General features: G+C 38.3%; 1 protein-coding gene across 1 annotated transcript; it reads left to right on the top strand.

Moving 5' to 3' along the window:
- The first annotated feature begins 3,303 nt into the window (after positions 1-3,303).
- Positions 3,304-113,254, top strand: NID2 (nidogen 2). Its single transcript, XM_053697620.1, has 24 exons — positions 3,304-3,591; positions 4,654-4,956; positions 37,493-37,725; positions 41,721-42,322; positions 49,910-50,056; positions 50,136-50,381; positions 52,799-52,999; positions 54,447-54,674; positions 60,095-60,238; positions 61,214-61,342; positions 62,896-63,036; positions 67,444-67,569; positions 69,286-69,519; positions 70,518-70,751; positions 71,461-71,697; positions 84,025-84,255; positions 86,566-86,787; positions 89,300-89,469; positions 100,721-100,850; positions 102,497-102,668; positions 105,253-105,410; positions 105,666-105,789; positions 110,286-110,398; positions 111,960-113,254. The coding sequence occupies exons 1-24, from the start codon at positions 3,391-3,393 to the stop codon at positions 111,968-111,970; spliced, it is 4,737 nt and encodes a 1,578-aa protein (XP_053553595.1). The 5' UTR covers positions 3,304-3,390; the 3' UTR covers positions 111,971-113,254.
- Positions 113,255-144,179: the final 30,925 nt, after the last annotated feature.

The raw sequence follows: 144,179 nt of genomic DNA on the forward strand, positions 1-144,179 counted from the left end.
TTTAAATGATATAATATGTTATTTCAGCAAGAAACACTTCCAATGGATTGGAATAGAAACAATGTTAGACAAATACATTTTATAGTAATGTGATTAATTAAAGGGATAGTAAATACCTTGATATTTTTATATAAAATGTTTACTTATGTATAATGAAACCACGTTTGCACTTTAAGACTTGGCTGAAGTGTTATTCTATAGCAATTCTTGTAATTACAAGTTGACTTTAGCTTCCTTCAATACAACAATAGACCGATGTTCCTCTGATCTAAATTGGGGCCAGCTCCCTTATACATGATAACTATCTCCTGGGGTCTTAAACACAACCATCAAAAAAAAAAAAAAATACCATCAAGGTTTCAGCTCATCTGTTATTTCCTCTACACAAGCTTTGATTTCATGATATGAATCTTCTTGTTTTCTTCCTTCTGAACCTAGTGATCTTCTTTCTGCAGATCCAGCCAGTTGCCTATATATTTCTTCCTTGCAGCTTCTTAAAGGGACAGTCTACTCCAAAATTGTCATTGTTGAAAAAGATAGATAATCTCTTTATTTTTACCCATTCCCCAGTTTTGTATAACCAACACAGTTATATCATTATACTTTTTACCTCTGTGATTATCTTGTATCTAAGCTTCTGCAGACTGCCCCCTTATTTCATTTCTTTAGACAGACTTGCATTTTAGCCAATCAGTACCCTCTCATAAATAACTCCATGGGTATGATCAGTGTTATCTATATGGCACACATGAACTAACACCCTCTAGTTGTGAAAAACTGTAAAATGCATTGAGATAAGAGGCAGCCTTCAAGGGCTTAGAAATTGGCATATGAGCCTACCTAGGTTTACCGTTCAACAAAGAATACCAAGAAAACAAAGAAAATTTGATAATAAAAGTGAATTAGAAAGTTTAAAATTGCATTCCCTATCTGAATCATGGAAGTTTAATTTTGACTAGACTGACCCTTTAAGCAAACCTTTTAAAGGAGATATCGTAGACTATGACTTCAGATATGTGATAAATGATATGTCAAGCTCTTTGAAATGGAGCAAATGAGTTTAAAAAAAGTTTAGAAATGATTTTAGGGAGAGTACGCAGGTGTGTGATCTCTTTAGCACATTTGCTTAGCCTGTGTTTTGAAAATAATAATAATAAATTAATTCATAAATAAATAAGAAGTCTTACTATGAGTGATAGTGGCACAGGTCCGCAAGATGCACCTTTTGTAAAACGTTTAAGAAGCTTTGTAGGTAAGCTTGAACTTTTAAAGCATTGCATAAAATAGGGAGGTTCAAGTCAAACCTAAACTTTCATGAGCACACAATTTTAAAAAACTTTCCAATTCACTCCCATTATCTAAATGTGCACAATATTTTTATATGCATTTTCTGAGGCACCAGCTTCTACTGAGATGTGCACGTTTCACAGGATATACGTCAGGGGTGGGTAGACTTTTGTAAGGCAAGGGCTACCTCTAATTTTATTCCAAGTGACGTGGTCACCTAGCTAAAAAAAAACACCAGTCTTGATAATAATAATTACAATAATGTATTTATTTTGTATTTATATAGTTGAAAATTGTATTTTCGCCACAAATAGGACCTGCTGGCTGCAAATTGTATTTTTGACACAAATAATACAGCTTTAAAAATCAGCTGCGTTTTTTTTAACAAATACAACCGTGCTGTCTTTACTTACTGCGCGAGCTCTCTCTTTACGTCATGCTGGGACCGTCAATAAACCTTATCTGTGTACCGCGCCTGCGTATGACAAGTAGTCTCACAATCAAGACGGCTCGAGACTCATTCTACAAAGTAATTTTATTGGCTGGACGACATGTCAGGTTGATTAGCGGGTAGGACCTGTAACCAAAGCTGGGGCAGCAAGTTCAGCTACAGCCGCGTTGCTGAAGTACAGTGCCCATACCGCTGTCATAGATTCAGAGTCATAGCCGATTTCAAAAGAGAAAGATTTCTCACACATCTACGGTGGTGAGGCTCTCCACTCAGAATCTAGATTCTATCTAGAATTCTATATTCTGAGGGAAGAACCTCGCTGCCGTCGATGTGAGAGTAATCTTTCTCTTATTAGACTTTTGAAATCTTACAGGAGGTCACCTCAAAATTCACTCGTGGTCCACTGGTAGACCGCGATCTACCACTTGCCCACCCCTGATATACATATATGCATGTTGTGATTGGATGATGTAGCTAACTTTGGCATTTGTCAGAATAAAATCTACAACTCATTTGAAATTCAAACTAAGTGCTTTTGAATTGTCTTTTAATTATGCATTTATTGATTGTACAAGTCTACAGTGTTCAGTGGTCCTCTGTAAGCTGATTCTGAAACTAATAGGCATGTTTGTATAGAATTCAACCTTAGGGACAAGCAGTTCATTGGCTAATAGGGACAACATCAGAACTCCCAAACCTACATAATTTATTATTCAATGATGTATTGAATAATCATTTAATAACAAGTATTGGTACATTATAAAAAAAAATTAAGAACTTACAAATTCAATACTGCATAAATTGTATAATAATAAATGTAAAATATACCAAGAAATTATATTAACTCATTAAAAATGGCTATACAAACATTTGTTATAATATTAAGTTAAAAAAAACTGACCAGTGAAGAATAGGACAATGTTTTTGTATAATTATTCAGTATCAATAATTGCCCACAAGAAAAAAATAATATTCTAAAAACATTAAAAATGTCCTGTATTAGCATAAACTGCATTGTTTTGCCATCCAGGAACACACCTCTTGAATCACCTTTTAATATTGCTTATCTTCTTTGCTATGATTAGTTTGGTAGAAATAATCTGTTTTTCTACCCTAGTTAATCAAATATAGGGTTGGGGTCTAGAGCCATAAACCATTTACAACGTCAGCACCTGGGGATTATTATACACACGTTTATTAAACGATTAATATAATTGTATATAAGTTAAATTGTGCCTCAGTTATATTAGGTAATGAGAGCACATCCTGCAGTTCTATTTGGTACAGTAATATGTAAACATGCCAGGGTTACAAAGGTCCCATTTTCCTGCAGCTTCCCTACATCACATCCTGCAAGTGAGCAAACAGTGAGGGGCATCCCCCGTGCCACGTCCCAGGTGCCCTACTGCAGCCTGATATTATTTCTGTGATCCTGCGGGCAGCAGCTGAGCAGTTACCCTGGGCACTGTCCTGCGTTGACTATTGGTCCGTCTGGTCAGCTCTCCACCAATCTACACATCGAGAAGCGGCGAGGTCCCGCCTACTTGCTTGGGGTCGGATGTGGATGCCCTTGTGTCTCACCATTCCATGAGCTTGGCTGGGAGCGGTGCTCATCTCCGCTCTACCTTGTATCTGTCTATAAATCACTCACCATGCGGGAAGGGGCGCTCAGTCTGCTGCTTCACTTACACTGCCTGCTGGCATTTGCTGCTGCTATTTCCAGGCTAGAACTTTTCCCCTATGGGGAGGACCGGGGAGATCAACTTCTGCAGGAGGGAGACGATGAGACCTCTGAAGTGGTGAAGCTCACAAATCCGCTACTCTTCTATGAAGCCCAGTTTAACCTTCTTTATGTAAGATGATACCAACAACATACTGACTTGCTGCTCTTCCCAACCAGCCGATCTGGCACTCATCCCATTCATTTAAAAACTTTCAGAGTTACTGTACCCTTCATCTATTGTAAATGTGATCTGGGGTTGCTGTCATTTTCAGTATAATTGGAACAAATGAGATGTTCATTTAATGATAATCGTGGCTATTTTTTGTAAATTATTGTGATGTAGTTGATTTATACAAAGTGCATGTACCTTTATATATGGTATAGAATGTGTTTTATGTCTATATAATATATATGTTTAATATGTAATGTGGCATTTAAAGATTTATTAACTGTATGTGTATTGATTGTAGATAGTGTATACATTTACTTTTACATAGACAGATGTTCCCACTATGATATCTGATCACAGCTAATTGCAGTTTGTCTATAAAATCTAATCTTTTATTTACTTTGCACTTTTTTTCGTTATAAAACACACTGTCATAGGTTTAATGTTGTAAAATATTACCATTTATTTTTGTAATTTGTATTATTTAAGCAAGTATAACCAACAGCAGCCCGGAAACACATTTTTACAGTATCATATAGGAGATTCCAGAGAGTCCAATACTTATACAGCTGCTTTTGTTCTAGCCACAAAGCTCAAGGGAAAATTTCACCCCCTCCCCTCCACACACAATCTACTGTATGCATTTCAAGTGGTGAAGGAATGTCCTAGTTAATTATTGTAAATTGGTGTCATATGTAACAGAGGTGCAATTGTAACTGTTCTCTTTTGTTTTCATTTGCCCAAAATCGATAATGCTTCAAATCCAGATAATTTGCAACACAAGTTTACATGCATCAAGAAATACATCACTGGTTTTATATTTTTTAATTGGCTAGATATCTTCATAGATGAATTATACAGTTTTAAAATAGCTTATTCATGGTATATATTATAGTCTTTGATATATATGTGTGTGTACATATCTATCTGTTATTTTGTTTACTGATTTATATACAAGTAACTTGTTATAGGATGGTTGGCAACATTGCTGATGATATTTGTGTGTTTATTTTCATCCTCCAGGTAGGGACCAATGGTATAATCTCCACTCAGGACTTTCCCAGAGAAACCCAGTATGTGGATGATGGGTTTCCAACAGACTTTCCTGTCATAGCTCCATTCTTATCAGACATTGACACAAGCAATGGCAGAGGCAAAATATATTATCGTCAAGACAATTCAGAGCAAATTGTGAATGAAGCAGCCAGGCAAATCCAGAGAGGATTCCCACAAGCTGCATTTATCCCTGATAATGTCTTCCTTGTCACTTGGGAGAACGTAGGTGCATATGAGGAAGTGACCCGAAACTCTCCATCTTCCAATAGGGTAAGTGAGTTAAGAATGTTGACAGCAAAGAATGGAATTCTTGGAGTTGTGGGAAAATCTAATTTGATATTGTAGCCTCAGAGAGAGAATAGACGGAAACAAGAGGTCAAGTGGGGTCTACTGAAGTAATGGCAGTGTGCCAGGTGTTTCTTAGGTGTAACCAACTATTTAACCAGAACATCTGTATTCTTTAAAGGGACACTGTACCCAAAATTTTTCTTTCGTGATTCAGATTGAGCATGACATTTTAAGCAACTTTCTAATTTACTCCTATTATCAAATTTTCTTCATTCTCTTGGTATCTTTATTTGAAATGCAAGAATGTAAGTTTAGATGCCGGCCCATTTTTGGTGAACAACCTGGGTTGTCCTTGCTGATTGGTGTATAAATTAATCCACCAATAAAAAAGTGCTGTCCAGAGTACTGAAACCAAAAAAAAGCTTAGATGCCTTCTTTTTCAAATAATGATAGCAAGAGAATGAAGAAAAATTGATAAAAGGAGTAAATTAGAAAGTTGCTTAAAATTGCATGCTCTTTCTGAATTACAAAAGAAAATTTTTGGGTACAGTGTCTCTTTAACTAAATTATTTATTTATTTGTTTGTATTTAATATACACACACATTCATATGCAGAGAAGTAATTATAGGAAATGTGTAAATTCCAACATTATTTAAATAGCTCCCCTGCTCATCACAATATTCTTTGTAATCTGCATAAATAATTCCAATATTAATTTTTATGCCTTTTAAAGGGACATTATACACTAGATTTTTCCTTTCATAAATGTTTTGTAGATGATCCATTTATATAGCCTATACAGCTTTGTTTTAATAAAAAAAAAATAGTTTTGCTTATTTTTAAATAACATTGCGCTGATTTTCAGACTCCTAACCAAGCCCCAACATTTTAGGAGAATACTGATGTATACCTACTCCAGCTTGCTCCTGTTTGTGTAAAGAGTCTTTTAATATGCAAAGGAAGGGGGAGGGGGGTGTCTTCTCTTTTTGCTATACAACCACTTCCAGTGGATGTTCCAGCTAACCTCTTCAACAGAGCTAAACTGGGAGCTTCTAAGTAAGTTTTTAAACGGTTTTATACTGGACTTTTATATCAGTATCTGTGCATCTTATTCTTTATAGTAGTGTATATTACATGCAGTTAAATGAAAATTGGTGTATACTATCCCTTTAATTGGATTGTAGGTCATGATGCTTTAGCAGGAAGGACACAACTGATATATATATTTTTTTTTTCATGAAATGCTTTTATTTTACATTGTTTATTTTAATGAAATGTCCTTTTTAATTCCCATATCACAACTTTATTTTTGTGACTATTGAGAGCTAATGAATTTGGGGGGCGCTATACAAATAAATGATAATAATAATATGGAACCGGCTTATCATTTTTTGAGGCTGTTATCTATCTATATACAAAAATCTAATGATTTCCTTAACAAGATCTCTGTAGAAGCTCTTTTTATCATGACAGGGGAATGTCTTACTGTCTTGTTGACTCAGCTGTGCATGGCTCATCTCCAACCTCAGATCTTGTTTCCTTTCTTAAGTATGTGTGTTTTTACAGTAAAGTCCCCATGAAAAACTAAAACAACATAAACAACTTCTTAACTCTTTAACAATCCATAAACTCTGGAATTCCTTAAAGCAAATCTTCCCAGGGTAAACAGTTCACCAGCAAATTCATTTGAGCAGCTTGTCCCCTTATGGGCAGTGAGGCTATGCTTGGTCACCGGCAAGTAACCTGCAGAGAGTGTTTAGCATTTGGTAAATTAGTTTGTGCATTTCTTACAGAAAGTAACTGCACCTCAAGGTGTAATTGAGTCCGCATGTTGTCATTGGGAAAAATGTGGTTAATAATGAACTGATTGCATAATTCTCTTGAGTATTACAGTTTATTCCTAGCTAATTAAAAAGTATTATATTATTTGTAGCACTCTCTGGGAGCTTTATGTTATATAGCATATGAAGACTAGTACAGCCTTTTTAGTGTTCATTTACTCATTCTTCTAAATGGCTTGAATCTTACGTGTTATCCTATCAGGGAAGTTCTGATCGTTTGTTCACTCCCACCTTGAGCTTTGGACTCTGACTCTGTCACTGAATGGAGCGGAGAATCTCCGTGATGGCGTGGCAAGTTTTTTGCACTATCTGACCAGTGATTGATTTCTCGGTATGTTAAGTAACCGGCAATTTTTTGCGGTTCACGTGTATTGGTCTGGATAACTCAGTGATGAAGGGAACAAGGCTGATCAGTATCTTTAATATTTAGCGTGCATTTTCGGGGGGTGGGGAGGGGTGTGTGCATTAGATTAGATTAGTAGTCACGGATTGGCTAATAATTTGCAGGGTGTGTTTCCCGCTATCCAATCAGATTTTGAGCTAGGTTTTTTAAACTTTAACAGTTTACATGTGTTTTATGAGGCTATGAGTAAGGCTCACGCCGAAACGCGTTAGCCGCTTTTTTGTTACTAGCTCTACATTTTTCCATCTCCTCTGTATTGTTTGTCTTTTAATTAGGGACATAGTCCCTGTGTATACTTCGTATACTGTATGTTGTGATGGTATACCCTGTTCATTAAATTCACATTCATTACAAACGGCTATTATCAGGTGCTTCTGTACTTCTGTTTGTTACTTTGAATCTTACTTGCTATGGCTGCAGCAGAAGCCAGTTCCCAAGCGTTGTGGAATCTGTTGGCGCTCTACAAATAACTGATAATAATAATAATAATTTTGTCACACTTTTAAAGAGTAGTGCACTATAGCTGACTTTAAAAGGACAGTCTAGTCAAAATTAAAACTTCCATGATTCAAATAGGGCATGCAATTTTATTCAACTTTCCAATTTACTTTTATCATCAAATTTGCTTTGTACTTTTAGTATTCTTTGTTGAAAGACAAACATAGGTAGGCTCATATGCTAATTTCTGAGCCCCTGAAGGCTGCCTCCTTTTTCAGTGCATTTTGACAGTTTGTCACTGCTAGACAGTGCTAGTTCATGTGTGCCATATAGATAACATTGTGCTCACTCCCGTGGAGTTACGAGTCAGCACTGATTGGCTAATATGCATGTTTGTCAAAAGCATGGACATAAGAGGGCAGTCTGCAGAGGCTTAGATATAAGGTTAACACAGCGGTAAAAAGTGTATTAATATAACAGTGCTGGTTATGCAAAACTGGGGAATGGGTAATAAAGGGGTTATCTATCTTTTTAAACAATAATAATCCTGGAGTAGACTGTCCCTTTAACTATATGTCTATGCAGGGGTTAAACACACAGTTATATGCATGCAATGGTTTAAAGGGACACTAAACCCAATATTTTTCTTTCATGATTCAGATAGAGCATGAGATTTTAAGCACCTTTCTAATTTACTCCTATTATCAATTTTTCTTTGTTCTCATGCTATATTGATTTGAAAAAGCAGTACTGTAGGCTTTAGAGCCAGACCATTTTTTGTTCAGCACATGGGTAGCACTTGCTGATTTGTGGCTAAATGTTATAAACCAATCAGCAGCTCTACCAAGGTGCTGAACTAAAAAATGGGCCGGCTCCTAACCTTTTATTACTGCTTTTTCAAATCAAGATAACATGAGAACAAAGAAAAATTGATAATAGGAGTAAATTAGAAAGTTGCTTAAAATTGCATGCTCTATCTGAATCATGAAAGAAAAAAATGTGGGGTTAGTATCCCTTTAATAATAAAATGCTTTACAAATTTACAAAAACTACACACTTTTAGTTGGAGCTGCTTTTTTTGTAACAAGTTACTGATTGATGTCTGTTTTCTGCTCGGTTGTGCTAAGGGTCACTCAAAAAATGTTTTGGTGTGCTGGACATGGCTCTTGGGCTGTAGTTTGGACAGCTCTTTTCAGCGCTCATGAGGTCACACAGTAATACCTGAATTTGCACAATTTTAAACAACTTTCCAATTTACTTTTATCATCAAATTTGCTTTGTTTTCTTGTTCTTCTTAGTTAAAGGCACACTAAACCCACATTTTTTTTCATGAGTCAGATAGAGCATGCAATTTTAAGCAACTTTCTAATTTACTCCTATTAGCAATTTTTCTTTGTTTTCTTGCAATCTTTATTTGAAAAAGCAGGAATGTAAGCTTAAGAGCCAGCCCATTTTTGGTTCAGATCCTGGGTAACGCTTGCTGATTGGTGGCTTCATTATGCGACCAATCAGCAAGCGACATTCCTGCTTTTTTAAATAAAGATACCAAGAGAATGAAGAAAAAGTGATAATAGGCGTAAATTAGAAAGTTGCTTTAATGTGCATGCTCTATCTGAATCATGAAAGAAAAAAATTGGTTTTAGTATCCCTTTAAAAACTAAACCTAGGTAGGCTCATATGCTAATTTCTAAGCCATTGAAACAGTGTGATTGGTAGAGAGGAAATGTTTTGATAGTTGTGCTTGGATTTTAGAGACAATTTCATACCGGTGAGCATTCTTAAAGCATCTCGCCAGCCCCGAGATCATCGGGCCCCATGCCTTTATTAGCTGGACACAATGAGATAGATGTTGTCTATCTGCAAACACTTTGCTTCTAATATCTTAAAGGGACATTGTAGTGTGCAAAAATTCCATGTTCTAATTCATTAGTAATATTAGAACTAGTGACCCTACAATGCTATGCAATACTGTTCAAGAGCTGCAGAGCACTGTTGGTCTTGAGCAGACACAACCAATGAGCCAATCAACAACAGCAGTCACATGGCCCAGCTCTGCGGCTGGCGCTGCTTATTGGTTCAGCGCCAGTATCTGATTGGGAGATTCAGGTAAAGCCTGCAATATAAAATATCTTTCCAATATACTTCCATTATCAAAACGTGTACTTTCTTTTTTACATGCAAGCTTTCTGAGGCTCCAACTCCTACTGAGCGTGTACTAAAGTGCACAGTATATACGTACAGGTATATGCATTTTTAGATTGATGACAGTCACATGATACATTGGCTGGGGGGGGGGGGTTTGGATTAACTTTGAAATTTGCCAGAAAATATTTTACTGGACATTTCAAATTCAAAGTAAGTGCTATTGCATTGTCTTGTTATTGTGTATTTGTAAATTATTCAATTCTGCTGTATTTAGGGGTCCTTTTACTATCTGTTTACCCTCTTTCTGGGGGGTAAACACATAGCGCTGCAGGGTCACTAGTGCTAAATTTACATGCTGTATTACAAAATGCTTGAAATCCTTATACTTAGAGAACTACTATCTCTATGGACACTAAAAAATGGAAACTTTTGAAAACTAGTATTAAAAAACAGACGGCTAGATTGCGAGTTTTGCATTAGAGGCTATGCGGTGCTAACGAGCAGTTTTCTCTTACAGCTCACTTACCTGCAGCGCTGGTATTACGGGTTTTTACAAACACGGCGTTAAAAGGCAAGAAGTGAGCGTTGAGCAAAATGTGCTCCTTACCGCACTCCAATACCAGCGCTGCTTAAGTCAGTGATGTGCTGGTTGTACGTGCTCGTGCACGATTTACCCATAGGAATCAACGGGGAGAGCCGGCTGAGAAAAAGTCTAACACCTGCCACCTGCATAAAAGCAGCATAAAACTCAGTAACGCAGCCCCATTGATTGCTAAGGGGAAATAAAAATTATGTTTACACCTAACACCCTAACATGAACCCCGAGTCTAAACATCCCTAATCTTACACTTATTAACCCCTAATCTGCTGCCCCAACATCGCTGACACCTACATTATACTTATTAACCCCTAATCTGCCGCTCCGGACACCGCCGCCACCACCTACATTATATGTATTAACCCCTAATCTGCTGCCCCCAACATCGCCGACATCTACATTATATTTATTAACCCCTAATCTCCCTCCCCCAATGTCGCCGCAACCTACCTAAATTTATTAACCCCTAATCTGCCGCCCCCAACGTCGCCGCCGCCGCCACTATAATAAACATATTAACCCCTAAACCACCGCACTCCCGCCTCACAAACATTATTTAAATATTATTAACCCCTAATCTGCCGCCTCCAATGTCGCCGCCACTATACTAAATTTATTAACCCCTAAACCTAAGTCTAACCCTAACACCCCCTAACTTAAATATAATTACAATAAATCTAAATAAAAATTAATATTATTACCTAAATAATTCCTATTTAAAACTAAATACCTATAAAATAAACCCTAAGCTAGCTACAATATAACTAATAGTTACATTGTATATAGCTTAGGGTTTATTTTTATTTTACAGGCAAGTTTGTATTTATTTTAACTAGGTAGAATAGTTATTAAATAGTTATTAACTATTTAATAACTACCTAGCTAAAATAAATACAAAAGTACCTGTAAAATAAAACCTAACCTAAGTTACAATAACACCTAACACTACACTACAATTAAATAAATTAACTAAATTAAAAACAATTAAATAAATTAAATTAGCTAAAGTACAAAAAAAAACCCCACTAAATTACAGAAAATAATAAACAAATTACAAGATATTTAAACTAATTACACCTAATCTAAAGCCCTATCAAAATAAAAAAGCCCCCCAAAATAACCACCCCCTAGCCTAAACTATCAATAGCCCTTAAAAGGGCCTTTTGTGGGGCATTGCCCCAAAGTAATCAGCTCTTCTACCTGTAAAAAAAAAATACAAACAACCCCCCCCCCAACAGTAAAACCCATCACCCACACAACCAACCCCCCAAATAAAATACTATCTAAAAAAACCTAAGCTCCCCATTGCCCTTAAAATGGGCATTTGGATGGGCATTGCCCTTAAAAGGGCAGTTAGCTCTTTTGCGGCCCAAACCCTAATCTAAAAAATAAAACCCACCCAATACACCCTTAAAAAACAGTAACCCCCTTAAGATTCTATTGGCTGTTCCAATCAGCCAATAGGATTTTTTCTACCTTAATTCTATCAGCCAATCGGAATCTAAGGGACGCTATCTTGGATGACATGACTTAAAGGAACCGTCATTCAGTAAGAAGACTTTGTTTGAAGAGGATGCTCTGCGTCGGATGTCTTGAAGATGGACCTGCTCCACGTCGGATGGATGAAGATAGAAGATGCCGCCTGGGTGAAGACTTCTGCCCGTCTGGAGGACCACTTCGCCCGGCTTGGATGAAGACTTCTCACGGCTTCGTTGAGGACTTCGGCCCGGTTGGATGAAGACTTCTGCCGCTTCCTTGAGGATGAATGTCCGGTCTTCAGAACAGTAAGTCGATCTTCAGGGGGTTAGTATTAGGTTTTTTTAAGGGTGTATTGGGTGGGTTTTATTTTTTAGATTGGGGTTTGGGACGCAAAAGAGCTAACTGCCCTTTTAAGGGCAATGCCCATCCAAATGCCCTTTTCAGGGCAATGGGGAGCTTAGGTTTTTTTAGATAGTATTTTATTTGGGGGGTTGGTTGTGTGGGTGGTGGGTTTTACTGTTGGGGGAGTTGTTTGTATTTTGTTTTACAGGTAAAAGAGCTGATTACTTTGGGGCAATGCCCTGCAAAAGGCCCTTTTAAAGGGACAGTCTACCATAGAATTGTTATTGTTTTAAAAGATAGATAATCCCTTTATTACTCATTCCCCAGTTTTGCATAACCAACACAGTTATATTAATGTACTTTTTGCCTTTGTGATTACCTTGTATCTAGGAACCTTCTTCCAGCCCCCTGATCACATGACTGTGACTGTTTATTATCTATTGTCTTAAATTTAGCATTGTATTGTGCTAGATCTTAAATAACTTTCTGTGCCTGAACACAGTGTTATCTATATAGCCCACGTGTACTTTCTGTCTCTTTGTGTTGAAAAGAGATTTAAAAAGCATGTGATAAGAGGCAGCCCTCAAAGGCTTAGAAATTAGCATATGAGCCTACCTATGTTTAGTTTAAACTAAGAATACCAAGAGAAAAAAGCAAATTTGATGATAAAAGTAAATTGGAAAGTCGATTAAAATTAAAAGTCCTATCTGAATAATGAAAGTTTAATTTATACTTGACTGTCCCTTTAAGGGCTATTGATAGTTTAGTTTAGGCTAGGGCTTTTTTTATTTTGTGGGGGCTTTTTTTATTTTGATAGGGCTATTAGATTAGGTGTAATTAGTTTAAATATCTTGTAATTTGCTTATTATTTTCTGTAATTTAGTGTTTTATTTTTTTTTTGTACTTTAGCTAATTTAATTTATTTAATTGTTTTTAATTTAGTTAATTTATTTAATTGTAGGGTTAGGTTAGGTGTTATTGTAACTTAGGTTAAGTTTTATTTTACAGGTACTTTTGTATTTATTTTAGCTAGGTAGTTATTAAATAGTTAATAACTATTTAATAACTATTCTACCTAGTTAAAATAAATACAAACTTGCCTGTAAAATAAAAATAAACCCTAAGCTAGCTACAATGTAACTATTAGTTATATTGTAGCTAGCTTAGGGTTTATTTTATAGATAAGTATTTAGTTTTAAATAGGAATTATTTAGGTAATAATATAAATTTTTATTTAGATTTATTGTAATTATATTTAAGTTAGGGGGTGTTAGACTTAGGTTTAGGGTTAATACATTTAGTATAGTGGCGGCGACGTTTGGGCCGGAGGATTAGGGGTTATTAAATGTAGGTAGGTGTCGGCGATGTTAGGGATGGCAGATTAGGGGTTAATAATATTTAACTAGTGTTTGCGAGGCGGGAGTGAGGCGGTTTAGGGGTTAAAATGTTTATTATAGTTGCGCCGATGTCCGGAGCAGCAGATTAGGGGTTAAAAATTTTTTTTAGTGTTTGCGATGCGGAAGGGCCTCGGTTTAGGGGTTAATAGGTAGTTTATGGGTGTTAGTGTACTTTTTAGCACTTTATTTATGAGTTTTATGCTACAGCATTGTACCATAAAACTCTTAACTACTGACTTTTAAATGCGTTAGGGATCTTGGAGGTAGAGGGTGTACCGCTCACTTTTTGGCCTCCCAGGACAGACTCGTAATATCAGCGCTATGGAAGTCCCATAGAAAAAAGGCTTTACGTAAGTCGTTTTGCGGTAAGGCCAAAGAAGTGTGCGGTGTCCCTAAACCTGCAAGACTCGTAATAGCAGCGGTAGGGAAAAAGCAGCGTTAGGACCTGTTAACGCTTTTTCAGCCTAACGCACAACTTGTAATGTAGCCGAGAGTCTTTTAATCTGACATCATCTGTACGCATGACAAGACGTTCATTCTGCATGTCATTCACCATATGGTATTTTTTATTTATTTTTATTTATTTCCACATATGATTCTTTAAGCTATTGGCTTTTCCACATTAGTGACAGAGAAGTGTCAGGTCACAGATCACATGCCAGGAATAGCTTTCTGATAACCTCTTTATCTGATGTGTATAGTTGCATGTCTCTTAAGGTTGCTAAGGAAGATCTGTCTTGCACATGTTCCAGATGTTGTACTGCTCCATATGTTATAGTTTTAAATAAATGAAACCATAAAGATGCACTGCAATCATTTGTATGTCTAACAAGACGTCTTAGCTGCAGGGAAATAAATGCAGATTCCGTGGGGAAAATGTTTTATTAATGTTTTTTTTAGTTGGTTTACTGCAGTGAAATTTATATATTTTTTTTATTATGCTATTGAGCACAAGTGTGTAACATTGCTACAGCTTTTTTTTCTTTTCTTCATTGCACAGAACACAGAGGAATAGCTCTTTCTCAATGTAAAAAAAAAGAAGAAGCAAAACATTTTCCAATTTTAAAGATTTATTAAGCTGCATACAATGCATTTTGGGCTTTATGGAGGCCATTTGCATAAGTGAGTCTGCTGCCACATATTTAAAGGAACAGTAAATAGTATAAATACAGTAGATTTGCAAATCAACAAATGAATGAAAACAAGACAATGCAATAGCATTTAGTCTGAACTTCAAATGAGAAGTACATTTTTTTCTGACAAATTTCAGTTATGTCATTTTCCACTCCTCCTGTATCATGTGACAGCCATCAGCCAATCACAAATGCATATTCTGTGAATTCTTGCACATGCTCAGTAGATGCTGGTGACTCAAAAAAGTGTAAATTTAAAAAGTCTGTGCACTTTTTGTTAATGGAAGCAAATTGGAAAGTTGTTTAAAATCGCATGCTTTATCTGAATAATGAAAGTTTATTTTTGACTTGAGTATCCCTTTAAGAAACAGAAACTGCTTCTTTTTCCTCTCCGCCACCTCAGAAGTGGGTAGATTAATCACCCTGACACTCGCTCGTTTATTGGTTATGCCGGAGCAGGGGGCAGCATTGCACAAGAAACCTCTTGTGCAGTGTTAAATTTTGCTACCCATTCCCCAGCTTTGCACAACCAACACTGTTAGATTAATATACTTTATAACATTTAAACCTCTACATTTCTGCCTGTTTCAAAGCCTCTATTGACAGCTTCTTAATCACATGCTTTTGTATTTGCTTTTCACAACAGGAGACTGATAGTTCATGTGGGCCATTTAGATAACAATGTGTTCACGCCCGGGAAGTTATTTAAGAGTTAGCACAACACAATACTAAATGCAACTTAATAGATTTTAAACAGTCAGTCATGTGATCAAGGAGCTGTCAGAAGATGCTTAGATACAAGGTAATAACAGAGGTAAAAAGTATATTAATATAATTATGTTGGTTGTGCAAAACTGGGGAATGGGTAATAAAGGGATTATCTATCTTTTAAAACAATACAAATTCTATTGTAGACTATCCCTTTAATAGGATTTTCCAGTCTTGAAAATTGTACATTACAGGCCTCATAAGCCTAACTCTGCCTCATACCTCTCCCGAAGTTACTGTTTGTTATCTAATAAAGTCTGCTGAAGCCAAACACAATGGGCAAGATTACAAGTCACGTGGCAAATCATTTGCGAAAACATTGCACGCGTTATGGCTTTTTCGCATTTGGGATAGTGCAGCTATTAAAAGTTGCAAAATTACTTATTTTGAGCGTGCGTTAAGCCACATAATCTAAACAGCTAAATCGCGTGCGTGTTCAGGTATTTCCCATAGAAGTTAATGGAGAAGACAAATAGACCAGAGACACTAAAATCCTAATCTGTGCAAAGACCTTAACATATTTTTCTTGAAAAGTATACATAAAAATGCAAATATTTAATATTGCAAAAATGTTTTCATAACGCAATATTTCTTTATATATGTGATGATTTTTGGACTGATATATCTATTTATAGAGGGATATGTATATGAATATATATATGTCTAGATATATTGAGATCTATATGTGAAAATCCCTCTGAGATATTGTTTAATGTGCATAATCTCTATGGCCTAGATTTGGAGTTCGGCGGTAAAAGGGCTGTTAACGCTCCGCGGGTTTTTTTCTGGCCGCACCATAAATTTAACTCTGGTATCGAGAGTTCAAACAAATGCTGCGTTAGGCTCCAAAAAAGGAGCGTAGAGCATATTTACCGCAAATGCAACTCTCGATACCAGAGTTGCTTACGGACGCGGCCGGCATCAAAAACGTGCTCGTGCACGATTCTCCCATAGGAAACAATGGGGCAGTTTGAGCTGAAAAAAAACCTAACACCTGCAAAAAAGCAGCGTTCAGCTCCTAACGCAGCCCCATTGTTTCCTATGGGGAAACACTTCCTACGTCTGCACCTAACACTCTAACATGTACCCCGAGTCTAAACACCCCTAACCTTACACTTATTAACCCCTAATCTGCCGCCCCCGCTATCGCTGACCCCTGCATTACACTTTTAACCCCTAATCTGCCGCTCCGTAAACCGCCGCCACCTACGTTATCCCTATGTACCCCTAATCTGTTGCCCCTAACATCGCCGACCCCTATGTTATATTTATTAACCCCTAATCTGCCCCCCACAACGTCGCCGACACCTGCCTACACTTATTAACCCCTAATCTGCCGAGCGGACCTGAGCGCTACTATAATAAAGTTATTAACCCCTAATCCGCCTCACTAACCCTATCATAAATAGTATTAACCCCTAATCTGCCCTCCCTAACATCGCCGACACCTACCTTCAATTATTAACCCCTAATCTGCCGACCGGAGCTCACCGCTATTCTAATAAATGTATTAACCCCTAAAGCTAAGTCTAACCCTAACACTAACACCCCCCTAAGTTAAATATAATTTTTATCTAACGAAATAAATTAACTCTTATTAAATAAATAATTCCTATTTAAAGCTAAATACTTACCTGTAAAATACATCCTAATATAGCTACAATATAAATTATAATTATATTATAGCTATTTTAGGATTAATATTTATTTTACAGGCAACTTTGTAATTATTTTAACCAGGTACAATAGCTATTAAATAGTTAAGAACTATTTAATAGTTACCTAGTTAAAATAATAACAAATTTACCTGTAAAATAAATCCTAACCTAAGATATAATTAAACCTAACACTACCCTATCAATAAAATAATTAAATAAACTACCTACAATTACCTACAATTAACCTAACACTACACTATCAATAAATTAATTAAACACAATTGCTACAAATAAATACAATTAAATAAACTATCTAAAGTACAAAAAATAAAAAAGAACTAAGTTACAGAAAATAATAAAATATTTACAAACATAAGAAAAATATTACAACAATTTTAAACTAATTACACCTACTCTAAGCCCCCTAATAAAATAACAAAGCCCCCCAAAATAAAAAATTCCCTACCCTATTCTAAAATACAAATATTACAAGCTCTTTTACCTTACCAGCCCTGAACAGGGCCCTTTGCGGGGCATGCCCCAAGAATTTCAGCTCTTTTGCCTGTAAAAAAAAACATACAATACCCCCCCCCCCAACATTACAACCCACCACCCACATACCCCTAATCTAACCCAAACCCCCCTTAAATAAACCTAACACTACCCCCCTGATGATCTTCCTACCTTGTCTTCACCATGCCAGGTTCACCGATCCGTCCTGGCTCCAAGATCTTCATCCAACCCAAGCGGGGGCTAGACATCCACTGAAGAAGTCCAGAAGAGGGTCCAAAGTCTTCCTCCTATCCGGCAAGAAGAGGACATCCGGACCGGCAAACATCTTCTCCAAGCGGCATCTTCTATCTTCTTCCATCCGATGACGACCGGCTCCATCTTGAAGACCTCCAGCGCGGATCCATCCTCTTCTTCCGACGACTAGACGACGAATGACGGTTCCTTTAAGGGACGTCATCCAAGATGGCGTCCCTCGAATTCCGATTGGCTGATAGGATTCTATCAGCCAATCGGAATTAAGGTAGGAATTTTCTGATTGGCTGATGGAATCAGCCAATCAGAATATAGTTCAATCCGATTGGCTGATCCAATCAGCCAATCAGATTGAGCTCGCATTCTATTGGCTGATCGGAACAGCCAATAGAATGCGAGCTCAATCTGATTGGCTGATTGGATCAGCCAATCGGATTGAACTTGATTCTGATTGGCTGATTCCATCAGCCAATCAGAAAATTCCTACCTTAATTCCGATTGGCTGATAGAATCCTATCAACCAATCGGAATTCGAGGGACGCCATCTTGGATGACGTCCCTTAAAGGAACCGTCATTCGTCGTCTAGTCGTCGGAAGAAGAGGATGGATCCGCGCTGGAGGTCTTCAAGATGGAGCCGGTCGTCATCGGATGGAAGAAGATAGAAGATGCCGCTTGGAGAAGATGTTTGCCGGTCCGGATGTCCTCTTCTTGCCGGATAGGAGGAAGACTTTGGACCCTCTTCTGGACTTCTTCAGTGGATGTCTAGCCCCCGCTTGGGTTGGATGAAGATCTTGGAGCCAGGACGGATCGGTGAACCTGGCATGGTGAAGACAAGGTAGGAAGATCATCAGGGGGGTAGTGTTAGGTTTATTTAAGGGGGGTTTGGGTTAGATTAGGGGTATGTGGGTGGTGGGTTGTAATGTTGGGGGGGGGGTATTGTATGTTTTTTTTTACAGGCAAAAGAGCTGAAATTCTTGGGGCATGCCCCGCAAAGGGCCCTGTTCAGGGCTGGTAAGGTAAAAGAGCTTGTAATATTTGTATTTTAGAATAGGGTAGGGAATTTTTTATTTTGGGGGGCTTTGTTATTTTATTAGGGGGCTTAGAGTAGGTGTAATTAGTTTAAAATTGTTGTAATATTTTTCTTATGTTTGTAAATATTTTATTATTTTCTGTAACTTAGTTCTTTTTTATTTTTTGTACTTTAGATAGTTTATTTAATTGTATTTATTTGTAGCAATTGTGTTTAATTAATTTATTGATAGTGTAGTGTTAGGTTAATTGTAGGTAATTGTAGGTAGTTTATTTAATTATTTTATTGATAGGGTAGTGTTAGGTTTAATTATATCTTAGGTTAGGATTTATTTTACAGGTAAATTTGTTATTATTTTAACTAGGTAACTATTAAATAGTTCTTAACTATTTAATAGCTATTGTACCTGGTTAAAATAATTACAAAGTTGCCTGTAAAATAAATATTAATCCTAAAATAGCTATAATATAATTATAATTTATATTGTAGCTATATTAGGATGTATTTTACAGGTAAGTATTTAGCTTTAAATAGGAATTATTTATTTAATAAGAGTTAATTTATTTCGTTAGATAAAAATTATATTTAACTTAGGGGGGTGTTAGTGTTAGGGTTAGACTTAGCTTTAGGGGTTAATACATTTATTAGAATAGCGGTGAGCTCCGGTCGGCAGATTAGGGGTTAATAATTGAAGGTAGGTGTCGGCGATGTTAGGGAGGGCAGATTAGGGGTTAATACTATTTATGATAGGGTTAGTGAGGCGGATTAGGGGTTAATAACTTTATTATAGTAGCGGTGCGGTCCGCTCGGCAGATTAGGGGTTAATAAGTGTAGGTAGGTGTCGGCGACGTTGAGGGGGGCAGATTAGGGGTTAATAAATATAACATAGGGGTCGGCGATGTTAGGGGTAGCAGATTAGGGGTACATAGGGATAACGTAGGTGGCGGCGATTTGCGGTCGGAAGATTAGGGGTTAATTATTTTAAGTAGCTTGCGGCGACGTTGTGGGGGGCAAGTTAGGGGTTAATAAATGTAATACAGGGGTCGGCGGTGTTAGGGGCAGCAGATTAGGGGTACATAAGTATAACGTAGGTGGCGGTCGGCAGATTAGGGGTTAAAAATTTTAATCGAGTGGCGGCGATGTGGGGGGACCTCGGTTTAGGGGTACATAGGTAGTTTATGGGTGTTAGTGTACTTTAGGGTACAGTAGTTAAGAGCTTTATAAACCGGCGTTAGCCAGAAAGCTCTTAACTCCTGCTATTTTCAGGCGGCTGGAATCTTGTCGTTAGAGCTCTAACGCTCACTGCAGAAACGACTCTAAATACCGGCGTTAGAAAGATCCCATTGAAAAGATAGGCTACGCAAATGGCGTAGGGGGATCTGCGGTATGGAAAAGTCGCGGCTGTAAAGTGAGCGTTAGACCCTTTAATCACTGACTCCAAATACCAGCGGGCGGCCAAAACCAGCGTTAGGAGCCTCTAACGCTGGTTTTGACGGCTACCGCCGAACTCTAAATCTAGGCCTATGTTTGTGTATGTATGTCAATGTAAAATATCTTTGTCTGCTTTTTTTTTCTAACACCCGAGATCTCGTATCTTTGAGTACTTATAACTTTTGTGTGCAATATTTTTATAAAATAATTTTTATTAGGCAGTGTTAATATGAGTGTAGGGGTCAATTTATTATTGTGCAGACGGACATGATACGGTGTAGCGTATCATGTCCGCCGCACATCGATAAATGCTGCTAGCATACGCTTTTGGCATTTATCATTACACCAGCAGTTCTTGTAAACTGCTGGTGCAATGCCGCCCCCTGCAGATTCTCGGCCAATCATCCGCTAGCAGGGGGTGTCAATCAACCCGATCATATTCGCTGGAAACATGGACATTAAGCTCTGTATGGAGCTTGATAAATTGACCCCTAAGTGTAATGTATTTTTGAAGTGTTTCGCGAAAATTAAATTTTTTCAAAACTTGTAATAGCTGCACAGTGGAAATTTGAATGCGTAAAGACCATATCACGCGTGAGAAAATCATAACTCGCGACTTGTAATCTTGCCCACTGATAGTTAAGCTAGTAAACACTTTGTAATTATAAGACTTGTCTGCTTTGTTGCTATCGAATAACTTAACAAAGTAACATAATTTTTGTCTACAGACAATAAGGTTAGCCACTGTCATAAAGTTAGTATAAAGTACATTGTTTTGCACTTGTTACTCTGTTAAATCCAATTAAGGACACATATGTAGCAGAGTTAGCCTTGAGAAGTCAGCAGGGGGGCATTTTAAGTTCTGAGAATTAGAAATTGTTCATTTTTTAGAGCTTAATTGCATGAAAATGTAGCAAAATAAATAATGAAAATGTACTGTAAATTTTATATAAAACATCTGAATTTGTTTACTGTCCCTTTTAATACCGTAATAGCAACAAGCCCAGTTGTCTCCATACTCATGTCTGGATTAGCTAAAAAGGTGTTGATCTGTTCTATTAACATACAGGGGCCTATTTATGTAAGTGCGAGCAGACATGATGCAATGTAGTGTATCATGTCCACCGCACATCAATAAATGCAGACAGCATACGCTGTCTGTATTTATCATTGCACCAGCAGTTCTTGTGAACTGCTGATGCAATGCCGCCCCCTGCAGATTCGCGGCCAATCGGCTGCTAGCAGGGGGTGTCAATCAACCCAATCATATTCGATCGGGTTGATTTCTGTCTACGGCTTCAGAGCAGGCGGACAAGTTATGGAGCAGCGGTCTTTAGCCGGAAACAAGGGGCATCAAGGGACATCAAGCTCCATACGGAGCTTGATAAATCGGCCCCTAAGACTCAGCTGAATATGTTACTCTTCTGGAAGGCTGCTAGAAGGTGCATACTGTCCCTTTAAACACCCTGCAATGAATACATTTTTTTAATGCGCAATGTAAAAGGTGCATATGGAGCTTCCGAGGTTTGGACATCTTCTGTACACGATTGTCACTCAAGTATGCTAACTAACCAGCAAGCCAATATTCTTATTATCTTTATTTGTAATGCACCAACACATTCTGCAGCAAGATGCAGGGTTTGCAGACAAGACAGGTTGAGACTCATTTGCTTCTATTTCATAAGCAAGATAGAACACTGTTGCATTTTTTTTTTTTAATCATATTGATATTTGACAGTATTCTGGACATGGAGTGGGTGGTAATATAAATTAAAGGAGTTGTCCAACATTTTAAAATGAAGAGCCAGTTAGTTTTCTTCATTCTAGAGTCAGGAGGTTGAAATGTTACAGATTATGTTGATTTAAATGCACATAGGGTTGCCACCTTTAGTTCAGGCCAAACACAATCTCTCTTTCTCTCACACACTCACACACACAAAGACAGTCACTCTTCACACACAGACACACATGCACACACAGACACTGACAAACACAAAGACACACACACACTCAAACCACAGCTAAGCATCATGTAGGAGCTGTCACTCAGTAACAAGAACAGTACAAGTACAGTACTACTAGGCAGTGTATGTTTGCACCACATTTCCAACCAAGCCCGGACATTTGCATGTCCAGGTCTGACTAATCTTCAAACCTGAACACATAAATTGAAACCCAGGCTGTCCGGGCCCTTCTCGGACAGATGGCAACCCTAAATATATATGTATTTTTCTCTATAAACAAAGTCTTGTTTAAAATATAAATCCAGCAACAGTTTATATGTTTACAGATGGGAGAGGTTGAGGAGTAGAGTATGATACAAAATTAGGTTCCACATAACAAACACTAGAGGGCCATGTTTAGCCCTAGGTGATATATTGCACAATCCTGTATATTTTGGGGGGGATCTAGATCAGTGTTCTCCACAGAAAATATTGCCAGCCGGGTGGCATTATAAAGTGAATTATGTGAAACTGCAGGAGTGTCTGGTCACAAACAGCTGGTACTGAGTTTGGAATTGTTTTCCCCTCCCTCTGACAAGTGTTAGGAGTCAGCTGCCTTTACTGCACAAAACTTCTTGAATCTGTTCTTTTATGCGTTATTTTTAAGACTGTGCAATCTGAACGCATGCAATATTATTAGTTTAAACAATCAGAAAGTATATGGTTGCGTACCCTGCCCTGACAAATTCATCTGGGCATCTGGAAGATGGATTTGGCAGCAAAGTAAATCTGGCTGTGGCCCACATTGTCTTCAAAGATGCCAATTAAAAAAATGGTGTGAAATTTTATGTTTTGCTGAGTTAAATCCCTCAAATCCTTAGATAACCTTTCACGCTTTTATGGGCATTTCTAGCTTTTTAAAACACAATGAAGCATAGGTTTTAGGAGGAACTGGTGTAGCATAATTAAATAATTTAACAAAAAAATTACATTTTAACTGAAAGGATCTTTCCTTTAGTTTTATAAACATATATGATTTATTAAATCAACCTACAAGTTAAAAAAAAGACTTCAATTTTAATATTTATCAGGCTTTCTAAAATGATTCATGTTGGATACCAATCAAGCTCAAAGCCAACTGCAAACATTTTCTATAGTTGTTTTATTTTTATATATTTGCTGTACATTTTAAATATCAATTTTATAAATATTTTTATAATTTAGGAGCCAGATAGTGGTATTTGTATATAGATACATGGAGATTAACCCAAAACTTGGGGAGTAAAATTCTAGAAGCCAGTAGCTCTCTGGCTTCCTGGGTTTATCAAGCCCTGTTTTACATATGAAACTATACACACACATTTAATGTGTTTATGAATGCACATTAGCAAGCGTTAAAGTGATGGTCAACTCTCCACCTTTTTTAAAATCAGATCCAGAATGTTAGTGATATTTTAGATGGATTTTAATTCACCCGTTGTAACGAAGATGTGCTATAACTTACTTTTTAATATAGTTATGGAATTTAAATACCCCGTGCTCCGCCCCCCACTTAAAAAGTAAATTTTTCTATGAGCTAACGGTTTGAATTGTTCTCCAGTCAGTGCTATAACTACAACAAAAGTGCCATATGGGGAGAGCACTGATTGGACACTCTATAAGAATCGGTGTGTTAAAAATGCTTTGGTTAAATATTTATGTTTAAATATTTTTTATTGTTGTTATAAGAAAGGTTTTGATCATATTCAGTACAAAAAGGGTTCAAAAGTAATTTTGATAACATCAACATACAATAATATGAGCATATCTGGTAAATCTTCAGTTCCTCCTATGTGTTTCAATACTCTTCATATTGCCAGTGGATGTTTTGTTCTGTAGACAGGACTGTGCTAAATAAATCTATTTTCTCGTTTTATACATTAGTTGTCTATATCTAGAAACATTTTATCACATTTATCACTCTGTGAACCTCTTAATCAGTAAAAAAGAACAAATTAGAGAAAAAGAAAAGAACATCAAAGATAAAGTATAGCCAATGATTCTTATCTCTAGTGATGATCATATAAATCCAGCTCTGTATAGAGCAAATATGGGTGGGGGGAGGAAGAGGGGGGGAGTAAGGGGGGGGGACGGAGGGGAGCAGACATTATTCCCACTCCCAGCGATCCTCCGTGGTCTCTAAGTTGTATTAAGTGTCAATTCTCAAGATACAGGTGGAGTCTCAGCTTCTCTCCTAGACAAAACCGAATTACTGATCCAGTAGAACCATATTTTCTGGAATGAGGCTCTGTTATTTAAGGTGTCTACTGCGTATTCATGCATGATATAAGTGTAGGAAATTTTGTTATATATTTCTGACCATGTGGGGGAGCCTACCTTCCAATATTTCGCTATGCAGACTCTTGTCACTGTACATAGTATTCTTATGAACGTGTTAATGTGTTTATGGAATTTATCTATGTGTTCGTGTAGTAATGCCTGCTGTATAGTAAGGAGGAACTCTTCCTCCAGAAGTTGGCTAAGAAGGGCGGAAAGCTTCTGCCAGATCCTCTGTATATCCCTACAGTCCCACCACATATGCCTATATGACCCTATCTCTCCACATCCCCTATAGCATAAATTACTGCTGTTTATTTGCATATGGGCTGTCCTCACTGGTGTGAGATACCATCTAAATACAGTCTTCATAACATTTTCTTTTAAATCCATGCTAATTAATCCCCTATCGGCCCCCTGGATCAGTTCTTCCCATTCCGAAATCCCTTTAGATATGTTTAGATCTTTCTCCCATGCCTTTATTACCGAAGATTTAGTCCTGTCCGGGGGTGTCTGTAGTGCTATGTATATTCTATAAATGTTCTGTTTAGTTCTAGCTAAGCTTGCGCCACAGCTTTCTAATACTGTGAGTTTCCCATTTATCGGGTTTTTAAGGAAAGTATGTAGGGAGGAACGTAATTGGAGATAAAGGTACCAGTGGAGTTTTATAGGTTCAAGTTTTTCCTGTATCTGTGTGAAGTAATTGCCCCCCCCCCCACCACATCTGCCACCCTATAGAGTCCCTTATTCTCCCACTTAGCAACCAATCTACGGGAATCGCCTGTCAAAAAGGTTCTGATTGGGGTCAACAGAGAGTATACAGGGAACAAGTCTGCTCTCCTACGCATTTGAGTCCAGGACTTTGTAGTCAGGTCCGTAGTGTATGCTTGAGTGTGTAGTTTCTTTGGATGACCAGGGTGTGTGTCCCAGAAGATTGAGTCTCTCTCTTCCCATCCTCCCAGCTCCATCTCTAAAAATACCCAAGTAGCTTCTTCTGATCTCCTCATGAGGCAGGAGTCTTGAGCCAATCTAGCGGCCCTATAGTATACAAAAAGGTCCGGGGCCCCCATCTCCCCCTATAGCTCTGCTTCTGCTTATCACCTGTTTCGCTATTCTAGCCGATTTCGGTCCTCTTATAAAAGCTAATATGTCAGTCTGCATTTTAACAATGTCTGCTTTGATCAACCTGATGGGGAGGGCTCTGAAAAGATACAGAATCCGTGGTAACAAGTTCATTTTAATTAGTGCTACCCTCCCCATCCAAGAAAAACCACACGCTCGCCACCTTAGGAGGTCTCTCCTGAACTGATTAAGCAATGGGGAGTAGTTATATTTATATAGGAGGTGCATCTGAGCTGGAAGATTAATGCCTAAGTATTTGAGTGTTTTAGAGACCCAGCGAAACTCAAAGTTAAGTTCAATTATTTTCCGTGTATGCGAGGGGATGGCCACCGGGAGAAGTTCGCTTTTTTCCATATTTATTTTGTATCCCGATATCTGTGAGAATTCGGTCAGTGTCTTGTTTAAGTTAGGGAGTGATAGAAGTGGTTTAGTAATGGTGAGTAGTATGTCGTCCGCAAATAATGATATTTTGTATTCGGTTTGGGCCACCTGAATACCTGCTATGTCTGGGTGTGCTCGGATTTTGGCCGCTAGTGGCTCAATACAGAGAGCAAAGAGCAAGGGTGATAGAGGGCATCCCTGTCTGGTCCCGTTTAGTATGGGGAAGAGATTTGACCTATAGCCTCCCGCAGTTACTTGGGCTTGTGGTTTTGAGTAAATTGCTCGTAAAGCAGTCATAAATGTTTCAGTAAAACCCATCTCTGCCATTACCCCTAGCATGTATTTCCAGTCTATTCTGTCAAACGCCTTCTCCGCATCCAGCGAGAGGACCAGAGAAGGCGTTTGTGTGCTCTCTAAGTGATGGATCAAATTGATTACTCGCCTTATATTGTCCGGGGCCTCCCTATTCTGTATAAACCCCACCTGGTCGGGGTGGATCAAATGTGGCATAATTGGTTTGAGGCGGTTGGCTAGGACCTTAGTAAAAATCTTAAGGTCCTGGTTGATTAGAGAGATAGGTCTATAGTTTTGACATTTCTTATGGTTTTTGTCTGGTTTAGGGATCACTACTATCTTTGCATCTAATAATTCCTGAGGGATGGGGTTGCCTTCCATGATGAAATTACAAAATTTAGTCAAATGGGGGATCAATGTGCTTTTGAATAGTTTATAATATTCCCCCGGGAACCCATCGGGGCCCGCCGCCTTTCCTGGTTTCAGGTCTTTAATGGCTTTTGAAATCTCCTCTATAGTTATCGGGGCATTAAGGCTGTCTCTCTGTTCCGTCGTGAGTGAGGTCAATTTACAGTCACCTAAGAATCGTCTTGTCTGGGACATTGTCTCTGAGTTATGAATCACCTTTTTTCCATCATAGAGTTTGCTGTAAAAATTTGCGAAAGTGTTAACTATTTCTTGGGGATGGGATGTCTGGTCTCCCCTCTCCGTTTCTATCGACATTATAGCCGACGCTCTACATCTCTCCCTGATCTTATGGGCCATGAATCTGTCTGGCTTATTCGCAAATATGAAGTAGTGTGATTTGAGTCGTTGAGCTGCCCTAACTGCTTGCGAGTTTAACATTGTCGCTAGTGATTGTTTTTTATCCTGAAGTGTTCGTAATAACTCTGGGCTCTTAGTTAGTTTGTGCTGTCTCTCTAGATTTTCAATATCTTTATGAAGCTGTTCTGTGTGGATTCTGTATTTGTGGTTAATCCTAGCCTTCAGTTGAATTAATAGTCCCCTCACCACTGCTTTATGTGCTGCCCATGAATAAATTGGATTCGTGGTTGAGTCGGTGTTGATCACTCAGAATTCAGTCATAGCTTGTAATATAGCCTTATGATCTTGATCTGATTTTAAAAGAGTGCTATCATATGTCCAAGTCCTACGTCTGTTAGTGTCCCTTAGGCCCTCCAGGTCAAGTGAAATTATAGAGTGGTCCGACCAAACACAAGCGTGTATACTTGAACTGCATAGCAAGGGTTGTAATATCTGGCTCAGGTATATGTAGTCAAGCCTAATGTATGAGTTGTGTGCAGCAGAGTAAAAGGTGGTGTCTGTAGTTGACCCATAAAGCGTGTGCCATGTGTCCAAGAGCGTGTGTGGTACAAATGATTCTTGGATTGCTTTAACAATGCGATTATGTCTATGGTGTTTCGGAGTTAGGTGTTTGTGCTGAGAGGGTTGGATTGGAGTCATGGTTATATTAAAATCCCCCGCTAGGATAATTTTAGTTTGTGACCATTCTGTCAGTAAGTGAGCAATGTGGGCAAAAAAGTCATGTTGGTTATCATTGGGGGCGTAAACGTTACATAGGGTTATCTCAGAGTCGTGGATGCGTCCTCTTAGTATCAAATATCTACCTTCAGGATCTGCCAGTGTGCTAATGTGAGAAAATCCGATTGAGGAGTGAATTAAAATGGATACCCCGCGGGTTTTATTGGGCGCAGTGGCATGATAATGTGTACTAAACTGCTTGGTCCAATACTTAGGCAAATTATTCTTAAGGAAATGTGTTTCCTGTAAGAACACCAGGTTAGCGTTTAAGGTCCTATATTGATTCATTGCAAGTCTTCGTTTGATGTCAGTATTTAGGCCTCGAACATTATGGGATACCAGTCTAATTTTACTATTCATAGGCATACGTGGTGGTCTGCAATTCTAAGTGTATCATGTGTATTATAAGTATGTCACTCACGTAGTGAGTCAACTTACCCTGGAGATCTCGAGATGACACGGTGTGTTGCTTCTTGGGAGCCTTTGTCTTGGAGGGATCGCTGAGAGGGGGGGGGGAGGAAGAAAAAAACAGGGAACAAACAACATATTGTCAAACAATTAACCGTTAATCGGTCCCCACTAAGGGGACAACTCAACAATGCCTGAAAACATTTTAACAAACAAGTGATTTCCACTTAAACTTAAGTATTGGGGGACAACTTTTTGTCCCTTTTAAATGTCAATGTAGTGAGCCTTGCCGCAGAATGTACTCATTTCCTGGTCATTCCCTTCCAGTGATATTAAGAAGGTCATCTGCCAGCGGCATGGTATCTAGGGTGACCAGTTCAGCTAAGTATCGGGGGTAATTCCCCCCACATAAACAGTTATGTATGAAAGGAAAAGAAAAAAGAAAAAAGCAAGTGGGGGGAGTAAGTCATCATACCTCGGAAAAGTCCTGGTGATGTCCTCAAACCTTATAATTATGGGAGGACGTATCCAAAAGAAAGGAGAGGGAGATCAAAAAGTCCAGTGAAGAAAAAAGAAGAAAAAGGGGAATATTCACGTCAGCTCATCTCTGGCTTCGCTCATTTTTTGCTTCTTGTAGCTGACCTTTTGCCAGGTCTTCTGGGTGATGGAGCCTGTGGATTTATCTCTCCGTGGGGTTGGTGAGTGTTGTTCTGGGGGAGTCGGGAGATCTGGGGGTTCCAAGCCCAATATAGTGCACACCTCTGGAATATCCTCCTGGTTTTTGATGTTAATGGTTTTGGAGTCTTTGAGGATACTTAGGACAAAGGGAAATCCCCATCTATAGGGGATTTGTTGTTTGCGGAGAATAGTAGTTAATGGTTTCAGTGAACTTCTCCGTTGTAAGGTCCGTAGACTCAAGTCCTGAAAGAACTGCACTACATTGCCCTGAAACTTAAAGGTTGGGTTCTTTCTGGAGGCTTGCAGTATCTTCTCTTTATCAGGAAAGAAGGTCAATTTAACTATCACATCCCTTGGGGGAATACCATTTTTGGCTTTGGCTTTAAGAGCTCTATGAGCCCTTTCCACATGAAATGTATAATCAGGAGCAGACCCTGTTATTTGACTGAAAAGTTGCGCAATATATGCTGGAATGTCCTTAGATGCTACATCCTCTGGGATTCCCTTTAATCTGACATTATTCCGCCTGCTCCTGTTCTCTAAGTCCTCCATTTTGTCTTGTATTTCCTGGAGAAGCTGTTGTTGGTCAGACACTGTTTGTGTTATCTCATCTACATTCTCCACCATTGCATCCTTCTGGTCTTCCAGAATGTCAATTCTATTACCCATATCAGTAAGATCAGATTTAATTTCAGCAAGAGTTGATGTCACTGACATGTGGATGGAGTCTATCTTCTGCCATAATTTCTCAAAGTTGTCCGTCAGATCCTTCTTGGATACCAGGTGTTGTAGGTCTGCTTTTGTAATAGGGGGTTGGTTGACAGTGGTTGGAGGTGAGGGTTGAATAGTGTCATCTCCCTCTGCCATGTCTTTGATGGTTTTGGATGGTTGAGAGGCTTTGAAAAAGGAGGACACCGTAGAGGGCGTGCTTGGGTTTGCTATCTTCTCCCCTTTCCCTCCTCTTCTTGTAGTCATTATTTCACAGGTTATTGAGGCTATGGAGGGTAAACTATATTTCCTCCCCTCTACTCCCCCATGTGGGATGTTTAATTCAGAGGGTTTGAGGTAATTTCAAATATTAGTGAGGTATGTGCTATTGAAACTTCTTCTCTTCCACAACAGGCATGGTTCTGCTAAGGCTCTTTTGTAGTATATGAAGAGACATTTGTCCCCTCACTTTGTGTTCGTCAATTACATATTGCCAGGTTGGACTGTACAGCTGTATTTAGGACTCTCCTCCAGCAATCACCTCTTATTTGTATGGCTCTTTATCAGGGTTCGGGCCAGTAGGTAGACCAAATTCCCACACACTCTCCCCAGGGAAGTTGCCTTCACAAGGCGATCACGGGAAGGGAAAATGGGGTATGACCCACCGTCCGCTGGGGCGGCAGGAAAGGGGGGGGGGAGTGTGTCCTCAGATCTGAGATCAAGCAGTACAAAGCAAACTGTCAGGTGGCTTTCTGGGGTAGGTATAGATAGTCTCTAGCGTTCAAGAGCCCCAAAACCTCTGCAGATAGATCTTGTATATGCACAGTGAAAGTTACACTCCGTTCTCCAGTTGCTGCGTCTGTTTGTAGTTTAATATAAGTTATTTCCCTTATTGTGGTTCTGTCTTAAAGTGCACTACAATATCTTTTTATAATAATATATAAAGGTTGTGGGATCCAACAAGCAGAAGGGAGATGTCTCTAATTTGTGCGCTTAATGTAAAGAGTGAGAATCATGCGGCTAGCTTGTCACAGTCCATATATTGCCTTTCCTAATTTAAAGCCACAGGAATCTATTAGCTTGCTCCCCCGGTGTCATCAACCGTTGTGTGCACTAATGGGCTGGTTTTTCTCAGCAATATATATTTTTTTAAACAGGGAAGAAGTGTACAGGGGTGTCTCTAAGATGGCGTCTGTTCGCGCCCTTGGCCCTCTCCCCACGTGGCTCAGACAACAGTGCAATTCCCCAGCTCGGGTCTTCCCATCTTTTAACCTCTTGCAGTGCTCTGATCTAGGGGGATTGCCGATGAGGCGGAACCCCACGGGGTTGTTGGCTTGCTGTTAGAGGTAAGTATATCAATAAGTGCGGTGTGGAGGGAATAGATATGGCGGATGTTTTGTGTCCAGAAGTGTTTGCGTTATGTAAAGAGGAGACCTCTGCCGTTACCTGAGATTCCGTTCCCCAAAAATGTAGCTCCAGGTCTGGAACAGGTCCGGTAGGCTCCGACAAAGGCAGGGGTGTAGATTGAGTGGTCAGGTTAATGGCGCCTCCGTTTAGCAATGTGGGGCTGCAGTGTTACAGGCCCCGACCACGGCAGAAGTCCGTTATTCTCCTGCAGAAGTGTTTAGGTGACTCCGGTGTGGTGCCTCGACCCTCCGGAGTTAGGCAACAGAGGGTTGATCGTTCTCCATGCAGGGGTAATTCCGTTGTACACACCGGTTCTTAAAGAATTAGGTCTCAGGGACAGTTCTCTCCGTTGCAGGGTGGTAAAAGGAGATAAGTGCGATGTCTTGGCTGTCTCTTTATGCTGTATGTCTCCAGTAGTCTTTAACCCTACTTGATCCTCTGTGTTTGCGTTAAAATTTTTTATATGTTAAGCTTAAATCATATAATAATTCAAGTTATAGCAGAGAGCTCTCTCCAGAGACGTCTTCCCTGCTTGGCAGCTAACTCCGCCCCCTTTGGTTAAATATTTAAAGGGACAGTCTAGGCCAAAATAAACTTTCATGATTCAGATAGAGCATGTAATTTTAAACAATTTTCCAATTTACTTTTATCACCAATTTTGCTTTGTTCTCTTGGTATTCTTAGTTGAAAGCTTAACCTAGGAGGTTCATATGCTAATTTATAAGACCTTGAAGGCCACCTCTTTTCAGAATGCATTTTAACAGTTTTTCATCACTAGAGGGTGTTAGTTCACGTATTTCATATAGATAACACTGTGCTCGTGCACGTGAAGTTATCTGGGAGCAAGCACTGATTGGCTAAACTGCAAGTCTGTCAAAAGAACTGAAATAAAGGGGCAGTTTGCAGAGGCTTAGATACAAGATAATCACAGAGGTTAAAAGTATATTATTATAACTGTGTTGGTTATGCAAAACTGGGAAATGGGTAATAAAGGGATTATCTATCTTTTAAAACAATAAAAATTCTATTGTAGACTGTCCCTTTAACTAAAAACTTATAATAACCAATCAGGCATTAAAGGGATAGAAAGGACAAAATTGAAATGTGCATGGGAGTATTTTAATGTGAAATTGAAGTATTTTTGCAATATACTTCCATTAGCAAAAATGCTTCTAATAAAAGTTGTTACTGTTTTTCAGTGACATACGCACATATCCTGTGAGGGCTGTGCGCCAGTATTCAAACGGTGGTGGCTTGTATGAGACAAATTAAGTCTTCACAGGTGCACAGGCGTATGCCACAGAAAAACAGTAATAAGTTTTACTAGAAGCATTTTTGCTAATAAAGTATCATTGCAAAAATGCTTCTATTTAAAATAGTGATGCATTTGATTCAGCACCCTGGATAGCACTTGCTGATTGGTGGCTACATTTAGCCACCAATCTGCAAGCTTTACCCAGGTGCTGAACCAAAAATGGGCCGGCTCCTAAGCTTACATTCTTGCTTTTCAAATAAAGATAGCAAGAGAATGAAGAGAATTTATTAATAGGAGTAAATTAGAAAGTTGCTTAAAATTGCATGCTCTATCAGAATCATGAAAACATTTCGGTTTAGTGTCCCTTTAAGTCCTTAGTCCTATATTAGGACTAAGAGTTTTGACACTTGTATCCTTTTTAGTTACCCTAGGACCTCTAAAATTTTTATTTTTTTATTGCTAAAATCTTATCTGTTATCCCCTATCTGGCCACTCTCTTCATAGAAGGATAAGGTAAGGGATTCCCCTTTTGCTTTGCATAGACTCAGGAGCATGCTTAAATTGCAGGCAGTGTGTCTTCTCATTGGCTGTACCGCCCGCTTCATCGGGACAAAAACAAATTGCCTTTGAAGGAAGCTGGCCAGCTATGTGCTAAAAGGTAGGATTTCAAATATAAAAATAAATACATTTCTTGAGTGTATTTTTAAAACATTCCTTTGAGTGCAACCTCTGTGCATTGTATAGATTTATATGCAGCAATTAAACAGCTTATTATTTATTAACACTTCAGTTCATTTTATATGTGTGTTACAAATGTGTTCTTTATTTGTTATCTCAAAAATTTGAGATAAAACATCATCATAATTACTGTTTATAGCTAAGAAGATAAGACCTTTGTAGCAGATTATCTAGCAGGCTGTTGTATATCAAATGTCATTATAATATGTTAAGATGTCTTATAACACCTGAAAAGTGAGCATTTCCTATAGTAATACATTGTAGAGAAGCCTGAATATGCAGTCTCTTGCGGGCACCTATTCTATCAGGTTTATCTAACTTACAGACAGCACAGAGGCCCAATTTTTACAGGTACAAAACCCCAAATCCGGAATTCCAAAATCCAAACTTATTCTGAAATCCAAAGTTTTAAATTCATATTTAAAACGTTTTTTGTTTTTTTTTAATAAAAAATTACTTTTTCCCCTGCCTGTGAGTCACAATCTTCTCTGTCTGTGGTTTTGGTTTATTTTTTGTGTTCTTATATGCAAATAATAGTCTATATACCTTTCTGATCACAGTACTGTACTATCTTTTTGATGCTACTACAAATACAAAAGTATTAAAAAACAATATAAATCTTCCTTTAGGCTGCATGTATAAGCTGTATTATGACATGTAAATATTGCCTAAATGACATTAGATCTTGTTATTTAGACTTTGCCCCATCCCTTCTCCAAGCTGTCCCCTTTTACAAATGTAAATATACAACTATTCCAAAAAACAAAATATTCTTAAATCCAAACCTTTTTCAGCCCCAAGCATTTTGGATAAAGGGTTTTCTACCTGTATTATGAATTTAAATTAACCTTTTTTAAAATTAATAATTTGTGCATCATAAAATATGATTTAGGCTCTGGCCTTCTAGTCTCACAATGGAATGTTGGCTTTTTTATGTAATTGGAATGTTGTGTGCAAAATACAGCTATATAGTTGCTGAATGTGGACCTGGAGATAAATTTGTTTCCTATTTATTAAATCACAAATTTTTCATGCAGTCAAATACTTTATTATGCTATACTATTTTTTATAGCTCTCATGCACAAATGTGAGCACCGATGAAATGGCTGTGGACCAAACTAACAAAAGTACCCCTATTCACCCCCACAAAATCTTAATGGAGGGAACCATGTTTTTGTCATAACCTCCAATTTATTGGCAAAAAACTTTTCCAGATTACTGGATAATTTTAAAAGGCTTCAAAAACACCTAAAATCATATGGTAATTACACACACCTGCAAACCCCAAATTACCTAAAGATGCATGAAAAAAAATTCTAATTCTGAAAATTGCTTCCTTCTCTTGGTATCCTTTTGCTGAAAAGAATACCTAGGCAGTCTTGGGAGCAGCAATGCGCTACTGGAACCTTGCTACTTATTGGTGGCTGCACATATATTCCTCTTGTCATTGGCTCACTCAATGTACATTGCTGCTTCTTCAACAAATGATACCAAGTGACTGACATTGCTTAAATGTGTATGATCTATCTACCATGAAAGAAAACATTTTGGTTTTCCTTTAATTATTTAAATGAATATCAGTGGAGGAAGTTTACAAAGCTCCCTGCACTGCCCTAAAACCTGTATCACCACCGTCATATTACCTCACATTAACTAGTTATCCGTATGTTTTTCTCCCACCATGACTCCCAAAACCACAAACATTTTTTTTCACAAACACATCCCCCCTCCCCTTGATACCACAGAGACAACTTCTTTTTTTTAAAGGAACAGTCTAGTCAAAATTAAACATTCATGATTCAGATAGAGCATCAAGTTTAAGTAACTTTCTAATTTACTCCTATTATCAACTTTTCTTCGTTCTCTTAATATCTTTATTTGAAAAAGCAAGAATGTAAGCTTAGGAGCAGGCTTATTTTTAGTTCAGCACCTGGGTAGCGCTTGCTGATTGGTGTCTAAATGTAGCTTACATTTCTGCTTTTTCAAATAAAGATATCAAGAGAGCGAAGAAAAAATGATTATAGGAGTAAATTAGAAAGTTGCTTAAAATTGTGTGCTCTGTCTGAGTCATAAAAGTTATGAAAGTTTAATTTCGACTAGACTATCCCTTTAAAGCTAAAGCTTCAACATTCTGTATTGTAGTAATTTGAAAAGGTGAAGGTAACAACCTATTTGGTGCTAGTTACAATATGTACAGAGATCCTATACATTTCATTTCCTCTAGATAGTAACAATTATTATTAGCAGTGCTGTCTCTCAATGCTCTCAATATTTGTAAAACATTTTGTGAACCATTTAAAGGGATAGTGTACACCTTTAGATATTTATATGAAATGTTTAGTTAGGTATAATGCAACAACTTTGCAATATATTTTCATTACATATATTTAAATGGACAGTTTACAATATAATTGTTATTGTTTTAAAAGATAGATAATCCCTTTATTACCCATTCCCCAGTTTTGCATAACCAACAGTTATATTAATATATTTTTTACCTGTGTGATTACCTTGTATCTAAGCATCTTCAGACAGCCCCCTGATTATATGAATTTTTATTATTATCTATTGACTTGCATTTAGTACTGTGTTGTGCTAACTCTTAAATAACTCCTTGGGCATGAACACAATGTTATCTAAATGGCCCACATGAACTAGGAGTCTCCTGTTGTGAAAAGCTAATAAAAAAACATGTAATAAGAGGCTGTCTGTAGTGGCTTAGAAACAGACAGAAATTTCGAGGTTTAAATGTTATAAAGTATATTAATATAACAATGTTGTTTGTGCAAAGCTGAGGAATGGGTAGTAAAGGTGTTATCTATCTTTTTGAAAAATAATTTTAGTGTCCCTTTAATCAAGATTTAGCTCTGAAAATTGAGCAATTTCTAATTCTCAGAACATGAAAAGCACCCTGCTTACTCAACTCTAATCCTATTACATATCTTTCACTAATTGGCTTTAAAGGGGTACTGAACCTAAATTATTTCATGCGTCAGATAGAACATACAATTTTAAGAAACTTTCTAATTTACTTCTATTATCAATTTTTCTTTGTTCTCTTGGTATCTTCATTTGAAAAAGCAGGAATGTAAGCTTACGAGCCAGCCCATTTTCTGTTCAGAACCCTAGATAGTGCTTGCTGATTGGTGGCTACATCTTCAGTGATGTACTGTTGTTTTGTCAATATTGCTTGAAGCCATGTATTTTCCTCCTCACTCCAACAAAAATAGAGCTTTTAAAGGGCCATTATAGTATTACATTTATATGCTCTAATCTGTTAAATCATGTCATTTCAGCACTAGCGATGCTATAATGCTATGTGTTTAATTCCCACAAAGGGGATGATCACATGCAAGGGAAAGCAGGTCCTGAGCAGTCGTACAACTAACCATGCTGATTGGATCAGCAGCAGTTTCCGCTTCATTACTGTAGTCTGCTGGTCCTGTGCGGGACTTTAAACATGTATTTAACCCCTTTGCGGGAGTTGAACACATAGTATTACAGCATTGCTAGTGTTAAAATTAGATGCTCAAATGGATCAGAGCATATCATTTCCACACTATAATGGCCCTTAAATGTTGATGGATACACTTGATCCTCGTATTTAGCTTCCTGCTGCAACCCTTCAAGTCATTTTCTTTGACACTGAATGACCCTTGTCAGAGAATTCATTGTAATTGAAATAGTTATTTTTCTAAATAGGATTAAAGAGGGGGCTGAATGTCAGAAATAAGCTGTCCCTTTCCTCTTTGCTTTGAGGTCCTATATGTGTTTTGTTGAATTTTATATAAAAAATGAAATAATAACTTTGTTTTTATGCTAATTGAGATAAAGATACTTTAAGGGGATACTAAACCCATTTTTTTTCTTAAATGATTCAGATAGAGCATACAATTTTAAGCAACGTTCTAATTTACTGCTGCTAAAAAAATCTTCGTTCTCTTGCTATCTTTATTTGAAAAAGCAGGAAATGGGCTGGCTCCTAAGCTTAGATGGCTGCTTTTTCAAATAAAGATAGCAAGAGAACGGAAAAAAATTGATAACATGAGTATATTAGAAAGCTGCTTAAAATTGCATGATCTATCTGATTCACGAAAGAAAAAATGTGGGTTTAGTGTCCCTTTAACTAAAAAGCTAATTTTGCAAATTTAGAAGGCTCATAATGACAGTCAATGTTATTGAAACACAACATATCTGACAAGAGTATCAGGGAAAATGTGTTTAAATCATCTAAAGGTACCATTCAATCATACAGCTCTACAGTGTACTTATTTGTGCTTTCCTTTTGTCCTGCAGTTGAACACTTTCCAGGCTGTGATAGCATACGATGAGTCAGATGCCTATGCTGTATTCATTTACCCTGAGGATGGACTACAGTTTTTTGGAACACGCCCTAAAGAATCTTACAATGTCCACATTGAACTTCCTGCTAGGGTTGGCTTCAGTAGAGGGGAATCGGAGTCCCTAAAGAGGGAAGGCCTCTTTTACAGTTTAACCAACACTGAACAGTCTGTGAAGAACCTTTACCAGTAAGTGCTTCCGTTAATTAAAGCCCTCTCCCCTTTGGGCGCCATTTGTTGTAGCTAGAGCGCTGATTTGACAACACTTCACACCGTTAGATCACAAAAAAAATTTAGTTTTGAAGTGAGTGATGGAGCGCGGGGTATTTGAATGTCATATCTATATAAAAAAATACGTTATAGGGCAACTTTATTACAACTGATGAATTAAACTCCATCTAAAATATCTTTAACATTCCAGATCTGTTTTTATAAAGGGGAAAATTATCCATCACTTCCATAAATTTAGCCCATACTGTCTATGTGTGGGTGTTAAAGTGAAGGTCCATTTTGATTAATTAGTGCCCAGTTTTTAATAAACCTATTAAAAACAAGGGCACTTTAATTCATCAAAATTGAGATTTCACTGTTTTCTTAAAAAACTTTTTAATCCTGAATGCCGCTCCAGCGATTCCCCCGTCCGTTGGAAGCCTCTGCAGACGTCAGAAATGACAAATCGGGCTTCCTCCAATCACAGCTCCCCCCCCCCCCCCCCGGGGGAATCTTGCCCTGATGCAACGCTGTGATTGGAAGAAGCCGGATTTGTCATTTTGGACCTGCAAAGACAGCTTGTGATGGTCGGAGGAAGTGCTGGAGCGGCTTGCCAGGATAAAAAGGTAAGTTTTTGAAGAAAACGGTGAAATGTCAATTTTGATGAATTAAAGTGCCCTTGTCTTTAAAAAGGTTTATTAAAAACCGTGCACTAGACTTCCGGTGGGCGGCTCTGGAAGATGGCGGTGAGCTCCTCTAGCTCCGAAGAAAATCTCTCATAACAGCAGAATTTCGCCATCCTTCTATGCCATCTGCATCTCCCTTGACAGATAAGCTGTCCGGGAAACCTTGGCAGATAGAAGCATTCTACCTACTTCTTCCCCGGAGGGCATTATACTAGATTATACTCCGTAGGGAGTTACTGAGCAATGGAGCCGGAAAGTGACATTGCCGCGCAAATAATCACAACATTTGTGCCTATTTTTGAACGTCTTTTCCTGAGCTATAAAAATCTACAGGAGGAGGTTCAGGCAACTAACAGAAATTACCTCTCAGTGTCCGGTAAGTCACAGGCACTGATAACTAACCACCAACAGTCAAAGCACGATTCCTCATGTACCGTGGGGTTAGATGACACACAGCTTGATTCGAGTTACGACAGACAGCTAACTCGAAGCCCCTGGAGATCCTCCTTGCTGAAAGGGGCCAATTACCTCGGCTTGCAACCCGCTTTGAGAGACAAGACTGCTGCAACTATGCAACGCATGAATCTTCCACACTTACCAATATCAGCAGTAGATTGGCTCTCCATACCGCCAGGGCTCTGGATGAACACTCACTGTCTGCGCGGAGGAGTACGAGTGGACCGGCACCTACTGACACCTGCAACGGGTCTTTTTAAGATGGCGCTAATACCTTCGTGGAGGGGTCTGGGGGTGTTGAACATTGTTTGGCATCCTTCGGGCTTCTTGATGGAAAAAGATGGCCGCCGTGGTTCAAGCTTTATGGATGCGGGTGTCCTGCCGAGGAGCGGAGTGGGGTGACTTTATGCATCAGGACAGTGTAAGCTGGCCCGGAGGTAGTCGACACTTCTTAAGGGACACAACTTTTCAATCCCTACACTCTGACTCTGGCTATTTAATGCTCTGTCGCGCAATTGGTCTGGGTTTCTCCTGTTTTTCAGTTACCAGCATTTCCTATACTAGGGCTAAGTGAATCTATCAGCTGCAAGCCTTGGGCTAACGCTCTGCACTTTGGGACTACATTGTTTTGGAGGACTAATAGTTTTGGTATGTTTGATTTTAGTGCTTTCCTATAACACTAAATTCTAGCTGATAACATTATGATTGTTGTACTTCTATCAGACATGTCTCCCACACTGCCTCTGTCAATTAAGAATACTGTCACAACTTATGGCCCAATGCCTGGGTTGACCTCGATGATCAGTCTGTTATATTGCTTAACCAATGTTTTAATATTGTATATTTAACATTGATTATATAGCTTACTAATGTTTACTTTGACTGCACTGCACACATCAGGTTTACCCTTTTATTGCTACGCCACTGCAACTTACTGCTAAGATAGCTCTTACATGCCTACCCTTTATTTGTATGCTATGTTATGATATGTTATATTTTATCACATGAATGGCACTTTGGGAAAATGCATGCGTAGAGGTGGTCACATTACATAATGATTCTTTGAACTGCATAGTATTATGTAGAACATTTGCCAACTGAAATTAGGTCTGTTATATCAATCCAAAACCTGTCAGAATATGCAGTATATATTGTTTAACCAATGTTTTCTTGCTGTGTCCTTAACACTCACTATATATCTTATTAATGTCTACTTTGACTGCACTGCACACAACAGGTCTACCCTTTTTATTAATACGCCACTACAACTAACTGCTTTATGTTACATGCCAATTTGCAAGTTTAACAGAGAGGATCTTGGCAGATATAGCAAATTAAGTAATGCCTGCCTACTCCTTAGAACATCTTAACTTACTTTACCAACAGCTTTGGAAACATTTAGGAGTAGTTACTGAGGTAGTTCACCATTATATGTATCGGCCCTCTCATTTAACAACAGCATCTTAAAATATAGCTCTTAAATGTCTATACTTTATTTGTATGCTATGTTATGCTATGTTCTATTTTTATCACATGAGTGGCACTTTGGGAGAATGCATGTGTTGAGATGGCCACATTATATAACGACTCTTTGGACTGCATGGTATTGTGCAGAATATTTACCAACTAGAATTGGGTTTGGTATATCGGTCCAAAATCCGTCAGATCATGCAGTATATTTTGTTTGTTTGTTCTCTTAAAAACACCCCTAGTACTTTAAATATAAGCACTCTTACCTAAAATCATATCCCTGCATGTGTAGTCTTTTACGGTGATCTTATGTACTGAACAAGTCAGCTGAACTGAGTCCTCACTGTGTGGGGCCTATTAAGGTTGACAATATTTATTACTCTCAGGGTGCTGGCACACTGTTACAGATCGGCCAATCTTAACTAACGAGGACATCCATATTTCTTTTAGAGGGGGTCATGTATTTCATTGGAAGATGTATTAGTTTGTAGTTTTATTTTTATTTTTTTAGTTTATAGAGGTTTAGTTTGGTTGTGTTAGTTTACTTTAAACTAAAACCCCAACATTGTGGTACAAGTGAATATATATGCGAGAATGTTTTCTAATCCATAACAGCCTTTTATAAACCTTAATACAAATATGAACATGGTATACTGTATTTGATAAAAATCTGTTGTTGCATGTTGTAATCTCATATTGTCTTATCAACTACATATTATCTTACGACACCCTGCGTGGTGGATTATTGACTTGTAACTGTACCATTTGTTGGCTATAAATAAAGATTTAAAAAAAAAACGGGCACTAATTCATCAAAATGGACCTTCACTTTAAGCTTGTCTGTTTTACACAAACAAGGTGATTAATATGGTACTTGACAACAATACTGATTAGACCAGTGCTTGACAAATGTGTTTAAAAATTAGGAGCCAGTAAGAATATTTAGGAGCCAGGCATATTTTTAGGAGCCAGACCGTTGGATTTGTATATAGACATATGGAGAATAACCCAAAAAGTTAGGAGCCAGGGGTAAAATTCTAGGAGCCAGTGGCTACCAGGCTCCTGGGTTTGTCGAGCCCTGGATTAGACTTAGCTCTGTGAAGATAGGCTGTTCCTTCCCAGTCATCTCTATATATCCAGTTTAGACGCATCAAACTACACTGCGCTGATCATGGAGGATAAAAGGTTTATAAGCACAAAAGCTTTGCCATGTAACTATAATTCTCAGAGATAACAGCAGCATTTTTAATAATAGGTTTTGTTTTTTTATATATTTATTTATAATGTAATTATTATTATAATTTTTATATGCAAATATTGTTTTCTATACATTTTGATAATGATCTTTCTCTTTTTTACTAGGTCAAGTAATGTTGGGGTACCAGGAGTTTGGGTTTTTCACATCGGTAGCATTTCCGAGCTAGATAATGTCATACCAGCAAAGTTCCATAATTTCCCCACAAGTGATCATTCAGTATTACAGGAAAACTATCATACTGGGTACCCGGAACATAGAGAGGAAGACCTTGAGGAAACTCTTGATTATCCAGAGTTATTTTATGACAATGAAGATGAGTATCCTCCAAATGAGCCTGCAGAGTTGGCTCCAACCCAGTTTACAAATCCTGCTCAAGAGGCTACATTGCCATATGTGCCATTTGACAGTCCATTACCACCATATCAGGAACCAAGATGGTCGCCATTTGAAGCTGGTGAATTGGATAGAGATGAAGATGAAAGTCAAGTTGAACCTCAAGTGAATCCGGAGACAATTAGAGCCCAGTTTGAGGAGACTATTAATCTACCAGTGGCATTAGATATTTTAGACTCGGATAATAAAACTGATACTAACACCGATAATGATGATGATGATGATTTCTCAGAGGAGGAGGTCGTTCATCGTCGTCATCATGTGCCTGAAGAAGGTTACAGGAGTCCTGGGGAAATTGGTCTTGAAGATTATGGTAAGTGTTGTCTATATTAAATTAAATGTATAGCATGTATTGTATGTAGATTTATAAATCTGTGTTCTAAAGGGATGCGAAAGCAGCGCTGCTGATTGGTCAGCGGCACTTTCCAATTAGGACCAGCAGTGCTCTGGGCCCCGAGAGATACTATTAACCACATACAGGTGCAGGATTGCTAGTCTTAAAATGTCATGCTCTAACAAATAAGAGTGTGTAATTGTCGACTAAAATAGTTCTTTAACATCATATATTATTTGTTGCATGTATAAGAGGGTGTCTCAAAATGTATTACAGGTTTTGATTTGATTCAATACTGAAAAATAAGCATTTGTTAAGCTTGTGGGGCGTGCTACTGGCCTCCAGTAAGTCTGTGGGAGTTGTTTAAAGGGACAATCAACACAAAAAAATTGTTATTGTTTAAAAAGATAGATAATGCCTTAACTCAGTGTTTTTCAACCAGTGTGCCGTGGCACACTAGTGTGCCGTGAGAGATCCTCAGGTGTGCCACGGCAGACTGACAACAGTGTGACATATTTTTTAAACTTTGCTTGTTTTTTACTCCCAGTGAAGGGGTAGTTTGTAGGAGGCATGGCATAACAGCACAATACATACAATATGTGTGTGTTTGTATGTATGTGTATATATATAAGCTGTATTAGGCTACAATGTGTGATTTTTTAAAAATTTTGGGATGGTGGTGTGCCACAGGATTTTTTAATGTAAAAAAGTGTGCCACGGCAAAAAAAAGGTTAAAAATCACTGCCTTAACTACCCATTCCTCAGCTTTGCGCAACCAACATTGTTATTAAAGGGACACTGAACCCAATTTTTTTCTTTCATGATTCAGATAGAGCATGCAATTTTAAGCAACTTTCTAATTCACTCCTATTATCAATTTTTCTTAGTTCTTGCTATCTTTATTTGAAAAAGAAGGCATCTAAGCTATTTTTTGGTTCAGAATGCTTGACAGCACTTGTTTATTGGTTGGTGAGTTTAACCACCAATCAGCAAGAACATCCCAGGTTGTTCACCAAAAATGGGCCGGCATCTAAACTTACATTCTTGCATTTCAAATAAAGATACCAAGAGAATGAAGAAAATTTTATAATAGGAGTAAATTAGAAAGTTGCTTAAAATTACATGGTCTATCTGAATCACGAAAGAAAAAATTTGGGTTCAGTGTCCCTTTAATATACTTTATAACCTTTAAACTTCTAAATTTCTGTCTGTTTTTAAGCCACTAAAGACAGCCTCTTATCACATGTATTTTTATTAGCTTTTCACAACAAGGGAGTGCTAGTTCATGTGAGCCATATAGATAACATTGTGCTCACGCCCGTGGGTTGTGCACAACACAGCACTAGATGGCTTAAATGCAAGTCAATAGATAATAAATAAAAAGTCATGTGATCAGGGGGCTGTCAGAAGATGCTTAGATGCAAGGTAATCACAGAGGTAAGAAGTACATTAATATAACTGTGTTTTCTGTACAAAACTGGGGAATGGGTAATAAAGGGATTATCTATATTTTTAAACAATAAAACAATTTTACTTGACTGTCCCTTTAAGTTTAATGTTACTTTTAAGATTGTTTAAAATCATTTGCCAATATTTGTGTGTCCCCACTACCTCTAAATCAGAGGATTGATTTAACTGAATATTATACTCAAATTTACAACATTTCAAACAAATACAAATGCATTTTATTATTATTATATTTTTAAGTACAAATGCAGGTTACACAAAATACCTTCGTGGGTCAGATGTCGGCCATGGGCCTTAGTTTGGGGGTCCTGCTCTAAAATTACATCATTATGTCATATTCTTTCTCATTAATTTGCTTCAGGCCGTAGTGTCAAGAGCTTGCCATTTGATTTGATATGTTACTCTAATAAAAAGGTATTAGTGCTTTATGTAATAGTTATTTTGGAATTTAAAGGGATAGGAAAGTCAAAATTACACTTGCATGATTCAGATAGAGTATATCATTTTAAAAACACCTTTAAATTCACTTCTATTTTCAAATGTGCTTCGTTCTCATGGTATCCCTTGTTGAAAAAGAATACGCACATATACTACACTAGTGGGAACTAGCTGTTGATTGGTGCCTGCACACATTTGTCACTTGTGATTGGTTGACTAGATGTGTTCCGCTAGCTGCTAGTAGTGCAATGCTGTTGCTTTAGAAAAGGATAACAAGAAAGTGAAGCAAATTTGATAATTGAAGTAAATTGGAAAGTTGTTTTTAAATTGTATGTTCTATCCCAATCATGAAAGAAGATTTTGGGGTTTCCTGTCCCTTTTAAATCAGTGGTTTAGCAAGCTTACTCCAACCTACACAAATACATTTGTGTAAATTTCTGTTATCATAATGCAGACCACCCAACTGTCTCTATTTGACTGGGGCGGTCCCTATTTCTGTGCATTGTCCATCTGTCCCACTTAGACAGCCATATGTCCCTATTTGCAGAATTTGTCTTAGACACACCCATAGACCACTCAGATATGCCCACTGACCACCCAGATACGCCCACAACTGCCCAGACATACCCTCTGACCACCCGGATATGCCCATAATCCCATCCACTATCCACTCACTTGCCCCCTTTCAACACAGCTCCACCCACAAAATGGTGACAGCCTCCCTCAACCTACTGAGTCTCTAATAACTAGCCAGACATTTTGTGAGGTATATGTTCTGAGTAATATATGAAACTATTACCTTTCACTTCAAACATGTTTTAACCGTGTAAAAGAACTGTGCTTGTCCCAAGGTCCCTATAAATGCCAAAAAGCTAATTTTATAACCTAGGTTTAAAATTGCTACACATTTCCTAAACCACATATTGTTTTGCAGCATTTTGAAATTACAAAATTAGCTTTTTAGCCTCTCTGGGTAGCATGGGGCACGCACAATTATTTACACATAAGCAAAAATAGTTTAATGTCCTTTAATAGTCTGCTACAGACAAATACAATAACAGGAATTTAAATGTACATTTCAATGCAAAAATTACATCATTTAAAGGTATACTAAACCCAATTTTTTTCTGTAATGATTCAGATAGAGCAGACAATTTTAAGCAACTTTCTAATTTACTCCTATTATCAATTTTTCTTCGTTCTCTTGCTGTCCTTATTTTAAAAAGCAGGAATGTAAAGCTTAGGAGCCAGCCCATTAAATGTAGCCACCAATAAGCAAGCGCTATCAGAATCAATTTCAGAATCTGAAATTGACCCTGCTGACTTCTCATGGCTAACCCTGCTACATACACTCACCGGCCACTTTATTAGGTACACCTGTTCATTTGCTTGATAACACAAATTGCTAATCAGCATGACAGCAGCTAAATGCATTTAGGCATCTAGATGTGGTGAAGACGACTTGCTGAAGTTCAAACCCATCATCAGAATGAGGAAGAAAGGGAATTTAAATGACTTTGAACGTGGCAGGGTTGTTGGTGCCAGACGGGTTGGACTGAGTATTTCAAAAATTGCTGATCTACTGAGATTTTCACGCACAACCATCTCTAGGGTTTACTGAGAATGGTCCGAAAAAGAGAAAATATCCAGTGAGCAGCAGTTGTGTGGATGAAAATGCCTTGTTGATGTCAGAAGTCATAGGAGAATGGGCAGACTGGTTCCAGATGATAGAAAGGCAACAGTAACTCATAACCACTCGTTACAACCAAGGTATGCAGAATACCATTTCTGAATGCACAACACGCTGAACCTTGAAGAAGATGGGCTACAGCAGTAGAAGAACACACTGGGTGCCACTCCTGTTAGCTAAGAACAGGAAACTGAGGATACAATTTGCACAGGCTCACCAAAATTGGACAATAGAAGATTGAATAAACGTTGCCTGGTCTGATGAGACTCGATTTCAGCTGCAACATTCAGCTGGTAGGGTCAGAATTTGGCGAAAACAACATGAAAACCTGGATCAATGGTTTAGGGTGGTGGTGTAATGGTGTGGGGGATATTTTCTTGGCACACTTTGGGCCCCTTAGTACCAATTCAGCATCATACTAAAGCCCAGATTGACTCCTCAAAATAATGCAAATGGTGGTTGGAGTTTGTCTTTTGAAAGTCAATTGCAGTAAAAAGGTTGTTAATTTGTTTTAAAAATGTTAATTCTTGGCGGATATGTTATTCTATAGCAACACAACAGAAATGTCTTGTAATTACAAGGTGTTTACTGTCTCTTTAAGCCTTTGAAATCCTGAAGATCCATCACTTGAAAGGCAATCGTCTTCTCTTTGAAACGGTTGTGGTGAGGTGGTATTAAGTATAATGAGGGGGTCCCTAGACACTTATAACAGGCTGTCAAAAAGGCCTAAAGACTTTGATGAGCAATTGTTTAAAAGCCCAGAAGCTTTGCTTTAAAATAAAACCCATATATAAGTTTTAATAGCCAGGTTATAACTGTGGTAATAGTAATCCCCTGGCGTTAGTAAATATGCATTTATTTGAGTAGAAGCTCATGGAAGCCCTTATGTGCAAAGTATACCCAATGCATATAGAGTTTAGAAAAAAACAACACTATTGTTTACAACCATATTTATTAAACGGCACCTATAATAGGCCTGTGGTAATAGTGATCACCTGGTGTGAATAAATGTGCATTTCAGTAGAGCCCCTATGTGCTCATCAACGTTACCTAACTATAGACAAAGGCCCTTATTTATATGAGGATATCATTTAGTTCTTTTAAAGGGACAGTCAAGTCAAAATTAAACTTGCATGATAGGGCATGCAATGTTAAACAATTTTTATCATCAAATTTGCTTTGTTCTGCTGGTAGTCTTTGTTGAAAGCTACACCTAGGTAGGCTCATATGCTAATTTCTAAGCCATTGAAGGGGGCATTTTATCTCTATGCATTTTGACAGTTGTTTACAGCTAGACATCGATAGTTAAAGATAACATTGTTCTCACTCCCGTCAAATTTTAGCCAATCAGTGCTGATGTACAAATAACTCATGTCTGTCAAAAGACCTGAAATAATAGGGCAGTCTGCAGAGGCTTAGATTCAAGGTAATCACAGAGATTAAAAGTATAGCTGTTGGTTATTCAAAACTGGGGAGGGGGAATAAAGGTATTATCTATCTTTTTAAACAATAAACATTTTGGTGTAAACTGTTGCTTTAAAGGGACAGTACACTGTAAAATTGTTTTGATATTAATGTATTTTCCAGCTGCAGAGTATAAAATATTTGAGAAATTGCATTTTCTGGTTTATTTGTGTATATGAAGTAGCTGGTTTTGTGATTTTAGACTTATTAGGCCTATTAAAATGGGCTGAGCTTCAGGTAATATCATATCTCGTTATGCTATCACTTTGTGTACACACACTTGCTTCCTTATCTTATATTTGTCTGGAAAACTAAAGCTCAATATATAGAGAGAACAATGGAAAATTATAATTTTATTACTTAACTACCCTGCACCCCACTGGAAGTGTAATTTATTCTGCTGGCTGCGTTTACTTATGCTATTCAATAGCCTAAACTCCAGTATACAAACTTTCAGTATAGGTGGGGATACCACAGGCTAAATCTGCTATTTCAATTGCCAAAATAGGGGTAAATGAGCTACTTATAAACAATTTAATACACTCCAGCAGGTAAAATGGATCATTGGGAACAATTTAAAGGGGAGAATTTTTTTAGGTGGACTGTCCCTTTAAGTATGGCAATTATGGCACTATTGTTTATAACTTTGTTTATTAAAATTGTAATACTTTATTTTATTTAATGAGGGGGTCTCTAGGCACCTATAATAGGCCATCAAATAAGGCCTGTGGTAATAGTGATCACTGATGTGAATAAATGTGCATTTATTTCAGTAGAGCCCCTATGTGCTCATCAAAGTTATCTAACTTATTTATATGAGGATAACCTTTTGTTCTTTTAACTATGGCAATTAGAAAAAGAAAAAACAACAACACACACACAATTGTTTACAACATTGTTTAAAGTGATGGTAAATCCTAGCATTTGTGAAACGCTAGGATTTACTAATGGAACAAATAAAGGGGACTTTCAGTCATAAAGTATAAAATACTTCATGCTGAAAGTTCCTTTATTTATTTGAACCGTTCGCCGCACTGAGTGCCTCAGGCAGCCCACAGCAGGATGCTATTTTCCTGTGAGGTGACGTTTCCACCTCTTAGCCAATAGCCTTGAGGGTCAGATGGCAATGTGGTGCTCACTTATCACTTGACACCATATATTATTATTGCAGGATCTCTTGTTTAAACAACATTTTAACAATTAAAAAATGATTTAAAAGGTAACAATACAAGCAATAGGTGTATATAAAATATGTTGATATAATCAAATGCAGGACACATTAAATGCTGGCGATACATACATGACAGCATGAGTAATGTGCATATTGATGCAGGAAATGAAACATACAAAATACTAGCAGCATATCAAATACAGCGCATTAAGACAGTGCTAAAAGAAGAACGTACTAGTTACTAGCTGCATACGTTATATACATACTGATGCAGAAAGTAACACATGAATTGCTTTTTATCTGATAAAAAACAGCAACAAAAAAACAAAACAGATATAGGATACTAAAAAATGCTAACAAGCTGTGAACAGCAACACTTGCCTGGTCAGACCACATGTGGAACTGTGCAAGTGTTGCTATTCACAGCTTTTTAGCTTCTTTTAGCATTTTTTTTAGCATTTTTTAGTATCCTATATATTTTTTTGCTGTTTTTTTTATCAGATACGCTGTTAGCAATTCAAATGTTTTACTCTCTGCATCAGTAGGTATATAACTTATGCTGCAAGTAACTAGTGTTTTCTTCTTTTAGCACTGTCTTAAAGTGATTGTAAAGTTTAAAGAATTAAAGCCCGGTATCTAAAAATACTCTTAAAAACAGTGGCACTGTTTCATTAAATTTTATAATTACGCTTTTTAAAAAAAAAAAAATACTTACCTTTTTTGTTATGGTAATTCTTTGCCCTCATCTTCTTCTGTATTTTGCAGATCGATGATGAATCCGGCTTCCTCCAATCGTTGCGTGCCCCCATTGGCGTCCAGCTCATGGGGCATGCAACAATAGGAGGAAGCCGGATTCGTCATCCATATGCAAAATACAGAAGAAAATGAGGGCGGAGGATTGGTGGTCTGATTACCGTTACAAAAAAAGGTATTTTTGAATTTTAAATGAGTAGTAGTTTTTTGTCTGACAAATGTAAACATTAGTTACATTTTTCTTCCTAATGCATCATGTGAAAGCTATCAGCCAATCACAAAATGCCTATACGTAAATCCTATGAATCTTGCACATGCTCAGTAGGAGCCGGTGCCTCAGAAAGTGTGCATATAACAAGATTGTGCACATTTAGATAATACAAGTGAATTAGAAATTTGTTTAAAAATGTGTGCTCTAACTGAATCATGAAAGTTTAATTTTGACTTGAATGTTCCTTTAAATGTTTCATGCAGAAATCATTATACATCTAAAATTGTGTAGTTGATCTTTGTGTCCTTATTAATATTTTGATTTGGTTTTAAATTATATTTTAATTGACATTTATTTCTATTTTATATCCAGTGCTTTATAACCCTGTGCGTAAAGAGACCTGTGAAAAAAATCACGGCCAGTGTTCTCGTCATGCCTTCTGTACGGACTACGCTGCTGGTTTCTGCTGCCATTGTGAGGAGAATTATTACGGAAATGGTGTATATTGTTTACCAAAAGGTAAATTGTGTAGATTTATTTTTCATTGGTTGATATAGTCAAACCTTGAGCACATTACAAATAATTGTTTTCTTGGTAGGTGCACCACATCGTGTAAATGGCAAAGTGACTGGCAATATCATTGTGGGACAAACACCTGTCGACTTTGCTAGTGTAGATTTACACGCGTATGTGGTAGTGAATGATGGCAGAGCTTATACGGCAATTAGTGCCATTCCTGAGCCAGCATCTTGGTCGTTAACACCTTTAACCCCCATTGGAGGACTTTTTGGTTGGCTTTTCGCACTGGAAAAGCCTGGTCATCAGAATGGATTCAGCATTACAGGTAAGTGATATATTAGGTTTGCAAGAAAAAAATCAAATATACATTTTAGCCTAGATTAAAGTGTGCATTAGAGTACATGGTGCTTTTAAACCAATCAAGCACAGCCCATACCGCTTCCATTTTTGTGTTTATATTACAAGTCCAAAGTTATTTTTTATCTCTGCAATGATAGTCTAGTGCTCACCAACATCTGTGTGTCAGATAGAGCAGATGGATTAATTACCTCACAGAACAGACTTCTGTGGGGAGGAGTCAGTAATTCCATGTCACATAATGCTTGAGGGCAAAAGGTAATGGAGTGTAAAAAATCATTTCATGTAGTTAAGTTCTTTATTTACTTCTGTGCTACACTATTTCAATGAAACTTAAGTTTAAAACAATTCACACATACATACATACATATAAACACATACTGTGTATACACACATGCATACATACACATAAACACATATATACACACATACATACATACATACATACATACACATAAACACATATATACACACATAAACACATATATACACACGTACATACATACAAATACATAAACACATATATACACATATATACACACGTACGTACATACATACAAATACATAAACACATATATACACACATACACCTTTGACTACACAGCCATTGCTTAGATCAGTATAGAAGCTTATTTATGCCTACATACTTTTAATTTTTAAATAATTAGACAGTCAAGGGGCAGAATTGGGACAATCTGAAGATGTGACATAAGGGGTCTTGGGCATAGCCAGGGTTGGCTTGAGTGTGAAAGGGAAGGCCTGAAGCAGGACATTTCATGGGCTTCGTAGTGTTTAAAGGGTGCTTTCTGTGTTCTCTTCAGAACTATTTAATTGGTGCACCACTCAGCTGATTTTACTGACCACCCGGATAAAATGTGAGCGAATATGAAAGTGAAGGTAAAGTTGCGGCTCTCGGATCATTCATATATGTAGCCTATGCGCTAATATATGAAAACGCTAACTTTTAATAAAAAAAAAATAATTGTAAAATTATATTTTTTATATATTATATTTGCTATTGACAGCACCGTCGCTCCACCCTCTATTTGACTTCCTGGTAAGTGCTCTATCCCATGTAGAAAGCGGCCCCACCCGCTTTCTACGTAAGCAGCCAGGCTCACTCCCTATGAACTAAGATGTGCGCATTGTGTTGGGCATGCGCTGTAGATAGAGGGGGCGGTTTGTCTACAATCGTGGCCACCTAATGGCCAGGATTTCAATTGGATGCCGGCGTTTACGTCACCATAACAAAATATGTGACACAGAGCCAGGCATTACGCTAAACTCTAGTATTTAAGGTTTGCAATGTCATTATATCGTTTATTATTCAAAATGAAAAAAAATTATGAATTAAACTTATGTTTATTTTTATTGATCTTTCAAATCCTGCTTTTCATATGGTGCAACTTTACCTTCACTTTAAGCTACAATTAACTAAACTGTTTCAATGTTTGTTGCACAATTTATCATTGAAACAATTTTTGTTAAATTATGCAATTAATCTGTGCTTTTCATAACTTATACAACATTTATAAATAACAGAAAATTTTATAATTCAAAGTATTACACTGCCCCCACCCAACTCACAAAGTAGGACTTCCCCAAAATGACAATAATTGTCCCTAACTGGCCACAGTAAAAGGAGATAAGGTGAATATACTGAAAATGGTTTTGTAAAAAATGACAATTTTAACTGCTTAGAAAACATTTATTTTGATGCAGACTTTTCGGGATGCAGTGTTCAGTTATTTATATATGCTATGTACAAACATTTATATATAAAACTACTTAAATGTCCCTTTTGTCATGATTTTAGTAAGTTTCTTGGTTAAACTATATAGTTGTAGATCTCACGCTTTATTTCTCAATTATGATACAATTATAAAGCAAAGGCATTTTAAAAACATTTAACACAATTTTACTCTGTATGCTTCTCACGGGCGGAACTACCATTGGTGCAGCAGGTGCAGTGGCACCAGGGCCTAAGTGCTGGCTGGGGCCCATAGCAGCCAGTTTATATACAGGCATGTGCAGAATGTGTACAATCCTAATGCAGGGGGGGGGGGGCATTTTATTAGTGCAGGTGCAGGTATCCGTCTATCTATCATCTGTCAGGCAGCATTTACATTATTACTATTACTTACTACTGAGTTACCTTTGGGGAGCTCAAACATTTTTGCACTAGGGCCCTCTGTTGAGTAGGTCAGCTACTGAGGCTTCTTTTAAAATACAGTGTAAATGTCTGAAAGAGTAATTACGTAAGGTTCATGGTCAGTTGCTTATGTGATTGGACAAAGTTGAGTTTAAATACTTCTCTGTGTTTATAAGTGACATTACCCAGTAATGGCATCTTCATAGGTAGTAATTTGCCTTTGTGCTTTATAGGTGCAAAGTTTGTACATAATATGGAAGTTGTCTTCTACCCAGGAGAGGAAATAGTTTATATCACTCAAACTGCAGATGGATTTGATTCTGAAAATTATATCAATTTGAAGACTACAATTCAAGGCAAAATACCATTTATCCCAGAGACATCAACTGTTCAGGTTTCACCATACAATGAAATATATCATTATTCTGGATCAGGTAAGTCTGGAGGTTTTTAGTTGTAGAATATGTTATATATTCTCTTTGTCTTCATAATATTTAAGGGGTAGATGGGAGCATTTCAATTTGAAATAGAAGCATTTTTGCAATATACTTCTGTTAGCAAAAATTATTCTAGTAAACGTTATTACTGTTTTTCAGGAGCATATGCACATATGCTGTGAGGGCCTGTGCACCAGTAGTCAAACACCACGCCTTCTTAGACAGACAGCGGTGACTTGTATGAAACAAATTAACACAGATACAATACACACCACCCACCCAGCTCTCTGAGCAGTCATGTTGTCTGAATAATAGTGCACAAGCCCTCATAGGGTATGTGCGTATGCCGCTGAAAAATGTATAACGTTTACTAGAATCATTTTTGCAAATTGAAATGTACTCATGCACACTTTGACCTCTCTATACATTTTAATTACCTTTTCTAGTGTGCATGATAAATTCTTTACCTACCTCCTTATAAGAGTATTTGCCCTTAGCACGTCTATTGGAAGTCTGTTCATTGAATCAACCACTAGACATGTGTGATTCGATTCGGTCCGAATCGAAATTCGGACGAATTTGTCGAATTCGGAGATTCGGAACAATTCGAAATTCCGAATTGCGGTAGTGCCGAATCTACCGAATAAATCCGAATCTATTCGAATTTATTCGGTAGATTCGGATGGCCGTGTATTACACTAGTATTGTACAGTATACTAGTGTAATACACAGCACATCCCACTTAACACTGACCGAAATTCCAAATCGATTCGAACCGTATCGAACCAAATTTTTCACGAATCCGAATGAATCAAAACAAATTCATTTGATTTCTTTCGAATCGATCCGAACCGAAATTCAAATGAATCCAAACCGAACCAAATTTTTCGAAGCTGCACAAGTCTATCAACCACCCACCCTTTTGTTAAAAAAAGCTCATGGATTAAATACAGCAGAAATTAACACGTTTATATCAAATTTAGCTGCGTGACAAAAGTATTGAAAAAACAACTATAAAATTTATGAAGCAAAGTAGAGTATTTTTTTCATGGAATTTTACATAGAACAATATTATTAAATAGGAGCCAAAGGATTGCCGGTGTGGGTCCTGTCAAGTCCTGCATTTTATTAATATTGCATTAGACAATACACAAACTATTTCATTTCAATAATTACTATAAGGAAAACATCTTTATCTTTGAACATTTTTATTTTCCTTTTTACCTTGTGGTTATCTAATAATGTGCTGCATACAGATGCTATAAGGTGCAGTGAAGAGACACAAATATATTTGATTATTTTACTATAAATTTTATGCATGTAGATGATTTGAACATTTTATCTTTTGTGAGGCATTAAAACCCTACTTCATGATTGTCATAGTCACGTTAAGATGATTATTTTTTGTATAATACTAATGACTGTGTTTCTCATTTATATTCAGTGGTGACATCAACAGCCTACAGAGAATATACAGTAACATCACAATCTAAGGATGAACAAAAACTTTCATATCGGTTACGGCAAAATGTTACTTACCATGAGTGTCTGTACTCGCAGCGGCTTCCACTAAGTGCCCAGAAACTCAATGTTGAACGGGTGTTTGCTCTTTATAATAAGGATGAAAAAGTGCTCCGATATGCCATTACAAGCCATATTGGATCGATTCATGGTAAGTTCTTTATTTAAAAGGTACAATAGTCAAAATTAAACTTTCAGGGTTCTGATATAGCATGTGATTTTGAAAGGGATGCAAAACCCAAATGTTTTCTTTCATGATTCAGATAGAGCATGCAATTTTAAGCAACTTTCTAATTTACTCCTATCATCAATTTTTCTTCGTTCTCTTGGTTTCTTTATTTGAAAAAATAGGGATATAAGCTTAGGAACAACCTATTTTCTTTCTGAATCATGAAAGAAAGAGAAAAAAAAAAAAAAGGTTTTATATCCCTTTAAGAGAGCTAGTTGGTAATTGATAGCTACACTCTTGCCTCTTGTCATTGACTCACCAGCTATTTTCAGCTTGCTCCCAGTAGTGCATTGCTGCTCTGTAGTTGACTTTTTACTTTTTTTGTAGGACTTAAACAGACATTCTAGTGCAAATGGGCTTGCAATTTTTGCATGATTTAATTAAACACATAGTTAAAGTCCCACCCAGGAGCCACAACAAACTGCTACTGCCAAATAGGGAACAGCCAGTGAGCCAATCAGCAGAAGTCACTCTATCACCGACTGTGTTTGGGTCTATGTGTTTAACCCCTATTTGCAAGCAATAGTGCAATTACAAAATGTTGTAATACATTAGATCATCTGTTTTAGGTCCCTGTAAGTCCTAAAACACTGTGTATATGGAGTACTTGAGTGTTACTATGCACTTTGTATGTGTTTTTTCCTCCTCTCGTTTGCTGTTATCTCATTGGAATGTGTCCCCACCATCTGGTTTTGCACCTGATCAGGAAGTCTTCTTATTTCCCACAGCATGTAACTCTGTATTATGTGTTTAATAATCAGCACTAGAGGCCTAATCATCTCTTGGTCTACTTCAGTAGGAGTGTCTACGTGCGCAAGGAACAATCACTAGGATTTTCTGCTTTTTTATCTCATTAACAAGATGTCTTTCAACTGGTTTTATTATCTGTGTTCGTGTGCTTAGAGTGGGCGGAGAGGTCCAACTTAGCTGCTTTTTCATGTAACAAAAGATCTTTTTTTCCTTCTTTAACTGCATGAGTAATTTGGCTCCAGTTTTTGGGTCAGGAAGTCAAGAAACTTAATGTGCACCATAAAGGATCCTGAGGAGGGAAACTACTATTCATTAGCCAAACACAAAGAGAAGTAGATAAAGATCCCTTTGAGAATGTCAAAGGAACAAAGCCTTTAGGAAGTGTCAGAGCAAATTACACGGTTGTGAAAATCAAACGGTCCCTTCATTTACTGCAAGAATGTCTAAATAACAAAGCGGCAAATGAGAGGGGCTATAAAGTCTTCAAGTATTACATTATGTCATGATTGAAGAGTGCTAAACAAATGACTGAAAAGTATGAACACTTAACATCATGCCCTGTGCTGCTCTGCTTGTCATATAATACTGAGATAATGCAGAGAGTTGCATTATAGTTAACTCAATGCGCACAGAAAGCTGAAATTAGAATATCGCAACCATGTTAACATATTCCCTCAAAGAAGTCGCACGCAAACCCAATTGCATGTTCTCAATTGCGCTAACCTGAGATGAAAATATGAACATTTCACACAACAATGTTCTTCACATAGAAGAATATGTTCTATTTATTCATAAACACATATTTATATATATATATATATATATATATATATATATATATATATATATATATATATATATATATATATATATATGTCTGATGATATTTTTGTACATGTATATGTATGTATGTGTATATATATATATATATATATATATATATTTACAAATACTTAGAACATATTCTGCTATGTTTAAAACATTGGAATGGGAAATATTTACAGTAAATACTCTGTATAACTCTTCATTAAAAATTAATATTGCATAAATATGCTTTTACATTTTTCCGTCTACTTGACTACAAAGGGCTCCAATGCACTTCTATATATGTCTATATGTGTGTACATTTGTATTTCTGTGTTTATATGTGTATATATGTCTGTAAATACATATATACACATATACTGTAAATACATATGTACACACATATAGACATATATCAATACATACATATACACTTTTTTGTTTTGTGAAACAAAATCACTGGGGTGACAGTGATAACCTTTACTAAAACCTTTTTAATTTTTTTGTCCCTTTAAAACTTATTTTTGTAGGAGGTATATAAAAAGTCTACTGAGTTTAAAGGGACAGTATACTGTAAAATAGTTTTTCCCTTAATGTGTTTACAATTGCTTTTTTTACCAACTGCAGAGTAAAAAATGTATGCAAATTTGCTTTTTAAGGCTTATTTGTGTATATTAAAGCTCTGATTTTGTGTTTTGAAGCCACAACCTAATAAAATGGGTTGAGCTTGTAGGTATAATCAGATCTCATTACTGTATCACATTGTGCACATATACCTGCTTCTTTATCTTATATCTGTCATTAAAACAATCACCAGTACTTTGAGAGAACAATGGAAAATCAACATTGTATTACCTTATCTCTGCTATATCCGACTGGGAGTGTAATTTCTTCTGGTGGCTGTGTTTACAAAGCTTATCTATAGCTGGTACGCGCGGCCACAAACTTTAAGAATAGGTGGGGATACCACATGCTAAATCAACAATTTAAAATGCCAATATAAGGGTAAAGGAGCTACTTGTAAACAATTTAATACACTCCAGCAGGTAAAGAGGATCATTGGGAACAAATTAAAGGGGAGAAAATTTTTGAGTAAACTGTCCCTTTAAGCTTCTCAGATTCTCTTTAATCCCTGTCAGTAATAGATGTAAAGGGAAATAAAGCAGTTTTACAAAAGAATAGTAACTAGTTCTCCTGTCAATAGCTTAAAGGTGCCAGATACGTAATATTGCCTATTTGTTTTTACAGCTGTATAATGTACTTAAGATTAGGGTGCATAATGCAAAGCAGGATCTGTACATTTTTGCATTTCTTCACAGTTTTACAGTTAAACAAAATATATTTCAAAAACCACTCACCAATAATATATAGAAATGTACAGCTCCTGCTTTGTATCTTGCACCCTAACCTGAAGCACATTATACAATTGTACAGGAAAATAGGCAATATTACTAGGGATGGGCGAATGTGGTGAAAGGGCACTTCGTTGGGTAGAACAAATATTTCTGAGAACATTCATTTTGGACAATTAAATGTTTATAAGAATGAAATCCATTATAATTTGTTAATCAAATGTTTTTTCCCGGTTTTCAAATGTTACTTTCTTTTTCAAATGTTCATAATGTAACATTTTATTTAACAAATACTATTTAGACGTTCAATAGTTCATGTGGTTGGCAATTTAGTAAATTGATACATAATAGATACAAATATATTGATTACAATTTTTTATTTTGAATATAGCATATAAATATTATATATATTTGAATATTACATTTAAAGATAGCATTACAAATACATTGATTCATATTTTTCTATGCAATATTCAAATTTGAAAAATTTTAATCAAATATTACATTTAAAGGGACAGTAAACACCAGAATTTTTGTTTAAAAAGGTACACATTCCCCAATTTTGCATAACCAATACTGTTATATTAATACACTTTTTACCTCTGTGATTACCTTGTATCTATGGCTCTGCAAACTGCCCCCTTATTTCAGTTCTTTTGACAGACTTGAATTTTTAGCCAATCAGTGCTTGCTCTCAATGTTATCTATATGAAACATATGAACTAACGCCCTCTAGTGGTGAAAAACTGTCAAAATGCATTCAGATTAGAGATGGCCTTCAAGGTCTAAGAAATTGGCATATATACCTCCTAGATTTAGCTTTCAACTAAGAATACCAAGAGAACAAAGCAAAATTGGTAATAAAAGTAAATTGGAAAGTTGTTTAAAATTACATGCCCTATTTAAATCATGAAAGGCTTTTTTTTTTTTACTTGACTGTCCCTTTAAAGATAGCATTTGAAATACATTATACAAATTTTAGAATGTTGCTCAAACATTCAAAATTCGAAACATATGAACGAATGTGTTAAATTCGTTTCATTTTTCTAATGTTGCCAAACATTTGCCCATCCCTAAATATTATTAATCTGTGAGTGTGCACAGCTTCTGTCACTGGCTGTGAGAATACCTGAGCTCCAAGATGGCAGCCCACAGTATAAAGAGGCGGAGCTCTAGTATCTGGCACCTTTAAGCTATTAAAAATGGAGAATTTATTTGAAAAGAGCTGCAGGAGCACAATGAAATGCAATAACATAGCAAGGAGTAACCATTCTAGGGTAGTTGTGCCCAGCAGTTTAATGTCCCTTTAAGAAGCGTACCCGTTTAACAGTTGCAGTCATAACCCTGAATTCTGTTTTTAGATATATTGTATATTAGACATATACTGTAAACACATACAAGCACACACAAACACATATATACACATTTTACAGTATCCTAAGCAGTACTTAGCAGACCGGTTGGGGGTACGCAAAAATATTGTTGGTAATGGCGGAAGATGTGGGGGATGGGTTGGGGGGGCACTCTCAATGGGTCATCGACTAATAACCATCGTGGAACTGTGGAAGGAAGGAGCGCTCAACCGGAAAGTGACAATTGAAGTCCTGGCCTGGCATATAGGCAGATGGAAGCCCCTGGATCTGAAATATGTGGACCGGGTGTGGATGACTCCAGTCCACATATTAATGATCACCCTGTGTCACTAGACAGCTTAGCCTCCTGCTCCACCCACCCCCCGTGCACACAATTTTGACTGCGAGTGCGCAGTTAGAAGCGGCACTGCAGCAGCATAGCTGGGCGGACACGTGTGGTAGAGCCATGGAGATTGCGAGTCACACAGGTGAGGCGGGTCTGCATCCCCAAATAAGTTATAGTCAGTGCCGGTAAGTAAAGTACTGCTGCTAATGCTTGCTGGAATCAGATTGCTTCACTTCCAACTAAAAACGTCCATAGTGGCTGGGTGGTTAATATTGATCTCACAAATTTAAATATTTATTTTTTGATCATTATACTTTAACTCCCCCCCAGGGCTGTGTTTAGGGGCAACCAGGCAGCTGCCAGGGGCCCCAGCCACACAGCAGGGCTCCTCCTTAGAATGAGATCTGAGCTTTAATCCTGTTGATACACGTACAGTCGTATGCCATTCAGGTATAGCTTACCTTCCCTATAAAAAAAGCACTTCCTTTATTTTGAGGGATGAGTGGGGGTAATGAAGAGAGAGGGTACTCATAAATGAAAAGTCTAATCAAGGGGTACGGGAGAGAAAAAAGGTTGGGAACTGCTGATTTAGATGGCTGCAGAATTTTCCTATTCAGTATTTTATAGCCTGTTTTTTCAACAAATGATATCCACAAGTTTTTAGAAATATTTATATAATTAATATTTATAAATGTTATGTTTTTGTTAACAGTTTGCATTTATTTATTGTTGCTATAGAAACAAGTCAAGAGTCAACGTCAAACCCTTGCTATGATGGTACTCATGCATGTGACACAAGGGCTCAGTGCCAGCCAGCCACAGGACTCAACTACACATGTGTGTGCGCATCTGGCTACCAAGGAGATGGCAGAGAATGTACTGGTAAGACAGGCTAATGCTTCAGTACGCTCTATTAGCTTGAACAGAATTGGCTCATGATTTATCAAAAAATAATATGCCCCTGAATGTAATGATGTTTGATATTGTTATGCAGAAATACTTATACAGTGAGTTGTTTAAAGGAAAATTAAACCCCTTGAGACTCAGAGTGTTATTTCATCAGCCTATTTATGTCTCTTACTGCTGAGGAGTTTAGATACGGAGAACAACATGCCTTTTAAACCCAGGGATTCCTAGGTTGCAATATGGCAGCACCTATTACTTTAAACATTTTTTAACTTTACACTTAATTCTTCAATATTTAAACAGCTAATATAATTAAACAAAAAAACATCTGCATATTACTCACACACTAATATTTGCTTTCAATACATCATCATATCTAGCATTTAGAAGTAGATTACAAGTGGAGCGCAAAAATATCAACACTATTTAGCAGTAACACCGTTCAAGTTAAATCAATAGAGCTCTTATGCTTTCATGTTACATGTTGAAAATAAAATGGTAGAACGAGAGAGAAAGCCTCAGGCGAGGTGGCGGAGTAGGGATTGTAGGGTGTAGCTAACATCTGGAGGTCGACTGCTCTAAATGATTCACCTAATAGACTTCTATGGGGCGCGCTACAAAGCTAAGGTCTTGGCTTTCTCTCAAGCGCTAAGCTGAAGGTGATATAAGAGAATTGAAGATATTGTTTTGTTCTTCACTATTATATTTGAATTTATAATTCATCACTTGTATTATGAGCAACAACTCATATTACAATGCCAGATTGTGCGCTAATGTTAGCACTGTCCCGCAATATTAAGCTTTATCAATAGTGCCCCACTTGTAATCACAACCTTAGTGTTAAATGTCTCTTTAGGCTAATTGTGAAAGCTTCTCATCCCATTATTTATGATAGAGGCTATAAATACACTATATAACTATGATCTATGTTTTAATGTAATTTCTTTGAAGATGTAAATGAATGTGACGTTGGACCAGCCAGATGCGGCCAGAACGCTGTATGCAGCAACCTTCCAGGGAGCTACAAGTGTGAGTGCAGGAGTGGCTACACGTTTGCTGCAGATGGACACAACTGTTTATGTAAGTGTTTTTTTATCTGTTCTTGTGACTTTTGCTTTAAAATTCAGATTCTGGAGCGCTCACAGCTAGGCTCCACCTACTCCAGCATTCTGCTGACATCTCAGTCCCAAGTTGTGCCAACATATCTCAGCTTTGAAAAGGTACATCTGCTTCTGTACAGACGGAACTTACCATAGAACAAATGTCCCTTTCAACTCTGAAAGCAAAATCTTTATTGCAGTCCCATAAAAACATTAACACAACAATCAATAAAAACACTGTCAACTAAGGGAGAACAGGCAGCTCGGACTCCAGTTTCAAGGTGCATCTGGGCTGCCTGTCCCCCCCTTACTGGGTGATGACTTTATCGATTGTTGTGTTAGTGTTTTGATGGAGCAGCAATAAAGATTTTGGCTTCAAATGGCATTTATGACATTTTTTTATAGTGACTTTTTTTTCAACTTTTTTCCCCAACATATTTGTTTTCATCTCTAAGGGCCCCAGCACTAAAATATACTAAGTCCTTTTTTTTGCCCGTGTATAGATTATGTAAATTTCACTCTCACTTCACATTTGTTATATTTGTTTTGATAGCAGTTGTGAGTAACATGAGGCTGAGGACTTAATGCAACCATCTGAGGTTTCTCATGTGTCCCACCTTTCTGGTGGAGAAGAGGATTTGCTTTCATGCACTAGGGCATTTTATTGCTCTGTTGTTTGCATATTGAACATGTTGTGCAGATCCATTGCAGCATATGTATATAGCCGCCAAACCATGCTTTTGCTGCTCTTTGGCTGATTTAAACTATGTGTTTAACACCTTGCTAGTGTAAACACAAAGTTATATTCAAGCAGTAGTACAAAAAGCTGATACTGTAATGCATCACACCATTCAATTAGGTTTATATAAAAAACTCATGTCCCAGTTGATATTATGGCCCCAATTTATCAAAGACTGGCGGACCAGATCCGACAGTGCGGATCAGGTCCGCCCGACCTCGCTGACTACGGAGAGCAATACGCTCTCCATATTCAGCATTGCACCAGCAGCTCAGAAGAGCTGCTGGTGCAACGCCGCCCCCTGCTGACTCGCGGCCAATCGGCCGCCAGCAGGGAGGTGTCAATCAACCCAATCGTACTCAATCGGGTTGAATTGCGGCGATGTCTGTCCGCCTGCTCAGAGCAGGCGGACAGGTTATGGAGCAGCAGTCTTTAGACCGCTGCTTCATAACTGGTGTTTGGCTCGCCAGAAACACGGGGCATGAAGCTCCATTCGGAGCTTGATAGATTGGCCCATATATATTTATCCCTCCCCCCCTTGCATTTACTTCTCCTATTGTTTTTTTTTTTTTACATTTGGTAGAGCATTGATTGTTAAAAAAAAGTTTGATGTGTCTCTTTAATTTCCATTTAACATGGGAGCCTATACACAGTGCTTGTTTGGAGACCTATTATATTTTGAAGAAACAAATGTGAGTCTGCTATATGTCCATTTAAATAAAGTTTTTGTGATTTAGCATCAGGAAACTACTCTTTGTTGAGCTTTGTTATATATTTTTCTTTTTACTTTTTAGTGGAATCTCTACCAGTCAACCCATGTGAAGATGGCAGCCATACTTGTAACAGAGAGTCATCTCATTGTGTTTCTCGTGGAGATGGCGTTTTTACTTGTGAATGCTTTGCTGGATTTGTTAAAAGTGGAGAGAATTGCATAGGTAAGGCTGCATTAATCACTCAACAACAACAACAAAAAAACAAGAGATCTGGCAGTGTAAGTGACCAGGTGGTACAAATGTGTATGGGATCCTGCACAATCCCCATGTCACAGCCACACTCACCAATCCTAAATAAATATCAAACATTTGTTGGAGGAAATCCCACTTGAAATAGACTTTTCCAATAGATGTTTGATATTTATTGAAGATTGGAGAGTGCTGATGTATTTTTTAAAAAAATTAAATCACTCAACAACACAGAAACATTATAGATAGAGTTATGTCAACACTTTATCACAGCTTTCTTTCTTTCACTCTCTGTCTAGTATTTATCAATGCACTACTGTTTCGCCCCCCCCCCCCCCCCCCCCCCCAAACTGCCTGGCTATGGATACGTTAAGTACTCATCAACACAGAAGAAATTAAGTGTTTTGCAATAATTTGTCTTCTCTGGCATTCAAGGAGTTAATCCTAAACTTAATAACTGGTCCTAACCTTACTAGCACAAATATTAGCCCTTACTTTAACTCTTACCCTAGTATCAACCCTAGCATTAGACTTCAACCTTATATTAACCCTAACCTGACCCTAGCAATAATGTTAACCATAAAATGAGAATTAACCCTAGTGTTACCCCTGATCGTAACCCTAACTACGATAATGCCACCATTCACGTGATAAAGGTGGGTAATCTTCCTGCAGTGGTTTATTATGTGCAACGAGAACTGCTCACAGTATAGTTGTTAATGGCAACGCAATTGGATACTACATTACTATCCTGAAGTTTTGGTCATTTGTGATTAACTTTTGACATTTTACAGTAAAGTTTCTCTTAATTTGTTTTGCTTTTTTTTTTTATTCTCTCTCGCTCTGTATTTCTCTCATCTTTTTTTTTCTTTCTTTCTTTTATATTCCTTTTTTTAATCAATAACTGTCCTCTACTAGTACACCTAACAACAAGTAGGGGTGCCAGCTGTTCTTGACAAATATACTGGACAATCTGTAATTGGCTGGTGTGACGATTTAAAAATGGTAGATGGAGTCACATAATGCCCCCCCCCCCTCAAAAAAGCCTCCACTTGTAATCCCACCATATATACTTTTCACAACTGAGCAGCCATTTTACCCCTTGGTTGCCAGTAACGTGCAAATCAATAATGTTTTCCTATTTTATTGCAATATACAGTAGTAATTTGTCCCCTTTGACTGCCCTCACTTATTTATGCTCCTTATTTTTTTATGCATTGAGGCTTAGATGGTGTTTTACATTTAGCTAACACACTGGGACTTTAAAATGTGGACATTTAAGTGTCCAGTATTATGTGAAGATTTTACTGGACATCCTGCTAAAATACTGGACAGGCAGGTCCATTCTTGTATCTGTAATTAACTTTATATATAAAGTTATGGTAAATCCAAGCTTTTAACAAACGCTAGAATTTACCATCTTATTTTAAGATGGTAATATATTATATAAATATTCCGTAGAGTATACTAAATGTAACAACTGTTAGCCATCATTTCAAGATTGTCTATACCTTTACATATTATACAATAACAACTACTCTTAATATCTATAATTACAAGAGTTATAAAGTAATATTAATATAGACTACAGAGTACACTAAAAACTTGAAAAGTGATCTCTATGTATGACTAGGACAAGTATTATGTAAAACCACTTTACAATAACACTTCAATTCTAACAGCAGTCTAAGATCAGTACACTACCCAAGAATGGTGACCTAATAGCGATAATATTGACAATATACTGATCAGGGTTAATAATAAACTTAATAAGTATCACTGAATCACGTATAACTGTAGGACACCTACAGAGACTTATAACATTGAATTAGTGACACCAATATTAAATCCCATTCTTATATATCAGACCTGACACTACTTATGCTGAGATAATCTTTAATATAGGAGGTGACCTGAGTGTGTTTTGAACTATTTCCTTATTTTATAAGCTACAGAATAAAAGTGATGTTTTAATTTAGTATCACAAGTTTAGTTAATATATGCTGTCACATTACACTTGATTTACACTTGATCTGCAAGCTACCAACATCGAGTACTATTTTGTGTATTTTTAGAAAGAACAAGCTTCTTCTTGTTCTTTTATTTAATATTTACTGCTCTAATACACTAGCACCACTACCCAACATTAATTTTAAAAACACAGAAGTTCTGTGGTATGATTAAGGGTTTAGACCGAGGTTGAATGTTAACCTTAAAGTAGTGCCTTTGGTCCATCTTTCTGCTTACCCTTCTGTATATGTTTGATCAATGAAACTCCTCTTGATTTTTAGTGATGGTAAATCCTAGCGTTTGTTAAACGCTTGGATTTACCATCACTTTAAAGGAACATCAAAGTGCAAAATAAATTGCTATAATGTGTCAGAGCTTTGTATTAATGCACTGTTGTTTGCATATAAGTTATCTCTATAATTTTGTACTTTTTTCTGTAATTCATCTTCCTTGTTTTGTTTTGCAAAAAACACATTCACTTACATTAGTAATTTAATATATACATTCTCAGTGTTTTGTTAAATGCTTGTGTCCGTTACTCATTTCTTCATGTTTTTAGCAATGTCTAGACTGAAACCCACACATTTTTTCTTTGTTGTGTGACTTGGTTGTGGGTTGTGTGTTACAGCTGATGATTACAAACAATGGTCTAAAAAGCTCTACAGCTCTTCTGTGAATCATTGTTTTACATTTACATCATAATTTATTTCATTGGCTTTGCCGCAACTGTGTATAGAAAAGCAGAATGCAATATGGTTACTTTAAGAGTCAGATATCTTAGGGAATAGTAAAAGTCAAAGTTAAATTTGCACATTTCAACGTGTTAGACTCTTAAATTTACTTCTATTTTCAAATGTGTAACTTTTTCTAAATTTGTCAATAACTGAGTGTTACTCGTTTTGCGTATTTTAATTTTCTTGGTACTAATATACTTTTTTTTTTTTTGTTTCATTATTTTCTAAAGAAATTTGAGAGTTCTTGGTATTTAGTCACAAATGGGGCCTATCTTTCAAGCTCCGAACGGAACTTGAAGGCCCGTGACCGCTGCTCCATAACCCTGTCCGCCTGCTCTGATAAGGCGGACAGGAATCGCCGGAAATCAGCCCGATCGAGTACGATCGGGTTGATTGACACCCCCCGCACAAGAGCTGCTGGTGCAATGCTGAATACGGAGAGCGTATTGCTCTCCGCATTCAGCGATGTGTGTCGGATCAGGTCCAACAGACATATAATAAATAGGCCCCAATATCTGAACCTGTGTTTAATACAGACCACATTTTTAAATTATTCTCTTCACTAGATTTTTTTTTTATTGTTGCTGAAGAAGTTTTTAAAATACCTCTTCTTCCTCATGACATAACAGTAATTGTTTGTTTTCGCCTAAGCCTCACAAGTAGCTTTTCCTTCATATCACCTTTCCAAAAAGTCCTTAAAATATCCACATTTTCTTTTTTAGATTTTTAAAAATTGCCATCCAAACAATGGCTTGGTTTCTCCAATTAACATTAATAATCGGATACAGAGTCTATTGTGCCTGATATCAATGTAAGGTCTAGAAATGTAATTGTATCCTTACTAAGCTCTGAAGTACATTTTAGATGGCATTTATTTGCTCTGTAAAATCAGTAAGACTAACCTAATTTTCTTTCCAAATTATGATAATTACTGAGCCATCTTACTAGATAGAGAAACTTACCCCTTCTAAAAGGAAACTAAATAAGGCATCTGGACGCTATGCCAACTACACACATGCACAACTACGCACGCGCACAACAACCCACTGACACTGGTAATGTAACATTTGTGCACAGGCTAGTGGCGTATTTAAGTTTTGTGCTGCCCTAGGCACTCAAAATTCTTCTGCCCCCAGGTTTTAGGCCTTTTTTGGCCATAATATTTTTTTGGTCAGGGTGTAGATTTGCTTTTTTTTAATGCCATTTTGAAAGTAAATGTTCAAGTGCGCATGTGTGTATATGTATTTATATGGTGAGTGTGTGTGTGTGTAGTGAGTTTGTGTAGTAAGTGTGTGTGTAGTGAGAATAAAAAAAATGGTGCCCTTTCCCCCAAATCTTTCGCCCTAGGCAAGTGCCTTGTTTGTTTGCCTAAGCCAAAATACGCCTTGGTGCAGGGCTTGGAATTACAAACATACTGACTCCACTGGTGCACAGGAGAGAGAATATGGTTGACATAACCTGTTCAATGTGGAAACTGTCCTTTACAAATATTGTTAGTCAGTGTATTACACAATTATAATCTGTTGCAGTGCTATGTAAACTTAGCCTCCTACAGATGTTTGGTTTTAAAGTCAACTACTAATCACAACTGCATGTTGAAGATTGTAAATTATGTGTTATATCATTCTTTTTACAGATGTTGATGAATGTGCAGAGCGCAGATGTCATCCAGATGCCACTTGTACCAACACCCCAGGCGCATTCTCTTGTCATTGTAACAGTGGTTATGAAGGAGATGGGTTCCAGTGTAGACAGATACAAAGTAAGCAAAAAAAAAAAAAAACAGCTGTGTTGTGAGGGAGGGGTTATTAAAATGCCGCCATGTACTCACTCTGTCAAGCAAAGCATTCAGTTTGTGTTTTTTATAGTCACTGAAAACCTTTATGTATGTATGAATAATAAAGTTGTTGTTTTTTTAAAATATAGAGCAGGGGTTAGGCCAGATAGTAAATATTTTAGGATCTATGGGAGAAGGGTCAAAATTGAGTATATTATGTAGGTTCTTCTTTAAAGGTCTAGTAAATACAGTAGAATTGCTTAAGCAACAAATGCATGATGAATAGACAATGCAATAGCACTTAGGGGCCAAATTATCATTGTGCGGATGGACATGATCTGCTGTAGCGGATCATGTCCGCCGCACATCGATAAATGACGACAACATACTCTGTTGGCATTTATCATTGCACAAGCATTTCTTGTGAAATGCTTGTGCAATACCGCTCCATGTAGATTTGCGGCCAATCGGCCACTAGCAGGGGGTGTCAATCAACCCGATCGGGCTGATTGCTGTCCGCCGCCTCAGAGGTGGCAGATGAGTTAAGGAGCAGCGGCCTTACGACTGCTGCTTCTTAACTCCTGTTTCTGGCGAGCCTGAAGGCTCGCACGGAAATAGCATCATATGGCTGCACTCGGGGGATGATAAATCGGCCACCATGTCTGAACTTCAAATGAGTAGTAGATTTTGTTTCTGACAAATTTCAAAGTTATGTCTATTTCCACTCCTGTATCATGTGACAGCCATCAGCCAATCACAAAGGCATATACGTATAGTCTGTGAATTAGGAGCTGGTGACTCAAAAAGTGTAAATATAAAAAGACTGTGCACAATTTGTTAATGTAAGTAAATTGGAAAGTTTTTTTTAAAATTGCTGCTCTATCTGAATCATGAAAGTTTAATTTTGACTTGAGAGTCCCTTTAACAAGAACGAGAAAACAAATTTCCACAAATTTGTATTTGACTACATTTAATATTTATGACAGACAAATGAGCCATTCTGAAACTTTCTTTGGCTGCCGGCTCATTTTCATTCTTTATTGTTTTTGTGAATAAATATTGCTGTGTTGAGATTCCATTTGAAATTTTAAAATTTTTCTGACTGATGCTTTTCTTTGAGTTGGGAATATTGTGCCAACGTATATATAATAATGGGCCTAGCAGCAGTGCAAAGCAACGAGAGCACCACATCTCTGACGCAACCTCTCAACTCTGCTGTTGTAGCATGAGAGCAGTCATAGACAAAATGAAAGTGGCTGTGTTCCTGTTCCATTAAAAACTTAATTTATGGAAAATGAAATTTGGATTTTATATAACTTTCTTGTGTAAGAAAATATTAATATCTTTTTGATTTTTTTAAAGCATTTAAAAATGTAAAAAACATTCTTAATTTGTTGGCCATACAAAAAGAGGCCCTTGGAACATAGTTTTGCCCACACCTGAATTATTTGTGTCAGGGCCACTTTCTTCATCTACTTCATGACCACCAGCAACAGGTCCTTCCTCCTCTGGAGAAAACCCCAGAGGAAGCCAAGACCACAGACGGGGACTAAAGAGGAAGGACGTGTTGCTGATGTCTATTTGTTAAATCATCCTGTAATATTCTTGTAAAATTATCAAGTAATTTTGCTGAAATCCATTGTTTGTAATGAATGAAGATATTTTATTGGGCTGTACATCATGCAATTCATGTCTCTGCAGATTCTCACCTCCAGAACACACCATGCTTGGAGAAGCGCCGGAATCTTCATGGACAGTTTGGAGGTATTCTTCCTCCAGGACTTTTTGTACCAGATTGTGATGACAAAGGCCAATATACCCCTCTACAGTGCCACGGCAGCACAGGCCACTGTTGGTGCGTTCACACAAATGGGGAAGAAATTGCTGGAACAAGGACTCCTCGAGGTGGTGCCCGTCCACAATGTGAAGCATTAGGTTAGTCTACGTTATTTATTGACACTAAATTAATTTCCTGACAACTGTCTTCTTACATTTATGGGTTAGCTTACAAGTCATGTTCTAGTTTGTACTGGGCCTTGCTGAATCTGTAGCTAGGGTTGCCAGCTGCTCTTTACATATATACTGGACAATCTGTAAGTGGCTTGTAACAATAAACAGTTGTAGGTGAGGTGAATTATTTGTTTCAGGGCCACTAATTACCAGTGTTGCAAACAAATGACTCACTAGCTATCCAAATCCTGGTGAAAGAAAAAAGAAACCCCCATATCAGCAAAGTGTGCATCCCAATAAATTCAAGGAGAATCTAAAGGGGCATTTTACACAGTTCCATTGCAACTGGTCAATATGGCTGCACAGGTCCTTCCCTCATAATGACTTCATTGACCTGTTGTTGAGCTGTAATACCAGCTACGAACAAGGGTTAAATACAGGCAGTTCAGGTATTAATAATAAGAGTTGTTGTGGGAGGATAATATAGGTAGTGAGTAATTTGGGGTGTAGATATTGTAGTGGCAAGAGTCCTTATCAGGTGGTAATTACAACTATCTGGATGTTGACAGCATTTTATAAGCAATATTTTTGAATATGAATAATTTTATTAAATCAAATTCTCATGTTATTTTGCTAAAATAGCCATTTGTCAAGTCTGGCTAAAGAATCTACAAAAAATGGATGATACATTTTTTTTATTAGCATTTATTATTGCTTTACATCAAGTCCGGCTGAAGAATCCTCTTTCTTCATCTACTTTATGACCACCAGCAACAGGTCCTTCCTCCTCTAGAGAAAACCCCAGAGGAAGCCAAGACCACAGACGGGGACTGAAGAGGAAGGAACGTGTTGCTGATGTCTATCCGTTACATCATCCTGTAATATTCTTGTAAAATTATCAAGTATTTTTGCTGATCTCCTTTGTTTGTAGTGAATGAAGACATTTTATTGGGCTGTACATCATGCAATTCATGTATCTGCAGATTCAAACCCCCAGAACACACCATGCTTGGAGAAGCGCCGTAATCTTCATGGACAGTTTGGAGGTCTTCCTCCTCCAGGACTTTTTGTTCCAGATTGTGATGAGGAAGGCCACTATACCCCTCTACAGTGCCACGGCAGCACTGGCTACTGTTGGTGCGTTCACAAAAATGGTGAAGAAATTGCTGGAACAAGGACTCCTCCTGGTGGGACCAGTCCACAATGTGAAGTATTAGGTTAGTCTACATTATTTATTGACACTAAATTAATTTCCTGACAACTGTATTCTTAGATATATGGGCTAGCTTATAAGTCGTGCTAGTTTGTGCTGGGCCTTGCTCAATCTGTAGCTAGGGTTGCCAGCTGCTCTTTACATATATACTGTTAGTGACTGGTAACAATAGTAGATGATGTTACACAATGCCCCTGAACAGCCTACACTCTTGATCCCACCATGTAATTTTTTTATAACTGAGTAGGAATTTTACCCCTTGCATGCCAGTAACATGCAAATCAATAATTTTACCTCTTTGGTTGCAATATACAGTAGTAATTTGACCCCATTAACAGCCCTCACTTTCTGCCTCATATTTGTAATTCATTGAGGTATAGGAGATATTTTATATTTAGCTAACGCACAGGGACATATAAGTGTCCAGTATTTTTGTGAAGATTTTACTGAACCGGCTGCCTTAAGTTCTGGATTGCCCGGTTGAATACTGGACACTTGGGGGGCCTATTTATCAAAGGTCTGTGCAACAGTGCGGATCAGGTCCCAGAGGAAGCCAAGACCACAGACGGGGACTGAAGAGGAAGGAACGTGTTGCTGATGTCTATCCGTTACATCATCCTGTAATATTCTTGTAAAATTATCAAGTATTTTTGCTGATCTCCTTTGTTTGTAGTGAATGAAGACATTTTATTGGGCTGTACATGTCTCTGCAGATTCAAACCCCCAGAACACATCACCATGCTTGGAGAAGCGCCGGAATCTTCATGGACAGTTTGGAGGTCTTCCTCCTCCAGGACTTTTTGTTCCAGATTGTGATGAGGAAGGCCACTATACCCCTCTACAGTGCCATGGCAGCACTGGCTACTGTTGGTGCGTTCACAAAAATGGTGAAGAAATTGCTGGAACAAGGACTCCTCCTGGTGGGACCAGTCCACAATGTGAAGTATTAGGTTAGTCTACATTATTTATTGACACTAAATTAATTTCCTGACAACTGTATTCTTACATTTATGGGCTAGCTTACAAGTCGTGCTAGTTTGTGCTGGGCCTTGCTCAATCTGTAGCTAGGGTTGCCAGCTGCTCTTTACATATATACTGTTAGTGACTGGTAACAATGGTAGATGAGGTTACACAATGCCCCTGAACAGCCTACCCTCTTGATCCCACCATGTAATTTTTTTATAACTGAGTAGGAATTTTACCCCTTGCCTGCCAGTAACATGCAAATCAATAATTTTACCTCTTTGGTTGCAATATACAGTAGTAATTTGACCCCCTTAACAGCCCTCACTTTCTGCCTCATATTTGTAATTCATTGAGGTATAGGAGATATTTTATATTTCTCTTGTTAAAGGGACATTATACACTCATTTTTTCTTTGCATAAATGTTTTCTAGATGATCTATTTATATAGCCCATAAAAGTTTTTTTTTTAATTAAATGTATAGTTTTGCTTATTTTTAAATAACATTGCTCTGATTTTCAGACTCCTAACCAAGCCCCAAAGTTTTATGTGAATACTGTCAGCTACCTTCTCCAGCTTTCTCCTGTTTGTGTAAAGGGTATTTTTATATGCAAAAGAAGGGGGAGGGGGGGAGTGTCTTATTTGCCACTTGTAGTGGGCTTTCCAGCTACCTTTTCAACAGAGTCAAACTGACAGCTTCTAAGTAAGTTTTTAAACAGTTTTATACTGGATTTTTATATCAGTATCTGTGCATCTTATTCTTTATAGTAGTGTCTATTACATGCAGTTATATGAAAATGAGTGTATACTGTCCCTTTAAGTGTAGTCAGTCCACGGGTCATCCATTACTTATGGAATATATCTCTTCCCCAACAGGAAGTTGCAAGAGGATCACCCAAACAGAGCTGCTATATAGCTCCTCCCCTCACATGTCATATACAGTCATTCTCTTGCAACCTAACTAAAGATAGGTCGTTGTGAGAGGTCTGTGGTGTTTTTTAACTTAGTTTATTTCTTCAATCAAAAGTTTGTTATTTTAAATGTTTTAAGTGTGCTGTTTGTTCTCAGGCAGCATTAGAAGAAGAATCTGCCTCTCTGATCTTAGCAGACGTAACTAAGATCCACTGGCTGTTCTCATCTGAGGAGTGAGGTAACTTCAGAAAAGGGGAATAGCATGCAGGGCCCCCCTGCAAACGAGGTATGTGCAGTAAATTATTTTTCTGAGGAATGGAATTGACTGAGAAAATACTGCTGATACCAATGTAACGTAAGTTCAGCCTTAAATGCAGTGATAGCGACTGGTATTAGGCTGATGAGTGTGTGTACACTGAATGTATTTTTCTAAGGAATGGAATTGACTCTGAAAATACTGTTAATACTGAAGTAATGTATGAGCCTTAACTGCAGTAAAGGCGACTGGTAGCAGGCTTATTAATAACACTTCATTACTTTTAAAATGTATGTTCAAAACGTTTACTGGCATGTTAATCGTTTTTTGTGAGGTACTTGGTGATAAAACTTATTGGGGCATGATTTTTACCACATGGCTATCTTTGTTTTCTGCATAGAAACAATTAACTGAGCTTCCCCACTGTTGTAATATGAGTGGGAGGGGCCTATTTTAGCGCTTTTTTGCGCAGTAAAAATTCAGTCACAATCTGCCTACTTCATCCTCCATGATCCAGGACGTCTCTAGAAAGCTCAGGGGTCTCCAAAATTCATTTTGAGGGAGGTAATCAGTCACAGCAGACCTGTGACAGTGTGTTTTGACTGTGATAAAAACGTTAATTATTAAATTGTTATCCGTTTTTGGGTAATAAGGGGTTAATCATCCATTTGCTGGTGGGTGCAATCCTTTGCTAACTTAATACATTTACTGTCAAAAATTGGTTGCTATAACTAATTTGGTTCATTGTTATTTCAACTGTGACAGTTTTTTGTGCTTCTTAAAGGCACAGTAGCGTTTTTTATATTGCTTGTAAATTTATTTAGAAAGTATTTCCAAGCTTGCTAATCTCATTGCTAGTCTGTTTAAACATGTCTAACTCAGATTAATCTCTTTGTTCACTATGTTTAAAGGCCAATGTGGAGCCCAATAGAAATTTGTGTACTAATTGCATTGATGTTACTTTAAATAAAAGTCAATCTTTGCATGTAAAGAAATTATCACCAGACAACGAGGGGGAAGTTATGCCGACTAACTCTCCTCACATGTCAGTACCTTCGCCTCCCGCTCAGGAGGTGCGTGATTTTGTGGCGCCAAGTACATCAGGGAGGCCCTTACAAATCACTTTGCAAGACATGGCTACTGTTATGACAGAAGTATTATCTAAATTGCCAGAATTAAGAGGCAAGCGCGATAGCTCTGGGTTAAGAACAGAGCGCGTGGATGATGTGAGAGCCATGTCAGATACTGCGTCACAGTTTGCAGAACATGAAGACGGAGAGCTTCATTCTGTGGGTGACGGATCTGATCCAGGGAGACTGGATTCAGACATTTCTAATTTTAAATTTAAGCTTGAGAACCTCCGCATATTGCTAGGGGAGGTATTAGCGGCTCTGAATGATTGTAACACGGTTGCAATTCCAGAAAAATTATGTAGGTTGGATAGATACTATGCGGTACCGGTGTGTACTGACGTGTTTCCTATACCTAAAAGGCTTACAGAGATTATTAGCAAGGAGTGGGATAGACCTGGTGTGCCTTTTTCCCCTCCTCCCATATTTAGGAAAATGTTTCCTATAGACGCCACCACACGAGACTTATGGCAGACGGTCCCTAAGGTGGAGGGAGCAGTTTCTACTTTAGCTAAGCGTACCACTATCCCGGTGGAGGATAGTTGTGCCTTTTCAGATCCAATGGATAAAAAATTAGAAGGTTACCTTAAGAAAATGTTTGTTCAACAAGGTTTTATCTTACAGCCCCTTGCATGCATTGCGCCTGTCACTGCTGCGGCGGCATTCTGGTTTGAGTCTCTGGAAGAGGCCATTCGCACAGCTCCATTGGATGAAATTATGAACAAGCTTAAAGCACTTAAGCTAGCTAACGCATTTGTTTCTGATGCCGTTGTACATTTAACCAAACTTACGGCTAAGAACTCCGGATTCGCCATCCAAGCACGCAGAGTGCTATGGCTTAAATCCTGGTCAGCTGACGTGACTTCTAAATCTAAATTGCTTAATATTCCTTTCAAAGGGCAGACCTTATTCGGGCCCGGCTTGAAAGAAATTATAGCTGACATTACGGGAGGTAAGGGCCATGCTCTACCTCAGGACAGGGCCAAATCAAAGGCCAAACAGTCTAATTTTCTTGCCTTTCGTAACTTCAAGGCAGGAGCAGCATCAACTTCCTCCGTTCCAAAACAGGAAGGAGCTGTTGCTCGTTACAGACAGGGCTGGAAAGCTAACCAGTCCTGGAACAAGGGCAAGCAGGCCAAGAAACCTGCTGCTGCCCCTAAGACAGCATGAAGAGAGGGCCCCCTATCCGGAAACGGATCTAGTGGGGGGCAGACTTTCTCTCTTCGCCCAGGCTTGGGCAAGAGATATCCAGGATCCCTGGGCGTTGGAGATCATATCTCAGGGATATCTCCTGGATTTCAAAACTTCTCCTCCACAAGGGAGGTTTCATTTTTCAAGGTTATCAGCAAACCAAATAAAGAAAGAGGCGTTTCTACGCTGTGTACAAGACCTCTTACTAATGGGGGTGATCCACCCAGTTCCGCGGACGGAACACGGGCAAGGATTCTATTCAAATCTATTTGTGGTTCCCAAGAAAGAGGGAACCTTCAGACCAATCTTGGACTTAAAAATCCTAAACAAATTCCTAAGAGTTCCATCATTCAAAATGGAAACTTTTCGAACCATCCTTCCCATGATCCAAGAGGGTCTACGCTGTGTACAAGACCTCTTACTAATGGGGGTGATCCACCCAGTTCCGCGGACGGAACACGGGCAAGGATTCTATTCAAATCTATTTGTGGTTCCCAAGAAAGAGGGAACCTTCAGACCAATCTTGGACTTAAAAATCCTAAACAAATTCCTAAGAGTTCCATCATTCAAAATGGAAACTATTCGAACCATCCTTCCCATGATCCAAGAGGGTCAGTACATGACCACAGTGGACTTAAAGGATGCCTACCTTCACATACCGATTCACAAGGATCATTATCGGTACCTAAGATTTGCCTTCCTAGACAGGCATTACCAGTTTGTAGCTCTTCCCTTCGGATTAGCTACGGCTCCAAGAATCTTTACAAAGGTTCTGGGCTCACTTCTGGCGTTACTAAGACCGCGAGGCATAGCAGTGACTCCGTACCTAGACGACATTCTGATACAAGCGTCAAGTTTTCAAACTGACAAATCTCATACAGAGATAGTTCTGGCATTTCTGAGGTCGCATGGGTGGAAGGTGAACGTGGGAAAGAGTTCTCTATTACCACTTACAAGGGTTCCCTTCCTAGGGACTCTTATAGATTCTGTAGAGATGAAAATTTACCTGACGGAGGCCAGGTTATCAAAACTTCTAAATGCTTGCCGTGTCCTTCATTCCATTCCACACCCGTCAGTAGCTCAGTGCATGGAAGTAATCGGCTTAATGGTAGCGGCAATGGACATAGTACCATTTGCGTGCCTGCATCTCAGACCGCTGCAATTGTGCATGCTAAGTCAGTGGAATGGGGATTACTCAGATTTGTCCCCCCTGCTAAATCTGGATCAAGAGACCAGATATTCTCTTCTATGGTGGCTTTCTCGGCCCCATCTGTCCAAGGGGATGACCTTTCGCAGGCCAGATTGGACGATTGTAACGACAGACGCCAGCCTTCTAGGTTGGGGCGCAGTCTGGAAATCCCTGAAGGCTCAGGGATTATGGACTCAGGAGGAGAAACTCCTCCCAATAAATATTCTGGAGTTAAGAGCAATATTCAATGCTCTTCTAGCTTGGCCTCAGTTAGCAACTCTGAGGTTCATCAGATTTCAGTCGGACAACATCACGACTGTGGCTTACATCAACCATCAAGGGGGAACCAGAAGTTCCCTAGCGATGTTGGAAGTCTCAAAGATAATTCGCTGGGCAGAGTCTCACTCTTGCCACCTGTCAGCGATTTACATCCCAGGCGTGGAGAACTGGGAGGCGGATTTTCTAAGTCGCCAGACTTTTCATCCGGGGGAGTGGGAACTTCATCCGGAGGTCTTCGCTCAACTGATTCATCGTTGGGGCAAACCAGATCTGGATCTCATGGCGTCTCGCCAGAACGCCAAGCTTCCTTGTTACGGATCCAGGTCCAGGGACCCGGGAGTGGTGCTGATAGATGCTCTGACAGCCCCTTGGGTCTTCAACATGGCTTATGTGTTTCCACCATTTCCGTTGCTTCCTCGACTGATTGCCAGGATCAAACAGGAGAGAGCATCGGTGATTCTGATAGCGCCTGCGTGGCGACGCAGGACCTGGTATGCAGACCTAGTGGACATGTCGTCCTGTACACCATGGTTTCTGCCTCTGAGACAGGACCTTCTAATTCAGGGTCCTTTCAACCATCCAAATCTAATTTCTCTGAGGCTGACTGCATGGAGATTGAACGCTTGATTCTATCAAAGCGTGGCTTCTCGGAGTCGGTTATTGATACCTTAATACAGGCTAGGAAACCTGTTACCAGAAGAATTTACCATAAGATATGGCGTAAATATTTATATTGGTGCGAATCCAAGAGTTACTCATGGAGTAAGGTTAGGATTCCTAGGATATTGTTTTTTCTACAAGAGGGTTTAGAAAAGGATTTATCTGCTAGTTCGTTAAAGGGACAGATTTCTGCTCTGTCTATTCTTCTACACAAACGTCTGGCTGAAGTTCCAGACGTTCAGGCATTTTGTCAGGCTTTAGCTAGGATTAAGCCTGTGTTTAAGACTGTTGCTCCGCCGTGGAGCTTAAACTTAGTTCTTAACGTTCTTCAAGGCGTTCCATTTGAACCCCTTCATTCCATTGATATCAAGCTGTTATCCTGGAAAGTTCTGTTTTTGATGGCTATTTCCTCGGCTCGAAGAGTCTCTGAGTTATCTGCCTTACATTGTGATTCTCCTTATCTGATTTTTCATTCAGACAAGGTAGTTCTGCGTACTAAACCTGGGTTCTTACCTAAGGTAGTTACTAACAGGAATATCAATCAAGAGATTGTTTTTCCATCATTGTGTCCTAACCCTTCTTCAAAGAAGGAACGACTTTTGCATAATCTGGACGTAGTCCGTGCCCTGAAGTTCTATTTGCAGGCAACTAAAGATTTTCGTCAAACTTCTTCCCTGTTTGTCGTTTACTCTGGACAGAGGAGAGGTCAAAAGGCTTCGGCTACCTCTCTCTCTTTTTGGCTTCGTAGCATAATACGTTTAGCCTATGAGACTGCTGGACAGCAGCCTCCTGAAAGGATTACAGCTCATTCTACTAGCTGTGGCTTCCACCTGGGTCTTCACTTCACACTTTTTCTAAATTTTACAAATTTGACACTTTTGCTTCTTCGGAGGCTATTTTTGGGTGAAAGGTGCTTCAGGCAGTGGTTCCTTCCGTTTAAAGTTCCTGCCTTGTCCCTCCCTTCATCCATGTACTTTAGCTTTGGTATTGGTATTCCATAAGTAATGGATGACCCGTGGACTGACTACACTTAACAAGAGAAAACATAATTTATGCTTACCTGATAAATTTATTTCTCTTGTAGTGTAGTCAGTCCACGGCCCGCCCTGTCTTTAAGGCAGATCTAAATTTTAATTAAACTCCACTCACCACTGCACCCTATGGTTTCTCCTTTCTCGTCTGGTTTTGGTCGAATGACTGAATATGACATGTGAGGGGAGGAGCTATATAGCAGCTCTGCTTGGGTGATCCTCTTGCAACTTCCTGTTGGGGAAGAGATATATTCCATAAGTAATGGATGACCCGTGGACTGACTACACTACAAGAGAAATAAATTTATCAGGTAAGCATAAATTATGTTTTAGCTAACGCACAGGGACATATAAGTGTCCAGTATTTTTGTGAAGATTTTACTGAACCGGCTGCCTTAAGTTCTGGATTGCCCGGTTGAATACTGGACACTAGGGGGACCTATTTATCAAAGGTCTGTGCGACAGTGCGGATCAGGTCCGAGAGACCTCGCTGAATGCGAAGAGCAATACGCTCTCCGTATTCAGCCTCCAGCAGGGGGGGTGTTAATCAACCCGATCGTACTCGATCGGGTTGAATTACGGCAATGTCTGTCCGCCTGCTCAGAGCTAATGGAGCAGCTGCTTCATAACTGGTGTTATTAGACCACTGCTTCATAACTGGTGTTATTAGGCCAGAAACACGGGCCCTCAAGCTCCATTCGGAGCTTGATAAATGGGCCCCTTGGCATCCCTATCAATATCTGTCGCTTTTTAGTATTTGACAGTTGTTTACGTGTTGTACCATAGCATTTTAACATATTTGCTACATATGTTGCATGCCCCATACTTTCAATGGAAAGTGCAGAATACTAGTAGTGCTCTGATTTTGCCAGGCAATTTAACATACACAGGATACAATTTTAACTTTTATTTGTTCCCTGACTGCAGGACATTCTTTTTTTTTTTTGCAATGGAATTAGGTATTTGGCAGTGGCCATATTTATTTTCTCTGAATTTTTAATTGATGCATGTAACACAAATCTTAAATGGAATGGCTAGTCAATAAGTAAACTGTATTGTAATAGAGTCATTTCTTTGTTGTACTTTCATTTAAAGGGATAGTCTAGTTAATATTAAACTTTCATGATTCAGATAGAGCATGCAGATTTAAGCAGCTTTCTAATTTACTCCTATTATGACTTTTTCTTTGTTCTCTCTGTATCTTTATTTGAAAAAGCAAGAATGTAAGCTTAGGAGCCAGCCCATTTTTTTGTTCAGCACCTGGGTAGCACTTGCTGATTGGTGTCTAAATGTAGCCACCAATCAGCAAGCGCTACCCAATGTGCTGAACCAAAAATGTGCCTGATCCTAAGCTTACATTCCCGCCTTTTAATTTAAAAATACACAGGATTACAAAATGTAATGAAATATAAGTAGTAACAATAACATATATACACTTTATTCAGTAGAACCTATGTACTTTGAATTTACTAAATAACACCAACTTTAAAAGGCCACTAAATGCAGTAGAATTGCATAATTAACAAATGCATTATAAATAGACAATGCAATAACACAAAAGCATTAGATTTTTTTCTGGCAAATGTATTTATTTTTCTCTAATTTTTCGGCCCCTTGTATCATGTGACAGACTTCACCCAATCACAGACTTGTATACGTATACCCTGTGAGCTTGTGCACATGCTCAGTAGGACCTGGTGCCTCAAAAAGTGTGAATATAAAAAGATTGTGCAAAATTTGATAATAGAAGTAAATTGGAAAAATTATTAAAATTGTCTACTCTTTCTGAATCAAGAAAGTTACATTTTGACTTGAATGTCCCTTTAAGCAATTGAGGAGATATAATTACAGGGCACTGATCTGTTAGATATGGTGGGATATGTTATTATTATTATCAGTTATTTGTAGAGCGCCAACACATTCCGCAGCGCTAAATATGTTCTGATATAACTGTAGTATACATATAAGTGTCCAGTATTTTTGTGAAGATTTTACTGAACCGGCTGCCTTAAGTTCTGGATTGCCCGGTTGAATACTGGACACTAGGGGGACCTATTTATCAAAGGTCTGTGCGACAGTGCGGATCAGGTCCGAGAGACCTCGCTGAATGCGAAGAGCAATACGCTCTCCGTATTCAGCCTCCAGCAGGGGGGGTGTTAATCAACCCGATCGTACTCGATCGGGTTGAATTACGGCAATGTCTGTCCGCCTGCTCAGAGCTTATGGAGCAGCTGCTTCATAACTGGTGTTATTAGACCACTGCTTCATAACTGGTGTTATTAGGCCAGAAACACGGGCCCTCAAGCTCCATTCGGAGCTTGATAAATGGGCCCCTTGGCATCCCTATCAATATCTGTCGCTTTTTAGTATTTGACAGTTGTTTACGTGTTGTACCATAGCATTTTAACATATTTGCTACATATGTTGCATGCCCCATACTTTCAATGGAAAGTGCAGAATACTAGTAGTGCTCTGATTTTGCCAGGCAATTTAACATACACAGGATACAATTTTAACTTTTATTTGTTCCCTGACTGCAGGACATTCTTTTTTTTCTTTGCAATGGAATTAGGTATTTGGCAGTGGCCATATTTATTTTCTCTGAATTTTTAATTGATGCATGTAACACAAATCTTAAATGGAATGGCTAGTCAACAAGTAAACTGTATTGTAATAGAGTCATTTCTTTGTTGTACTTTCATTTAAAGGGATAGTCTAGTTAATATTAAACTTTCATGATTCAGATAGAGCATGCAGATTTAAGCAGCTTTCTAATTTACTCCTATTATGACTTTTTCTTTGTTCTCTCTGTATCTTTATTTGAAAAAGCAAGAATGTAAGCTTAGGAGCCAGCCCATTTTTTTGTTCAGCACCTGGGTAGCACTTGCTGATTGGTGTCTAAATGTAGCCACCAATCAGCAAGCGCTACCCAATGTGCTGAACCAAAAATGTGCCTGATCCTAAGCTTACATTCCCGCCTTTTAATTTAAAAATACACAGGATTACAAAATGTAATGAAATATAAGTAGTAACAATAACATATATACACTTTATTCAGTAGAACCTATGTACTTTGAATTTACTAAATAACACCAACTTTAAAAGGCCACTAAATGCAGTAGAATTGCATAATTAACAAATGCATTATAAATAGACAATGCAATAACACAAAAGCATTAGATTTTTTTCTGGCAAATGTATTTATTTTTCTCAAATTTTTCGGCCCCTTGTATCATGTGACAGACTTCACCCAATCACAGACTTGTATACGTATACCCTGTGAGCTTGTGCACATGCTCAGTAGGACCTGGTGCCTCAAAAAGTGTGAATATAAAAAGATTGTGCAAAATTTGATAATAGAAGTAAATTGGAAAAATTATTAAAATTGTCTACTCTTTCTGAATCAAGAAAGTTACATTTTGACTTGAATGTCCCTTTAAGCAATTGAGGAGATATAATTACAGGGCACTGATCTGTTAGATATGGTGGGATATGTTATTATTATTATCAGTTATTTGTAGAGCGCCAACACATTCCGCAGCGCTAAATATGTTCTGATATAACTGTAGTTGTTTCTGAATATTTCTATAATCATAGAGCAAATGTGTCTGTATCAGAGCATTTAGAAAACTAACTGAGCAATAAAGAATGCTGTCTCTGAGTGTCTATAATTATACAACATATTGTCCTTGCATGATTTATAAAATAACTGCACATCCAAGAAAGGGATATTTAAATAGATATTAAACACTCTGATTCATTGTTATAATAAAATAGCACTAATCAGTGATTATAGGTAATAGAAATCATATAAAGCAATATATATTACTGATAATTTTTCACTTCATTTGTGCAGGATGCTTTACTTCCTTTCACAGCCGTACAAGGGGTCTAGGTCTGTACAGGAAGGCATATCTATCTAGATGTCATAAATATTCTAGAGTAACATGAGTTGTTTTACTATTCAGTGAATTCTAGAAAAACAGTCTGTTTTGCCCATACTCAGAAGAGGACAGAAAGCAACTTAAGTTACCAACATGTCAGCTCCCTCATTTACCTGCGTACAGGGACTACAGTGATTATTGCTAAGTGCTTATTTTGTTAGAAAACAAGTAATTTGGTTGCTGTTTTTTTTTACATAATCTATTTATTTTTATGTTTAGTTTGATTTAGTATACAGTATATGTTTTTACTAAAGGAATCTGTTTCATATCCCTTTCATTTTACTCAGGGCAAGTGATAAGGATTCATTAATTCATACAAATCAGTGACCAATAATGTGATTATTAACAAGTGTAATGAAGAACAAACAGCACTAATATTATCCATTTATTATACAAGCTATTATGTTGATTAGGGATGTCCAACTGGCGGCCCAAGTGCCTCAGATGACCCTCTGCATTTGTCTTTGCAGCCCCAGGGAAAAATGCAGAGCTAAGAATGTGTGTGATAGTTTTTGTGGCCCCGGGAAAAAGCAGAACCAAAAAATGTGGGCTTTGGGGTGGCCAAAACTCAAATAAGCCCTCAGGAGAACAGCAGATAGAGGGCCCCTGCAACCTCACTTAAATCATATGCGGCCCATAAGACTTCTAAGTATTGACCAACGACCCCATGTGTTAGGAGGTTGGCCATGACTGATATAAATTATTAAGTAATGGCAGGAGGATAAGGAATCATTCATTCATATAAAAACTATAAAGAGTCATATATAGTAAATACTGGAATTGTGCACATTTCCATGATTTAAAATGATGGTAAACCCAAGTGTATAACAAACGCTAGGATTTACCATCACTAAAAATAAACATGAGTTTCTCTTATCGTTTTGTAAAAAGCAGTGTTACACGGCACAACGCTTTTCTTCAATGAGGTGACGTTTCCACCTCTTAACCAATAGCCGTACGTGTCAACTGACATCCTAGCACGGCTATAGGGGGAAATGTCACCTCATTGGAGAAGAGCGCTGTGCCGTGGGTGGCCGGAGGGATAGTCGGGCAATTTTTACTTTAAGGAACACTAAAGTTAAAATGAAACCTTTATGATTCAGATACAACATGCAGTTGTAAGAGACTTTCTAATTTACTTCCATTGTGACATTTTACAGTCTTTATATACGCACACATTCTGGGGCACCAGCTCTTCTGAGCATGTGCAGGAGTTCAGTGTATATGTATATGAGTCTGTTATTGGCTGATGGCTGTCGCATGATACAAGGGCAGGCAAATTGAAGTAAACTTTGAATTTTGTCAGACACAAATCTACTGCTTGTGCTATTGCATTGTCTTTTTATTATGCACTTGTTGGTTATAGAGTTCTACTATATTTATGTCTCTTATACTTTTCATTTATTTATTATGTATTAGTTTGCATCTCTATTTACAAATCTGTAAATGGTAAGGTACTCTATACATCAAATTGTTTTTATGGATTTGAATAGTTATTGAAGCCCAGAGGTTTAAACAGTTTTCACTAGGACAGTTTGTTTAGGATTGCATGTCCCATACCAGAGTTACTTTTTTAACCCTTCTGAGCTATTTATTATAGGAACCCCTGACGTGTATTCCCCAAATATTATCTTTTCTGTACACTGGTATTGTAAAGAAGACCATGTTTTTGAGCTGATTGGGAACATAAGATTGTAAACTCACTGTTTATATTTTACCAGGACCTCTGAAGACCCCCTGCTTAGAGACCCGCAGGCATTTACTTGGAGAGGCAGGACCAAGAGGCCCTCGTCCAGGACTTTTTGTACCAGAATGTGAGGATGAGGGCCACTACGCTCCCCTGCAGTGCCACGGCAGCACAGGGTACTGTTGGTGTGTTAACCAAAATGGTGAAGAGATTTCTGGTACAAGGACACCACCTGGTGGAACCCGTCCACGATGTGGCATTCCAGGTTAGCATTTCTGGGTTTTAATAGTCATGGCTGTGAAAGCGACTTTGACACATAATATACGTTATCTTCTGTAGATACAGCTGCATCTATGATAAGGATACAGATTGACATATACTGTTTTGTAAGTCACTTTACCATTTTTGGCTATTAAAGGGATAGAAAGGTCAAAATGGAAATGTGCATGGGTGCATTCAAATTTTAAATAGAAATATTTTCCATTAAAAATAGCTTCTAGTAAAACCTATTACTGTTCGTGGTTCTCCCCAGCCCGGTGGAATTATGAAGTAGCCGGATGGGGGCATCCTCTATTAAGTGCACACACACGTTCACACACACGTATAGGATAGCTATGTTACACACATTGGGTTAGATTACAAGTGGAGCGCTAGATATCACTTGCGTGCAAGCGACATTAGTGCTACACTTTGTAATACCAACACATGATAATGTGCGCTGGTTTTACAAGTAAATCGCGATGGGCATAATTTTTAAATATATATGTAGATGCTGATAGATATATACATATATATATATATATGTTAATATGTGTATATACATATATTAACACATAAATATATATGTATATAGGCATATACATATATATTTACATTGCAATCCTATAGACCGCAATGTAAAGGCACTTTTTAGTGCCATTTTGTTCTAATACCCCACTCCCACCAACTTTAAAGCCCCAAAACTGCCTAATGCATTTGTTTAAATAAAAACTATAATGCCCTATATTTTTAGGGCATTTGAGGAACTTTTAGAAAATTGACCAGAGATCGGATCTCTGCTTAATTTTCTGAGCGCTAATTTCTACCGCCAGTTTGAGTTATCAATAATCAGCCACTTGTAATGGCTGGTTAATTATCGCGCTCCAGCAAACAGGCAAATTTGCCCGTTTGTGGGAGCATGATAATTTAGTGCTCCACTTGTAATCTAGCCCATTGTTTTTTTTTCTTCTAAAAATAAAAAAAAAGATTTCCAAAGCAGGCAAATGGCAGTAAATTATTACCCCGGCACCACACGGACCACGGAAGAAGCTTCTCACACATAACGTCCTGCTATATAAGGAACATCTGTGTCATGCTGAAATAAAATACCTAGACAATGCAATTAACCCTATGACTACCAAAGTGGTTGCAACATATTTACACCGCAGTTCTCTATGGTAGCCATGGGGTTAACTGCAATTACTAGGTATATTATCAACAGGAGGTTATGTGGGAGGAGCTGCATCTGTGCTTTTTGTGTTATTTTAACAGCCTCAGAAAATCAAAAGAGGTGACACGCTCCTTGTATATAATATAAAACTTAGCATTTATTGTCTTGGTTAAAAGAATATATTTACAGCAGCCAATTTCGATAGATACTGGATAGCGTAGCACACTGGCTTACGCGTTTCGGGCATTGCCCGTAATCATAGCCTGTTGTTATTTTAACAGCCTACAATGAAAACTATAGGAATTATTAGCTGGGCGGCCATCAAAATGTGCCGTGCGGTGCACCCAGGTATTTGACCCTGGGAGAACACTGCTGTTTAAGAGGCATGCACACATATGCTACGTCTGACTAGAGGATTAGGATGCCTGCATTTGTGTCATACAAGTCACTCCTGACTCTGAGTGTGGTGTTTAAATGCTGGTGCATTGAGTACTCACAGCATATGTGCGTATGTCTCTGCAACAGTAATCATTTTTACAAGAAACATATTTGCTACTTTTCAGTTTTGACCTTTCAATCGTTTCAACAAATCATTTTAAAAAGCTGCAGCACTGAGCAGTGTCAAAAGGGATTTCCCCATGTCTATGTTTTAAGGACACTATGGGGTATATTTACCGGAAGCTGCTTATTGCTTGCAAACCTTCTGGCTCGCTGGAAACAGAAGTTAAGGTGGCGGACTGAAATCATCCCGATCAGATACGATCAGGGTGATTGACACCCCCTGCAAGAGGCCGATTGGCCGCGGATGTGCAGGGGGCGGCATTGCACAAGCACAAGAAATGCTTGTGTAATGTTAAATGATATGCTGTCGGCATTTAGCGATGTCGGGCGGACATCATTCGCTACAGTGAATCATGTCCGCCCGCCATTTGATAATTCGGCCCCTATTTCTCTGAAAAAGAGAAAACCAGAACAAGGTGTCAGCATTTGAAGTTGGAAGGTAGAAGGTTCAGAACTAATTGGGAGTAGTACAAATAAGGGAATTTTAATTGGCGGTATATACATAAGGCTTGTTATTTAACGTAAAAAAATAGTAAGAGTACAATGAATAAAATCCACAAATGTTTCTATTATGTTCATGAGCAGAACCCACTGAGAGGCCTCAGACTGTCTGTGAGAGATGGAAACAGAGCCTTCTGGAGCATTACAAGGGAAGACCCACAGAAGAGCAGTATATTCCTCAGTGTGATAAATATGGGGACTTCAGCCCTCTGCAGTGTCACGGAAACAGTGGCTACTGCTGGTGCGTAAATAAAGATGGAAGAGAAATTGAAGGCTCTAGAACGGAACCTGGAATGACCCCAGCATGTAAGTATCAGCTTTACATATATCCTCAATTGCTTACAATATAATGATCTGTGTAATCTACATCCAGTATGTAAATAGTTACAGATAGTCTTCCTAAAGCTGAAAAGGCTCACAATAGGAAATATAATATAACACAGAAGAGTTAAGGACAAATGAGTAGTAAATACATAAAAAAAAATGTTTTAAAGGGGACAGCACAAAGTTTGAAATCGACAAATAAAAGTATGGTTAAAATCCCTTAAAGGGAGAATGTACTTTAATATTTTCTCCCCTTTAATGTGTTCCCAATGATCTATTTTGCCTACAGGAGTGTATTGTTTTTAAATAGCTGGTTTTCTGCTGTTGCATCCCCACCATTGTTCTAAAAATACTGGCCATTTAGGAACAGTAATAAACAAGGAGAATAAGGATAAAGAGGAATTTTATATAAATAATTAAACAGATAAGATAACAAGGCATTCTCTCCCTACAAGATCAGTCCATTGTATTGGGTTGTGGTTTCAGTTAGCAGAAACAGCTGATCATATACAAAAATTAGTTTGAAGGAACATTTTCCAATGGAAAACACATTAAGAGGAAACCAGTTTTACAGTACACTGTCCCTTTAAGTTTTGCACTCTGCAATATTGTAATTACTGCTTGGAAATATTTTTTTGTATCAAATATATTTTTATGAGTGAACTAAATGTAACTTTAAATGTTGAATTAAAAAGATCAATGACTGGTTTACAGAACACAGTGTTGCATTTGATCTATGATCTATCTGTCTGTCTATCTATCCATATCTCTCTCTATCTATCTATATATCTGTCTCTATCTCTCTTTCTCTATATCTGTCTATCTATCTGTCTGTCTATCATCTATCTATAAACTATCTATCCTCTATCTATATCTTTGTCTCTATCTATCTATCTTCTCCTATCTGGGTAATATAGGAAGAGAAAAAAGAAGGCGCTCCAATGGCGTATTATCTCAAGGGTATAGTCCCTCCAACCACATTCAATGGCCCCAATAGGAAATATACTCACAAGCTTCAAGCACTTATCACAAAGTGCAAAATATTACTTTCTGACAAATTAGGAGCTACCCAGCTAGCTCTCATACAGCATCAGTGATGTCCAGGAAACCCACAGTGCCAATTATCACCAAACAGGGATCCCAATACAAAATATAATACACTTCAGAGTTTAAAAGTGTTAAATTCGAAAATTTATTAAAATGTGCAATGTAGCACATTAAAAACAAGCTGAACGCGTTTCGCAAGGAACTCTTGCTTCCTCAAGCAGCATACATTGACATCACACATGAACAAATATATATACACAATATGGTTAAACATTCATTGGTTACAAGATTCCACATAATTGGCATATATACAAGCTTCACCTGAAAACAATAATAGTCACAATGTATCACAGACCCATATTAAACATAACGTATATTCAAATCTGCCAATAGAGATAAGTTAAGCTTTTAGATATCTATCTAACTATCTATCTATCCCTATCTATCTATCTATCTATCTATCTATCTATCTATCTATCTATCATCTATCTATAAACTACCTATAATTTATTTGTAATCTATCTACCTATCTATTTATCTATCTATCCATATCTCTCTCTATCTATATCTATGTATCTATCTCTCTCTATATCTGCCTCTCTATCTATCTATCTATCTATCTATCTATCATCTATCTAAAAAACTATCTATAATCTATATCTTTCTCTCTCTCTCTCTCTCTCTCTCTCTCTCTCTCTCTCTATCTGTCTATCTATCATCTATCTATAAACTATCTATCATTTATTTGTAATCTATTTACAGTATCTATCTATATCGTTCTCTCTATATATCTATATATCTTTCTATCTATCTATCTATCTATCTATCATCTTACATTATAGTCTTTGGAGACATTTTCCACTTGCTTTCTTTTCTTAGCACATGTGCTCCCATGATGTAGCGGCCAGAAACTTTATTTTTATATCAGTAGAAATGATCAGAAAAGCTGTTAAAGGGACAGTCTACACCAGAATTTTTATTGTTTTAAAAGATAGATAATCCCTTTATTACCCATTTCCCAGTTTTGCATAACTAACACAGTTATATTAATATACTTTTAACCTCTGTGATTATCTTGTATCTAAGCCTCTGCAAACTGCCCCTTTTTTTCAGTTCTTTTGACAGACTTGCAGTCTAGCCAATCAGTGCCTGCTCCCAGATAACTTCACGTGCACGAGCACAGTGTTATCTATATGAAATATGTGAACTAACACCCTCTAGTGGTGAAAAACTGTTAAAATGCAATCTGAAAGAGGTGTGCTTCAAGGTCTAAGAAATTAGCATATGAACCTCCTAGGTTAAGCTTTCAACTAAGAATACCAAGAGAACAAAGCAAAATTGGTGATAAAAGTAAATTGGAAAATTGTTTAAAATGACATGCTCTATCTGAATCATGAAAGTTTATTTTGGCCTAGACTGTCCCTTTAAACTGTATTTTCCTTTGCAGGCATTCCTACAGTGGCACCTCCTACTGTTCTTCCCACACCACGCCCTGACGTAGCACTCAGTACAACTGGCACGTTCCTTTTGTATGCGCAGGGGCAGCAGATTGGATATTTGCCTCTAAATGGCACAAAACTTCACAAGGCCAAAGCGAAGACTCTCCTATCACTTCATGTAAAGTATCTACTTACAATGTTCTTATTGAAACTGGGGGTTATATTAGCGGAACTCTTCCTGCATATGAAAATCAACAGCAGTGTGCAATGTGTAATTTGCAAACAGGCTGGGTTAGATACATAATACATTTTTACAGTATGATATCATTAGATCCTTATTTTTATAAAGGGAGATCTTGGTTAAAAGGTTGTAAAAAACAAATTGTAATGCTATTTGTGAGTTTGACAGAATTCTGCCACAAAAACTATTTTTAAATACACATACAGGTTTCCCAGTTTTATTATCCCCATCTAAGCAAATCCTGCCTTAGGCACACTATTGTAAACAATTTATGACATTCATATGAAAAGGGGCATTTAAACATGTTGAGTTACTAATTTGCATGAAGAAGATGTGAATCAAAAGCTGTTTAAATTTAAAGGGATAGCAAGGTCAAAACTGAAATGTGTGTTGGTGGTCTTATTTTTGTAATATACTATAGCATTTTTGTAATATACTTCCATTAAAAGCTGCTACTGTTTTTCAGTAGCATACTCACATATGCTGTAAGGGCTTGTGCACTACACCTTCTCAGAGAGTCAGCAATGGCTTAAAGGGACGGTCAACACCAGAATTTATGTTGTTTTAAAAGATAGATAATACCTTAATTACCCATTCCCCAGTTTTGCATAACTAACACAGTTATAATAATACACGTTTTACCTCTATGATTACCTTGTATCTAAGCCTCTGCAGACTGCCCCCTTTTTTCAGTTCTATTGACAGTGCTCACTCCTCTGTAAATCCATGTGCATGAGCTCAATATTATCTATATGAAACACATGAACTAATGCCCTCTAGGGTGAAAAACTGTTTAAAGTCTAAGAAATTAGCATATGAACCTCCTAGGTTTAGCTTTCAACTAAGAATACCAAGAGAACAATGCAAAATTGATGATAAAAGTAAATTGAAAAGATGTTTAAAATTACAAAATCTATCTGAATCATGAAAGTTTTTTTTGGACTTGACTGTCCCTTTAAATGACAAAAATTAAGTCTACACACCACCACTAGCTCTCTAAACTTGAAAACTGGTGCACAGGCCCTCACAGCATACGTGCATATGCAACTGATAAACTGTAATAACTATTACTAGAAGCATTTTTATTGATGGAAGTATATTGCAAACATGCTTCTGTTTAAATTTGAAATTCACCATGCACATTTCAATTTTTTATCAAGTTAAACTGAAATTGTTTAATAACTGGTAGGCACTTGCTACTTGTGCTCATTGGCTGATAGTTACTTCCTGTTCATGCCCATTGGTTGATTGGTATTGATGTGTCCTTTCTGCTCATTTAGAATGAGTCGGTAGCAACTTTATGTCAATGGTGAACATGAAAACCTTGCTTCAACACTGCATCCCGAAAACTGGGCAATTCAAAAAGTTAAATCAATGAGCTGTGAATCAGTTGCCTGTATACTTAGTAAAACTGCATCTAGGTGCACTAATACAGCTTCAAAACAACATAAGCAAAAATGACAACGTGAAAAAAAAAATGTAATACAAAAAATCATGGAAACTGTTGTAGCTTTGCATTAACGGGAAACTTCTTTAGGAATTCTACATGACTGGCCTATACTGCACTAAAAAATCCCAACAACGCCCACTGTCTATGAGGTCTCCAAAACTGTTTTATTCTATTGAGCAAGACTACATTCCCATAACAAAATAGCCACATGAATATTTCACAATAACAAACATTTGCATTAACCGTAATACCATGACCTATGTAGTTCATGCAAACCTGTAGATTATGATAATCTCATGACACAAAATCTATACACTGTAAACATCACATATTTGTCATTAAACAAGAATATATTACAAAACATTAACAACAAACATATGTGACATTTGTTCATATCACTAGATGTTTAACTTTTGTTGCCAACAGTTTAGACATTAATGGCTGTGTGTTGAGTTATTTTGAGGGGACAGCAAATTTACACTGTTATACAGGCTGTACACTCTCTACTTTACATTGTAGCAAAGTGTCATTTATTCAGTGTTGTCACATGAAACGATATAATAAAATATTTACAAAAATGTGAGGGGTGTACTCACTTTTGTGAGATACTGTATGTAAATAAATATATAGATTTATATTTATGTATTTATATGTGTAGATATGTATGAATACACATATATGATGTATACATTCATATACATATATATTAATATGTAGTTGTGATCGAGGTTACACTAGCTGTGGCTGTTAGACTGTCGGCATGAAAAACGAGGCTCCATGGAAGTATATGGGGAAAAATTTAAACTGCGATTCAGGGTGCTATATTTGCTCTTCCCAACTTTGCACTCAGTAGCTCACACGGAAATAACAAAACTGAGTGCAGATTAGAGGTTCACGGAAACGCAAATATGCGCACAACTCGTAATCTATTCCGTCATATGTTAAATCATTTTATTATTGCACTGTTGCTGGCATATAATAATGGGCTTCATTACATATGCGACGTCGCCCGCAAAAGCCGTCCTCGCTGGTTTTTATGCAATTTTTCTATTACATATACGGCGCCGCATATAAATGCGGCACGTTTATTTCACCCGTCGTCCGCAATTTTTACTCCTATAAGCTAACATTGGACCACGTCGCAAATCGGTATCCAATATTCAGCGCAAGGATTTACGTGGCGAAAATTGAGACATTTTACTCCATTTTCACCTTGCCAAACAACGCAGCCGCAGCAGGCCTTGCGCTGAGTATGGGAGCACCGTAACTGCCTGTAAAATATAACCTAACGCATGCGCAATATCTATCTACCTGTCAACCGCAGTCCCCCCACCGCAATCACTAATAAAGTGTATTAACCCCTATATCCGCCATCAAACCTACACCGCAACTAATAAAAGTATTAACCCCTAAACCGACAACCCCCCCACGCAATATGCCTAATTAAACTATTAACCCCTATATCCGCCATCAAACCCACACCGCAATTGCATAACTATTAACCCCTAATCCGCCAATAACCCACAACGCAATCTAATCTATCTATTAACCCCAATCTGTCAATAACCCACAACGCAATCTAATCTATCTATTAACCCCTAATCCGCCAATAACCCACAACGTAAATAGTTAAACACTAAAGCCCCTAACCTAACACACCCTAAACTAACCCCATTACATGAATTAAACTAAAACTAAATTACAATAAAAAAAAACCTAGCATCACTTTAAAAAAAAAAAACTAAGTATAAATGAATCTAAAATTACAGAAAATAATAAAGCTAAATTTACATAAAATAAAAAAGAGAATTGCCAATAATTAAATGATTATACCTAATCCCTATGAAAATAAAAAATCCCCCCAAAATAAAAAGACCCCCTAATCTAATGATAAACTACCAATAGCACTTTAAAGGGTTTTTTTGCAGGGCAATGCCCCAAGATAAACAGCTCTTTTACACAAAAAAGTATAAGTCCCCCCTAAAAGTCAAACTCCCCACCCACCAAACCACCCAAAATAAAAGCACCTAACACTAAATAAACCTAAACTAACTGTTGCCCTGAAAAGGGCATTTGTATGGGCATTGCCCTTAAAAGGGCATATAGCTCTTTTGCTGCCCTTAAAAGGGCATTAAGAATAATAGCTCTTTTAAGAAAAGCCCATCCCTAATCTAAATAAAAGAAACCCCCAAAAATCCCTTAAAAAACCCCTAAGTCTAACCCCCAAGTGGTACTCACCTGTCCTGAAGTCCGGCGGATAAGGTCCTATTCCAGGCGGTGAAGTCTTCTTCCAAGCGGTGACCTCTTCTTTCTTCTTCCAGAAACCAGCCGGCGCAGAGCAGAGAGCGGAGCTGAAGACCGATGGCTGCGGAGCTGAAGACCGGCGACCCTGTAACTGAAGACCGGCGACCCCGGAGCCATGGAGCATGGAGGATCCTCTTCATACGATATCCGCTGTACACTGAATAGGAATTCAAGGTACGTGATTAAAAATGGCGTCCCTTGAATTCCTATTGGCTAATTTGAGCCTTCAAATTCAAATCAGCCAATAGGATGAGAGCTACTGAAATCCTATTGGCTGTTCATATCAGCCAATAGGATGAAAGCTACTGAAACTCTTTGGCCAATAGGAATTCAATGGACGCCATTTTTAATCGCGTACCTTGAATTCCTATTCAGTGTACAGCGGAGATCGTATGAAGAGGATCCTCCATGCTCCATGGCTCCACGGTCGCCGGTCTTCAGTTCCAGGGTCGCCGGTCTTCAGTTCCAGGGTCGCCGGTCTTCAGCTCTGCGGTCATCGGTCTTCAGCTCCTCCCTCCCTCCGCTCCGTGCCAGCTGGTTCCTGGAAGAAGAAAGAAGAGGTCGCCGCTTGAAAGAAGACTTCACCGCCTGGAAAAGGACCTTTCTCTGCTGGACTTCAGGACAGGTGAGTACTACTTGGGGGTTAGACTTAGGGTTTTTTAAGGGATTTTGGGGGGGGGTTCTTTTATTTAGATTAGGGATGGGCTTTTCTTGTTATTCTTAATGCCCTTTTAAGGGCAGCAAAAGAGCTAAATGCCCTTTTAAGGGCAATGCCCATACAAATGCCCTTTTCAGGGCAACGGGTAGTTTAGTTTTTTTTTAGTGTTAGGTGCTTTTATTTTGGGGGGTTTGGTGGGTGGGGGGGTTTGACTTTTAGGTGGGACTTAGACTTTTTTGTGTAAAAGAGCTGTTTATCTTAGGGCATTGCCCTACAAAAAGCCCTTTTAAGGGCTATTGGTAGTTTATCATTAGATTAGAGGGTGATTTTATTTTGGGGGGGGGGGCTTTTTTATTTTCATGGGGATTAGGTATAATCATTTAATTATTGGCAATTCTCTTTTTTATTTTATGTAAATTTAGCTTTATTATTTTCTGTAATTTTAGATTCATTTATACTTAGTTTTTTTAATTTTTAAAGTAATGCTAGTTTTTTTTTATTGTAATTTAGTTTTAGTTTAATTCATGTAATAGGGTTAGTTTAGGGGGTGTTAGGTTAGGGGGCTTAGTGTTTAACGATTTACGTTGTGGGTTATTGGCGGATTAGGGGTTAATAGATAGATTAAATTGCGTTGTGGGTTATTGGCGGATTAGGGGTTAATAGATAGATTAGATTGCGTTGTGGGTTATTGGCAGATTAGGGGTTAATAGTTAATAAGTAATTGCGATGTGGGTTTGATGGCGGATATAGGGGTTAATATGTGTATTAGGTAGTTGCGATGTTGGGGTTGGCGGTTTAGGGGTTAATATTTGTATTAGGTAGTTGCAATGTTGGGGTTGGCGGTTTAGGGGTTAATATTTGTATTAGGTTGTTGCGATGTTGGGATTGGCGGTTTAGGGGTTAATATTTGTATTAGGTAGTTGTGATGTTGGCAGTTTAGGGGTTAATAATGGAATTATTAGTTGGGTTTGGTGGCGGATAGGGGTTTTACGTAGTTTTGGAGGCGTGTTAGACTTTATGGGGGATTATTTAGAGTACTACATGACAGGAAATAGTTGCAAACATTGTTGCAAAACTATTCCCATATAGTGATGCAGACACACGTGCGTACGCCTTAACTTAACTTCCTACTTTTCAAGAAAAGATAGCAAGAAAACAAAGAAAATTTGATAATAAAAGTATATTGGAAAGTTGTTTAAAATTGTATGTTCTATCGTAATCATGAAAGAAAACATTTGGATTTTAATGTTCTTTTAACCCCTTAATTGCCATCAGGATTTAACAGGGTTTTTTTTGCATTTACAACCACATGGGAATGATTATTTCAAGAAGAGGAAAAATCATTTACATCTGGGGTCTAATTACTCTACATGTTGCCGTATCAGAGGCCCATCTTTTCCCACAAGGCTGTAATGCCATATCTAGGTTACAGCATATCTGTGCATTCTCTGGTGAGGCCATACGTAGGAGGAGATTTTGCAGCTAACATCTGTCTCTCAGCTGTTTCATATAAAACAAATATCAGGTTCAGAGAGCTTAAAGGGACAGTGTTCACTAATATTTCCTCATCTTTAATGTGATCCCAATAATCCTTTTTACCTACTGGAGTATATTAAATTTTTACAAATAGCTCCTTGACTTTTATTTTCTCAATTGAAATAGCTGATTTTGCCTATTGTATCCCCACCCATACTGAACATTTCTGAACTTTCAAAACAAGAAAGTTCAGATAAAATAATTCTCCAATTAGGGATCTGTAAAAGAGAGGTACTAAAATGTTAATTTTCCTTTGTTCTTTCTAAGGGTCTGATATTAAAAACCTCGCCAGCATGGAGAGAAATCACACAACATCTTTGGGATTTTTTTTAAACCTTGTATTGTAATGTAGATGACTCTGTTTCACATAACGAGCACTACATAGCAACATAAACATTTATCAAGATACAATTTGTGTTTCTAAAAAATTTAAGGGACTTGCTGTACCGACGAGACTTCTTAGAATATCTTGCCGGAGTGGTGAGGCTTTGAATATCAGGCCCACAGTATTGGCCTTTGAGTAAACAGTAAACAAGAATATAAGGAGGACTTGTGTAAATAATTAGACAGTAAATATAATGAAGCCTGCTTTCCCTGCTAGCTTACCCTATTTTATTGGGTTGTGGTTTTAATTAGCAGTAAAAGTTATTTCATATACAAAATTATACCTAAAGGTAAAATTTCTCTTACATTTTAAACTCTGCAGCTGGTATAACAAGTGATTGTATACACATTAAGGAGAAACCCATTTTACTGTACACTGTACCTTTAAAGGATACACATGCCGTTTCCATGCTCTGCAGTTCCACCTTTCAAACCTTCTTGCTCTGATGGGAATAAATTAAATAAACGTGTTTCTTGGCTGTTGTTGGTTACATACCTGGTCTTCATCCTCCTTTCTCACTACAATATTTTTTTTATCTGACATATAGGGTTAGATTACAAGTGGTGCTAACTGTTGCGTGCGAGTGATTAGGTGTTTATTGTGACTCTTTGTATGCGTCGGATGTAGCGTGCGTATTACTAGTTGAAAGTAAACATGTTAGTTCAAGCGCAATTGAATTTAACAAGATAACGTGACTTCCGTGCTCTGGTTAACTGTTACGCTCGACTAAAAAGTTGCACAAAACACATCAAAATTACATTTAAAATTACAGTTACACTCATAACAACACAAATGATTTAATAAAAATAAGGGCTCAAAGATATGAGGTATGAGATATGAGATACAAACATATACATGTCTAGAGATGGATTTATATGTATGTGTGTGTGTGTGTGTGTATATATATATATATATATATATGTACATACACATATTTATGTATTTATATGTGTCTATACATATATATATCTATACATAATCACACACATATATAAATATATATATATATATGTATAGATTAGACACATGCATTCAGAAGGTTTCATTCACCTCCAAATGCGGAAGAAGGCAGTTCTTCGTGCCACTCGGCAATTTTCGTTGCCACATTTGTTCTTGTGGATTTACACATTTTACTGTGTTGCTGTTGCACAAGAATAAATGCGGCAATGAAAATAGCCGAGCGGCACGAAGAGTGCATACACTGTGTATGTATGTATGTATGTACAGGGGGTGCAGAATTATTAGGCAAGTTGTATTTTTGAGGATTAATTTTATTATTGAACAGCAACCATGTTCTCAATGAACCCAAAAACTCATTAATATCAAAGCTGAATAGTTTTGGAAGTAGTTTTTAGATTGTTTTTAGTTATAGCTATTTTAGGGGGATATCTGTGTGTGCAGGTGACTATTACTGTGCATAATTATTAGGCAACTTAACAAAAAACAAATATATACCCATTTCAATTATTTATTTTTACCAGTGAAACCAATATAACATCTCAACATTCACAAATATACATTTCTGACATTCAAAAACAAAACAAAAACAAATCAGTGACCAATATAGCCACCTTTCTTTGCAAGGACACTCAAAAGCCTGCCATCCATGGATTCTGTCAGTGTTTTGATCTGTTCACCATCAACATTGCGTGCAGCAGCAACCACAGCCTCCCAGACACTGTTCAGAGAGGTGTACTGTTTTCCCTCCTTGTAAATCTCACATTTGATGATGGACCACAGGTTCTCAATGGGGTTAAGATCAGGTGAACAAGGAGGCCATGTCATTAGATTTTCTTCTTTTATACCCTTTCTTGCCAGCCACGCTGTGGAGTACTTGGACGCATGTGATGGAGCATTGTCCTGCATGAAAATCATGTTTTTCTTGAAGGATGCAGACTTCTTCCTATAACACTGCTTGAAGAAGGTGTCTTCCAGAAACTGGCAGTAGGACTGGGAGTTGAGCTTGACTCCATCCTCAACCCGAAAAGGCCCCACAAGCTCATCTTTGATGATACCAGCCCAAACCAGTACTCCACCTCCACCTTGCTGGCGTCTGAGTCGGACTGGAGCTCTCTGCCCTTTACCAATCCAGCCACGGGCCCATCAAGACTCACTCTCATTTCATCAGTCCATAAAACCTTAGAAAAATCAGTCTTGAGATATTTCTTGGCCCAGTCATGACGTTTCAGCTTGTGTGTCTTGTTCAGTGGTGGTCGTCTTTCAGCCTTTCTTACCTTGGCCATGTCTCTGAGTATTGCACACCTTGTGCTTTTGGGCACTCCAGTGATGTTGCAGCTCTGAAATATGGCCAAACTGGTGGCAAGTGGCATCTTGGCAGCTGCACGCTTGACTTTTCTCAGTTCATGGGCAGTTATTTTGCGCCTTGGTTTTTCCACACGCTTCTTGCGACCCTGTTGACTATTTTGAAAGAAACGCTTGATTGTTCGATGATCACGCTTCAGAAGCTTTGCAATTTTAAGAGTGCTGCATCACTCTGCAAGATATCTCACTATTTTTGACTTTTCTGAGCCTGTCAAGTCCTTCTTTTGACCCATTTTGCCAAAGGAAATGAAGTTGCATAATAATTATGCACACCTGATATAGGTTAATTGGTAGTAGGCTTTCGAGTCTATACAGCTTGGAGTAAGACAACATGCATAAAGAGGATGATGTGGTCAAAATACTCATTTGCCTAATAATTCTGCACTCCCTGTATATATATATGTGTGTATATATATATATATATATATATATATATATATATATATATATATATATATTTGTGAATAAACAGGAAATATTCTGCTATGTGGAGAACATTGGAATATGAAATATTCATTTTTCATGCCGGGTTAGCGCACTTGAGAAAACGCAATTGGGTTTGCATAACTTGTTTGGTGTTAGGCTTTTTCCACTTTTCAACTCTATTGAAGTCTACGGGGGAATATGTTAATGCAGTGGCAATATTCTAACTTTGGCTTTTTGGGAGTGCTGGGTTGGCACGCAAATGAAAACTTTTTAATTTCAACTTGTAATATGCTCGCTACCCAACGCACATAAACAGCCGAAATTAAGCAGATTTAATGCGCGAGCGGGAGTGCAAACTACCCCTCCACTTATAATCTAGCCCATCATTTTTATGTTACTTAGATAAAATGTCAGATAATTCAGGCATTTTGTGTAAGGTTTGTGTAAGGTTGCCATTTCTATGTAGGATACAAAATTATTAGCAAAACAATGAAGGAAAAAAAGGAAGGATAACAAATATACTAAAAAAATATATCATATATTATTTATGGTGCAGACCCTAAGATAATTAGTGCACCAATGCAAAAAAAGATAGAATCAGAAGGGATAATGCACTCTTCTCTTGGAAGAAAGGGAATGCAGTACTTTTTTCTATAATATACACAATGGCCTCTAGTTATCAAGCTCCGTAAGGAGCTTGATGGCCTCTGTTTCTGGCGAGTCTTCAGATAGTCTAGATAATAGATAGATAGATAGTCTAGATAATAGATAGATAGTCTAGATAATAGATAGATAGTCTAGATCCTGGTTTCTCAACAGCCGGGCCGTGGCCCAGTACCGGGCCGTGATAGCCCTGCTGGTGGGCCCTGACCTGTCATGCCCCCACTGCACACTCTTACCCCACTGCAAACCAGGTGCAGACTGAGACCAATCAAGGCCCCAGGAACACTGTCTCACACTGACCAAAATGTATTAAATTGTATGCAAATGTACATGGTAGCCTTTCTGCCCTGCCCCCAACAGGCCCCTCATCCTACAGAGCCAGGACCCCCAACATTAAGGGCCAGAGAAAGGGCACCCAACCTCCAGGGCCAGACCCCACACTCCATGGCCCTCACAGCGACAGACCCCTGCCAGGGCCCCCACTAAACCCACACTTATTTGCTTAGTTACTGATAGGGCAACTGAAAACTCCAGCTTAAGGAATGCACCAAGATCCATGGAGATAACATTTGTGGGCCCCCCTACTTGCTGGTCCCTCGGCCCAGGTCCTATTTGCCTGGCTGATCAGCCCGCCTCTGCTGCTCACTATATATATATATATATATATATATATATATATATATATATATATAAATAAACTACTGGGCCCCGGACATGTCTAGCTAAAATTTACCGGGCCTTGAGGTCACTTTGGTTGAGAACCACTGGTCTAGATAATAGATAGATAGTCTAGATAATAGATATATAGATAGATAGTCTAGATAATAGATTGATAGATAGATAGTCTAGATAATAGATAGATAGATAGATAGATAGTCTAGATAATAGATAGATAGATAGTCTAGATAGTCTAGATAATAGATAGATAGATAGTCTAGATAATAGATAGATAGATAGATAGATAGATAGATAGATAGATAGATAGATAGATAGATAGATAGATAGTCTAGATAATAGATAGATAGATAGTCTAGATAATAGATAGATAGGATAGACAGATAGATGATAGTTAAATCAGGCACGATCAGAAGACAGTGAAAGCTACAGAATTATAAATGTTACTAATATTTACATCTAAAACTACTTTATTACTATAAGCTGCATAGAGTTGCTAAACGTTACAATGAAAACTTTGTGTTACTCTAAACTGCAATAATATTAAACAGGTTGTTCATTTTTTATTTTATTTTTTAAATATATTCTTTATTAAGATTTCCAGGGTAACAAGTCATCAAGACAATAACAAAAAAAGAAAATCCATAATGTAACATAACATTTTTAGCACAGGTTGTTGAATTTTATTAACAAGCTTGTATACATTTTATTTCAATAAGTATAGAGTATAGAGCTGCACTTGGTGACGCACATTTTCTTCACATGACAGGGATCTATAGTTGTGGGGATAGATTACGACTGCCAGCAGAAGATGGTTTACTGGTCAGATGTCGCTGGTCGCACCATAAACCGAGCAAGTTTAGAACCGGGAGCAGAGCCAGAAGTGATCATAAATTCAGGTATTTTTCATTCTTGTACCACTATAAAATATATTTACATTCATATTACCAAATACATCATTTGCATTTTACAGTTTTTGAGAGCTCTTTGGTTGACAATTTAATAAAGTATCTACCACCTGTAAAATGTTCTGCCCTTTAATGTGTTCCCAAATGATTCATTTTACCTACTGGAGTGTATTCATTTGTTTCCAAAAAGCTCATTTATCTTTATTTTGTCATTTGAAATAGCTGGTTTTGCCTGTTGAGACTGACACCTATACTGAATACACAAATACTGTTGTATTATATTTAGAAAAGCTATGTAAACAGGAGATAGCAGCATACATTAAACTCAAAGTGGGGGGGTAGGAAAGAGATTTTTTTTGTATCTGAAATAGCTAGTTTTGCTAATTGAACCCCCCAGTCTTAACCCTTTGAGTGCTTAAACACTTATACCATTGGAAAGGATAGGCGATTACCTTTCAAATGGTGGGTCTTGGGGGTCTGTAGCTGCTTAGATCCCTGAGATACAGGTTTCTAAGCAACATGCCCCCTTTCCCTATACTTTGTATTGACAATTTTAAATAAAGTTGCGCAGTGACGTCATCACGTCATTGCGCGTGACGTCACCGCACGTAATGGGAAGCCCCGGCAATGCCTGTCACTATGCAGGCCCGAGTGGGTGGGAACCCTCAGATTGCCAAAAAGGTAGTTGAGTGCTAGCGACGGCTCTGAGCCGTTATTAGCACTCAGGGGTTTAATTACCATTTCAATACTTAAAGGACAGTGTACTGTTAAATTGGTTTCCCCTTAATCTGTTTCCAGTGACTTGTTATACCAGCTACAGAGTGTAAAATGCATGGGAAATTACTCATTTAAGTTTATTTTATATATGAAATAGCTGTTTTCACAAGTTTAAACTAACTAATTTAAATGGGCTATGCCTTCAGGAAGAGCAGACACCATTATCTTATCTGTATGTCTATCTGTAAAGTCCTCCTTATCTTAGCTCTGTTTGTTTACACAAAAGCCAATACTTAGAGAGAGTAATTGAAAATGAATATTTTAATACCTATCTCCCCAAAAAATAACCTGGGAGTGTAATTTATTTGCCAACTTGTTTACATAGCTTTTCTATAACCAGTACTTTAAGTACTGAAATTTTCAGTTTAGGTACGGATACAACAGAGAAAATCAGATACTTTAAATGGCAAAATAAAGGCAAAAAATATATTTTTAAACAATTTAATACACTCCAGCAGGTAAAATGGATGACTGTGAACATTAAGGGGGATGAATATTACAGCATACCGTACTGTTAGGATTTGTCTGCAGAAGGAGATAACAAGAGCCAGTCTGCACTTTCTGTAAGGTCAGCCCATTTAAAGGGGCATATCCTTGAGGACTATATTTGATAGTTTTTAAGGAGCAAAAACAACCATATCAAATTAAAAAATAAACATCAAGGAACAATTTCCCATACATTTAATACTCTGCAGTAAGTATAACAGGTCATTAAGGGAAAATACATGATTTTACAGTATATTGTCCCTTTAAGACATTTATTAAAATGTTTGACCTCCAAGTGAATAACAAACATCACATTTTAAGGCTAGCTTTGTATAATGTAACTGAATGTAAAGAAGGGCATTTCTTTGTCTCAGGGTTGCAAAGCACAGAAGGCCTTGCCATTGACTACCTGCGTAGAACAATATTTTGGACTGATAGTGGTCTTGATAAAATTGAGAGTTCTCGTCTGGATGGCTCAGAGAGGAAGATTCTGTTTGATACAGAGCTGGTGAATCCCCGCGCCATCACTGTGGACGCTATCAGAGGGTAAAGTAACTGCATTATATCATAGCGCTGATAGGCATTGCAAAGTGGTTAAACACACAGTAGAAGTACTACTTTGGACCCACAGAGCACTGCTGTCCCAAACAGAAACCGCCACTGATATAATCACCAGCGCTAGTTACACATCTGAGTCGTGGTTGGATCAGCTTCAGCTTCTGCTTGGGAACAGCAGTGCTCTTGGTTTTCAAGTGGTACCCTTTGCTGGGGTTAAGTGCAGAATCAAAAGTCTTAAAATGAGATACTCTATTGAGTTAGAGTTAGATCATGTACATTTTGAATTATTATGGCCCCTTTAAAAACTGTCTATTTTCTTTAACTTTTACAAAAACATTTTTCCATGTCATGCGGATGTTTTGACTTTTAAACGAGTTACAGAAATGTACAGTATGTCTAGTAACGTGTGCACAAAACTTGATATCCTTTGTAAAAAGTAAGAAACAAATGGGAGGTGTAATGTCCCCAGTTTAGTTGGCTTTATGACAAATACAAGTGACAGATACAGATACAAGGCTCTAAGTCACAATGAATAAAGTTTAATCAGACGTGAAGTACCTTCCCCATACACCGCATACAACATTAATAATCTTTAAATGACACTGATGAGTACAGCTAGGCTCTAGGGCTTGTCTGGTGAGAAGATACAGATTCTGTAGAATTTCACATAATTCCTTATTAATCTTATTGGAGATGTAGATGTCTGTTTTCACTTATAAGAAGGACGTACGTAATTCATGTAGGACATCTATTAGACTAATGCGCCCGCTACACTGCTCAAGAAATTATAATATTCCAAACAGTACTTTAAAGGATATACTGTCCAGAATAATACTCCCTGCTCCCACTGCTTTAAAGGTAAATATCTGTTTAAAAAGCACACGCAGCAGAGTTATTTCTGCTTTAGACATTGTAAAAGTTAAGAGCGTGAAGCCAGATTGTACCCATCTTTTAGTTACGCATATGTAGAACAACTGAAGACTAAGGAACCTCCCTACCAGTGATACGCTTTGTGATCTGTTATACCTTCTCTGTGTCTCTTAAACATTCTAATCAACCTGTGGCCAAATTCTTAGTTTTTGCTTGTGTGTATGTCTGTATTTTATATTAAAAAAAGGAAATAGTTTACAAAAAAAATCACTCCATAATTTCTGTTGGAAGAGATCTGTGTGCTATCCCAAGGAATATTGTATCACATTCTTGTATGTACATATAATATCTAACATGCTTAGAAACAGAAGCCACTGTTAGCTGCCAGAATTAGTCCCATGTCACTGAGCAATACATTGAAGATTGATTGCTTCTGCTTGGACTCTACTGCTGTCAATAACATACTGAATTATACCTAACAATGTCCTCAAGAAACCCTGCTAGATTGCTTACAGTACCAGCCAACTATACCTGTCAATCATTCATGTTTATTTAACTGACACCCATAACAGTTAGCCTTTTGTGTCTATCAGAGAGACATCAGCCAATGAAAGTCACTCTGTGTGTAGAAATGATTTCAGCCCTCTAGAGCACTAGTTGTCAATCTCAGTCCTCAGAATTCTAGGACACATGCACAGAACTTAGGCCTAGTTTCAGTTGCGGTGGTAAAGTATGGAAACTGGTGGTAAAAACATTTATCTCCATTAAAGTCTAGAAACATTTTTATTTTACCACCAGTTTCCAAACTTTACCACTTAAATGTAAACTAGGCCATAGGCTGGGTAATCATAGTGACTATCTCTGAGGTTGATTAACCTTAACTCTAACTACTTAACACGTGGGTGCTGAAGATCAATATGTTAGAAGCCTCAAGCGCCACATATGAATTGATGGCTATGTATTTCCTATTTTCATAGATACTGGGCTAGTTAGGTAAGGTTGCAGGGTATCCTCTTGCTGCTATTCTCCTCTACAAAGGACTCGATTGAGTTGTGGCCACCTTCATTCTCTAACCTCTAGAAGTACCCAAAGTACACAATTTTATTTCTTCTTTTTCTCAGGGCCCTCAAAAACTAGTGCAGAAGGTCTCATGGCCCATGGTCCTCCAGTTGCTCAGCCTTGTTCTAGAGGCTGCACTGTTTTTATTGAGATATGGAGAACTCATCCTATAACCTTACACATTCACTTCTAAACAATATTTACTCTGTTTAAAGATATACAGTATTCTAAATGTTGATGTGAAGGAGAAATGTTACAAAACTAAAACACAGTTGTCATGGTAAAAGAAGTGTATATATCTCACATCTGTTTAAATTATTCTGGTATCGATAGCCTTATATTTACAAGATGTTGATCAGGCATCATGCACATTTACATGTCAATATATTTAATTACCTAAAAAAATATTTATTTAACCAAACAATAAATGACTTAATGGTGCACATAGTATGCAGTGGCTTTGCTTGATTTTGTCCACTGTAAAAAAACAAATGTTCTCAGATGTTCTTTCAAGGTAACTTCAAACAAGATAATAATTTGCTCTACAAAAGAGCCTAATGAGAGAGTCTGGGGTTTTTCATCATAATTAGATACAGCCTCCTGTCTACTAAATAATTGCTAATATTCCTCCCTTCCTCCACAGGAACCTTTACTGGACAGATTGGAACAGAGAGGCACCTAAAATTGAGACCTCTTTTGTAGATGGATCCAACAGGAGAATTCTAGTTAACGATAACATTGGCTTACCCAACGGCTTAACGTTTGACCCATTTTCTAAACAAATCTGTTGGGCAGATGCAGGTATTACGAATTTTTTAATCATAGTCTGTTGCCTACATTTAGCATGCCATCTATGGATATTTATTTTTATTGCTGAAATTGTTTTCTATTGGTAAATATATTGTATTGTATTTTAATTAAATATTTTCAAACACAATTACAAGTTTAATTGTTCTACAAAATATAAACTTGTCCTTACCCTGTAATTAAATAAATAATTATTTCAAATACACTGACATGTTTAATCATTTGTTGTTATTTTGTTTTGTTTTTAAGGAACAAAAAAGCTAGAATGCATTTTACCAAATGGAACTGGAAGGCGTGTAATACAAAGTAACCTTAATTATCCGTTCAGTGTTGTTGCATATGCACATTACTTCTACCATACAGACTGGAGGAGGTGAGTTCAGGGCTGAACAGTGTCCTGGGTGCATATTTTATAATCAAATTGAACATATGGGCTATATTACGAGTAAAGCGCTATAATTTTCACACAACCTATAACGGGTTTTCACTGCCGTTTGCGCGCAAGTTAAATTCTGCTCATATTACAAGTTGAAAGTAAATGCAAACGCGTGAGTGCAATCACGATTTACGCTAAAATAATTACCATGAGCTCAGTGCACTATCTGATAAAAATTATTATAAAAAAATATTGCATAAAAAAGTTATAAGGGCTCAAATATATGAATTCTCAGGTTATATACAGTATGTGTGTATATATATATATATATATATATATATATATATAGTGATATCAATCAACCCCAAAAGGAAGAGAAGGCGCTTCAATCTCCGGTCTTTGCAAAATTTCTTTAATTTCAATTTACAACATTATTCGAAAATTCCCCAAACGTTTCGATACCAGTTGGTATCTTTGTCAATGGGCATTTAAAACATATCCGTCCCAAGAAAAAGTTCCTAACCTAACCAAAAACTACTCACCTATAAGTACCCATAATGTGTCTCTGTCACTTCCGGTGTATCGGAAGCCGCCCCCGAACGCGCATGTCCGGCCTTGCACTGGCCACGTGGCTAATTTCCATATATCAACACACGCGATGACGCTTACGCTTCTATCACGCATAACATCTCTACTCAATGCGCATGTCAGGGTGGCGGTAGTTCCGATGACATCTGACTAACTAATACAAGTACCAATACTTCTAATCACCATAGTGAAATACCCTATATATACAAATATTTTAAAAACATTATCATCATACTAATTAAGATCCCAAACAGATCTGGTACCTGTGTCATTAAAGCTGCAATTGATTCTCAAAACACACTAACTTTCAAATGTATTACCTAACATTATTAACTATTTTGAATAGATACATGCATCAAATTACAATCATTAGTAACCCATATCTGTTATTCATGTCTAGTGGAGTATAGTGAGAAACATTATTTAGGCCACAGCAATGCATTAAACACAGTTGATTCAGAGACTTTGTATATACGTAACAAGGACAAGTCCATCCTTTTGTTATCGATGCCCTAGACCGATAAATCATAGACATCCCATTCAAAGAAAGACATTAAAGTCCAATTGTATATTTAGTCCCTTCGGAGCCACCGTAACCAGGCGGTAGATCAAGGAGTTCTCAACCTTTAGTAACTTCGTATTTCTGTCTCCCCCCCTCCGTAGGGGGGGGCACGTGATCAATAAGCATAGTCTGCTTATTGATCACGTGCCCCCCCTACGGAGGGGGGGAGACAGAAATACGAAGTGGCTCCGAAGGGACTAAATATACAATTGGACTTTAATGTCTTTCTTTGCCATTAATGATAATAATGGACTTTAATGTCTTTCTTAGCCATTAATGATAATAATGGATCTTATGTTAGGTAATACATTTGAAAGTTAGTGTGTTTTGAGAATCAATTGCAGCTTTAATGACACAGGTACCAGATCCGTTTGGGATCTTAATTAGTATGATGATAATGTTTTTAAAATATTTGTATATATAGGGTATTTCACTATGGTGATTAGAAGTATTTGTACTTGTATTAGTTAGTCCGATGTCATCGGAACTACCGCCACCCTGACATGCGCATTGAGTAGAGATGTTATGCGTGATAGAAGTGTAAGCGTCATCGCGTGTGTTGATATATGGAAATTAGCCATGTGGCCAGTGCAAGGCCGGACATGCGCGTTCGGGGGCGGCTTCCGATACACCGGAAGTGACAGAGACACATTATGGGTACTTATAGGTGAGTAGTTTTTGGTTAGGTTAGGAACTTTTTCTTGGGACGGATATGTTTTAAATGCCCATTGACAAAGATACCAACTGGTATCGAAACGTTTGGGGAATTTTCGAATGATGTTGTAAATTGAAATTAAAGAAATTTTGCGAAGACCGGAGAGTGAAGCGCCTTCTCTTCCTTTTGGGGTTGATTGATATAACCATATGTTTTTCATGCAGCACCCCGGCGGATGATCTAAGTAACAGTGAGTGTACCTGTTGTGGATATTTATATATATATATATATATATAGTGTATATGTGTTTACATATGTATATATGTATTTATATGCGTATATGTATTTACAGACATATATACACATATAAACACATAAATACACATGTGTGTGTGTATATGTGTGTATATATATATATATATATATATATATACTGTATATAAAAAAAACCTTTGCAGTCAAATAGATGAAAACATGAAAGATCGATGCTCCAATGCACTTATATGCATACATATGTTTTTACGTGTTTATATGTATGTATATATGTTTGTAAATACATAAATACACATATAAATACATATGTACAAATATATATATATATATATATATATATGTGTATATTAATGTGCTTTGTGATAGCTTTTATTCTAGCGTAACAGTTAACCAGAGCTATGAAGTCGCGATATCCCCATGCGTGTTAAATTCAATTGGGCTCAAGAGATGAAGAGACAGCTTCTAGGTCTCAAAATATGGAGAAACAAAATATGATGGCATCAGCAAATATACCCAGTTTGTGCTAGGTGCAGCCTTATCTCTGATCAAAGCTAGACACAGTGATGTAGAAATGGCACATTTATGTACTAGTAAATATTATCTATTTGGCAATTGACCTTACATGATTTTGTATTATAGATTACTGAGTTACCAACCCATTACTTAAAGGGCCATAATACCCAAATGTTTAAACACTTGAAAGTGATGCAGCATATGAGTATTATGTCCCTTTAAGGCAGTTCCAAGTGGTTGCATATCTTTAAGTGTAAACACATCTCAGTAGGCATCATAGGTCCAAACAATGAATAGCAGATGTCAACCAGAGGGGAGTTAAAGGGGCAGTAAACACCTTAATATTTTGATATAAAATGTTTAGTTATGCATAATGAAACAACTTTGCCGTATATTTGCACCCTTTCCATATAATTTATCTCTGAAAATTGAGCAATTTATAATCCCCAGAACTTAAACTGCACCCTGCTGACTTATTAAGGCTAACCCTGCTACATATATGTCCATAATTGGCTTTAGCTGATAACAACTACAAAACAATGTACTTTATACTTACATTATAACCAGGGCTAGCCCTGTTGTCAGAGGACTAAAGCCTCCAGAGAAGGTAAATGGTGGGTGGAGTTTGGCTAGTGATAAATAATTGCAGTAAAAAGCATGTTATTTTGTTTTCTAAAGTTGAAGACTTGGCTAATATGTTATTGTTTAGCAACACCACATTAATGTCTTCTAATTACAAGGTGTTTAACATTACTTTAAGTGTAGGCAATATGTCAGTATAGGATAGCTAAAGCTTAGTATATAACACATAATGATGTAGCCCCCTCACTTTATGTCTGACTTCATCTTGCTATATATAATATTACCATCTTTATAGACACCAGGGCCACCATTTATCATTGTGCGGACGCCGGACGGACATGATCCGCTATAGCGAACCATGTCCGCTGCACATCGATAAATGCAGACAGCATACGCTGTCAGCATTTATCATTGCACCAGTAGTTCTGGTGAACTGCTGGTGCAATGCCGCCCCCTGCAGATTTGCGGCCAATTGGCCGCTAGCAGGGGGTGTCGTATTCGATCAGGTTGATTTCTGTCCGCCGCCTCAGAGCAGGCGGACAGGTTATGGAGCAGCGGTCTTTAGTGTTTCTGGAGAGCCTACGGGTCATCAAGCTCCTTTCGGAGCTTGATAAATAGACCCGCAGGTGTTTAACTGGTGCAGTAGAGTGTGCTCTATCTGTGACATAAAAACTTACATTGTAGGTTTGCTCTTGCCAAGGAATATTTTTCAGGGATTATATCTACGCTATCTCCCAACTAAGCCCTATGATCAGCAGTAAAGCTGGAACATAATTTAAACTATATGTATGGATGTAAAGAGTATTCCTTACATGACATATATTTGTATTTTTGGTTCTATGTGTTGGGAGAATTTAATAGTTATATGCTAATATTAAGTTAGACCATATATGACAATCTCAGAAGTGTAAAATTCCTTCCTATTATTTGCATACCTAAGACATCTTATGTTTATGTGTGTGTGAGTGTGTGAGAGTATGTGTGTGCATGTGAGAGTATGTGTGTGTGTCTGTTTGGTGGTGTGTGTGAGTATGTGTGTGTGTGTGGGGGGTGTATGTTAGTGTATGTGTGTGTGTGCATGTGAGAGTATGTGTGTGTGTCTGTTTGGTGGTGTGTGTGGGGGGGGGTGTATGTGTGTGTATGTGTGTTTGTGAGTATGTGTGAGAAAGTATGTGTGGGGGGATGAGTGTGTGTGCACGTGAGAGTATGTGTGTGTGGGGGGGTGTATGTGAGTGTGTGTGGGGGGTGGTGATAGGTCCTTTTTAAAGTTAGAAAAGAGTGCAAAAGCTAAACTTAAAAAGTGTCATTATTTATTGGCAGGGATGGTGTAATATCAATTAATAAAGAAAATGGACAAATAGTAGATGAATATCTTCCTGAACAGCGATCCCATCTCTACGGAATAACAGCAGTTTATCCTTATTGTCCAACAGGTGAGATTAGTTTATACTTATGAATTTGTTAATTTTTTGTTAACTTAAAGGGACACTGTACTTAATTTTTTTTGTCAGTAGACATTTTTTGATAGGAAAAAAAAAAGAAAAGCTATGAGTCAACATTAGCAGGAATCTATCAACCAATGAGCATAAACAGGAAGTACCTGTTAGCCAATAAGCATAAGTAGGAAATGCTAGTGAGCATTAGTAGGCAACACACAATTGATACATCTGTATTCGTTTCAATTTAAATGTAAAAAGCTTTTACAAAAAAAACCACACACACTGTTTTTGTGTGGGTTTTTTTTGAGTACAATGTCCCTTTATAGCAAGGTGCTTTCTGAGTAAAAGCTACATTTTACCTGGGAATTCGAGTGATACATTAACCTTATTGTTCTATGTCTGTACTTCACCAGCTAGCAACATATAAGGGACATGATTTAGAAAGAGCATGCAATTTTAAACAACTTTCTAATTGACTACTATTATCTCATTTGCTTCATTCCCTTGATATAATTTGTTGAAAAGCATATCTAAATAGGCTCAGTAGCTGCTGATTGGTGGCTGCACATAGACGCCTCGTGTGATTGGCTCACCCATGTGCATTGCTATTTCTTCATCAAAGGATATCTAAAGAAAGAAGCAAATTAGATAATATAAGTGAATTGGAATGTTGTTTAAAATTGCATTCTCTATCTAAATCATAAAAGAAAATTTTTGGTTTTCATGTTTCTTTAAATAATAGTTTTTATTATTCAAAGTAACAACACTGACCTGATTTGCCTATCACACAACCTGCATAAATCGCACCACTGAATATATGGTTTATTTAACCCCTTAATAACCAGTGACGTACCCTGTATGTTGCTGGTCTTTTTATGGAGTGTCTTTTTCAGTAGCGTGTTCTCACCGCCAGTGGCGAGACCTCGCTATTTTAGCAAGCCTGAAGGAGGGAGGGTCTAATAGCACGGTCTTGCTGCTCGCTATTAGACCCGTGATATTAGACTCCCTCCTGCAGGCTTGAGACGAGCTATTGAAAAAGACACCCCCATAGAAAGGCCAGCGATGTACAGGGTACATCACTGGTCATTAAGGGGTTAAATAAACCATATATTCAGTGGTTCGATTTATGCAGCCACATACATGAAACAGCCCACCTGTTATGTGTGAGATAAATAAAGGTGTGTTTGAATGCTGGTGCACAGGGTACTCACAGCATATGTGCATATGCTACTGAAAAACAGCAATAACGTACTTTTGTAATAAAATGCTCCAAGGCACATTTCAATTTTGATCTTTCTATCCCTTTGTATTATACATATCAAATCCAAATTATACAGAATTACAGAGTATTAGATTTGACATTGGCAAGGGATGAGCTTAACAAAAAAGTACCAATAAATTTGTGTTTATACAATTTACAACAGAGCTATCTCACCATAAATCAGAATAATATAGATAACCTATTGATCTAGGCAAATAATCTCACCATGGGCTATAATGAAGGTTCATTGCATGCACAAATATAAACTTCTCTAATTCTATATTTCTATTTTAGGGAAAAAGTAAAACAAAGAAAATGCAGAAACTGATAAAAGAAAAATTCCAGGGAAATTAAGATCTTCCCATGTCACTACTGACTGTATTAAAAGGATCAAAAAGAAAATAAAGAATAAAGATGAATACTACTACACAATATTCCATTGCAATAAAAAGACATAAAATATAATTTGTAAAGATTTTTTACCTCAGTTTTTTTTTACTACTGTATTTTTGAAGAATTGTTTTTATGTGTAAAAAAATAGAAATAATCGTCCTTTGACTTAAAGGGACACTGTACCCAAAAAATTTCTTTTGTGATTCAGATTGAGCATGAAATTTTAAGCAACTTTCTAATTTACTCCTATTATCAAATTTTCTTCATTCTCTTGGTATCTTTATTTGAAATGCAAGAATGTAAGTTAAGATGCCGGCCCATTTTTGGTGAACAACCTGGGTTGTCTTTGCTGATTGGTGGATAAATTCATCCACCAATAAAAAAAGTGCTGTCCAGAGTACTGAAACCAAAAAAAAGCTTAGATGCCTTCTTTTTCAAATAATGATAGCAAGAGAATGAATAAAAATTGATAATAGGAGTAAATTAGAAAGTTGCTTAAAATTGCATGCTCTTTCTGAATTACAAAAGAAAAAATATGGGTTCAGTGTCCCTTTAAAATCGGACAATGTGGATCTGAAATCCAAACTGTTACATCACAAAAGTGCTTTTATTTTTATCTGTATAATATGACTTAGGATACAAAATGGATATGGTGCTTTAGTGTAGTGATATCCTTGATATCTAATATATATGTCTAATATTGATGGGCAATAATACAGGAAAATTAATTTGAATACAATATGTGATCCGTAGCCAAACTATAGATAAAAGCTACTGAAAGTGCCAATAAAAAAGTAAATATGCTACGTGGCTGTTGATTTGTTTGAGGAGTTAGATATATGTTTTTTTAAGATAGGTTCTAGTATTTTTACCCATCATTGTTACATATTAATTTAATTTTTTTTAACCTATAACATTTGTTTACTTTTTAAACTCAATTTTTAAATGTTGATATTTTTATATGTTTTTTTTTTTTTCTAAAACAACTATTATTAAAAAAAACAAAAAGGAAATAAAACAAAACCTATGTCAACTGTGAAAATAAATGTATGTGGTTTTGAAACTGCCTTCCCTATACCAAAACACTTTATTAATCAAAAGTTATGTACTTTTCACTTTTATAAATTGTAAGAGCCTCAGTGCCGTGAAATGCTTCACAGGTTATTTCAATAAAACTTTTTTTTTTTTCTTTAAAATTTGTGTCTGTTATTTATACTTTATTATATCTGCATTGTACGTTATGATTGTCTTTGTAAAATTGCTCACACTTGTTTTTTATCGTATTTATATTTATAATCACGTCTTGATTTTGGGGAGAATTGGGCTTTTCTCACACTCTCTAAACAAGCCAAAAAGCTAATTTTATAACCAGCAAAAGCTGCAAATCAAACAGCTGGTTTAGGCAATTTGGAGAACTTTTAAAACCTAAGTTACAGATTTAGCTTTTTGGCTTCTTTAGGGAGCGTGGGACAAAGATATATAGAAACAGACATGGAAACATAGATTTTGATGGCAGATAAGAACCATAGGTTTAACAAGTATGCCTAATATTTCTTAAAAGTATAAACTTATATAGTTCATACCTTATGCTTATCTTAGGAATTCTTAAAGGGACAGTCAACCCAAAAAAAACGTTTTAAGTTATACATATTAACGCTCCATCAATCATCATTTACCAATGTAGCCCAGTTTTGTAATATATTGTGTTTGCCAGTAAAATAACTTACTGTTCGCGCCGCAGCCGTTTCAAAATGTCAGTTAAGCCCCTCCCCTTTTTTGTCATCAGTAACATCACCATGTTCTTGTGATCTGTGTAATTTTTCTATCCTCCTCGTAACCGGCTTTTGCGCCTATTGTACTGAAGCCGGTTACGAGGAGGATACAGTTGTCAAGCGATTTTTATTGATTTATTTCTGAGAGCTGGAATTAGTAGTTTGAAGCATGGTTACCATTTAATTCCAGTACAAAAGAAAAAAAAAATATTACAGCCCTTGTATGCCTTCATATGTTCCTCCTCTGCTTTTCACTTCATAAAAAGCACACATATTTACTTCTAATTAAGCTGCAAAGTGTTCCGCGTAGCATTAGCCTCAGCTAGTCAGTCAATACCACAGCTATTCCCATTTCCTTGTGCATTGCGGGAAAAAAAACTCACACTAGCTGAAGGTGCTGAACAATAAGAACGAGATGATACAGCTTTTATGTAATTGTGGATCTACTTATCCCCAGTACATTCCAGAAAGCAGCTGGGGGCGCGATCTGATATACGGCGTAGTTTGCGGCGCAAGAGAGGGAACCCCCGCCGCCCGTAGTTTCAGCTCGCAACTCGAGCTATCCAATATACCCCGCCGGCAATTGCTAAAGTGCCGTAAGTCGGATAAACTAGCGATGGCCAGAAATCGGCGTAAGTACAAATTTCTGGAGTCGCCAGTGACTTACGGCACTTTAGAAACTGCCGGCGCCTACAAAAACTGACTAAAGTATTAAATCTCCCGTACTGTCTAACACGCCTCCCAAACATAGCCCGACACGTATACCCCTCTATCCGCTATCCCCCCTCACTCTCCTAATAATAAATGTATTAACCCCTAAACCGCTGCTCCCGGACCCCGCCGCACCAAATAAAGTTATTAACCCCTAAACTGCCGCTCCCGGACCCCACCGCCACCTACATTAACTACCCCCTAATGTGAGCCCCTTACTCCGCCGCCACCTACATTACCTACCCCCTAATGTGAGCCCCTTACTCCGCCGCCACCTACATTACCTACCCCCTAATGTGAGCCCCTTACACCGCCGCCACCTACATTACCTACCCCCTAATGTGTGCTCCTTACACCGCCGCCACCTACATTACCTACCCCCTAATGTGAGCTCCTTACACCGCCACCACCTACATTACTTACCCCCTAATGTGAGCTCCTACCCCGCCGCCAGCTATATTAAATACATTAACCCCTAATCTAATCCCCCTACCCTGCCGCCAGCTATATTAAAATTATTAACCCCTAATTTAATCCCCCTACACCGCCGCCAGCTATGTTAAATACATTAACCCCTTATCTAATCCCCCTACATCGCCGCCACCTATATTAACTATATTAACCCTAATTATATTAGGGTTAATATAGTTATTATATTATATATATATTAACTATATTAGGGTTAATATAGTTAATATAGTTATTATATTATATATATATTAACTATATTAACCCTTAACTCTAACACCCCTAACTTAATTATTATTAAAATAAATCTAAATAATATTAATACTATTAACTAAATTATTCCTATTTAAATCTAAATACTTACCTATAAAATAAACCCTAAGATAGCTACAATATAATTAATAATTACATTGTAGCTATTTTACGGTTTATACTTATTTTACAGGTAACTTGGTATTTATTTTAACTAGGTACAATAGCTATTAAATAGTTAATAACTATTTAATAGCTACCTAGTTAAAATAATTACCAATTTACCTGTAAAATAAATCCTAACCTAAGTTACAAATACACCTACACTATCAATAAATTAAATAAACTACAAATATCTAAACTAAAATACAATTAAATACACTAAACTAAATTACAAAAAATAAAAAAAGATTACAAGAATTTTAAGCTACTTACACCTAATCTAAGCCCCCTAATAAAATAATAAAGCCCCCTAAAATAAAAAAATGCCCTACCCTATTCTAAATTAAAAAGTAACCAGCTCTTTTACCAGCCGGGTATTGCCCCAAAGTAATCAGCTCTTTTGCCTGTAAAAAAAAACACAATACCACCACCCAACATTACAACCCACCACCCACATACCCCTACTCTAAACCCACCCAAACCCCCCTTAAAAAAACCTAACACTAACCCCCAGAAGATCTCCCTACCTTGAGTCGTCTTCACCCAGCCGGGCCGAACTCTTCATCCAGATGTGGTCCTCCATCCCGGCGTTGTCTTCATCCAAGAGGCAAAGAAGAGGTCTTCCATCCCGACGATGTCTTCATCCAAGCGGCAAAGAAGAGGTCCTCCATTGGGGCGAAGTCTTCCTCCAAGCGGCATCTTCAATCTTCTTTCTTCTGGCTTCTTCCGACCTCCGACGCGGAACATCCAGCTGGCCCGACGACTGAACTACGAATGAAGTTTCCTTTAAATGACGTCATCCAAGATGGCGTCCCTCGAATTCCGATTGGCTGATAGGATTCTATCAGCCAATCGGAATTAAGGTAAGAAAATCTGATTGGCTGATTCAATCAGCCAATCAGATTCAAGTTCAATCCGATTGGCTGATCCAATCAGCCAATCAGATTGAGCTTGCATTCTATTGGCTGATCGGAACAGCCAATAGAATGCGAACTCAATCTGATTGGCTGATTGGATCAGCCAATCAGATTTTCTTACCTTAATTCCGATTGGCTGATAGAATCCTATCAGCCAATCAGAATTCGAGGGACGCCATCTTGGATGACGTCATTTAAAGGAAACTTCATTCGTCGTTCAGTCGTCGGTCCAGCTGGAAGTTCTGCGTCGGAGGTCGGAAGAAGCCAGAAGAAAGAAGATTGAAGATGCCACTTGGAGGAAGACTTCACCCCGATGGAGGACCTCTTCTTTGCCACTTGGATGAAGACATCGCTGGGATGGAAGACCTCTTCTTTGCCGCTTGGATGAAGACATCGCCGGGATGGAAGACCTCTTCTTTGCCGCTTGGATGAAGACATCGCCGGGATGGAGGACCACATCTGGATGAAGAGTTCGGCCCGGCTGGGTGAAGACGACTCAAGGTAGGGAGATCTTCTGGGGGTGTGTAGGGGGATTAGATTAGGGGTTAATGTATTTAATATAGCTGGTGGCAGTGTAGGGGGATTAAATTAGGGGTTAATAATTTTAATATAGCTGGCAGAGGGGTAGGAGCTCACATTAGGGGGTAGGTAATGTAGGTGGCGGCGGTGTAAAGAGCTCACATTAGGGGGTAGGTAATGTAGGTGGCGGCGGTGTAAGGGGCTCACATTAGGGGGTAGGTAATGTAGGTGGCAGCGGTGTAAGGAGCTCACATTAGGGGGTAGGTAATGTAGGTGGCGGCAGTGTAAGGGGCTCACATTAGGGGGTAGGTAATGTAGGTGGCAGCGGTGTAAGGAGCTCACATTAGGGGGTAGGTAATGTAGGTGGCGGCAGTGTAAGGGGCTCACATTAGGGGGTAGGTAATGTAGGTGGCAGCAGGGTCCGGGAGCGGCGGTTTAGGGGTTAAATACTTTATTAGGGATTGCGGCGGGGGATCGCGGTTGACAGGTAGATAGACATTGCGCATGCGTTAGGTGTTAGGTTTTATTTTTCAGTTTGCGGTTGACAGGTAGATAGACATTGCGCATGCGTTAGGTGTTAGGTTTTATTTTTCAGTTCGCGGTTGACAGGTAGATAGACATTGCGCATGCGTTAGGTGTTAGGTTTTATTTTGCAGGTAGTTTAGGGAGTTACGGGGCTCCAATACACAGCGTAAGGCTTACTACGCCTGCAATTTGTGGCGAGGTGAAAATGGAGTAAGATTTCTCCATTTTCGCCACGTAAGTCCTTACGCTGTATATTGGATACCAAACTGCGCTGGTTTGGTATACCTGTCTATGGGCCAAAAAACTATGGCCAAAGACAGAAATATACAAGCGTAACTTCTATGTTGTGCCGTATATGTGATACCAAACCAGCGCAAATTTTGGCGTCACCGGCTTTTGCAGGCGACGATTTATATCAGATCGGGCCCCGGATTTTAATGCATTTTTTTTTTATAGAACACACTTTATACATGCATCATGTAGACCACATTTAGCATAAGATAATTTGCAATAATTATTTCACAAATTTCTTTGTCACACTCAAATTGCTTTACTGGGAATTCTAGAGAAAATCCACATTTTTTTTTTTTTAAATACACCGTTCACCTACATACCAAATGTGGATTTTTTTTCCTCTAGAATGAAATACCTGCCTTTTAAAAGTGTTGTGGCGCCATCCTCATCTGTGCCTTGCATCTAGTGCCATCTATTGGACAAACTCTTTATTACAGCTACATTACTTTCCTATCCTTTAACACATATTAAATATTAAAATACTTGCCAAAAATCATGTATACACCTACTTAAAGGAACAGTATACACCAATGTTCATATAACTGCATGAAATAGACACTACTATAAAGAAGAATATGCACAGATACTGATCTAAAAATCCAGTAAAAAAACTTTTAAAAACGTATTAAAGGGACAGTCTAGTCAAAATTAAACTTTTATGATTCAGAAAGGGAATGCAATTTTAAACAACTTTCTAATTCACTTTTATCATCAACTTTGCTTTGTTCTCTTGGTATTCTTAGTCGAAAGCTAAACCTAGGTATGCTCATATGCTAATTTCTAAAACCTTGAAGGCCGACACCTTATTTCAATGCATTTGGCAGTTTTTCACAGCTAGAGGGCGTAAGTTCATATGTGCCATACTGATAACATTGTGACCACACCTGTGGATTTACAAGTGAGAGGGCACTGATTGGCTAAATGCATGTCTGTTAAAAGAACTGAAATAAGGGGGAAGTCTGCAAAGGCTTACATACAAGGTAATCACAGAGGTAAAAGTATATTAATATAACCGTGTTTGTTATGCAAAACTGGGGAATGGGTAATAAAGGGATTATCTGTCTTTTTAAACAATAACAATTCTGGAGTAGACTGTCCCTTTAACAGTGCTAAACTTGGAGCTTCCAAGTGAGATGGAACACCCAGTGAAAGGGGCTGGGAGCAGATACTCTCCCCCCCCCCCACCCCCTGCATATGAAAAGACAGATAAGACAAACAGGTGCCAGCAGTGGTCTGTAAACGCATGTATACATCTGACACTTTGGGGCTTTGTTAGGAGTCTGAAAATCAGCACAATGTTATTAAAAAATAAGCAAAAGTATACATTGTTACAAAAACACTCCCAGATGGGCTATATAAATGGATCATCTAGAAAACATTTATGCAAAGAAAAATCTAGTGTACAATGTCCCTTTAACATCTTACTCTATTCTGCCTCAATCACTATCAACATCTATTGGATTACACAATCTGCTCAGTTGCAGTAAACATCACTCAGTTACTAAAATGATACACAGTTGCAAAATAATTACAAAATGACCACAGAGCTACACAGTTGCAAACAATTTACATAAAAACTGTCAAATCATAATCCATATTGAGCCTTTTAGGTGTCAATGCTTCCAATTTGTGTATCCAAAATGTTTATTTTTATTTTAAAAGACGTTCCCTATCCATTCCTCTGGGGTCTAATGTGATCTATAATTTGCTATCTCAGCTGACTAATTGACTGGATAAAGGGGCCTCCTGATTTTTGTATCTGATATTCGGACAATGTTGACTCATTCTATCTTTGGATTTTCTTGTAGTCTCTCCTATGTAAATCAGGGAACATGGGCATTTTATTAAATAGATTACATATGTAGACTCACAAGTGTAATACCCGTTAATTTTATATTTTTTACCACTGTGTGGATGGGGAAAAAAATGTATTTCTTACAAAGTAGAATTTTTTGTAATACATTGCGGTGCTGCTGCATTCTGTTGGAACAAAAACCTTATTTATAACAGTCAGTAAGAAATCAAGTCTGTAATTAAAGTTTGGCTTTTTCTTCCCTAAATGCACAATCTTGCACTTTGCAGTGTTAAATGTTAGATCCCAGTCATTTGTCCAATGCTCCAATTGTAAATCACTTCTCATTTTGTCCACCCGCTGGTACATCTACTCTATTACAAATCTTTGTATCATATGCAAACAGACATACTTTCCCCTGTAGCAGTTTGCTAATACCTCTGATAAATATGTTAAACAAGCCCCAGAACTGACCCCTGAGAAACACCACTAGTAACAGACCCCTCTGCTGAATGTACCCAATTTACTAATATGCTGTTTTCTATCCTTAAGCCAGCATTCTACCCAGTTCACATTTTTTGAGTCTAGACCTAGATGATACAGTTTGTGAAATAGTTTGTTGTGTAGGACGGTGTCAAATGCTTTGCTGAAATCTAGATATGCTTACTCAACTGCTCATGCACAATTTGTACACAAAATTAAGAGGTGTTTAATGTCCCTTTAAAATATCCTGCACTAGAACTTGTCCTGTCTAATGTCTCTTGTCAGTCTTCAGTTGTTCTCCATTTATACCTTGTCTTGTGATGTGCTATGTATCTCTTCTGGATTCAAATGTTACCTCTAGACTGATAATGTATCCTTTAGTCTCAACTCTGTCACCTTCTGTCCTATCTCATGTTTTTTTATCAAATGCCCATTTGATATCTCTTCCTAGAAGACATTAATGTATTGTACAATTGAATTGTAAATTTTGCCTATTAATTGAATAACCCACATAATGGGCCTAGAGGATTTTTCCTAAGAGATAGCATTGGATAGTGTGTGTGTGTGTGTGTGTGTGTGAAAATAACTCAATGTGTAGTTCATTAACAAATTTAGACAGGCCAGAAGGCTTGTTTTCCCACAGAAAACCTCTGAATGATATTGTTTCCAATGCAGCAAAGGATTGTGGGTAAGATATGCAAATGAGGTTCACAATGAAACACTTTTTTACTTCAAGTCTGCTTTTACACAGACTCCCTTTACGCCAAAGCATCGCTGTTCATACATCTTATAAGCTTAGCTAGGGTTAGTGCAGTGATTCAGAACCATACCAGGACAGCCTGTTTCGTGGTGTTTGCCACTCATCAGCTGGGAGAAGGTTTGAATCACTGCTGGGTGAAGATGATTTCTGGGCAAAATACAACATTTAAAATTAGGAGAAGGCAAAAAGTGAGTTTAAAATCCTCCACTACGCACAACATATAGAAAATAACTCATTGTGTAGTTCATTAACAAATCTAGACAGGCCAGAAGGCTTGTTTTTCCCACAGAAAACCTCTGAATTACATTGTTTCCAATGCAGCAAAGGATTCTGGGTAAGATATGCAAATGAGGTTCACAATGAAACACTTTTTTACTTCGTCTGCTTTTACACATACTCCCTTTACGCCAAAGCATCGCTGTTCACACAGTTTATAAGCTTAGCTAGGATTAGTGCAGTGATTCAGAACCATCCCAGGACAGACTGTTTTGTGGTGTTTACCACTCATCAGCTGGGAGAAGGTTTGAATCACTGTTGGGTGAAGTTGATTTCTGGGCAAAATACAACTACATTTAAAATTAGGGGGAGGCAAAAAAAATTCTATATTTTGTGCGTAGTGGAGGATTTTAAACTCACTTTTTGCCTCCCCCTAATTTTAAATGTTGTTGTAGTTTGCCCAGAAATAAACTTCACCCAGCAGTGATTCAAACCTTCTCCCAGCTGATGAGTGGCAAACACCACGAAACAGGCTGTCCTGGGATGGTTCTGAATCACTGCTCTAACCCTAGCTAAGCTTATAAGCTGTGTGAACAGCAATGCTTTGGCATAAAGGGAGTCTGTGTAAAAGCAGACTTAAAGTAAAAAAGTGTGTCATTGTGAACCTCATTTGCATATCTTACCCAGAATCCATTGCTGCATTGGAAACAATCTATGCAAAAGGATCTAAGGTTTATATAGAAAATAATTCCCAAAGGAAGAACTGAGAGGATGCGCTGTTGAAAATACAAAAATAATAATAAATGGTAATTGATAAAACCTGGGATAAAAAGGCGCACTAAATGGTAATATAACCGAGATGTCTATGACAACTGTGTGGAAAGGTGTGTATAAAGTGAAGCATAAAAGTGTGTAATTAAGGATAATAGAAGGATTTAATAATCAAATGTTAAAATTATCTTGTGAGATGTGCCAAGTGATTGTGCCAAGTAATTGTATTAAAATTGGTATACAAATGTGGATAAAAAATATATACAGTGGATATAAAAAGCCTACACACCCCTGTTAAAATGTCAGGTTTCTGTGATGTAAAAAAAGGAGACAAAGATGAATCATTTCAGAAATTTTTCCACATTTAATGTGACCTATAAACTGTACAACTCAATTGAAAAACAAACTGAAATCTTTTAGGTAAAGGGAAATAAAAATAAAAAACAAAAATAATATGGTTGCATAAGTGTGAACACCCTTTTATAACTGGGGATGTAGCTGTGTTCAGAATTAAGCAATCACATTCAAAATCATGTTAAATAGGAGTCAGTACACACCTGTCATCATTTAAAGTGCCTCTGATTAACCCCAAATAAAGTTCAGCTCTTCCTAGTAGGTCTTTCCTGACATTTTGTTAGTTGCATCCTACAGCAAAAGCCATGGTCCGCAGAGAGCTTCTAAAGCATCAGAGGGATGTCATTGTTAAAAGGTATCAGTCAGGAGAAGGGTACAAAATAATTTCCAAGTCATTAGATATATCATGGAACAAAGTGAAGACAGTCATCATCAAGTGAAGAAAATGTGGTGCAACAGTGACATTACCAAGAACTGGATGTCCCTCCAAAATTGATGAAAAGACGAGAAGAAAACTGGTCTGGGAGACTGCCAAGAGGCCTACAGCAACATTAAAGGAGCTGCAGGAATATCTGGCAAGTACTGGCTGTGTGGTACATGTGACAACAATCGCCCGTATTCTTCATATGTCTGGGCTATGGGGTAGAGTGGCAAGACGGAAGCCTTTTCTTTCAAAATTTTGCAAAAACACATCTGAAGTTTCCCAAAAGCATGTTGCAAAAGGTGTTCTGGTCTGATGAAACCAAAGTTGAACTTTTTGGCCATAATTCCAAAAGATATGTTTGGCGCAAAAACAACACTGCATATCACCAAAAGAACACCATACCCACAGCGAAGCATGGTGATGTCAGCATCATGCTTTGGGGCTGTTTTTCTTCAGCTGGAACTGGGGCCTTAGTCAAGGTAGAGGGAATAATGAACAGTTCCAAATACCAGACAATATTGGCACAAAACCTTCAGGCTTCTACTAGAAAGCTGAACATGAAGAGGAACTTCATCTTTCAGCATTACAACGACCCAAAGCATACATCCAAATCAACAAAGGAATGGCTTCACCAGAAGAAGATTAAAGTTTTGGGATGGCCCAGCCAGAGCCCAGACCTGAATCCAATTCAAAATCTGTGGGGTGATCTGAAGAGGGCTGTGCACAGGAGATGCCCTCGCATTCTGACAGATTTAGAGTGTTTTTGCAAAGAAGAGTGGGCAAATCTTGCCAAGTCAAGATGTGCCATGCTGAAAAACTCATACCGAAAAAGACTGAGTGCTGTAATAAAATCAAAAGGTGCTTCAATAAAGTATTAGTTTAAGGGTGTTCACACTTATGCAATCATAAGTGCAAATCATTATTATTATAATAATCATTATTTTAGCTTTTTATTTTTATTTCCCTTTACCTAAAAGATTTCAGTTTGTTTTTCAATTGAGTTGTACAGTTTATAGGTCAGGTGATATTTTCATGTCAGCTTTTTACAGTTATGTTGCATCACTTTCAAATGATTTTAGTATTATGCCCCTTTAAATCACTGGAATTTGCTTATTATATGTACTTGACAAAATGCTATAATGCAGGTAACTGTTGCTAAAACTTTAGACAGTTTATAAAGAGGGCTGTAAAGAATTGCTATGCAGTATGCCTTCTATAACAGGAAAGGGATTATAAACAAAACGTATGCTTACCTGATAAATTAATTCCTTTCAAGATGGTGAGAGTCCAAGAGACATCATACATGGGAATTACCTTTCAGTCCACTAAGAGGAGGGAAAAACTCCCCAATATAGAAGAGCTTAAAATCCCTCTCACTTACCCTGAATCCTCAGTAATAGATATAGTCAAATATATGGAGGAAAACGAAAAGCAGGAAAGACAAAACGGGGCAAATCAAGTGCTAGACAAATACTGCTGTCAAATGTACAAAAGAAAGGGTGTGACTTGTGGACTCTCACCATCATGAAAGAAATTAGTTTATCAAGTAAGCATAAATCTTGTTTTCTTTTATCAGATGGTAAGAGTCTAGGAGACATCACGTGTGGGAATCTAAACCAAAGCAGTTAAGTACATGAGAGCACCATGTAATATGGGGGGGGGGGCAGGGGGGGGGGATAAGCAGTTAAGGCAGGTAACCTATTTATCACACACAATGGCACTCAGAGCTTTCCTGCCAAAAGCAGCCCCAGAAGAGGAATACACATCAATGTGATACAACTTCAAAAAGTATACAAAGAGGACCAAATAGCTGCCTAACAAAACTGCTCCATAGATGAAGGCACAAGAAGTGGCATCTGATCAAGTGGACTGAGCAGTAAAGCACTCAGAGGGAGTCTTCCTCACAACCAAAAATGCCTTATGAATTAAGGTCTTAACCTAAGGAAACTGTTGAAGCTTTCTGACCCTTGTGAGGTCCAGAAAAATGAACAAATGAAGAAAGTCTAAAATCATTTGTGGTTTCAACATAGAATTTTAAAGATCTCACAACATTCAATTTGTGAAGAAGTCTCTCCTTAGGGAGAAAAAAAAGCTATAAGGAGTGTTTTTGGAAAGAAGAGTGGGCAAATCTTGCCAAGTCAAGATGTGCCATGCTGAAAAACTCATACCCAAAAAGACTGAGTGCTGTAATAAAATCAAAAGGTGCTTCAATAAAGTATTAGTTTAAGGGTGTTCACACTTATGCAATCATAAGTGCAAATCATTATTATTATAATAATCATTATTTTAGCTTTTTATTTTTATTTCCCTTTACCTAAAAGATTTCAGTTTGTTTTTCAATTGAGTTGTACAGTTTATAGGTCACATTAAAGGTGGAAAAAGTTCTGAAATGATTTATCTTTATCTCATTTTTTTACATCACAGAAACCTGACATTTTGACAGGGGTGTGTAGACTTTTTATATCCACTGTATATATGTGTGAATAGTATTCACAATGAAAAAATACAAAAATGTGTAAATAACACAAAATAATAATAAAAAGTCAGTGACAGTGTCCAAACTGATAGTGTCCAAGTAAATGTCCAAAGTGTAGGACAAATAAATGCTTGTGTCCACGGTGTGATGGGTCAGGTGTCTAGAATGAAACATAAACAAGGGGCGCCAACATAGTGTAAATCATACAAAACAGGTGAGATATAACAGTGTACAAAATGCTACTCACAAAAGAAGTGGCACCTTAAGGGAATAAGGTGCAGAAAGGCAGGCTGACGTTCAAAACGTTTGAACTGCTGGTTTTGAATGTCAGCCTGCCTTTCTGCACCTTATTCCCTTAAGGTGCCACTTCTTTTGTGAGTAGCATTTTGTACACTGTTATATCTCACCTGTTTTGTACGATTTACACTATGTTGGCGCCCCTTGTTTATGTTTCATTCTAGGATCTAAGGTATTCACTTTAAAAGTCCCATCCTAACCACACCAGTAGCCAACAGTAGGATGTAGATTGTGTATATTATGACAGCATTACATTCTCTCATATTCCACTGTGGCATATTATATTAGTCAGTTATTGCCATATGGGTTATTAGTTATGAGGGTTCCTGGAAAAGAAGAACTCAAACTTCTTAAGTTCACTTATCATACCCAGTCCATGGTTACATCTTAAGCTGGAGAGGTGTTAGTGAGGTCTGATATAAAAAAATCATAATTTGATATTTATTTTTAATCATAATGGTCCGCGTCAGCGTCTTCCGTGAACCAAGCGTGGCTGTGGAAGACGCTGAAATCAACAACCGCTATAATCAGCCACCGGAGAAAAACACAATTTATGCTTACCTGATAAATTTATTTCTCTAGTGGTGTATCCAGTCCACGGATCATCAATTACTTATGGGGTATTCTCATTCCCAACAGGAAGTTGCAAGAGGACCCACAGCAAAGCTGTTATATAGCTCCTCCCCTTCCTACCATATCCAGTCATTCGACAGAAAACAAGCAGAGAAAGGAGAAACCATAGGGTGCAGTGGTGACTGTAGTTTAAATTTAAAAATAACCTGCCTTAAAATGACAGGGCGGGCCGTGGACTGGATACACCACTAGAGAAATAAATTTATCAGGTAAGCATAAATTGTGTTTTCTCTAGTAAGGTGTATCCAGTCCACGGATCATCCATTACTTATGGGATACCAATACCAAAGCTAAAGTACACGGATGAAGGGAGGGACAAGGCAGGAACTTAAACGGAAGGTACCACTGCCTGTAAAACCTTTCTCCCAAAAATAGCCTCCGAAGAAGCAAAAGTATCAAATTTGTATTGAATTGAATTTTGAAAAAGTATGAAGCGAAGACCAAGTCGCCGCCTTGCAAATCTGTTCAACAGAAGCCTCATTTTTAAAGGCCCAAGTGGAAGCCACAGCTCTAGTAGAATGAGCTGTAATCCTTTCAGGGGGCTGCTGTTCAGCAGTCTCATAGGCTAAGCGTATTATGCTTCGTAGCCAAAAAGAAAGAGAGGTTGCCGAAGCATTTTGACCTCTCCTCTGACCAGAATAAACAACAAACAAAGCAGATGTTTGCCGAAAATCCTTAGTAGCTTGTAAGTAAAACTTTAAAGCACGAACCACGTCCAAATTGTGTAATAGACGTTCCTTCTTTGAAGAAGGATTAGGACACAAGGATGGAACAACAATCTCTTGATTGATATTCTTGTTAGATACCACCTTAGGTAAAAACCCAGGTTTGGTACACAGGACTACCTTATCAGAATGAAAAATTAGATAAGGAGAATCACATTGTAAGGCAGATAACTCGGAGACTCTACGAGCCGAGGAAATAGCTACCAAAAAAAGGACTTTCCAAGATAAAAGTTTTATATCAATGGAATGAAGAGGTTCAAACGGAACTCCTTGAAGAACCTTAAGAACCAAATGTAAGCTCCATGGTGGAGCAACATGTTTAAACACAGGCTTGATTCTGACTAAAGCCTGACAAAAAGTCTGAACGTCTGGAACGTCTGCCAGACGTTTGTGTAACAGAATAGACAGAGCAGAAATCTGTCCCTTTAAGGAACTAGCTGACAAACCTTTTTCCAATCCTTCTTGGAGAAAAGATAATATCCTAGGAATCCTGACCTTACTCCATGAGTAGCCCTTGGATTCACACCAATAAAGATATTTACGCCATATTTTATGGTAAATTTTCCTGGTGACAGGCTTTCGTGCCTGTATAAGGTATCAATGACTGACTTGGAGAAGCCACGCTTTGATAAAATCAAGCATTCAATCTCCATGCAGTCAGTCTCAGAGAAATTAGATTTGGATGGAGGAAAGGACCCTGAAGTAGAAGGTCCTGTCTCAGAGGTAGAGTCCATGGTGGAAAGGATGACATGTCCACTAGGTCTGCATACCAGGTCCTGCGTGGCCACGCAGGCGCTATTAAAATCACAGATGCTCTCTCCTGCTTGATCTTGGCAATCAGTCGAGGGAGCAGAGGAAACGGTGGAAACACATAAGCCAGGTTGAAAGACCAGGGCGCTGCTAGAGCATCTATCAGCGTCGCCCTGGGGTCCCTGGACCTGGATCCATAACAGGGAAGCTTGGTGTTCTGTCGAGATGCCATGAGATCCAGTTCTGGTTTGCCCCAGCGATGAATCACTTGTGCAAACACCTCCGGATGGAGTTCCCACTCCCCCGGATGAAAAGTCTGTCGACTTAGAAAATCCGCCTCCCAGTTCTCTACACCTGGGATATGGATAGCTGATAGGTGGCAGGAGTGAAACTCCGCCCAGCAAATTATCTTTGAGACTTCTAACATCGCTTGGGAACTTCTTGTTCCCCCTTGATGGTTGATGTAAGCCACAGTCGTGATGTTGTCCGACTGAAATCTGATGTACCTCAGAGTTGCCTGAAGAGCATTGAATATCGCTCTTAGTTCCAGAATATTTATTGGAAGGAGAGACTCCTCCTGAGTCCACAATCCCTTAGCCTTCAGGGAGTTCCAGACTGCACCCCAACCTAGTAGGCTGGCATCTGTTGTTACAATCGTCCAATCTGGCCTGCGAAAGGTCATACCTTTGGACAGATGGACCCGAGATAGCCACCAGAGCAGAGAATCCCTGGTCTCTTGGTCCAGATTCAGTTGAGGGGACAAATCTGTGTAATCCCCGTTCCACTGACTGAGCATGCATAGTTGCAGCGGTCTGAGATGTAAGCGTGCAAACGGCACTATGTCCATTGCTGCTACCATTAAGCCGATTACTTCCATACACTGAACCACCGAAGGGTGCGGAATGGAATGAAGAACCCGGCAGGAATTTAGAAGCTTTGATAACCTGGACTCCGTCAGGTAAATTTTCATTTCTACAGAATCTATCAGAGTCCCTAGGAAGGAAACTCTCGTGAGTGGGGATAGAGAACTCTTTTCCTCGTTCACTTTCCACCCATGCGACCTCAGAATTGCCAGTACTACGTCCGTATGAGACTTGGCAATTTGGAAGTTTGACGCCTGTATCAGGATGTCGTCTAAATAAGGTGCTACTGCTATGCCCCGCGGCCTTAGGACCGCTAGAAGCGAACCTAGAACCTTTGTAAAAATTCTTGGGGCTGTAGCTAATCCAAAGGGAAGAGCTACAAACTGGTAATGCCTGTCTAGAAAGGCAAACCTGAGAAACCAATGATGATCTTTGTGTATCGGAATGTGAAGGTAAGCATCCTTTAGATCCACTGTAGTCATATATTGACCTTCCTGGATCATAGGCAGGATGGTACGAATAGTTTCCATCTTGAATGATGGAACTCTGAGGAATTTGTTTAAGATCTTTAGATCCAAAATTGGTCTGAATGTTCCCTCTTTTTTGGGAACCACAAACAGATTTGAGTAAAAACCCTGTCCTTGTTCCTCGCTTGGAACTGGATGGATCACTCCCATAACTAGGAGGTCTCGTACACAGTGTAAGAATGCCTCTCTCTTTTTCTGGTTTGCAGATAATTGTGAAAGGTGAAATCTCCCTTTTGGGGGAGAAGCTTTGAAGTCCAGAAGATATCCCTGGGATATAATTTCCAACGCCCAGGGATCCTGAACATCTCTTGCCCACGCCTGGGCGAAGAGTGAAAGTCTGCCCCCCCCCCTAGATCCGTTACCGGATAGGGGGCCGTTCCTTCATGCTGTCTTGGAGGCAGCAGCAGGTTTTTTAGCCTGCTTACCTTTGTTCCAGGTCTGGTTTGGCTTCCAGACCGCTTTGAATTGGGCAACAGTTCCTTCTTGTCTTGCATTAGAGGAGGTTGATGCCGCACCTGCCTTGAAGTTTCGAAAGGCACGAAAATTAAACTGTTTGGCCCTGGATTTGGACCTGTCCTGAGGAAGGGCATGACCTTTTCCTCCAGTGATATCAGCAATGATCTCCTTCAAACCAGGCCCGAATAAGGTCTGCCCCTTGAAGGGAATGTTAAGCAGCTTAGATTTGGAAGTCACATCAGCTGACCATGATTTAAGCCATAGCGCTCTGCGCGCCTGTATAGCAAAACCAGAATTCTTAGCCATTAGTTTAGTCAAATGAACAATGGCATCAGAAACAAAAGAATTGGCTAGCTTAAGTGCCCTAAGTTTGCCAAGTATGTCATCCAATGGAGTCGCTACCTGTAAGGCCTATTCCAGAGACTCAAACCAGAACGCCGCAGCAGCAGTGACAGGGGCAATGCATGCAAGGGGCTGAAGGATAAAACCTTGTTGACAAAATATTTTCTTAAGGTAACCTTCTAATTTTTTTGTCCATTGGATCTGAAAAAGCACAACTGTCCTCGACAGGGATAGTAGTCCGCTTTGCTAAAGTAGAAACTGCTCCCTCCACCTTAGGGACTGTCTGAAATAGGTCCCGTGTGGTGGCGTCTATAGGAAACATTTTTCTAAAAATAGGAGGTGGAGAAAACAACACACCTGGCCTATCCCATTCCTTAGTAATAATTTCTGTAAACCTTTTAGGTATTGGAAAAACATCAGTACACACCGGCACTGCAAAGTATTTATCCAGTCTACACAATTTCTCTGGCACTGCAATTGTGTCACAGTCATTCAGAGCAGCTAAAACCTCCTTTAGTAACACGCGGAGGTGTTCAAGCTTAAATTTAAATGTAGAAACATCAGAATCAGGTACTCTGCCTGAGTCAGACACATCACCCACAGACTGAAGTTCTCCTCCTTCAGCTTCAGCATATTGTGAGGCAGTATCAGACATGGTTCTTAAATCGTCAGTATGCTCTGCATTTCGTCTAACTCCAGAGCTATCTCGCTTACCTCTAAATTCAGGTAGTCTGGCTAATACCGCTGACAGGGTATTATCCATGACTGCCGCCATGTCTTGTAAAGTAAACGCTATAGGTGCCCTTGATGTACTTGGCGCCATTTGAGCGTGAGTTCCTTGAGCGGGAGTCAAAGGATCTGACACGTGGGGAGAGTTAGTCGGCATAACTTCCCCCACATCAGAATCCTCTGGTGATAAATTTTGCAAAGACATAATATGATCTTTATTGCTTACAGTGAAATTAGTACATTTGGTACACATTCTCAGAGGGGGTTCCACCATGGCTTTTAAACGTAATGAACAAGGAGTTTCCTCTATGTCAGACATGTTTATACAGACTAGCAATGAGACTAGCAAGCTTGGAAAACACTTTAATTCAAGTTAACAAGCAATATAAATAAACGGTACTGTGCCTTTAAGAGAAACAAATTTTGTCAAAATTTGAAAAACAGTGAAAAAAGGCAGTTACACAAACAAAATTTTTACAGTGTATGTAATAGGCTAACAGAGCATTGCACCCACTTGCAAATGGATGATTAACCCCTTAGTTAAAAAAACTGATAAAAAAAACGACATAGACGTTTTTTTAACAGTCCCAGCAAAGTGCCACAGCTTTACTGTGGCTCCTACCTTCCCCAATAAACGATTTTAGGCTCTTTAGATATGTCCTGTAGCATTCAGGGGACTCCTAAGGAAAACTGGATGCCTCAGTCTGTAATTTTTTTTTTTTTTTTTTAAAGTAATTTTTATTAGATTTTTCATATGAAATAAAGAAGTACAACATTAGTACGACCAAAGCGTACTATTTCAGTAAAATGACAAAAGAAATGGATACATAAGAAAACACAGTATATACATTAATGGATCAACTAAACATCTGTAACCTCAATATCTAAAGTAAGGGTATTACATAATTGTTCACTTAAGTCAGAAGTAACTGAAGAAAGGGAAAAAGGGAAAAGGAAAAAGAAAAGAGAAAAAGGGGAGGGTGGAGGGGAGGGGGGGGGGGGGATCATCCATAAAAGAGGAGGGGGGGTGGAGGGGGGGGGGTCATCCATGAGAGAGGGGAGGGGAGGGGGAAGGATAGGGTCTAAGGCCAAGGGAATAAACCTATCATGGACACCAAATAAAACTAGATAGGTGTGGGATGTTGTACCGACATTATTGAGTGAGGGTATAATAGGCTAAGTCTTAAAGCTAGGGAGCCAAGTCGTGTCAAATCTATCTTTCCATTCTGCCCAAATCAGTTCGAAAAAGTCAACTTTACCCTTGGAATAATAGATAGGTTTTTCCATGGTGTAGATATAGGCCATGGTTTGGGTGATGTCAGACCAGGATGGAGGGCTAGTTCTTTTCCAAGCTTTAGCTATATTGAGTTTGATAGCTGAAAATAAATAGATGCTTAAGGAAGCATAGTGCCTAGGGAGTTTGCAGGTACCTATGTGGAGTAAGGCGACTTCTGGTGTATTGGGAAGGGAGATGCCCATAGACATAAGAGTTGAGAAACATTTATTCCAAATGGGCCTCAATTTGGAGCAAGTCCACCAAATGTGTGTCATGTCTCCTACTCTACCGCAATCTCTCCAACAGATAGGAGATGCACCAGAGAAAATTGTAGCTAGTCTAGCAGGCACAAAGTACCATTGTGTGAGCAGTTTGATATAGTTCTCATGCATAGTGACACAGTGGAGAGTTTTATTTGTGAGAAGTAATGTACGGTGCCACTCTTTGGTGGGGGCACTGAACTCGAGTTTCTGTTCCCATTTAGTGATATGAGTAGCTTTGTCTGTAGGGGATGCGCCCTCCATGATGGAATAATGGAAAGATAGTGGCTTACCCAGTCTCAATCCCTGTTGCCATCTGGCTTCCCAGATGGTTGGTGGTCTAGAGAGAGATGATTTAAAGCCCCAGCTAGTCAGAAAGCTGAGGACTCTTATATATTCGAAGCGCATATAGCGCGGGGGGGGTGCTGAACCGCCAATTTGGGCAAAGGATACAAACGAATCGTGGGAAGATGAGGACCATAGGTCAGCCACCCTCGAGACACCTAGTCTCAGCCACGTTGAGGGGTGGGAGTCAGGGAGACCAGATAATAGGCCAGTTAATGAAGTGATAGGGGATGGGTGGGGGGCCACCTGGGAATAATGTCTCAGGAGTTCCCAAGAGGCTAGGCATTCTCGGACCACCTGATTCTCTATGCCTAAGGTTTTTCGGCAATGTGGAGGGGTCCAGATCAGGTCCCTCAGGGTAAGGTCGAAGGGTAGGGAGGCCTGTTCAATTGACCTCCATTTGCTATCGGAATCTTTTACACCCCATTGGGTAATGTGTGTGAGCATGGCGGCCTCATAGTATCTGAGTATGGACGGGGAGGCCACTCCCCCATGCATTCTGGGGTATTGCAGAAGTCTGTGGGCTACCCGTGGAGGTTTATTTTGCCATATATATTTGGTACAGGCGCCCTGAAACTGAGTGAGTAGGGCTCTAGGTACTCTAATTGGGAGGCAACGCATGATATATGTTAATTTTGGAAGAAAGCTCATTTTAAGGGCTGTTATCCGACCTAGCCAAGATATGGAACGGAAATTCCATTGACTGGACAGAGTGTGCAATTCGGTTAAAAGGGGCTTATAATTATTTAAGATGAGGTTGGGGATGGAGTTAGAGAGTTTAACTCCTAAGTGGGAGACATACGTATTGTTGATAACAAAGTTGTATTTGTCTCGTAGTGAATTAGTGACAGATTCCGGGAAACCCTGTGTGTAGAGTTCGGTTTTGGATTGATTTAGCCTATAGAAGGACAGGCTACTGAATGCATCTAGTGTAGATAGAAGTTTAGGAATCTCACTGAGGGGGTTTGCGGAGAGTATGGTGGTGTCATCTGCGAACAGAGCCACTTTGTGGACCGTTCCATGTAAGATAACTCCAGATATCTCTTTGTCAGCTCTAATGGCAGCAGCGAGCGGTTCAATGGCCAGCGCAAACAGGATGGGCGATAGGGGGCAACCCTATCGGGTGCCATTTGAGATAGGGAAAGGGGAGGAATGAAATCCTAGGCCCTTAACTGAGGCCGTAGGGGCCGAGTACAAAGCTTGTATTGCTTGGATGATGGAGGTCGGGAAGCGAAAGATCTTTAGAACTTCCCACAGGAAGTCCCATCTGACCCGGTCAAATGCTTTCTCAGCATCGAGAGAAAGCACTGCAATTGGTTTGTTAAGTCTTTTGGCTTCTAGAGGAATATTAAGGAGCCTTCTCGTATTGTCGGGACCTTCTCTTTCAGGGATGAAGCCAACCTGGTCAGGGTTAATAAGTGAGGGGAGGAGTCTTGCGAGTCTATTCGCGAAAATTTTTGCATATATTTTAACATCGGTATTAATCAAAGATATGGGCCTATAGCTAGTGCAGAGTGTTGGGTCTTTGTTGGGCTTGAGAATTGTGGTGATGGAGGCCTCTAGGAACTCTTTTTTTGAATTGTCCTTCGCCTCTAGCCAGGTTATAGAATCTGGTCAGGACGGGGACAATCTCCCGGAGGTATGTTTTATAAAATATTGCGGTAAAGCCGTCTGGTCCAGGGGCCTTAAGGGACTTCAGATTTTTAATAACGAATTTAATCTCTTGGGGAGTGACTGGGCCATCTAAGCTATCAGCGGAAGCTTCATCTAGTGTAGGTAATCTTAGGGAGCGCAGGAAAGGGCCTATAGCCTCTGATGGGGCTGGGTGGAATGAGGTATCATTTTGGATGTTATATAGTGTTGAGTAATACTTGTTGAACTGTTGACCTATCTGTGACGGGAGTTTGTAGGATTGAGCGTCTTGTTTAATTTCGTGAATGCGAGAGTTACTAGTGCGGTGTCTTAATTTATTCGCTAAGATTGTGTCAGCTTTATTACCTTTAGTGTAGAATAGCTGTTTCAGTTTGAGCAAATTATTTTGGGTTTTGGTATATTCTAGCTTGCATATATGTCTCCTCACATTTCTGATCTCCTCCATGATTTGTATGTTATCTGCTTTATGACTTTGGGATTCAAGATCCCTAAGTTTACGATGGGCTTGAGACAAGGAAAGGCCTGCCTGTTTCCTCAAATGGGCTTGTTTTTGAATAAAGAAACCTCTAGTGGTGGCCTTAAAGGCTCCCCACAGAGTATCTTCCCGGATTCCAGGCGTGTCGTTAATTCGCAGGGTGAAGTTTATCTCTTTCCTAAGCTCCTCTCTAAGGGGGATGTCGGAAAGAAGGGTGTGGGGTAGTCTCCAGTTAGGTCTGGACCTAATGGTGTTCTGCGACTCTATGTCCATTAAAACCATGTCATGGTCTGACCATGGGCACGCACAGATCATTGTGCGAAGAATAATGTCTAAGGAGTCTGGGTGACAAAACATGTAATCTAATCTAGAGTGTGTGGAGTGGGGTATAGAATAGTGAGTATAGTCTCTGTCCAGAGGATGTAGAGATCTCCAAACATCAAAAAAATTAAATTGTGACATGAGCTCTCGGAATCTACGACTAACGGTCTCTGGGCAAGAGGGACTTTTTTTAGGTAGTTTTGTTTGTCTGTCAAGGCCGCCATCCCACACCATGTTCAGGTCACCCGCCACTATCACCCTGCCCTGTCTCACTAGGTCCACTTTATGTAAGATTTTCTTCAGATATCTGGGCTGGAGGGTATTAGGTAAATATACAGATACTAAGGTGTAAGTGACATGGTCAAGGTTGCATATCAGGATAAGGTATCTTGCTTGTGGATCTCTGAACTCATAAAGCGGTTCAAAGGCCACTCTTTTGTTAATGAGGATAGCAACGCCTCTGGCTTTCTTAGAGTAAGAGGCTGTTTTTACTACGGGATAATCCCGAAATAACGGGCCGGGGGAGACATCTCCTAAGAGGTGCGTTTCCTGAAGAAAGGCTACATCAACCTTATGAAATTTTAGTGTTCTAGCAAGCAAACTGCGTTTACCAAAAGTGTTTAGACCCCTAACATTCAGTGTCAGAAACCTGAGGGGCGTCATTTGTGCACTTTAAACTCTTAAAGATAGGGTAGATGGGGGGATCGGTAGGGGAGATAAGGAGTATGAAAGGGAAGGTAAAAGAAAGGGGACTGGTGGAAGTAGTCCACCTAAGTGGGACCCAAGCGTGGGTTCCAAAGTCTGGGGGGGGAGCTAAACCAAATCAACAGAATGGGCTAGTAAACGTATAGCCCCGCTCTCTAAGAGAATACAGGGAGGCTAGTTATCTGCTCGGACCGCCACAACATGCATGGAAGTTTTCCATGTGGACGTTGGCCAAATTCAAATCCGGCGGTCCAACCAGAGGCCAGCCAACCCGCATTGTTCTGAACAGGTTAACACAAACATTTGTATATAGATAATAAGTGTTAGCAAAAACTAATTAACATATGAGCATGAGTCCAGTGGGATATCAGGTAGGTGAGGCTTGAGGCCTCGGGATGTGGTCAGGTGGATTAGGTTTTTGGCGTTTGGGTCTCTGCTCTTTAACAGACCAAATTGGGGCTGAGACATGAAGCTTGGATTGGATAGCTGTCTGAGGTTCAGCCGCAGGTTGTAGCCCCCAGTTAGCTAGGAGTGTACTGCCCAACGAAGGAGAGGAGACAACATGAGACTGATTGTCCTTTGTCACTATTAATTTAGTGGGGAATCCCCATCTATATTTGATGTTGGCCTTCCTGAGTTGTGTAGTGATAGGAGCATACAATTTGCGCTGTTGTAGTGTATGCGATGAGAGATCAGGGAGGAATTGAATATCTTTGAAGTCATCGGGTAGGCTGGGTTTGCTATAAGATGCCTGCATCAAGCGGTCTTTGAATTTGAAGTTATGAAAGCAGACCACCACATCTCGTGGTCTGTCAGAAGACATTGATCTCGGCCTCAGGGCCCTGTGTGCTCGCTCCATGTTGTGACTATCACCCTCCAGGGGGCCAAGCAAAGCAGTGAAGAGGTTTATGAGAAACTCCTGTAGGTTCCCCGGCAGGACTGACTCAGGTATACCTCTGAATCGTATATTATTTCTTCTGGCCCTATCTTCTACATCTGCCAGCTTTAATTCGAGTTGGGAGATCTGTTCTGCAAGGTTTTCAGCGTACGCAAGGATGTTGGAATTGTCTGTGGCTAGGTCATCATGTTGTCTCTCTAGGGTGTCGATCCTGTCACCCATCTCCCCGATGTCCTTCCTGAGTTCAGCTGAGCTCCTCTGAATCTCAGCTGTGATGGATTTGGTTTGGGCTGCTAGCATCTTTTGTAGTGTGCTCTCTGTAATGTAGTGATTTAAGTGGGCTCCAGAGTGGGAGCTTGATTGGGAGTCCTCGTCTTGCGACTCTGGGTCGCTCACTTCCTTCCGCAGAGGGAGAGAGTCTTTATGAGGTTGAGAGAAATGGTCGAGCACCGTTTTCTTGAGTGCAGCGGGAGTTCTAGGGTTTCTTTTAGATGCGTGAGGCATGGTTAGTGCTTTTTTGGGGGGCAGTTGTTGATTGGAATGATAGTCCACCTTGACCACTGTGGGATCTGAGAGAGAAGTTGCTAACACATAGGAACTGGCTAGGAAGAGTTACAATAACCAAGGTTTAGTGTTTCAATACAGTAATACATAGGTGAAATAGAGAGCGGGGCCAGGTACAACCCATAGGAGTTATTAACACTTAATACATGATAGTTGCTGTCTAAGCCAGCTGTTCAGAATAAGTTAGTTCAGTAGCCCCCTAGAGGGGATGAAGAGGGGGGGGAGGGGGAAGGCCCCAGGATCCCCCCACGCACCTCAGGGAGTGGGATTCGACCAAAAGGAAGGGAGAAGGGTATGGGACGTGACCAATCTAGACAAGCTGGATCGGAGCGGGGGAGGTGCGATAGGGGAGCCAGAAGAACCAGACCCAATCCCCTGCCCCCCCTGTATCAGTGTGTCTAAGTCAGTGGATATAAATCTAATCAGCTAATAACAGTACAGTGGCAACACAACGTTTTATGCAGAGACAAATAAAATCAGATAGTAAAATTCCTAACCTGTAATTTGCAGATAGTAGGTTTACTGCTGTAGGTAGGACCTATAGGAAAAAGTAGTGGTTAGACAGACATTTAAATAAAATAACACTCCACTTTGGGCTGAAAGCCCAAAGGCACACAGGCTGGCGCAGCAGCAATAGTTTTGCACAATAGTGGGACAGGTTGTTACAGCAGGATGGATACTGAAGTCTCACTAAGGATATGTTGTTTAAAAGTATCTGCTGAGAAACAAACAAACAATGGCAGCAAGGTCAGATAAGCAGACTATCTAAATATACGGTAAATACCAATCCAATGTAGCTCCTGACAGGACTCTAGGAATATGGCTCTGTAATATATAGTTGTCTATATAAAGGTTTGGCCCGAAATGTCCCCCAGGGTATATTATGAAGGATGTGTGGTAACTCCAACTGAATATGTGCTAGGCTAATGTGAAGCGTGCACCCTGTGGGCTAAGTGCAGGCAATAGATACCAAAAAGCGTAGCTGTATGAAGTGTTCTACCTAGGTGTGAGTTAAATGAGAGTTGTTTATGTGAATCTGTAGGGGGGGAAGATGTGCAAAGCCCGATCTGGTCAGGAATCTTAGTCTAGGTAGATACAGGTCTTGATTTTAATTACCCTAATCCAGAACTAGATGAGTGCGCTCACAGCTAGCTATGGTGGATAGGGATGTGTGTCAGACCCTAGTTAGATCAGTGAAAAGACCTGAAGGGATAAAAGGCAGGTTAGTTCCAACACGCTGCCCCCTGAATGCTGGATTCAGGTGCACCTGAATTCCCTGTGGAGAAAAGTACATGTAATAAAAAAAAAAACACTACACTCTGCGTTTGAGGATCCACAGAGACACCCTGGCTGACGCAGCAGCCTGAAATATACAATTAGTATCAGAGACACAGTACCAATAACTCCCTATGAGATAGAATCCTCAGATTGCTTTAATGTCTTACACATGGGGTATGCTAGTAGAATTCTTATCAGTCCCTTTTTGTTCCCAGTGTTTATAAGGGGTATAAGCAGTTAACACCAGAATAATAAGGGTTAGGCCCAGAAGTATAATAAACTGAGCAGTTCTGTCTTTAATCTGCGGTCTGCTTATGCATACATATATTTTGAGATTATAAACCTTGGATTAGTTAGATGACAGCGGCCAAGATGAACTGGTGTCCCTTGGTTTAGATGAGGGAACAACTCTCCAAGAGCTAAGTCGGGTTAACATGTAGGTAATTAGCAGGGTAAAATGGTTGACAGTCTGTATAAGAGGGCAAAGGCCCTTTTAGAGTTAAGAGTGTTCTCCTGAGTAATTGTTTGACAGTGTGATCCCAACTCCTCTTAATGTACCAGTGTGAGCTGCTCACAATGACCTTTATTTGTGAGTCTGAGGGCCTTCTACAGGGTTCAGCTTCCCCACTTATGTGCTTGTAGGCAAGGGGAGAGAAACAAGAGAACAGTCTGCGGGGGGGCCAATCAGTACAAATGGGTAAGCTGTGATGGGGGCCCAAGTGTTGGTGTAAATGCAGAGGTCTTACCCTATACCTTCCTATCACTCAGACTGTCTGCTGGAGTTGAAGTGCTGATGTCCTCAGCAACACCGTCAGGCTGTAACAAAAATGGCGATCCTTCGCGCCAAAAAACATAATTTATGTAAGAACTTACCTGATAAATTCATTTCTTTCATATTAACAAGAGTCCATGAGCTAGTGACGTATGGGATATACATTCCTACCAGGAGGGGCAAAGTTTCCCAAACCTTAAAATGCCTATAAATACACCCCTCACCACACCCACAAATCAGTTTAACGAATAGCCAAGAAGTGGGGTGATAAGAAAAAAAGTGCGAAGCATATAAAATAAGGAATTGGAATAATTGTGCTTTATACAAAAAAATCATAACCACCACAAAAAAGGGTGGGCCTCATGGACTCTTGTTAATATGAAAGAAATGAATTTATCAGGTAAGTTCTTACATAAATTATGTTTTCTTTCATGTAATTAACAAGAGTCCATGAGCTAGTGACGTATGGGATAATGACTACCCAAGATGTGGATCTTTCCACACAAGAGTCACTAGAGAGGGAGGGATAAAATAAAGACAGCCAATTCCTGCTGAAAATAATCCACACCCAAAATAAAGTTTAACAAAAAACATAAGCAGAAGATTCAAACTGAAACCGCTGCCTTAAGAACTTTTCTACCAAAAACTGCTTCAGAAGAAGAAAATACATCAAAATGGTAGAATTTAGTAAAAGTATGCAAAGAGGACCAAGTTGCTGCTTTGCAGATCTGGTCAACCGAAGCTTCATTCCTAAACGCCCAGGAAGTAGATACTGACCTAGTAGAATGAGCTGTAATTCTCTGAGGCGGAATTTTACCCGACTCAACATAGGCAAGATGAATTAAAGATTTCAACCAAGATGCCAAAGAAATGGCAGAAGCTTTCTGGCCTTTCCTAGAACCGGAAAAGATAACAAATAGACTAGAAGTCTTACAGAAAGATTTCGTAGCTTCAACATAATATTTCAAAGCTCTAACAACATCCAAAGAATGCAACGATTTCTCCTTAGAATTCTTAGGATTAGGACATAATGAAGGAACCACAATTTCTCTACCAATGTTGTTGGAATTCACAACTTTAGGTAAAAATTCAAAAGAAGTTCGCAACACCGCCTTATCCTGATGAAGAATCAGAAAAGGAGACTCACAAGAAAGAGCAGATAATTCAGAAACTCTTCTGGCAGAAGAGATGGCCAAAAGGAACAAAACTTTCCAAGAAAGTAATTTAATATCCAATGAATGCATAGGTTCAAATGGAGGAGCTTGAAGAGCCCCCAGAACCAAATTCAAACTCCAAGGAGGAGAAATTGACTTAATGACAGGCTTTATACGAACCAAAGCTTGTACAAAACAATGAATATCAGGAAGAATAGCAATCTTTCTGTGAAAAAGAACAGAAAGAGCAGAGATTTGACCTTTCAAGGAACTTGCGGACAAACCCTTATCTAAACCATCCTGAAGAAATTGTAATATTCTCGGTATTCTAAAAGAATGCCAAGAAAAATGATGAGAAAGACACCAAGAAATATAGGTCTTCCAGACTCTATAATATATCTCTCTGGATACAGATTTACGAGCCTGTAACATAGTATTAATCACAGAGTCAGAGAAACCTCTTTGACCAAGAATCAAGCGTTCAATCTCCATACCTTTAAATTTAAGGATTTCAGATCCTGATGGAAAAAAGGACCTTGAGACAAAAGGTCTGGTCTTAACGGAAGAGTCCACGGTTGGCAAGAGGCCATCCGGACAGGATCCGCATACCAAAACCTGTGAGGCCATGCCGGAGCTACCAGCAGAACAAACGAGCATTCCTTCAGAATCTTGGAGATTACTCTTGGAAGAAGAACTAGAGGCGGAAAGATATAGGCAGGATGATACTTCCAAGGAAGTGAAAATGCATCCACTGCCTTCGCCTGAGGATCCCGGGATCTGGACAGATACCTGGGAAGTTTCTTGTTTAGATGAGAAGCCATCAGATTTATTTCTGGAAGTTCCCACATTTGAACAATCTGAAGAAATACCTCTGGGTGAAGAGACCATTCGCCCGGATGCAACGTTTGGCGACTGAGATAATCCGCTTTCCAATTGTCCATACCTGGGATAAAAACCGCAGAGATTAGACAGGAGCTGGATTCCGCCCAAACCAAAATTCGAGATACTTCTTTCATAGCCAGAGGACTGTGAGTCCCTCCTTGATGATTGATGTATGCCACAGTTGTGACATTGTCTTATCTGAAAACAATGAACAACTCTCTCTTCAGAAGAGGCCAAGACTGAAGAGCTCTGAAAATTGCACGGAGTTCCAAAATATTGATCGGAAATCTCACCTCCTGAGATTCCCAAACCCCTTGTGCCGTCAGATACCCCCACACAGCTCCCCAACCTGTAAGACTTGTATCTGTTGAGATTATAGTCCAGGTCGGAAGAACAAAGAAGCCCCCTGAACTAAACGATGGTGATCTGTCCACCATGTCAGAGAGTGTCGTAAAATCGGTTTAAAGATATTAATTGAGATATCTTTGAGTAATCCCTGCACCATTGGTTCAGCATACAGAGCTGAAGAGGTCGCATGTGAAAACGAGCAAAGGAGATCGCATCTGATGCGGCAGTCCTAAGACCCAACATTTCCATGCATAAGGCTACCAAAGGGAATGATTGTGACTGAAGGTTTTGACAAGCTGATATCAATGTTAAACTTCTCTTGTCTGACAAGGACAGAGTCATAGACACTGAATTTATCTAGAAACCTAAAAAGGTTACCCTTGTCTGAGGAATCAATGAACTGATTGGTAAATTGATCCTCCAACCATGAACTTGAAGAAACAACACAAGTCGATTCGTATGAGATTCTTCGAAAATGAGAAGACTGAGCAAGTACCAAGATATCGTCCAAATAAGGAAATACCAAAACCCTATTCTCTGATTACAGAAAGAAGGGCACCGAGAACCTTTGAAAAAAATTCTTGGAACTGAGGCTAGGCCAAACAGTAGAGCCACAAAACTGGTAATGCTTGTCTAAAAAGAGAATCTCAGACACTAAAAGTGATCTGGATGAATCGGAATATGCAGATACACATCCTGTAAATCTATTGTAGACATATAATGCCCTTGCTAAACAAAAGGCAGGATAGTCCTACAGTAACCATCTTGAATGTTGGTATCCTAACATAACGATTCAATAATGATAGATCCAGAACTGGTCTGAAGGAATTGACCTTCTTTGGTACAATGAAGAGATAAAATAAAACCCCAGCCCCTGTTCCAGAACTGGAACTGGCATAAATACTCCAGCCAACTCTAGATCTGAAACACATTTCAGAAATGCTGAGCCTTGCTGTGTCAACTGGGACACGGGAAAGAAAAGAATCTCTTAGCAGGAGGCCTTAACTTGAAGCCAATTCTGTACCTTTCTGAAACAATGTTTCTGAAACCAGAGATTAAGAACGGAATTGATCCAAATTTCTTTGAAGAAAACGTAATCTGCCCCATACCAGCTGAGCTGGAATAAGGGCCGCACCTTCATAGATACTTAGGAGCTGGCTATAGGTTTCTATAAGGCTTGGATATATTCCAAACTGGAAATAGTTTCCAAACTGATACCGCTCCTGAGGATGAAGGATCAGGCTTTTGTTCCTTGTTGTGAGGAAAGGAACGAAATGATTATTTACCCTGGAAAGAAAGGGAAAGCAAAGTTGACTTAGAAGACATGTCAGCATTCCAAGTTTAATCCATAAAGCTTTTCTAGCTAAAATAGCTAGAGACATATACCTGACATCAACTCTAATGATATCAAAAGATGGTATCACCAATAAAATTATTAGCATGTTATAGAATAATAATAATGCTATAAAATTATGATCTGTTACTTGTTGCGCTAAAACTTCTAACCAAAAAGTTGAAGCTGCAGCAACATCCGCTAAAAATATAGCAGGTCTAAGAAGATTACCTGAACATAAGTAAGCTTTTCTTAGAAAAGATTCAATTTTCCTATCTAAAGGATCCTTAAATGAAGTACTATCTGCCATAGGAATAGTAGTACATTAGCAGGAGTAGAGACAGCCCCATAACCTTAGGGATTTTTGTCCCAAAAAACTCTAATCTGTCAGATGGCACAGGATATAATTTGCTTAAACGTCTAGAAGGAGTAAATAAATTACCCAAATTATTCCATTCCCTGGAAATTACTTCAGAAATAGCATCAGGGAGATAAAACACTTCTGGAATAACTACAGGAGATTTAAAAACCTTATTTAAACGTTTACATTTAGTATCAAGAGGACCAGAATCCTCTATTTCTAATGCAAATAACACTTCTTTAAGTAAAGAACGAATAAATTCCATCTTGAACAAATACAAAGATTTATCAGCATCAACCTCTGAGACAGAAACCTCTGAACCAGAAGAACCATTATCAGTATCAGAATGATGATGTTCATTTAAAAATTCATCTGAAAAAAAGAGAAGTTTTAAAAGACTTTTATGTATACTAGAAGGAGAAATAACAGACATAGCCTTCTTAATGGATTTAAAAAATAAAATCTCTTATGTTATCAGGAACACTCTGAAAATTAGATGTTGACGGACAGCAACAGGTAATGTAACAGTACTAAAGGAAATTTTATCTGCATTAATAAGTTTGACATGACATGCAATACAAATAACAGCTGGAGAAAACAGATACCAAAAGTTTATAGCAGACTTAGCTTGGTAGCTCCAGCACTGTGCAGTGATTTTCCTGTAGTATCTTCTGACTCAGTTGCAACGTGGAACATCTTGCAATATGTAAAAGAAAAAAACAACATATAAAGCAAAATTGATCAAATTCCTTAAATGACAGTTTCAGGAATGGGAAAAAAATGCCAGTGAACAAGCTTCTAGCAACCAGAAGCAATAAATAATGAGACTTAAATAATGTGGAGACAAAAATGACGCCCATATTTTTTAGCGCCAAAAAAGACGCCCACATTATTTGGCGCCTAAATGCTTTTGGCGCCAAAAATGACGCCACATCCGGAACGCCGACATCTTTGACGCAAAATAACGTCAAAAAATGACGCAACTTCCGGCGACACGTATGACGCCGGAAACGGAAAAGAATTTTTGCGCCAAAAAAGTCTGCGCCAAGAATGACGCAATAAAATGAAGCATTTTCAGCCCCCGCGAGCCTAACAGCCCACAGGGAAAAAAGTCAAATTTTTGAGGTAAGAAAAAATATGATAATTCAATGCATAATCCCAAATATGAAACTGACTGTCTGGAAATAAGGAAAGTTGAACATTCTGAGTCAAGGCAAATAAATGTTTGAATACATATATTTAGAACTTTATAAATAAAGTGCCCAACCATAGCTTAGA

Source organism: Bombina bombina, chromosome 1, assembly GCF_027579735.1.
Source record: "Bombina bombina isolate aBomBom1 chromosome 1, aBomBom1.pri, whole genome shotgun sequence".
NCBI classification, from domain to species: Eukaryota; Metazoa; Chordata; class Amphibia; order Anura; family Bombinatoridae; genus Bombina; species Bombina bombina.

Bases quoted from the DNA above. Each gene is read 5' to 3' on its own strand.
- NID2 (XM_053697620.1), top strand. From the start codon at position 3,391: ATGCGGGAAGGGGCGCTCAGTCTGCTGCTTCACTTACACTGCCTGCTG. The intron at 61,343-62,895 runs GTAAGTGTTTTT...TTTACTTTTTAG, and splicing joins AGATGGACACAACTGTTTAT to TGGAATCTCTACCAGTCAAC. The intron at 86,788-89,299 runs GTAAGTATCAGC...TTTCCTTTGCAG, and splicing joins ACCTGGAATGACCCCAGCAT to GCATTCCTACAGTGGCACCT.